Raw genomic sequence first — 112,948 nt, 5'->3', positions numbered from 1 at the left:
TTGCATGTCATAGCTCACCTCTGTACCTCTAATGTGAAGCCAACTCAGCAGGAAGAGGGATGCAAAATCTGTCCCCCATGCATCTGATTGCTTCTCTATGCAGTAACCAAGCCCTGACATCTTTTTAGGAGACAAGGCCTTGAGAGAATCCACCGCTAACCATCTCTGCAGCGCTCCTGTGGGTACTCAAATCTCTTCAGGTGTATTTGCCCAGCCCAAAGAAATTCCTTTTCTTCCCTCAACTATGTCCTTCCTCTGAAATTTATCCTTTGCTCTCCCACTTTCCAGCTTTCACAGGCTCCCTCCTTCTGGCCTTGGATCTCCCCAGTCCACTCAAAGGAAGTGCCCTTTTTCACTTTCTCCACATAACCTCCCATCCCATGGGATTCTGCAGGCTGGGAAGCTGGAGACTGGGTCCTAGCAAGGAGCCTGGGAGGGGGCATAAAGAATGAATCCAGAATTCAGTGAGGACACTGGACAAGGACCTTTAACTGCATTAGAAACTACAGGGACCCTTTAAAATTAAGGAGATGTGGTTTGGGCGTTTTCAGCTCAGGACTGAGGGTGCCACCTGAGCAGCCCCAGCCCCACAATGCAGCAGGAAGGCAGGACTGGTCCTGCAGACCCTGGGTTTGTAACTGGCATGTGTACAGCCCTGAGCATGCCTGTCCCTCAGGGTGCCACCTTGCTGTGACAGACAGGCAATAGGGAAGTCAGGAGCACTCCCCGTGGAACACTTGGCTACCGAGTGACATTAATGCTTAGTAAAGCCTCTCAAGCATGAACACAGACCTTGTTTAATAAACCATTCGTGGTTTAAAACAAGCAACAGCCCAAACTTTAAAACCTCTGAGCTACAGTCTCTGCTGGAGGGCAAGGCAGAGCTGAAAAAAGAGGACAAGGATCTCCCCTGTGCTGTCTCAGACCTCTGTGATCCAATCACGTTCATGGGTGGGGTTTTGGTGATTTTGAGACCAGGGGAGTACATCCATCCCATCTCTCTCTCATCCTAGAGATTGCATGTATCAAAGCAGATAATTTCCCCCTGCCACCCATTTCTTAATGCCTCCACAGTTCTGTCTTCTAGGTATAACAAGTGGGGGATATTTGATGAATGGATGTTTGCACTAGCTGACAGACCATAAACTTGTGATTCTTGGAACCCACTGTCAAGGCTGGCCAGGCTGTCACACCATGATAGGAGCACATTTACTTCAGGCTGGCCTGTCCTTTCAGACAGATTTAGTATGTATTGCTTTGTACCAGATGGATGGCTAGACAATCTTATAGTAGCAACTTGAATCAACATTACATATTAAATTCAGTCCTTGGATAGGTGCTCAGTCTTTAAATGGCAGCATTACAAAGACAATGCTCTGAGAGGGAGAAAAGAGGAAACATGAGAGCTTTTCATTCTGTTCTTGCCCCTCTTTTCTCCAATTCTACCTGCTGGGACTGCTCAGACTCTCAGAACTGTGAATTCTCCAGCAACAGCTGGAACCAACATCTGACAGAAACACCCACCCCAGTTATCTCCTTGGTCAGCACACCTCAAACCATTTCTTCCTCTTGCTGGTGTGTGAAGGAGCCAGAAGTCAGTTCTGATCTACAGCCTTGTGCTGATCAGCTGCTGAGCCTGAGATAGGAAGACAGAGAAATGTCTTTCAACAAGCCTCTAAAACAAAAATACTTAATCCTATAAAAGGAAAACCTATATTTAAAAATACATAGAATGCCAAAACTAATAAAGTATTGAGCTGAGACAAGGTCATGCCTCGGAGTTCTTCTCTCTGAACAGCACAGTGGGACAGCTGAGCAGGCTAACAGAAATTTGAGGGAGAAATTGAGGGAGAGACTTAAAAATAATAGCTGATCTAAAGGACATGGGTCAAGCAAGTTGTTTCCTCTTTCACAATAGGTGGGCAAGACAATACTCAAGCAAATTCAATGCTGATAAAATTTCAGACTGTTAGAAGGAAATAGGTAAGAAGATGACAGACTGCACAGTCCCCCTACAAACACTTTTCCATGAAACATCACTGAGGCCAAGGAATTAGGAAGACCCAAACCCCAAAGAACAAAAGCACTGTGTGCTCACAGGAATGAGACCATGTTTGACTGGACTGCAAATGGCCAAAGTACAAAGAAGGCAGAAATGAGGAATTGAAAAACTCAGCATAGCATAGCAGAGAGCCTGACACACAGCAATGGCAGGTGCTCCAGAGCAGCTTCCCTGCTGGCATCGCTGCTCCTGGGGGGCCTGGGACTAACACAGGCACAGGGGAGCTGCTGTTCCCAGGGGAGCTCCCTTGGGAGGCTCACAGCAACCATGCAGCATGGCCAGAAGGCTCTAAGTGCCCCTGAGGGAATCCAGCAGCTCCTCCCAGCAGGGCTGACAGGAGGGGATCCTGTACAGGCTGATGGCAGGTTCTGCACACATTTGTGAATAAAGAACATTTCAGTGATTCGGGTTAGTGGCAGCACCAGAGGTATGGATAGACTGAGAATTAAGATGGAGAGCGGCAGCTCTATAAGATACACTTTATAGGGGGAAAAACCTGTGACTTTGAAGTGCAAAATTAATAGCTTTGCTTTTGCCTGAAGTGTTTGTTGCTCATATGGTCTAGATGATTAAAGATCTTTCTGGGGAGCTCGGGAATTGTAATACCGTACATATATAACTTTGTCATGAAAATCTGGTGACAGAAAAAGAAAGAGGATCAAATGAGCTTGTAAGACTCACTGTAGCCAAATAATGCAGAAATGCTTCATTTTTCCTCCAGTGAACATTGGTTCACATTTTTAAAAATGAATTTGCTGAGGCCACATTCACATACCACCACTGGTTTCCCACAGACATTTGAGCAATTGAGTTTGACGGGCAACAGAGTTCTCAGAAAGTAAATGTCAGTCAAGGAAACCAAATTCTAAATTCATATGGGCCAATATCCACCCCAGAGGCAGCTCTGTGCTCCTCCAGCCCTCAGGAAGCACAAAGGGTATTGTGTAACCAATCCAGTGCTGTGTGGCCAATCACAAACCAAACAACACACCTCCACTGGCGCCTTATGCAATAAACACTCACCAGAAGATATTTTAAGGACCATTAAATGCATTTAGATTCGTAATAGAAAGCACCTAAGATAACTGTGATGTACTGCCTGGTGGAAATGGTGGTTACAACACCAAGCCTGACAGAGCTCAAGAAGCTTTTAGACGATGTTCTCAGGCACATGGTGTGATTCTTGGAGTGTCCTGTGTGGGGTCAGGAGCTAGATTTGATGAGCCTGATAGGTCCCTTACAACCCAACATATTCAATGATTCTGTGGTTCTGTGATTCTGTGAACACACTGCAGCACCAACATCAAACCTGCTCCCCTGTTCTCTAACATGCCAGGCTTCGTAGCCAACCCATTAACACAAACCCACTGGTCTCTGGGTGAATAAAAGCAATCATTCCATGTACGTTGGAAAAAAGTATTTCCCCAGAACGAGTCAGAAAGCAAAATACAGAAAAGCTGCAATATTTACATATTCCTTTAAAATTATTCCCCGACTGAGGCCTGTAGGTCTGCTACATTAAGCCATTCTCCTCTCTCGAGGTAGCTACATTTTATTAGAAGATTAGGCAGATTTTTCTCTTTTCATTTCTGTATTACAAACTCTGTTTGGCTGGCACATGACAGGAAAGAAAAACAACCCCACTGCAGCATTTGCAGGAGCAAGACCAAGCCTGCTGCAGACCCTCTGCTATTTTTTGAGAGGACATCTCCACCTCTTGGATCATAGCAGGGAGCTGCTCAGGGATTACTCAGAATCAGAGTTTGTGCCTCACTCTTCATATGCAAGAGCTCCTCTTTACAATAAAGTTGTTTTAGACAGGAAGGGGTAAAGCAGATGGGGCCAAGCTAGGGTTTAAAATGAACTGGGACCCATGAGAGAATTAAATTTCATGTTCTTATTGGACATGAACATAAGAAAGCATGTCAGTGATGGTCAGCCATATGACAATATAAAGAGTGCAGAAGACACATCAGAAGATTTTCCTAGAAACTGGATGTGAGTGTGTGGCCGTGACATTTGTATCAACAGCCCCAGCAAAACCCAACACTCACATATTCAGCTGCAAGCAGGGTTTCACTAGAAATCATGCTAACCACCAGCTCCTACCCTTAAAAGGAATTAGATTAGCAGCAAGAGGCAAGCCTGAGGTCAGAAACTTGCTGCTATTTGTTTGGGTTTTGGAGTAAATGCTGTGCCAGCTCTTCAGCCTGGGAACAAAGTTTGAGGTTGAAAAGTGCTTCTGACAGAACCAGTTTGATGTATGCCAGGCTACAGGCAAGACTTTTCAGAAACAAGTGTCCAAAATTAGCCATTGCAAAATTGTGCGGCCCACTGAAACCATGTTTTCTTTCCCACCTTGCTTTTCTTCCACTTCAGCCCAGACTCAAGAAAGCACTTAGGTACACATACAGAGCAGAAATTACCTACATCTTTGCTGCACATTCTCAGAAAAATGCACTTTGTTCCAATTCATATTAATTTTTCACATTCAGTTCAATTTGTTTTTTTCAGCCCTTGCAGATCATGAGAACACTTTTCTCACCTGTTTTTTTCCTCTGAAATTAAGTTTTGGATTATTTTTTTCCCTCTGTGGCCTTGTATTTTCTTAGGATATAGTTACACTTTGCTCTCCCTATTTCTAGCTTCACGAGATTAATCTCTGACATTTCCAGAGAAATGCCAAATTTGAGGACTTTCTGAAAAGTTCATTAAAGTACTCAGTCCTAAATCAACAATAGAGACATTCATTAAATGAAAGAGAACTTGGAATAATCCTCACTGATTCCTGATGGATATCTCTGACCACTCAAGCACATCACAGTGAGGTACCTGAGAGCTCCAGATCATCAAAGGAAAAAACATGAGATACATTATCCCCTTTCCTGCCCTGGCACACTCCAAAGCACTCCTTCCACCCCCCAAATTGGGGCTGCCATTACATCAGGTGCATTTCTAAGCAAGCAATGAGGCTGCAGAGCACATCCACCTCACAGCAGCACACATCCACAGCATCTCAGATACACAGACACAGACACACAGACACAGACACAGACACACAGACACAGACACACAGACACAGACACAGAAACAGGCAGGCCTGGCTGCTCTGTACTTCCATGCAGTGTCGCCTCCCATGTCACCCCCAACATCTCTGCAGCACAGACTGGCCTGCAGTGGGAGTCTGCATCTTGCTCTGTTTCACTTCCCAAGGCAAAGGTGAGAAGGATTTTAATCCTGATACGTGAGTTCTTGCAAAAAGAAACAACATTTCTGACAGCTGACTGCTCCTCTAAGAGAAGCACTCTTACAATGAGAAGTATTATTTTAATTAACAATTGAAAAGCACAATCTAGGGATGAGGTATTTTCTAATTATTGTGATGGGATTTTAAAAGGTGTGCACTGATACCAATAGAAGTTACTGAACCCATTGGAAATTATTGGGTAAGGTCCTCTCCCCTACAGTAAGCAAATAGCCAGACCACTCACCCAGCATTAAAACCTACAAATCTGTGAAAAATTCACTGTGGTTGATACACAGATCATAATGACTATTTTTTGTCCACAGGGCTGCTGTTTGTTTCAAACCATTTAGCAATATTCATTAGGCTCTCACTTCAAATTAAGGTAATTGAGAGTAAGAGAACACACAGTCAAGTTTTTTACTAAGGGAGACGTGCTCCATTCCCTTCTCTGACTCAGGTGTTGACTCAGTTGACTTGCAGTCAGGCTTTACCAGGAATCTTTCTTCAAAAATGTCAAATGCATCATGAAAAATGTTGTGCTGCCTATTTCTTAAAATCTCACCATCATTAGAAATTTAAAAATATATGTTTCTCCTCCCATTTATTCTATTTACTTACAAGAGAAGGCTATTATACTCCAATACCAAGACTGTTGTGCCTCTGAGCCTATTTTATGGCTGAAACCACAGATCCCGAAGGCCAAGGAAAACTCATGTGTCAACAACCCTTAAAATTAATACTAAAACACAGTTTTATGACAAAAACTATGTCAGCCATACCATTGTCTGGGATACTTCAAATTCTTCCTCTCCAGGAATCTCAGTCACCCGCATTAAATGACTCCCAATTGAGACATGAGAACTGGCAGCAGCATAAATACCCACGGAGCACTGGCTGGTACAGCTGACAGCCAGATGGGATCACAACAGCAGCAAAAGATAACACTGAGCCTGGACAAGCAGCTCAGGCACCAGCCTAGAAATTTGGAGAGTGCCCTCTGGTTCCTGCTCCAAGAAGCTTTATGCCTGACAACAGGCCAGTCATCTTTGGCTTTGCCTGCCTGAAATTCCCATCTGAAAAAATATAGTGGCCCCTGCCTCCCACTAAGGAGGTGGTGAGAGCCTATAGAAATGCCATGAGCTGAGATAGGCAATAGATGTACAGGGGAATCAGAATAAAAACCCTTTGTGTCTTCAGGAAAATCAGCTGCAGGGGAAGACAACTCAGGATAAAAGAGTTAAAACTCTGTCTTCAGCAACACTGTGTGTGTACCCATGCGACATGCACAAAAGCCACCCAACTATTTCCATTTTGTAATAGTGTCTTCATAACCATAAGGGTCTGGAGCTGTCAGATCAGACCTGAAGGAAAGGTCATATCTGCCATTCAAACAGCTCTAATATAGTGTGAAAAAACAGCTGAGCTCTTGCATATACAAAGGCTTCTGCATGTACTTCTGCTACGTCACAGCCTTCTTGAAGAGACAGGGAATAAGTGTTATTCCCATCTGCCAACAGATAATCTGAGTTTGAATGGCCTGCTGAATGCTGCATGAGAAATTACCCTAACTCTGATTCAGCTCAAGTTCCCAGGGCTCCCTCCACGCTCCTTGCTGTGCGTCAGGACCCAGTTTCAAGCTCATTACCTTCGTGTTTTGAATTAGTGCCTACTGCCTGCATACAAATGTACTGTTTGCAGCCAACATTCCAACAGCTTTCCAAACCTGGGAAAACTCTCAGAAGAGATCCAACTCACTCCTTTTAGTGCTGTTGCCTGAGTCAGGTTCCTGTGTGCTGCTGCCTGTTTTGCCATGGATTCTCAGCAGCACCAGGGCACCCCATTAAATCTCCTCTCAACACCATCTCTCCTGGGTGGGCACCAGGAGTCATCAGGATGTGTGTAGGACTTCACCAGGGAATTGTGCAGTCCTGCTTTGCACTGCATGGATGATAAACACTTCTAAAATATGGACCACAAAATTAGTAAGGGATAACTATGTATTTCTTAAAATTATTAACTGCTGCTTTGTACTGGATTTCTCTTGCTGACTGCACATAATAGCAAAATGCATATCCTTTACTTATGAATTAAAAAACCATGGTATGTCTCATCTCTCTGCTAGCTCTTGATGCGAGGAGCATTCACCCTGTGATTCTGCAACTGGTATCACCCCAGATGTGGGGACTGCCCAACTCTGCCATAATTCAGCTGGTTTTATGCTTCCCCAGAGCAGGTGGTGGGGAGCTCACTGCTGTTAGCTCCCTGACGTTTTACAACATCCAGTGCCTGTATCAGCCTGATATGCAAAACAGCTTCTCCCTTTGACCATATGAAACACATTAAAGAGACCTGTCACACATTTGCAATTAGGTGCTGAAAAATAAAATGACAAGACTCAATGCCTGCTTTGAAAAAGCTCTTGTTTAGGCCAAGTCTGATTTCCACAAACCTATAGGGAAAAATGTAGTTTTTAAAAAGTTCCTTGTTTTTTGTTTTGTTTTTTAATTTAATTTTATTTTATTTTTTCCGGGGTATGAGAGCTGCAGGACCAAGAATAGAAGGATGAGTTATAAACCTTCCAAAGCAGAGATTTAGCATGGAAATTCTGACGACCATCAATGTGAGCAATGCCGCCAGGCACCACTCACAATCCACAGCATCTTTCAAACCTGTCGTGGGTTTTTAGAAAGGGCTAAAAATAAATGGAGAAATGCAGCAATACACACACACATACACATATTATTGTTCAAAAAAGGAACAGGTGGTCTTGCCAGCAGTGTAAACACAGATGACTCTAGAAAACAGCTAACAAACACCCAGCTGAGCAGCCTTTCCTTGCCATGCAAGCAGCACTTTGAGAACCCTCCTTGAGTTCTCCCAGCCAGAACCATCTGGGATCCAGACTCTCTGTCATGACAAGGCCTGGGTACTCCCAAGCGTCTTGATTTCCTTTACCCAATATATTCACACAATTCCACCCTCTTGACCTCCTGTGGATTACTGCCCTTCTGAAAATAACACACATGGAACAGCTGGTGGGGCCAGAAATGTCTTAAATGTAAATAGCACAAGTCCCTGTTTTCTAGCTCCCCACCACTTGATCTGACCCCTATCCTCATGTAATGAAGAGGAGAATTTACTGAAGGGGAAAAAGGATCAGGGCACTATGGACAGCCCAGAAGGACTCAAACAGCAAACGTGAGTGGCTGCATGTTGAAAGCCATCAAGTCCACTACCTGCAGGAAAAGCAGAGAGGAAAACATGAAGAAGTTCTCGAGTCTCAAAATTTATCCTAAACCTGCAGAAAAAAAACAGAAAGTAAAGAAAAAGGAGGGGAAAAAATTAGATAACATTTCAACTCAGATTTCAGTTATATCTCCTCTGCCCACCACAGGAAGAAGACTGATGTCACAGGCTGAATCACACACATAAATCCTCCTGCATGGTCACTTATCTCTGAGTATGAAAGCATAACAAAACAACTTTGCTAGGAGTCCACTGTAAGGCTCAACATCATCTCTTTGCAGCCCTCCTCTCCTGACTCTTCTGAAAAAAAGAAAATGGAATTTATACTTGCACCATCACCTTTTTAATTTCATACCATCCCAAAACACTTGGTTTAATAGAAATACCCTTGATTTAATATATATCCACGAAAAGTAAATGAGGTGATAAAGCTTCAAAGTACCAAATGGTTGAGTGCTGCCACAGGGGAGTACATCTGCTTGGCATCAGAGCACCAAGTCCCAGGATGCAGCATCCCGGGCACGGTGACAGACTGGCAGCTCTCCCACCACACCTGGACTGCACAGGCACAGAGTCCACCTGACATGGCTGGGAACAGCTTATCCAGCAGGCTCCTACTTCCCTCAGCCTTCCTGTGCAAGGGAAAAACACTCTTTCAAAGCTGAAGAGAAAACCAGCCTGCTGTTCTCCCAGAGCGGCGCATAATTGAGTCGGCATGATGCCGCAGACTACCAAATGCAGCAGATGGCTGCAGGCATCATCCAGTTTAGGATGACAAAGTTGGAACAAAAGAAAAACAGAAGGCAGGGAATGCATCTTCTGTGCTGGGTTACTGGGCAGGGGCTGAACCTTGGCACAGTGGGTCCATTGCCAGCACACGGCTTGCTTCCAGCTCTCCCACTGCCACACGGACTATGACCAAATACCCAACCCTGGAAATGACAAAGAAAAGTGAGGGAAAGCCACATCTTCCCAGGTAAAAGAGGCAGGAAACTACCAACTGTCTGATGACCTGTTTCTAAAATACATAGAAGAAAATCTCCAAAAATCTGCTCGCAATGCCTGCTCTAAATATGACAACTCTGACTTCCAGGACTCTCCCACATAACCTGCAGGAATTCAGAAATTAAATAATGACCTCTTAGTATTGACACACATCATTTCACTGCTGGAAGGTAAAGCACTGATGTGAAAGCATGCAGAAAATGAGACAAGATGCGTCAGATCTGTACAGTGTACCATGAACGGTGTCTTGCAGGGAGGGCTCAGTCTGTGGTGGCATTTAGGGGTTTATTTTTGCCAATTCCACCCCAAAGGATCACTGACTTTAGGAGTGGAAACATTCCTTCCATTTCCCCAGGCGCCTTGCTCACAAAGCAGCTGGCTACAAGGTTCACCACAACAGACAGGCTGGAGGAGACAAGAGTGATACGGCTCCACAGGAAGCAGCACAGCACACTCAAACAATTTATAAATAAAGTTCAGCCCTTTGTGAAGGCAATACAGCTTCCATGCCCAGACTGACTGGTTTATAATAGCCACTGTGGTCGGCAGTGACACCAGACACAGGACACAGAGACACCACCATTAGCTCCAGAGTTGGGAATGGAGAAAGCTCTTTTGGCTGCAGGATGCAGAGCCTGTGATTCTGAACATGAACCCTGCACAAACTCCTGCCCATGTGGCATTTGAGATTTCAGTACCTGTGATCACTTCAAGGGACCAGAGCGAAAGCACCTTTATTACACTCAGAAAGCCAGTCATAGGAACATTTTGGGGTGGAAGCATTTTTTAGAAGGGCAGGAAAACACTTTGTGCTACAGCTGAGCAGCCCATACTCCACCCAGAGGTGGAACTGTCCCAAAACAAGGCTGGCACACAGAGATATCACACTTGGCAGGAGCTGCTTGTGGCCCACTTTGGGCAGTCACACCAGGCTGGTTAAGCCACCCTTCTCCAGCAGCCAGGCTCCCAGCCCAGCTGCAGAATGTGTGGTGAGGAGCTGTGGGAGAACATTTCCAGTTCACTCTCCTCATTGAGCAAAACTTGGGAAAGGAACCAAAGAAGTCAAGGCAACATCTATTTTCTGACCCCTACCAATCAGAGGGAAATAATCCCACCTCCCTGGGGGGCATCCAAATGCTATTTGTGCCTCTACCACACAAACATTTTATGGTCAATCTCTGATTTACACCACAAAGAGATAAAGACCTCTCATAGAATGATAGAATGACAGAATGGTTTGGATTGGAAGGGGACCTTGAAGATTATCCAGTTCCAAACCCCTCCATGGGCAGGGACATCTTCAACTGGACCAGGTTGCTCAGACGTCCATTCAAACTGGCCATCCTTTACCTTTGTTCAGGGACAAGGTGTTCACTTAGTCCAAAAAACAATAAAACACACAAACTCATTAATTTAAATTGTATCTTTTGTGGGTATTTTTATAGCATTATTTAATTTCAATCCACGTTGTGGAACAAAAAAATCTCATCATGCTAGTTGGCCTTGAACCTTATGAACAAATCAGCCACACAAGGGCTGCGTGACTTGGTCAAACTACAAAACTCACTATGACTCAGTTTCCTCTTCAGAAAAAGGAGGATGTAAATGCAAACTTATCAAACTAGAGTGTTCTGAGGTGTGATACATTTTTGTAGCACTGTAAAGAGCAAATGATAGCAATTATAATATTTCACAAAGATAGCAATCATTGCAATTTGGTTAAATTCCAACTAGGAGGAAATCTGCCCTCTGTTTTCAGAGTGGAAAGTTTCCTGGAACTTGCTTGTTCATTACAGCTCATTACTTTCCTTCAGTGAAAAAAAATTCACCCCGGTGACCATTGGATTAGCCTTCTGCCCCTCGTCTGGTCACAAAAAGTAACAGAAGGGTAAAAATAACAGGCCCTTTGAAAATGTTTCTGTAAAGATGGTGCATCTTAGAATAAATCTCTACAATGTTGGACAAAGGAAAAAAAAAACAGGGCAACACCATTTGCTAAAAAATTGACAGCCGCCTGCTATTTCAGAGATCCCTCCTCTAATTGCACGCACCTGCTGTGGCATGGTGTACTCTAAAATATATCTCACCAGCAATGCTGCTTGGCAGCAGCCAGGGCCACCCAGGAGGGACCCTGCAGTCCCACTCTTCACAACTTCACAGGAACTGGGGTTTTCATCCAGGGTAACATTTGAATGGAATACAAATAAATTCACTGTGAGCCTCTCTCCCTGGTCACTTCTATCACATCACCTCTATCTCTTTTAACTTCCCTCCCTCCCCATCTTAACTTTTCCTGTTCTCTCTCCCCTCAGCATTCTTGACCCCTCACTCTTGCAACACAAGATTTAGACTTGAGTCCTTCATTTGTTATTTTCTTGGTTTCTGAAATATTTTCCCCCCACCTTCTCTCTCTGCTCTTGTTGTGCCTCTGTGTTTCACATGTGCTCAAGCTCAGAAAACTGAGGTGACCCTTTCAGAGCTGCAGGGCTTTGAGTGACACGAGGAGATGACCAAAACCCTCCTCTGCAGGTCCTGGTGTCTGTGCCAACCTCGCAGCACCTGCAGCAGCTCCTCCCTCTGCCCTTCGTGCAGGTCACCATCCCCTCCCTCCTTTCTCCTTCACCCTTGCCCTGCTCCTTCAACACCTCCCCGGGCAGTTCGTTCCGGTACCTAATCACCCTTTCTGTGGAGAAATCCCCCTGAATGTGCAACCCGGACTCCCTGGCACAGCCTGAGGCCATTTCCTCTCATCCTGTCCCCGGGAGCAGAGCCCAGCCCCGCCTGGCTACACCCTCCCTTCAGGTGCTGTAGAGAGCAGCAAGGGCCCCCCGAGCCTCCTTCTCTCCGGGCCGAACACCCCCAGCTCCCTCAGCGGCTTCTCAGGACACTCCTGCCCAGCCCCTTCCCTTCTCTGGACTCGCTCAGTGCCTTTTCCAAGCGAGGGGCCCAAAACTGGGCACAGCATTGCAGCTATGGCCTCAGCAGTGCCGAGTACAGAGGGACAATCCCTGCCCTGCTCCTGCTGGTCGCACTACTGCTGCTCCGGGCCAGGATGCCATTGGCCTCCGGGCACACCTGGCTCAGTTCAGTCGCTGTGACCAGAACCCCAGGAGGGCTTTTCCTCTTCCAGCCACTCTCCCCCTGGCCTGGAACGCTACACAGGGCTGCCGCGCACACGGACACCCGGGGCAGATAACTAAGCACAGAGCACGAACGAGGCGCCCGCGGGGCGGGGAGCGGCCGGTCCCGCCCAGCCCCACACGGTTCCCCTGCGCGGCGCCCGCCGGGAGCCGCAGTCCGCGCCCGCCGCTCGTCCCGGCCCGGCTCCAGGCGGGGCTCCGGCCGCGGACTGCGCTTCCCACTGCTCCCCGCGGCGGCGGCGCGGCCGGGCCGGCGGGGCCGCCATGGGCTGGGGGGTCCGGCTGTGGCTGCTGGGCGGCCTGGCCGCCTGGACGCAGCGGCGGCGAGCGGCGGCGGCCGCCGGGCCGGAGGGCGACAAGGGCAGGCGGCAGCGGGATCTGGAGCTGAGGCTGGTGCAGGTGGTGTTCCGGCACGGGGCGCGCACCCCGCTGCGGCCGATCCCGGGGGCAGCGCCGGTGAGCTCGGCGTGGGGCGGGACGGGCCGGGGCCGGGGCCGGGGCCGGGGCCGGGGTGGGGCGGGGGTGCCCCGAGCCCGCTGCGGAGCTCCTGCCTTGTCCCGGCAGCCTGGGGCTTTGGCGTGTATTCCCCTTCCCGAGGCCATACAGAATAGTTTCTGAGGGGAAAGTGCGGGAATCTGGGAGCTTGCACCCCGTGCCGCGCTGCAGGCTTGGGAGAAAGTGGCTGGAAAGCTGCTCAGTGGAAAAAGGCCTGGGGCTGCTGCTTGACAGCGACCGAACCATGCCAGAGTGTGCCCGGCTGGCCAAGGAGGCCAATGGCATCCTGGCCTGCAGCAGCAAGAGCGGCCAGCGGGAGCAGCGCAGGGATCATCCCTGTCCAGTTCTGGGTCCCTCAGTTCAGGAGGGACATTGAGATGATGGGGTGAGTGCAGAGAAAGGCCACGTATCTGGGGAAGGGTCTGGAGCACAAGTGTTAGGAGAAGCCACCGAGGGAGCTGTTTGGTCTGGAAAAGAGGAAGCTCAGGAGTGACCTTATCACACTCTACAACGTCTTGAAAGGAGGTTGTAACCAGGTATGAGTCAGGCTTTTCTGCCAGGGAAGAACTAGCAGGATGAGAGCAGACAGTCTTTAATGTGTGCCACAGGAAGTTCAGGTTGGATATTAGGAGGAATTTCTTTACAAGAGGGGGATTAGACCCGTTGGAATGAGGCTGCTCAGAAGGAGTCACCATCACTGGAGGTGTTTAAGGAAAGACTGGAGGTGGCACTGTGGCCTGGTTGACATAGTGGTGTTCAGTCACAGTTTGGACTTGATTATCTCAGGAGTCTTTTCCAACCTAATTAATTCTGTGATTCTTGAAGTGGAACAGCGATAGCATTTTAGTGGGACAGATGACAGCATAGGAAACAATTGCTGCAACTTCACGGAGCCATCAGGGCAGGATGCAGGGATGGGCACCCCAGGGCTCTACACCAAAGCCAAGTTCTGCACCTCAAAATGGGTGCTCAGCAAAGGTACCACAAGTGATCTGGCTCCCCCAGCTTCTACCGAGGTGGCCTGGGGAGCCAGCAAGGATTAGCTCAGATCGTTTCCTACATCAGCTTTTTGATGTGTAACAAGCAGTATAAATTGTGATTTCCTACAGATTCCTCTCCTGTAACAGGAGGAAATCAAATATCCTGCACATCAGATAACAAATCCAGAGAGCAGCACTGCTCTCATTTCTCTGTGAGCTGTGTAAAGAGATCCCTTTGTCTCCGTGTTGTGTTGTTGGCAAGGGAGGACACAGTAATACTCCAGCTTTAGTTTAATGCTTTTAAAAGTCCTTGGTTTAATGCCTTTGAAAGTTTTCCACTGAAACACTGTTTGTTTGTTTGTCTTGAAACAGGTAGAATGGCATCCCTCTCTTTTAGCTGTGCCTGTTAAGACTAAGTTTGATTATGTGGTGACAGACCTAAATGGAGGACCTCAACCCCGCTCACCCTTCGATGAGGAATACAGAAAGATTGTATTTAAGGTTATGTTGTATTTCTTGGTGGGTTCCTCTTTCCTCTGTAGACTTTATTTCCATGGTTCACTGGAGACCTCTCCTTTTCTTTGCTCTTAGGGTGGTGTAATAGCAGGACAGCTGACACACGTGGGGATGCAGGAGACATTCGCCCTGGGGGAAAGGCTGAGGAGAAACTATATGGAAGAAGTCAAGTTTCTTTCACCAACATTTAAGCCTGCTGAGGTCTTGTGAGTCTCTCAGTTCCCTTCTGGACCTTCCCTTTCTTCCTATCTCTTAACAAGCACCCTTGTGCTAGGGTAACTTTGGCTAGCATATCCTTCTCCATCCCACACCAAACTACCTGGCCTCTGGGCCTTCATCTTTGCTCAGCCTGCAGAGCCTGGCACTAGAACTCACTCATGACACAAAGCATCCGATTGCCCAGCAGTCCTGAGAGTGATGCCAGGGACAGGTTCATCTCACCTGGGCTGAGCCAGTGGCAGTGCTCTTTTATGCAGTTTTGTGGTGAACAAAGACAAACAGGCGTTTCTGGAGCACATTTTAACTCTAAGAAGCTGAAGTTCTGAGATGAAGCAATCCCTGCTGCTCACATCAGTAATGCTGAGAGCATCTGGCTTAGGACTATACCAGAGAAGTACCAGTTTGTTATCTCCACTATCTCTGACATGCAATTAAAGGACAGTTCAGATTACAGGTGTCTACCTAAGATATTGATAGTGACAAACTATGAGTCCCACCACAGATTTCCAAAGCCACAGTGGAAACAGAGCCCTCAGTTCCAGCAAGACCTCCCCAGCTGCAGCCATGTTAACATGAAGGAGAAAGTGCTGCCTGACAAACTGCTTTCTCTCTTTCAGCGCCCGTTCCACTAATATTTTCCGGAATCTGGAGTCCACACGGTGCCTGCTAGCTGGGCTGTACCAACAGCGTAAAGAAGGTTGGGGAGACTTCTGAACAGCGCCTTTCCTTGCTTAGTCTTCCCTAGATGCACACACCTTCTGCATCCTAACTTCTCTCTGGCTCCTAGCTATTACTTCTTCCTTGGTTCTTTGCACTTGGCTCCCTTCCCCAATTCTCCTGGTCCTGTAGATTCTTTACCAGCTTGTCACTTGTTCCCTCTCTTTGCATATCTTTCTGCTGCTCTTTCAGACCTGCTAATGAGGTTGATGTTAATCCTCTTCAAAATCAAGAAGGCAAAAAGTTCACACATCTGAAAAAGGTTTCTCAGGGAAACCCAAGGATTTTGGATACAAGTTCAATATCTGGAGTAACTTTCACCTGTATCCTGCAGTTGGTGTCTGCTTGTATGTTCTAAAAATATGTTCTGCATTTTAAAGATCTCACATCTGCTTCTTCCATATTCAGTTCCACTAACAAGTAGAAGTGACTTGCCAGGGCTCCTTACACTTCACGACACAGAGACTAATTTTTGGTACTAAGAAAAATGAACACACAACTGGGAAGCTTTATAAGGTGCACAGCAAGCATCCCTGTGGAAATAAATGCACAGAAACAAGTACAGTGCCTTGTGTTGCAGGTGATAGCTCGAGGGGAATTGCTAGTTGATAACACTGGACTTGAGCACAAAGACTGTGGGAGTGATTATAAAGCAATCTAAAGAAACTAAAGAAACACAGATGCACTCCTGATCACAGAAACTTCATTCTTCTTCCACAGGACCTGTTGTCATTGTCACTGATGAAGCAAGCTCTGAAATGCTCTACCCCAATTACCACAACTGCCAGCGCCTGAAATACTTGACCAGGTAATTGCCAGCAATACCTTCCCGTATGATTTCACTGTGTTTCATTTCAGCAGTAGTAATTTACAACAGCACAATTTCTTTCCATTTCCCAATTTCTTTCCCTACCACTTACTGTCCTTTGTGAATGGTTGTATAAAATACTTGGTAAGTGGAATTATACACCAGGCAGTGGCAGCAGAAGAAAATAAAATACAGACTTTTCCTTGAAAGACCAGTTTAATTTAGTCTGTGTCTAGCAAACACTCATTACTAGCTAATGTACAGCTAATCTGTGGCATTGCTGCAGGGCAGAATTAATGTCATCTACATCCCTTAACAAGCCTTTCAAGTGTGAACATATTGGGCCTCCTTTTTATATTCATCTTCTGATTTGGGGGTTATTTCAGCATTCCCGTCACATTCATACCTTGAAGAAACCGAAATATACTCAGCCTTGACACATTTAATGAAGACTAATGAAGTGAAATAAGGAAGATCCTACACAGAACTTTTGTTCTCATGTTTGCAGAGTCAAGTACTCTGAAATGCCTGTGCCAGGTTTGGGCACAGGGTGGAAAATGAAAAGGAGAGGCAGATACATTAAGTTGAGCTAGATTGTATATTGGCATACTTTTGTCCAAAATTCAAGAGCTGTCAGAATTCACTTGCAACAGCTGTGAAATGCTTGACCACTGTGCAATGCAGACAAAGGATTGGTATAGACAGTGGTGAGGTGACAGCCCCTAGAAGCAGCATATTCAGCCTCCTTGAGTAACATTGCCTGTCCAAAAAAGGACTAAACTGCAGGATCTGCTGCTCCCTGCCCTCTGCCCACCACTGCACCTTCTGTGACCATATCAAGGTGGACTTTTTGAGCTGCACTAAGCACTGCCTCAGCTTGCAGGCTACCTAGGGAGTATGTGGCCAGCACGGATATTCTCAGCTAAATTATTTTAAAATAAAATTTAAATCAGCATAAAGATGCAAATGGCTTCTAACAAAGCAAAAGGTGGATTTAAGCTACAAGCGAATATCTAGGTGTTCCCATTTCCCACAACATAGAGCAGTCAGTTCAAAGCTTCTGCCCTTCTTTCATGAGGCAGTTAAAGGCTAGACCCTGAAGACATAGACCTTTACTGTTCCAGTATGACCAGATCTGTTAGCTGATACACAGCCCTTGCTTCTGGGAAGCACTTCTGGGGTGTTCACATCTCATGTAATTTTTCCTCACGCCTTTGTGAGAGCAGAGAGCAACTCTGATCCTTGAAATCTGGATACAGCATCTGTCCTTTTTGCAGCTCAGACTCCCCAAATCAGGAATCCCTAAGTATGCTGCAGTGTTTCTCTTCTACCCCTCACTGATGTGGGACAACTCCACTGGCTGGGTGATGAGAAAAACAAAAGATAGAAAGCCTGGTGTGTGAAAAATTTTTTGTATTCTAAATTCCTTTGCAGGATTAGGTCGGAGAATGCTAAGCAGCAGCCAGGTATCTCAGAGGACTTGAAAAAAATTAAGACGAGGATGGGTATTGATGATGATGTGCCTGTGGACTTCTTTGTCCTCCTCGATAACATTTTTGCTGAGCGGGTGAGCTGAGCTGTTCTCTTGCACTGTCACAGAAAAAACATCCCCTTACCATGCACATGGAGGAAATCACAGTGCCAACACCCACAGATACTAATGTGCACTCCAGTACCTTTCTATGCAACCCAGAATGCTTATAGAAATAGCATGGCCTTTAAAAAAGCAAGATGTAGGGTCAGCCTTGCAGTAGGATGGATAAAGACTTGTCTCCAGTATTTTTGTTCTTGAAATCCAGTATTTCTTTCAAGTGTAATGTAGAAATAAGAGAGGCATTGGGCCTTGCTTACTCATTACAAAGTGCTTTCCCTTTTTTGGCACTCAGCACCCAACAGTCATTTTAATCCCAGTTCCACCACACTACCTGTGAGCCAGACTGCTTCTGCTATTGGAAGGAAGTTGGACACATTTCTACCCCTCCTTTTTTTGCTGGTACTAGTGGTAACTAGTCTGTCAGCTGAATGGCTCAATGTGTTACACTCTCCATAGAACTGGATCCTAAAGAACAAGCATCCATCCTTTTGGTACACAGAGCAAGTCTGTGTGTTTAAAACCATCCTAAAAATCCTCACCTGAGTATCATAGTACAATATCATGGTACAAATGGCGAGACATGAGCAGCTGTTTTCTTTGGGCAGCTATCCTTATGTCTTCAGGGTGTGTTCAGAAAGGGTCAAACCTTACCACTGCTGCATCTCCTCATTCCAGGTACACAATATTCCAAGCTGCCCTGCGCTGAAGAGCTTCCAGCAGACAGTGGAGCGCCGATCTGTTGACTCCATGGTTTTCCTTCTGGAAGACAGGTGATTGCCTGTGTCCATGCCTCTGGCCTCAGGGGCAGTCTTACCTGTAAGCTTTCTTACCTGTAAACTAGCTTACTTCAGCAGACAGAAATGCTTTCCCATCTGCTGCATTCCCCCACCAGAGCCCACTCATGAGGTTTGTGCCTCAGCCATCTCAGTGTAAAGTTCAGTGTCTTGAGTCAGTACTGTGGACTAGGAAAATGGAGTGCACACTGAGGCCAGGATGTGGGCTTGCACCCTGTTTTGTGATCCTCATGGACAGAGGGTGGTCTCCCAGGAGCAGCAGTAAGCCACTGAGGTAGGCAGTGAAGGCCCAGTTGCCACAGGGGTTTAAGTGAACCAGAGGCAAAAGCTAAAGAAGAAGAGATGCTCCCAGCCCATGCCCTAAGGCTGCCCATGCAGTTGCACAAGTACAGTACAAATTCCAGCCTGGGAAGCTTATCCCAGGGATGGCACCTGCACAGCTCGGCTGAGAAGTGCTGGCGCTAGCGGAAAAAGTGATGCCAGTCCTGCACACATGTAACTACTTGCAAAGAGAAGCTGCTGCTACGTGCAGCTAATTACCTCCTCCACAGTTGTTTGTAAAGGCTGGCTGAGTTGCTAGCCTAGCAGTCATTTTCCTTTTAGATTCGTTTGCAGCTGCCACATTCACCAGCTCTTCTCAGGTGGTGGTATAGGACTGTCCTTTCTTCACCACGTATTAGAGATCTCAGGTAGTGAAAGACTGACTGATTTACCCCATTCCCACAACACCCAGGAGAGTTAGTCACACTCATCTTCCATTTCCACTGATGTATTCATTAGGTAGAAGTTTCTTCCCACCAGATATTGTATAAAGATCATCTATTTGTTTAATAAGAGGACAAAAACTACTTTTAAAATATACCAATCACTTTTTCTTGAATCCTGCCCCTCCTCACCAAAGACCCCAGCCACTTCAGCTGCTGTTTTGCAGCAGTCATCTTCTCTAGCTGAAACCCATGCACTCAAAAACTGTATCAGGGAAACAAAATAGCCTAGAGAACAATCAGAGAATTACTAGATTGCTATTTACATGGCCACAGTTCACGAGACTGCTTGTTAACACCTCTCCCCTCCCATTCTGCAGTGACATTAGAGTGGTGACTACACACCAGCTGAACTAAAAACTGGCTATATTAATTGCATTTAATAGTTTGTAGCTACATCAATGCAGATTATCAAATCATAAGAGAAAAGCAGGTTTTCAAGTTTTCATGTATAATTTTGTGAAAGTTTTAAAACTAGTAAATTTATTTCTGCTTCTTTTCTAGAGAAATTCTTCAGATGAGTGTTGGCCTCCTGCTCAATACATTACAAGAGAACATTAAAGCAGCAGTAAATCCCTCAAATCCAGCTGAAAAGGCCAGGTACAGCACACACTCCTCTAATCATTATAAATTCTAACTTGATGTCAGTGTGAAAATCTAGTTCAGAAAGACCTTGAATGTGTGGGATAAATAGGAATGCTCACCTGCTGGAAAAAGCATGGTTGCTACTGCCTATCCATGGAGGAACACAGCTGACATTCCAAGTCTGTTCTTTTTTTTCCAGAAAGCTGTACCTCTATGCTTCTCATGACTCCACTATAATTCCTCTCCTGCTGGCACTGGGCACCTTTGATCACAAGTGGCCACCTTATTCTGCTGATGTGACCCTGGAACTGTATCAGCACCGGCGCTCCAAGGAATGGTTTGTGCGCGTGTCTTACCGTGGAGAGGTGAGATCCCATGGGAAGCCCCTCCTGCAAATCTTGGGCTTGTGGTTTCACTATGCAGCAGAAAAAGGGTTTTGACAGAGAACAGTACCTATGATTCTGTCTCTTTGCCTTGCAGGAGCAAGTGGTGAAAGGCTGTAAAACAGGTCTCTGCCCACTTAAAGAATTTCTGGAAGTTGTTTCACAGTACTCAGTCACTCCAAAGGAGTACTGTAAGCTGTGTATGGACAGGAAAACATGCACTTGTTGAAGCTGTCTTAAATTAAAATTAGTTTATTGTCACAATCTTTGACTATTTTTCTTTATGTCTTTGCCAGCCTTCTTTATTCCAAAGGAATTTTAGATGAGGGAACATTTTCCTGCCAGACACAGTGTGGCTGGCACAGTGTCACTCTACACTGTTAGCATCAAGCTGAAAGAAGCCAATGGCTCAAATTTACTTCTGAGGTGACCACACAAAAGCAGGGAGAGGCTGAAAACAGCAAGGGTGAGAATAGACCATTTTAAATTGCCCACCTGCATGAGGAATAAAAGACAAAACTTCTTCCTCATATGCTGGGACTGTGGGATGAAGCCCAGCTTGCTCTGTGCTACCAGACTTGAAAGCTTCGACATAACATTGATTTTATGTTTGGTAAACTGCAGAAGCCATTGTGCCTTTCCTTTTTTTTTTTTTTGGCATGTTGGAGGGCTGCTCTCTGCAGACAAATAAGCCTCCATAATTGTATAGCATTTAGCTACCCCTTCTTCTTGAGGGCATTTTCATGCAGAGAAAATATCTCCAAAGGGACAGAAAGCCTTCAGACCTCTTCCCTGCACTCCTCTAATTATGGAAATTCTGCCATGAACATGCAGAACAACCACAGTGGGCCAAGTACAAGAACACACAATCTTGGTGACCTCTGCTTAATGTTTAATGCTTTAAACAAGAAAGTCTGGGGAGCTGCTATCAACTTCAGCTTCGGGCAGCAGTGATCTATTTTGGACAACAGCAGTACTTCTGGCTGAGATGACAGTATTTCCTGTAAGTAAGACAGTGCTAGGAATCACAATGTTGCCAAAGTCATAGAATCATAGAATGGTTTGGGTTGGCAGGGACCTTAAAGATCATATAGTTCCAACTCCCCGCTCTCAGTGAGTTCTCCCAGACTGGTCTCATGTCTGGGATTCCCCTAACCCTGCAGCACCATGTACTGGGACTTGCTGAACCTCACTAGGTTCTCACAGACTCACTTCTCAAGTTTGTCCAGGTCCTTCTCTTGTGTCAACAGCACCACTTGACTTCATGTCCTCTGCAAACTTGCTGAGGGTGCACTCAATCTGACTATTTCATTGAAAAGATCTCCACTTTTCAATAAGTAAATAAAACGTGATCCCTATTTTCTTTGGGATAGGCAGAGGTTAAAATAGGGAGACCGTTTATTAAAATAGGTTCTGTGTTACCTCTTCTCACATTGCGAAAAAATAACTTAATGTAAGTCTTTGACAGATACGTGATGGAGGCACTACATCACCTTTTCCCTGGGAAGAATGAGCTGGATTTGCCTCTTCCATTAGCCTGCCCCCACCACAATTGCATGTTGTCACCACACACAGTGAACAGAATAGTTTGAATACTAAACACATTGCTGGAGGTCTCACTGAGCTGCTATTAGAAGCTGTCAAAAAAACAAACAAAACATTGTTATTTCCCATCAAGTTTTTATACAGCCTAAAGCCATAATGCCACTATATAAAAATCAATGCCTATCCCTGCTTAAGAACAGTGTGTTCTGCTCTAATCAAGCTCTCTCTTATATACAGTTTCAAGTATTTGGGGAACTTTGGTGAAAATATTAGGTCTATGATTACAAGTTATTTGTGAGGCATGGACTGCTTGGAAAAAGACATCAGGAGCTTTGGGCATACAAAGGGGGAATTCACATACCTACTCATAAATAATAAGTAGGAGCATCCCCAACAAAAGTGACCAGCAGCCAGGTTAAAAATTGCAACATAGCCACAAGCCAGAGCACTGAGCAGCACAAGTTGTTCTAGAGCAGGTAAGATTGTTACAGGGCACTACTTTTGCACAGTTAAGATCCTACTATCACTCAAGGAAGGGTAACACAAATTTCAGTAACAGCAGAAGACCCCAAAAGCAGGCCAGCTTCTTGGCAGTGGCTTGGAGGAATACATCCCACTGGGAACTGGCTCTTGCAGGGTTTCTGCAGAGCCCCTTTGCCCTGTTCCAGCCTTATCCTTCCCCCCAGCGTGGAAATGATTGGGCCACGTAATGGTCCATCCCACTGAACACTTCCACTGTACTTGTGGCCCACAGGATGAAGGAGGAGTTATTTCTGACCACAACTAGTGTAAATGATCATTTCAGAAGAGGATTGGTTGGACAGTAGAAGGGTTTTAATACTAAAGGACACAGGTAAGTGGCAGCTGCTGTATTGCAAACACAGCACAGAAGAGCTGAGGCATTTCTGAGAATGTGGAATAAAAATTCCCAGAAATGAACAATTTCCTAGTATCCCAAACAAAACAGCATCACTTTTTTTCCTGTGTCATTAACTATTTTGAGATTAAGAATTACTACAAATTGACAAAGTGAAGTACATATTAGTAAATACATGCCTATATCAAACATGGATCATTTTTCCTGGAGAAGTGTCATATTAGAGAACAGGTTTCAGTCAGCAGCATGGAAAGGCTGCACAAGGAAAGCATTCACTCATAAATGAGTGCAGAAGGACAATAAAATGTAGCCTGTCCTGCCACCTGAGTGAAAACTAGCATAGCAGAGAGCACACAAAGCATCACAAAATTAAGCCCTACATACACGATATTTGGAATAGTCCCAACACTCTGGGGGAACAAAAAATGCTGTGTTTTCAACTTGCCCTCAGGAAGATTTGGGCACCCAGAAGCACGACCAGCATTCAAATCCCAGCCAAGACCGATGCAAATCGGATCTCCACACACTGATCTGTCTTCCAAAATGTGATCCATTGGACACCCCAAGAATGTCAGGACTAAACTCCTAAGGCTGGCTCCTTGCTGTCATCTTCTTTGGCAGATTAGCTAGCTCACGATACAGGTAGAAATCTTGAGTTTATTTGGACGGTGCTTAAAACTGCCAGTGCACTTCACAGATGACCTGAGTGCAAGTCTACTAATTTAAAACAAACAGATTTCAAATATTTTAAACTTTTGATTTAGCAGGCACATTACTTCGCGTTTCAGAAGTTCACCATCTGCTGGGTTTACCTTTTAAGTCTCTCCACACTCCGGCTGCGCAGCCATCTGGGATGAGATAATTTGAACAGCAGACTGTTTCCTCCCATGTTACTAGAGAGGAAGAGCAACCAAGCATGTATGAATAAAGTCTATTTCATTCTTTCAAACAAAGGTGGAGGAGGATGATTTGAAAATTTAAAAAAAAAAAAAGGGGGTGGGGAGAGGAAGAAAACTAAAAATGGCAACCCACTTTCCATCTTCAACTGTACCATGACTACCAAAGCTGAGTCACAGTTACTATTGATAAGCAGGAGGGAACAGAGCCCGACTTACAGATCCTCAGGTGAATCTGCAAGGCTGACAGCTAGAAAGCTTTTCCATTTGCAAAGCAAAAAGGGAAGAAGTAGAATCAGAGCAAAACAAAGAAGTTAATCTAAGCACATCTATGGAGTTATTCTCACAACTAGAGCCAGCTAAGATCTTAGCAACTCTTGCCCATCTGCTACTGCAAACAGAGTTCACCTACGCAAACACGTAAGTGCACCTATGTGGACTCAGGAGAATCCACATCTTCTGCACTTTCCATAGGAAAAATCTCATTACGATACCAAATGCCAGCATCAGAAGTTAGACAGACAGAGAAGGAACTTTAATTACACAGCATGCTTAAAATGTACCCTCTTGCTCTTCAGTGGCTTTGAAACTGAATTCTCCGTGCTAATTTTCCTAGAAAAAGTCACAGCCACCTCAAATCCTTTGCTATGCAAAATCTCAACAGGCATAGGAGGACTAAGAGGCACTAAGACAGTTTAAAAAAATCCCAAAACCTCCGGCTCATGTCTATGTCGATCAAGAACTCTGCATTGTTCAACAAGGTAAAAACAGTCAGGAGTGACGGCAGAGGTGGCAACACTTAATAAGGTTGCATTGTGACAATTCCCATGCAAGGTCCTCAAAAGGGAGCTGTGCAACCACTTAAAGAAGAGGTAATTCCACTCTACAGAAATAACACTTACTGTGTCATTGTCAGCCCTTTTAAAATCTTGACAAGCCCGCGCTTCACGCTGCCTGTCTTGTCAGAGGGAAGCACCACAACAGACATCCTACACTTTGTCAAAAGAGTAATTCTCACCCAAAATCATCGTAAATTTGCATGACAGCACAAAGGTGAATTTGGAAGCAGACAACAGAAGGCTCCAGGCTTGCGTGCCTCCAACAGTGCATGGCTTCACTCATTTCATAACACCAGCAACAAAAGTTTAGTAGATCAGCCACCAACAGGAATTCTTCTTCCACCTGTTAAGGATCAGTTAACTCTAAAAATTCTCACACACAGGCACGTTAAAAATACTCATTCTCCACATGAATTTTCACACTAATGGCCAGCCCTCTGGGGAAACTACTCATTGAAATCATTTTAAGTAGCAGTAAGTAGAAGGAAGAACAGATAACACACTCCATATCCAGTGCTGGGGGACCAGAGAACAGCCAGCCACAGAGCCCTGGCCTACAGATCCATATCTGGCTTATGCTGGTATTCTCCAGGAGCAGGGCTAAACTCCCAATCCATGTTTTGTCATCCAGCCTTTCACTCCTCATAGGCAAGACCATAAAACCTCCTTGCTGAAATCCTCTCAAAAAGGCAAGTTTGAAAAGACAGGGGATTAGGAAGCAATTGATGAGAACTGTGGCAAAGCAACAATTTTCTCAGCAGGTCTCTCTTGATAAAAATCTGCTCATTGACAATTTCTCTCTCACCTTTGTTATTACAGTTCCTCCATTCCCCACCATCTCAGGCTCTCAGTGCTGGCAGTCAGAGACCTGACCCAATCCAGAGTCCCCAGAGAGGGACACAATCCCAGTGCCTCGGCAGACTGACACTTCTGCTCAGGGGAAGCTCAAACCCATGCACCTTGCAATGCTGCAAAGACCCTCCAGGAGGAAGTGATAGAGACATCTGTTTCATCTGTTCCTTGACCCTCAACACATTGAGGAAGTCTCTAAGTATCACTCCTGGTGTGTTCTGAAATAAGACCTCACTCCAAGGGAACACAAGCTCAGTTCAGGATTAACAGAATTGCCTCAAAAGGAACACACAGCTGTCTATTGACCAGACTTTTAGGAGCTGTCAAAGTTTACCCCACCTGGCCTCTAGCCCAGTGGTGATCACAAGGAAGAGCAAACAGTCATCTGTCCAGCTGTTTGAAGCACACAGAAACAACTGGACTGGATAAAGGAGACAGTTCATTTTTGTAAGAAACAATATATTTTATTTTTCTGACACCACAGCCCTGGCGAGTGGTTTTGTACCAAATTTAATGGAGGTTACACAGAACGTTTTACGCTGGGGAGGAAAAAAAAATAACCACAAAAAAAAATTCTGGATAACTTTTAGTGTCTGTTCCACTCCCACATTAATAAAATCACTTGGGGTTTCTAAGAAAAGGAGAATAGGAAACAGTGAGAGAGACTACTGTAGGATGTAACAGTGTCCAAGTCCAGCCCCTTCCTAAAAGTGGGAAGAGTCCCCACGTGAGGAGAGGCTCTCCTAGATTTACTCCTCAAAATAACACAATGTATTGCAGCTGCCATAGGAGGAGACAGAAGGGGATGGAGAGAGAGAGAAGCCTATTTAATAAAGAGTGGGAGGGAGAGACAGAAGGTGCTGGACAGCACGCCATAATTTGAAAAATATGTCCTTAACTTATTATTTATTTCTTTTAAAAGATTCCCCTCACTGAACTTAAGTTCCTTTTTGTGCTTTTCATTAATACTCTGCTCTGAGGTCGTAGTTTGGTTTTTCTATACATTGGAGTTGAAGGAAAATAGTCCGAAGTTCTGAAGATGGATTCTCCACCTAAAGTAAACAGCCTAGAATCCCATTCTCCTCTCACCCCAAAGACTAAAGTCTCTGCTAAAATCCCTTTTACAATATAGTACAGTACACAAAAAACCCCAAAAATAACCGAGAGTCCTGGGAGAAGCCAGTCCAAAGGACGTAAACATACAGAGAATGGTGCAACTTGTGACAAATGGCAATTCTCAAAATACAGCTACAGATTCTCAAAGCAGGTGCCGTCACGGGATACCCAAGTCCACAAAAATAATTTTTAAAAAATAAATCTTAAAAAAAAAACAACCTGTTAAAATGAATTTTTTTTTTTTTTTTTTAGGTAATTCCATACATTCGAGATTTCCCAAAGCGTCCTCTGGTCTCTTTTCACCTATTGCATGGCCAAACTGTACTCCTGAAGCTCCCAAAAAAGCCCTCAGGACTTGGAATCTCATCTTGACAAGGATCAGAACATCCAGTCTTATGGTAGCAGCTTAAAACATCATGTTCCCTGGGTTTCCAGGGCCTTGGCTAAATCCTCCCATGCCAACATCAGCAGCCATACCTCGGGGCCTCATCTGGGGGGGAATCATGATGTTTTGTTGGGGTCCCATCATGCCCTGCATGGACATCATCATGCCGGGTGACCCCACGGGGCCCGGGTGGCTGTAGAGCCCGGCGGGGGCGCGGTCCTTGCCCGGGATCATGCCCACGGGGTTGCTCATGAGCGCGGGCTGGCCGGGCATGGCGGGCTGTGCTGGTGACATCATGCGGTGGTGCGGGCCCATCATGCCCTGCTGCAGGAAGGCCGGCGGCCTCATGGGGTTGTGGCCGGGCATGGCCGGAGCCGTGCCCAGCGGGATGTCCGGAGTTCCCACCGGCCCGGGGCCCCCCATGCCGGGCAGCGTTAGTCCCATCCGCGGGGGCTGCTCGCCGATCATCCCCTGCATGTGGGAGAAGCCAGGCCCGGGGCCCTGCGGCTGCTTGCGGCCCGGCACCTCCCCACGAGGGAAATACTGTAGTGTCTGGCTGGGCTTCTCCGACGGGATAATCCTGGACAGGTCGAACTCGGGTATTCCCGTGGCTCCGGGACGGATCACCTCCTGCAGCTCCGGATCGGTGAAAACCGAAGGCATGTTGTTTCCGAGAACAGTGAAGGAGTCTGGACCGCCAGGGCCTCCAGTCTTGCAAAGTGCTGGATCTGTCGAACTTTGGGGCAGGTTGGTAGGACGCCCCAGAGGTCCCTCTCCGTGGAAGCCCATTCCCGCTGGGAAGTTGCCTTGTCCACCGCTGGGCCCGTTGTGTGGAAATGGCACCTGCTGTGGAGGGGACTGTACGGGAGGGAACCCCTGCGGGAAGCCCAGGCGTCCTTGAGGTACCATTGGAGACTCCTGGGAACCATGCCCCATCATTGGGTTGTGTGACATCAGGCCGGGTCCCACGGGGACCCCGTGAGGAGGTATATTGGGTCCCATAGCATTTGGAGAGGGCATCTGGTTGTTATGGGAAAGAGGCTGGGTCATTCCCATTGGGCTAAGGGTTGGCATTGGACCCACTGGGTTTGGACCTGAAATTCGAGGATTCTGAGAATTAATGCCCATTCCTAGGGAAGAAACAAGGAATCACATTTAGACAGCAACCAGTAATAGTCAATAAAGCTATCAGAGAGGTTTCTGCAAGGCTACCAAGTCCACACACACAAGAAAACAAGGCCAGCAAAAAAGACATCACCAGTGGCTCTGAAAAGTGTTATTTTAGCAGAAACTTGATGTCAATCAAACAGCCACCTCCCTAAGCTTGTCACTGCCCTATCAAGCAGTGACTAAAGCCTGCTCCATAAGAAGGATTTCAATCCAAACCATACTTTTACTACCTCCCTGGCAGTCTGATGACACGAGCAGTAACAAATATGTCTGTGACAGATTATCAGCATATGGACACTCGTCCACTGGGAAGTGACCGGAACTTCTTTCAAAACTCAGCAGTAATAAATCAGGTAACCCTCATAAGACTAAAAGGCAGTGATCAATGAGGCTAATGAGTTGCCATCATGAACTTATTTAATTAGCCAGCCTAACCCAGATGTATTCAGCCACTCTGATCATTACTGTGTGAAACAACACTGCACAGCTACAGGTAAACTCATCAAGAATTGATTACTAACATCCACTCATCCCCTTTTTCAACTATTAATTCAATAGGGTGGAGGTGCTACAACCTACTTTTGTATTTTTGATGATTCAGTGTCCAAACAAAACCAAACAAACCCCTCAAAAACAGTGAAGCTTCTATGGCACTGCTTTAAGACAGGAGAGGTAAAGTTTCCTATGGATAACACATTGTAGGCCTGACCCTTAATCCCATGAGCAGCCTTCATTCACACACATAATTCCAGTCTGCTTGAGGGGATTTCTATCCCGTACACAAGTGTTTTCCATGTTAGACACCTTCTGAAGAACACACTTTCTGGACAGAAAAAAACAGTTGCAAGGAGAATTTCCATCTCTACATTTCAGAGAATTGCAACTGCTTCCTGAAAAACAACCCATGGCTACATATTCCCCAAGTTTTTTCCCTATCTCACTGTCTTCATTTGACAAGGTGATTTCCATGAAATCACCCTCATACTTGTGCTTTTGTTCCTTTGATTTTCTTACCTGGTACGCTGTTCATAGGTGGCAGGTTTGGGGAGCGTGCTGGAGGGGAGTCATCATCCGAGCTGGCCACAGTTTTGATGGCATCATGATAGAGAGGTGTAGAGCTGGGCATGGCAAATTTGGACATCCTGGACATCATAATGGAGAGGGGATTCTGGGAGAGGGTTGGCTCTGGAGGCATTGTGTAAGGACTGCTAGAGGGAAGATTTCCAGGGAGAGTCACAGGAGCAGACTGGCTGACTGTGGAAGGAGGTGGACCACCTTAGGAAAAAAAGAAAAGAAGAAGAGAGAAATAATTTTATTTTTTCTCCTTTTACTGTTTTCCTTAAATCAAATTCTTTTCCCCCAGAAATCTCAAAAACTAGAAATGTCTTTTATTGCAAGACTTAACATGACTAATGCAGTCAATGACTATGAAAGGTGACCAGAAAAATAAGCCTATTGGTCAAGTTGATTAACATCTGTTATCCTACTGCATAATACTTCTAACTAGAACTATCTTGAGCCTCCACAAATCCATATGAAGAATTACCAGTTTAGTCTGGAAATCTTAGTATTCAATTTCTATACACTGAAGACAGACTTAGGTACCAGAGCTAGCCATAAAAATCAAAATCTGTAATAAAAAAAGAAAAGCTATAGCAGATGATGTGCTGAGACATGTGAGCACATTTTTGACAAGCTACATCAGGAGCTACAAGTAAAACTTCCTGTTTACATCGCATTTCTTGTTTCATATAGAGATATTAGCTGCTTATTCCAATGAAAGAAGCATTCTCTGCATCTATTAACTTCATGTCATTCTTTGCTCTCACAAAATTAGAAGTAACTTAAACTGCACTTCCCATCTCCTTTGTTCTTCACTGATGAATTTTATGCCACCCAGACCAATGTGAAGGAAAAAGGCTACACTGAAGCTGTACTCTCACTAAAAATTCACTGCACGCTCCTCAACCCCTCCCAACCAAAAGAGGAAAGGAGAATAGGGAATATAAAAAAACTGCAATGCCGACAGATCCATGCTTTGGAAGAGCTGCATGTCAAAGCATTCATTAAGCACTCCTACGGCACAGACTGAGGTGCCTTCCCGACCCCACAGGCACATCCCGGTCCCCGCTGTTACCCGCGGCAGCACTAGAGGGCAACGTGGGCAAAGGGCTCCTCTCTTCCCAGCCAGGAGAATTTCTGGGACAGGAAGGCTGCCCAGGGATGTGGAAGCCTGGACTGAAGGGCGGGTGAGCTTTGAGAAGGTGAGGGCAGAGGTGCCACAGCACCCAGACACCGAGGTCCCAAGCCAGATGTTATGTACAGGGGTGGTTAGATTGCTCCAAAATGCTTGAGGCCTGAACAACTGAATCACAACTTCCTATCTGCAATGAAAACCTAGAAAGGATCAACCATTCCTGACCCATGCCTAGATACACAGCTGGTTAACTGCCCAGCATGTCTTTGCACCTTTTATACCAAAGTGCTTTAATAACATCAACAGGATCTTCTTCGTTGAGCTACAATGACTACAAATATGGAAGAACAGCAGAAGGCCCCTCCAAGGAGAGAGTTCTCCCATCAATTCTGCACATCTTTTTACACCACTCGACCTCATCCTTTTGCTTTTGCTCAGTGACCAGCCCTCAGCTCGACACAGAGGAGGCAGGGTGCAAACCCACAAGTACAACAGGAGGAGAAGCCCTCGCTCTCCACTTGCACAGTCACTCACCAGACCCTCGGCACAGCCCCCCTCAAATAGGCAAAGGGCCATCCAGCTTGTCCTGCTCCAGGAGCCCTCCTCCCTCCCTTTGCTGCATATCTTGGATGACCCAACACAAACCAAAGCACCAAACCTGGCTAGCAGAAGCAGCACTCACCCGACTCCACGTTCCCCAGCATGGCTGGAGAAGACATGGTTAGAGACGCCTTATGGTTCGGGGGGATCCCAGGGCTCTGCAAAGGAGGCTTTGGAGATGAAGTCCATCCAGGAGAAGGTGCAGGGAGAGATGGAGACTTGAGGTGGACAGGAGAAGCAGCAGCAGACCCCAAGACAGGGGGAGATTTGATGGAGGCAGCAGCAGCTGCGGCAGTGGGGCCCGCGAGCATTCCTGCCAGCTGGGAGGGCGTCTGAGGGGACTTGAGGTTCCCCGAGGGAGACCCCATCATGGGAGACTGGACCTGGCGCATGGTGGGCGACTTCAGGGGGTTGATCCCTGGCGAATGCACCTGCCCAGCTGCAGAGATATCCAGGGGCTTGCGGCCGAGGCTGCGCTGCGCGGGGGGAGCAGTGTTGAGGCTATTCGGGTTACTGGTGGGATTGAGAGGTAGTGGCGGCATGTGGCTGAGCCGGTTGTTAGTCCTTTGGTCAGGCCCGATCTGTTCTCTGAGATTCCGGAGACCGACTCCTGGGCCCTGAGACATGGGGAGGAAAGGCCTGGGACCCATGCCATACTCCTGCTGCGGGTGCTCCCCGAACGGCAGCGGCACCATTTTCTGCTGAGAGGAGAGCATCTCCGAGACACCAGGGCGCAGCTTCATCATCTCTTCTGGCCCGACTCCTGCCTCCCTCAGCTTCTGAGGGACCAGGGGTGGGTTGGAGCCCATGCTGACATTCATGCCCATGTCTCCCTTCATGCTGCCAGGGCCCATCCCAAACTCCATCTCCCTGCTAGAAGCCATTTGTGGGGGTATTCCTTTTGGAAAGTCCCCCCTAGAGGGACTCATCGGTCCTTCTACTGGCATGCGAGGGAAGATGGGGTTGTTCCCAGGCTCCATGTGTCTCTGGGAGGGCATCATTCTGTTGATCTCCATGCCGGGCCTGATGCCTTCCATGTTCAGACCAGGAGGGAGGCCCATCTGTTTCTCAGCCAGCTGTTGCTGATAGAGCTCTTCAGGCAGGCCCTGCGGATTGGGGAACCGCTCCCCTCGGCCAGGGCCGCTGAAGACACCCTGACCAGGAGGGAAGTTTCGGCCATCTGGGATTTTTGGCACATCATCTGGCCAACTAACTCCTGAAAGCCCAGGCCGTGAGGCGGGATTTGGGATATTGGGGCCTTCCATGTCAGGGTTCATCATTCCTGCAAAACCAGGCAGGCGCATCTGGCCCCCGGGCACATTGGGATGAGGGGCCATGCCCCTGGGGGGCAGAGAGTGGGACATGTTCATGCCTTCAGGGAAGGGCTCTGGACCCCCAGGTCCCCAGCCCTCACCAGGGGTCATCTGGTAGGGAGGGGGAGGACCTCGGACCACCCCACGAGGCCCATGCTGGTGGACCATCATGTCCTGCAGGGAACACTGCTGCACCACCACCTGCTCTTGCTTCCTTCTCTTCTCCTCGTAAAACTCCTGCTGCAGCTTGAGCCAGGCCACCTGCTCAGGAGTCATATGGTCCAGGTGGTCTGGGCCTATGGCTCCTGACTGGGAGTTCATTGGTGGTGGCCCCATTTCATCTGGGGAAAAAGGCATGTCCCTGTGGCCTTGAGGGCCAAACGGAGCCCCTCCATCTGTCCGAGACCCCGACCCTTTGCCTAAACTTTGGGATTGAGCCATCATAGCCTGTATCGGCCCTTCGGGTTTCTTTTGGGGACCATCCATCACCCCAGCATTTGGGGGCGGGCCCCCACTTTGCCCTCCCGCAAACTCCTTTTCATCAGGGAAGAGCATGCGCTGGATGTCTCGCAGGGTCTGCAACGAGCGCTCTCGGTGCTCCAGCTGCTCCTGTGACAGTCCATCGGGATTCTCACCCAAACTGGACGGGTCCCCACCAGACCCCTGCTGGGGGGGACCTTTGGGGTCCGCAGCAGAGCTATTGCTACCTTGGGAAACTGGGCTAACTGCTCGATTATTAGGGGTTGAACTCTGCCCAAATCCTTCTGTCTGCAATGGGGTAGAGTTAGCAGGGCTGCCCACAGACATCACTTTGCTTTCCACACTGGGACTGTCCTGATCTATGGGACATGGGGGGCCAGTGGGTTTGGACACTGGCACTGACACGGGTGGAGTCGGCTGCATTTTGGCGTTCTGAGGAGGGTTCTGGTCCTGGGCAGCAGGGGGCTGGGGCTGCGGCAGGGGCTTGGGTTCAGTCCGAAGTGCAGTGATCTGGGGGTTCTGCAAGAGAAAGCCACACTCAGTCACTTGCTCTTCTTACAGCCATGTCACTCAAGCAGCAGTGCAAACAAAATGTCCAATCTCAATCCCACCAGCCCAAAATTTGCAGGGAAGGGTAGCCTTCATGCACCAATTACACAGCAGCCTCTTGGCAATACAGAAACTACTTTGCTCAAGGCATTACTGCAGGGACGCCTTTCGTCTGTGCTAGCTCTGCATGACCAATGGGTTGGAAACATATTACCCAAATATTGCAAGACTCTTAACTCTTCTTTGGATTACCCAAGACACTTATTTGCAGACAGCCTGAATGACAACTGTCTGTCTTCCTAAAACTTATTTCAGAGTGTAAAGAATCATCCTTCTCTCCAAATCACACAGAGGCACATTTACAATTTCCCCTTCTCACCCCCATGCAGGTATTCCCTACCAAGGGTACAGTGTTTCGTTCCGCCTTGCTGTTTGAGATGTTCTGGATATGAAAGGACACAATGGTTTCCACCTGTCCCTTCAGCACAGCTTCTGCAGCCCTGCAAAGACAGACAGACAGATGCACATATCCAGTTGAAACTAAGAATCAATTTTTCTTAACTGGCCTCCTTTCTATCTTTCGGTTGGCAAAAAGGAGAAAGACTTAACCACACATATTTCACTCTAGATGACTAGCAAAAGAAAAATGCTTACATCTACAAACTCAGCAGCATTCAGGATTCATGTCTCAGTTTAAGCCATCCTGGCTGCTATTCACTGGACAGATTGCAAAACAATATCTACCAGCATTTGCAAAGAAAAAAAAAAAAAAAATCCCCATACCCCAGAGAAGTAAACGATTACTTCTCCAAGCAAAAAATGCTAGGGACATTGTCCACTCCTTCAGCATCCCCAAAACAAGTAATGACTTTTTGCTACTTGATGCAGAAAGTGCCCTCGATAACCACTTAAAAGATGAGCACAAATATAATTCCTGTTCCCAGATGACATTCAAGCATCTACCTACTTACTTGTTGGCCATCTCAGTAGAAAAGACGTAAACCACTTTGGATGGAGTTTTCTGCCCACTTGCTGGCTCCAAAGTGGCAGTCAAACCATGGGAAGGTGTGGAAGACCTTGGGGCTGAAGCATTTGAAGGAGTCATGGAGTGTGGTGTGTGCTGAGACTCCTGGGACTTCACATGATCAGCAGAATTGCAGTCTGGAAAGGAACAAAGGGGCAAAGAAGGGAATCACTGTCTTGGGATCTCTTTGGAAATAAGTTCTGGAAACTGATCAGAGCTTTTTCTCCTCTGAAATTTCCCGCTTCTTCCTCAAACACCACTAAAGGCAATTCTTCTGTTACACCACACATCTTTCCTCTAAAGCTTTGGTGTCCTTCAAGCAACACCAGGAGAAAGCTCCTCTTATGTCCCTTTCCAAGGAAAGTGGCAGTTCCCACAACTGATCTCTTTGAATTCTCTAATGACCACATAAAAAAGCAGAATAAATACACTTTTATGTAGGAACAAATAAATATGTCTGCCTCAAGAAAATACTCCCACAAAACTTCACTTTATTTTTTTTTCTTTTGTTCAGCCACCTTAGCTAGGTGACCTAGCAAATGGACAACAAAGAAGGACAACTGAACACGTGGTCTGGTTTTGCATTGCCTCACAGAGGCAATGTGGGACTAAGGAACAGAACACAGAAATCCAACTCTCTGGCTTGCGTTACCAGTCAGGGTGCTACAGCTTATGCATCTGTGTTGACAAAACAGACCTGCATATTGTTTAAAACCCCAGCTACAACAGAACAGTTCCTGAAAGGCCAAAGGCCAGAAGGAGACCAACAGGTTGCATTTGTACTTTTAAATCCTCTTGGGGAGTTTAAGAGTTACAAAGGAACTTTCCCACCAGAGTCAGGTCTGGGCTCTAACCAAGCGTGAACAGGACATTTACCAATGCCAGCTATGACAACCTCTCCTCTTCGCCTGCTTTCAAGACCTTTAGACTTCATTGGCTGGAACTTACAGAACACCAGACAAACAAATGTTTCACTAATAGCTGGATAGCAATTCTCCATCTCACAGAGGATTCACAGTGATTGTCTACACTTGCACATGAACCCTAGCAAACATACCTTTGATTTCTGGGTCATCATTAGGAGTCCCAGCTTCCCTCTGTTCAAAGGAGTCTGCCGAAATGCTCCTCTCTCTCTTCCCCTTCCCCTTGGCACCATTTCCAGCCCCATTCTTCAGCCCCATACTCCCACCTGGACCCGGGAGCACTTTGGGGGTGTGACCTCCACTTTTGGGGTCACAGGGAGAGGGCTGGGATTGGCTGGTGGAGCCCCCTTGTTTGCCTTGGCTGGAAAATTTGGAATCCAGCTGAGGGTTGCCAGACGGGGACATCACTGTAGGGGGACGGACCATCACCTCCTGCTTTGATTTGGGGCTACTGGGGAGTGACAAAAAAAAGAAGGAAGAAAAGAAAAAAGTGACAAATCATACCTTTGATTCATTCAGCCCTGTAGGAACATATTACAGTGAAGCAGAAACAACCACTGTCACCTTTACAAGCTAAGACAATTGCTGACAAATAAAAAATGCCTGCAAGCTTAGAGTCATGCAGGTGCTTTTTTGAACATGCCCTGAAAGGGTTATTATCCAAGATGGGATCTCATTGCTCAAGAAGGCACCAGGGCAAACCACAGACCTGCCAGATCCCAGAAACTGCTGTCACATGAGGACCCACCTATGGCGCTTCTGTCAATAAAGACAGCGGTTTCTATGTGCACAGAGAAGCACCTCACACCAAGACCAGCTCAGAGTTAACAAGGCACAGCAAAGTTCCCCCCACTATTCTGCTGAACCCCAGCTACACTGCAGCTCTGATCAGAGCAGACCCCCCACACCCCCTCCCTTGCACCTCCCTATCCAGTTCTACAGGGAGCACAAGGAAAACCCAGCATTACTGCAGCATTCGTCATGCATTGGGGCGAGCTGCCAGAGAAACACAAACCTCTGACCGTGAAAACAATTAAACCAGCTACAACCTGCCCCTGAATAAGGAAAGAGAAGGATACCACCTCCAAGCACACCCCTGCAAAATGGGGCAGATGAATCCTCTTCAATTTGCCAAGGGAGTCTAGCAAATTGCATCCTAAAAATATTTTGTTCCTCTAGGTTCTACAGATATTAGGTACCCCTTTACTGCTCGCCCTTCACTTACTCCATTGCTATTGGATCTTCTGCATTGTGTTTTCCCATCATCACTATCACTTCCAACAGGCAGTGCTTGCTAGCATCCTCACTGTGGGACTCACACAAGCTGTTCCTTCCTTTGGACAGACATCTGACTCAGAAGCATTCCCTCTGAAATACTGTTAAGCTCCAGATGACCTCTAGGAGTAAATAATCAAACTCAAGAATACTGTCAATCAGAACCATCCCAAGTCCCTGGACACTGCTTTGCTTTCATATTTTTCCCTTTCCAAATTAGTGGAGAAGAAATGCTGACTTGCTGCACTGGCAGGTGACTGATGCAGAGGATCTCAATACTCAGCTGATCAGTTCTCCAGGCTGTTCAAGCCAATAATATGGAGAAAGCATTTTGTGTGAAAGTAGAAACAGAAAGACCTTCTGCTGCCCAACTACCCCTTGGGAAATAGATAATTAGAAGAGGAGGAAGGGAAAAAAACCTGAGATAGAAACAGCAGGTTTACCCTCCTATTGCCTATCCAGGCACTTGGTGGGAGGAGAGCATAAGGAATGAAGAATCCACACCTCAAGGGTTTACAGATTTCAGTTCTTCCTTAGCCTTGCAAACATGGAGATCACCAGCATTGTGCAGACACTACTCAGGTACTCAGCAGGTCCAATGGGAGCACAGAGGGACCAGGAAGCCACATTGGGCTAATCCAGCAGTGTGCACCAACTCACAGCAGCTGACTGCAGGCTCCTCTCCTTACCTCTGTGTGTTGCCTGACGGGGAGTTCCTCACTTTGGGGTTACTGGAATGCATTGACAGAAATCCTGAGCTCACAGTCTCACACACACGCAGATGGGCTCTCGTCAAGTTCCTCTGGGGCGCGTGCCGCCAGAGGCAGCGTCGAAGCACTTGCTGCCACCCGCTTCTCTCAGTGCTGGCTGCCTGCTTGCCTTTTTTCTCTTTGCTCCTCGCTGCTTTTGCACTGGGCACTTCCCTCCTGCAGCTCCAGCATTCTCTAGATGCGTGCCTCCTGCTGCCCAGGGGAAGTCTCGCATCTCCAGGGCACACTGCAAACCACCCCCCAAGGAGAGAACAGAAAACCAATGAGGAACTTCCCAAGTAGATGTGTCTGGTGTGAAGCAATGCATGGCAATTCTTCCCCCATTCCCAAGAAGACACAGAAGAAGAGCTTTCAGACAGTTGTGTATTTCAGACCAGAGGCAACCCTGGCAGGCCATTCAGTTTACTGGCAGTGAAGTCATCTTCCCTTTGTCCAAATCATTCTAGAGTCAACAAAAGAGGGAAGCATCTTGTATCTGAACACTTTGATTCTGCATCTGTATTCAACTTAAAGACACCTCACAGCAAGTCAGTAGGAAGCCAAAAGTACAAACCCTCAACATGACTTAGCTATCAAAAATTCCCCTGTGAATGTCTGTAATCTGATATTAAGAACATAAACTCTGCTTAAATCTTTGTCTCTTTGGTCCAATACACCTAGACATATGTTCAATGTGTGCTAAGGGTTACACAAAGGGAGAAAAATAAAATGCCTTCCTGACCACCTGTAAACTACTGCTCTGTATGATTACTCTGAAAACACAAGGGGTTAGTCATTTATATCTATTAGAAAGGCCAAAAAAGGACTGGAGTAGTACCCACCTAAATTTGCTCAGCAACACTGTCAGATTATTGAGGCTTAGGGAAAAAAAAGGGCACAAAAAAAGCAGCTGCTTTTTCAGCTTCTTTCTAAGAAATGAAGAAACAATATGCATGATGCAGGCAATAAGGCACATAAAGCTGTTTCTGAAGGTGGAAACTATTGAACATTACTGTTTATGTGCTTTGGGCTAAATTATTTTGGAACAAATTTCTGTCTTGTTTATGTTTCAACAAAATCTCTCCTGTTCATCTCACCTACTCAGATGCAAATCCACTTAATTTAGAATCTAACCAAGATTTATTGTTAATGTATTAAGCATTGCTAGTTAAATATTATTTAAATGTAAATATTCCCGATATTCCTTCTTAGCACCAAAGAAATAGTTTCTTCCTATATATACCAAATGAAACAAAATAAATCTTACTAGGATGTGTCTTGAATTTTAGGAAGAAATTAATGTTCAAACTGCATTTCAAAACAAAAAATTGGCTTATGTGCTGCTGACACCAAAGGATTAAAAGACATGGGCACTCTATGGCCACCTCTGGCCAAGCAGAATTATCAGCAATTTGTGATAGTGAGCACCATGGTTTTCCAATTTCCCAAATTTGTACAGTTGTGAGGTTGTGCTGTTTTAGTGACTTTGTGCTACTCTGCTTTAATATGATAGTGATCCACACTGCAATAGCTGTGTGAAGTTCTGCATCACTTCCAAAAATTCTCCTCTCTACCACACATCTCCATGAGCCAGAGAAGTCATCCTACTCCCTCTATTCTCACCTCCACTGTGCTGCACAAACCTATTAATGTGGGGAATGCTTCTGCAGCAAATGTCTCATTTTAAAGGCTTCTTATCAGCCATAATCAGATGAATTCTAGTCTGAGCCACTCACTCCAGAGGACCCATATGCGTCTCTGGGGCTATTAGCTGGTTATCCCACTGATTTTGGGAACAATGTTGGAGTTAGCCTACCACTATTGTTCCTACTATCATGTTGCAATTACAGCTGGTTCTCTACAGATACATTAAAGAGGAGAGAGAACCTCTTTACACATATCTAAATTGTATAAATTGCATGTAAATTTAGCTCCTATGTCTGTTTTGTTAAACAAAGCTGTAACATTATCAACATAGCAGAGCATCCAACTCTGCTTTCCAAGAGTTGATACATCTGTAAAAGTCAGTGGAACTCTGTGAAACTTCAGCATCCTCACTTAAGGTAAAGGTGTGACTGAGAATACAGTGAATTCCAGGTTAAAAAAAATGAGAAAAGGAGTAATAGCATACAAGTGAGCAGAGTTTGATGCTTGCAGCAGGATGTAGATGCCTGCAGGACGAATTTAAGTATTGTGGTTGCTTTATCCTCTGCTTTTCCATTTGGATATTTATACATCATGTTACCTTCTATTACAAGATGAGAATTGTCTCAAGAGTCCCAGTCTTGCACAGTGCAATGAGAAAACATGAAGAATCACAATCACACTGACTACATGGTATTCCTGACATCACCAAACTAACAAGTACTTCACCCAGGGGTGGGAGGAGTACTCTCCAATTTTTTAACCTTACTTTTTTATTATTCTATATACACACATCTTCCATATATTAGAACTGATGCACTGTGCAAGGGAACCATGTTTTCCAATCTCAGTTTAAATTTATTCTTACCAGAGAGAGCTATAAAGGATACATCAATATATTCATAGGAGGAACAACAGCAACTCAACTTCCTCAGCTTCTTAGTTCTGCACACGGGGAATGTACCATCTTTTATAATGTGAAATGGAATGTCTTGTGATTTTTCTCAATGCACTTCTAACATACATATGCCTGGAATCTAGGGTTCAATAATGGAAAAGCTCTAGAGAAATGTATTTTTGCAGCTGTAGTCTGCCTGCCATAGCAAAGCCTATATCATTGCTTTCAAATTAGTGACATTGAATGGTCAAATCACTTTTCAAGACATTTTGGAAAGCTACATCCAAGGTTGTATTTTCAGGGTATATTTAAGGTATGGCAGGTAAAGGTTTCAAAGAAAAGGGTTGGTTCAGCTGGCTACTCATTCTCACCACCTCTCCTGACAACATCAGGAAAAGATCTGCATGGGAACTAATCCAAAGGAAACAACAGAAATTTCTATTCAGCTGGATTTGCCCCTTGACCTGGTTGATCATGTAACCACATCACTACCATTACAAGTTCAGAAGAGGAGGTGAGAACAGGTGAAAATGTAGCCTCACCCCACTTGCTTGCAGCCTACAATTTAGAAATTAATTCAAACTTCAACTGCAGAGACAAAAGAGATGCATCTGCATTCATGGAGATATTATGGATCCTTTTTTTTCCAAGAAGTAGCTTACCAAGACCCCTGGTGTCACGACACTGCAGTACTCATCATGGAGGCCATGAGTTGCAAACCACTTGTCTCACAAAAAACAGTCACCTGGAAAAAGGAGAGAAAAAGTTTCACCAACAAGAACTCACAGCCAAGCTGTGAATCCCTTCCATGTATTCAACCACAGAAGCAGAGAAATCAAAAGTTGCTCTAAACCACCAACAAGGGGGAGTCTCTGCTCATCCTGGAAAGATTTATCAGCACCCAAGAATCCACCATCAGACTGGAAGACAGAAGATCCATGCTGCCCATGGAGGGGAAATAGGGCAGACTTGCTTTAGCACTCCCATGTTTAGCCAGCTGGATTCCCATGAGCTCATCTGCGCTTAGAGAAGCTGACACAGAGCTTGGAAATGTCACCTTCCCTTCTCTGCACCCATCTCTCTTCAAAGGTTCACCTTCCCCTCACAATGTGCCCAGCAACTCCTGCCAAACCCTTGTGCTTCATACAGACAACCTCCTCCACAGCTAGACAATGTATAAACAGAAACATCAAGTATCAGGTAGAGCCAGGCAAATGCATCTAGGGGAAAACCAGGCAGGTTTTAGAAGGAGGAAGCACTATCTACTGCTCTGGGCAGCTCCTACTTCACATCATTGCATGCCCTACAGAATGAAGTGAATCCAAAGCAAGTTTAAGTGCCTGGAAGTTCAGCAATACAAAGAAATGCAGGCTCTGAAGAGCGGCTTACTGGAAAATTTGAGGTTAGTGAAAAAAGAGAGCAGTGACCTGCCAGCTTCTCCCTCACCCACTGTGAAAACTGTAGAGGCTGCAAGAACAGCATGAATCCAGACAACACTCACACTGTCAGGGCCAGCGTGGTATCTCAGAGCTCTCTCAGCTATTTACACAGCATGAACAGCCTTGCAGTTAAAGTACAACTGCAAACTGAAATCACTACCAAAATTTTTCTGCGTAATCCCAATGCATTCTGCTGACCACATCTCCCAACAGAAACACAGGAGCTGGAGGCTCAATTAGTTATGCATTGTGAAAGGCTGTGCAGATTCTCTTCCCTCCAACATTCTCCAACTATTATCTACTGCAGCTTCACCTTAATAATGTAGCAATGTGCTGCCATGTCATCCACTTTGCAAAACCAAACTACAAAGCTAGTCCCAAACAATGCAGCTACACTCTCCACCCAGTCCAGCCAAATCAAACAATGAAATCATCAGTGATAGACCATCCTTATCTAGCTAAGTCACACCTGCAGACAGAAGCTGAAACAAACACCTATTGCAACAAGCTGCTTCATCCAGTAAAACTCACCACAGCAGCACAATCATCCCTGAATCCAATTACCCAGTTATATCTCCTCTCCCCTTTCCCCCACCCCACCCAACAAAACAATACATGCTAAGCCGTGCCAGTGCCAATACTGACACACCTCTATCAAAGCAGGGACAGAAATCACCTTTTCCCTTGAAGAGGAAAACGTGTGAACACCAGCACACATCAGGATGGAGAGAATCTATCACAAACATTGCTCAGAGCTCTATTCCTTGAAACATTCAATCCCAGTTTGGCAGGGAAAGGACAGCCTCGCAGACCATAGCTCAGCACTGCAAGAGGGGCACCATCCATCTTTTAGGCTACCCAGCTACTGCACTGTAATTCCATTCCCCAGAGTCCCATCTCTGCTGCTCACCTGCACGGGCTTAGCCCTGTCAACATAAGGCAGTTTGCTTCACAGTGAATTTAAGAGCAAAAGGCTGAGAGCACACATACAAAGCAGCTACCACAGAGTAACTAACAAGATGCAAATGCACATCTTAGTTTACCTTTCAGTTAAATATTTTGACCACCCCTATACTTCAACAAACCAGCCACCATATTACTGTACTGCAAATAGAAGGTTTAAAAAAATTTCAGGCTAGCTAATTCCTACTTTATGCTTTAAGATGAAGAAGCTTGATAGTGACAAGTGGTCAACTACTTGGAGGTGTACAGCATTATGGCTATTCCAGCAGGAACAGCTGCAGTCATCACAGATTCACTTCAGTCTTTTCTCCCTCTTTGAGAAGGAGAATGTGCAGAGATGAAATAAAGGCATACCAGGTAGATAAAAGTATCAGCCTTGTGGCCTGACTGTGACATGAAGCATTAAAGGCAAGAAACCTTTCTCTGCATACAAGAAAGAGCACACTGCTATTTTCCTCATGGCCTTTCTGAGACTGTCAGTCTGTGCTGGACTGAGTGTGATGAGCGCTCAAAATCAGCCTGGAAAGAGAAAAAAGGCTGGAGACCTGCTGCTGCAGGAAATAAAGGATAACTTTGAATGCAAGCTGAGCCTGCACCCTGAATTGTAACTGAGACAGGGGAGTGGGTAAGGAAGGAGAGAGTGGAATAAGAGAATGCTCGGGGAAGAACAGAAGCTTTAGAAGGAACCAAGAATAGCAGCAGCAGGAGGTATTTGAGCAACTGCTGATCCTGACAGCCACCAGGAAGCAAACTTCTGCGAATGCATCCACCAGTGGATTCCCTGTGTGACCTGAGAGGTGGGGCAAGGCAATGAATCAGCACACGTGCTCCTTCAGCACATTTTTACTGGGAAGGGCACCTCCAATTTCTCCGACCCTCATTCAACCACATGAGAGGGAGAACAGCTGCACTGGCAAAAGGTGACTCCACTACACCCAAGAGCTAGCACTGGTTTTCATCACATGCTGCACTTACCAGTTTTGTTGAGCATTTGCTTATTTTACACACTTGCAGCTGAGCTGCACGTTACTTTTTAATAAGCTGCTGTTTAATAAAGTACTTGATTACACACCTCATTGATAAGCAGAGTGACTGGGAAACAAGCAGGACACAGGAAGTGTTATTCAAAGCTTTTATTGAGCTGTCAGACTTCCTTAAGATCATGTAAAAGCAAACAGATAAAATGACATGAATATTCTACACCCCATACATCCCTCTATGACACTTGAGGATATAGGGACGTAAGACACTTCAATCCCCTGAAGCAGTCCAAATTTCTAGATAGGGCTCCCTATCAAGGGCTACTAAATACATCTTTAAATCTGCCTCTGCCTCCTAGCAAAAGCTGTCCTCCTCATCCTTTCCCAGAAAGGGATAAAGCACATGCCTGTCACACTACCAGGATCAAACCCATCAGCATTCAAACAGGTCTGTCAAAAATGCAACCTTACCTTCTGCACACCAGCTCTGTACTGGACCCAGGAAAGCAGCTTAAGCCCTATCCAACTCTAGCGTGATACAGCTGAAAATGAACTACAGGTAATTACCACCAATATTCAGGAGACAACTTTCCTGTTTCATCCCACCAGGTGTCCATGTGCTCACTGGCACAAAGGAGGCAGCACTGACTGATGGCAAAGGTATGGATAGACTTATGCTCACGGAAATAGATGTGTGCCCATCTTCTGCCAGGTCCCTCTGCCCTTTTTCTTAAACAAGGGCAGAAAATACTTCAGGTACCTTCAGATAGGTAACCTGAATACCTAAGGATAGATAAAGATAAGTTGTTCACCTAAGGTGATTAGATAGAAACTCACAGCCAGTCATCAGTTTCTAGATGGTCCTAACTTATCCTGAAACAGTATGGACTTTCCTATGTTTATGTCATAACAATAAAAAAAGATACACAAAGTTCTCTATGTCCCAGAGAATTCTGTCTTACCACATCAGAGAAATCACTGCTATTCCAAAGTCTGCACATCATTATCTCTCTGCTCAGTTTTACACCAGAAATTACTCGCAATAAACGGAATAATCAAGAGCTTGTAGTAAACTAAGTTTAGGTGACATGAATGTGGGGGCTACACAATCTCCACCAGGCAGCATTGCAACCTCCTCAGGGAAAATATCTTCTTCTGCACATGTGGTGTACAAGCACCTCTCAAACTCTAAATGAGTAGGTTATTGCCCACAACTACCACCATCCCTTAAGCACAGAAAAAGGGGCTGAGCAAAGACAGATTCACCTAAAATTAGCACCCTGAATACCAACAGACACAGACAGGGAAAAGGCATGCAAGATTCTTTACATGGAGAGAAGCTCCTCGATTTCCTTCATTTAATGTAAGAATTTAGGACCACAGGATAAGCCTTCCAGAAACTGTAAGAATATTTAATCAGCCCCATGCAAATGCTGTACAGTGTGGTCACACAAGGCAGCCCTGCTGAGCCTATCTGTGCCTGCCCATCCACATCTCTCAAATAAGACAGTACAGACACCCTTCCTCTATATTTCTCCCCAGCCCCTATCACCACACATGGGGACCTTTCACAAAGAACAAATCTCTCCTGAAGTCCATTCAAAACAAAGGCCACAAAAGTCCAACCTTTGCTCTACATCCTTAAAATGCACAGAAGACAATCACTGTCAAAGCACAATACAAACCCAAAGGCTCAGAGAATTAAGTGTTTTATGAGTTTCTCATGTCACTATCCCCTTTTCTGAGAAAATGGTATCTCCAGCAACTATTCTCTTCCTTCTGACAAGTACATGGATAACCAACAGTAGCCATGATATAAAGGCTGTATAAGTAATCAGTCTTTTTAGGTACTTTAAAAATACTTCTAAAATAGTCTTTTGCAACAGACATGTTGCCCGCTACTCTCACAAGCATAACTTTCAAGAGTTGTGAATAACACTAACACTTCTTGTCAAACAGACAACTATATATCCATTAAACTTTATTTTCAGTATATTTAACAACACTTCAATGCATTACTACTCCAGTGGGGATGCAAGGCTGTTCTAGACAACTTCTGACTCTGTACAACTCCCTCCCCGAAGCAGTGGAGACAGACACTTATGGACACTGGTGATCAAATTCAAGGTGTACACAGGCAAACACTGAGAGTCTTTCAGTTTCCCATCTGCTATTATGTAAAAAACGCTTGAACTACTTGGTTCACTTGGGACTGGAACAAGCTCTTGGCAGATTCTGACACAGTTCCAGAAATCAGTCTGGGGAAAAAGCCAAAAGAAAAATTCTTCTGAAAACCCCTCAAAGCCTAAGCTACAACTATCTGCTTCTGTACAGGAGCATTCTGAACACTTCCCCTCGGCGTTGCTGCCATTTCAGCTTCCCCAGCAGCAGTGGCACTGGCAGGTGCGGGTCAGCCGGGGTGTCGGGGACGCCGTCGCGCACCCTGTCACGACATCGCGCTGACCTCAGCTCAGCCTGGCGCACTCCAGCGCAGCTGCCAACATCACTTCAGCTCCACCTCTGTTAGCAGTGCTGGGAGCAGTCTATGTACTTTGCAAGTGGAGTTTGCAGCTCCCTACGTGGAGCGTCGCTTACCTGAGCAGCAGCCGGGCTGCCATGGAGTTCCAGCTATTGTTAACACCGATAAAGATCAAAAGCTTGAGCAATAAGGGATTTTTCAAGAAACATTTTAACAGTATTTCCCTAATATATGGCAGGTTTCTGGAGCTTTCCATATCATGTTAGCAGTTAGTAGTCTTAGCATCAGTCAGCATTGCATGCAGGAGTCCAGTGGGTAATGAGAGTTCTCCATGGCCTGCTTTCATAGCCTTGGCTTCTGTCAAAACTTCATTTACTTTTCAGGAGTTGGGAGAAGCCACAGGTAATCTTTTTCCTTACTTCTCTGGGTTTATTTTTTCAAAAACTTAAATAGGGGTATCAGCATGAACAACCACAGGTAAAAGACACCTGTGTCGAGCTTGCCAGCAGCCCATTCTCTAGGAATTAATCTGTTGAAAGGGGCTGGGGGAAAATATGCTGAAGTACTGGATGGGGAGACAGACCAATGAGATAACAGTTTGTTCTTCTACAAGTATTAACACCACAGTGCTTAAACAAAAGGCTTGGGAGAAACAAGTCACCAATAAGTTCAGCATGGAAAAAAACCCAAGTGCTTTTCCCTTCCCTTTTGGCATCCCTTCAACAGGCTTCCAGAATGAAAGATAAGAAGCAATCCTCAGGCATAATTCCTTGGGCTGCAATCTTGTCAGTTTTCATAAGCTAAGTGGGGCTGGGATGGGTCAGTACAGGACAGAGCTCCTCTGAGAAAAACCCAGTGCTACAGCAAGCAGTAATTCCCCACTCTGCTGCAAGGGGACACGACACACGACACCAGTCGGAATTGCTGGGGGCGAGCCATACACCTTCCTTCATGTTAACCTTCACCTTTACAGCTCTCTGGTCTCCCTCCTCCCAAATAAGCACTTTTCCAAGGCTCCCCTGAGCATCACTACTTTCCAGCAGTGCCTGCCAGACCAGTTTTTGTTCGGGACTGTCACCACCAGCCATCCCTCTGCTCTGCTCCTTTGCACGAGCCCTCCTGCTGTTCTCAGGCACCTGGGGATCTCAACACCACAAACCCAGCATTCCCATGGGAGCAGAGCTGAAATTACTACATCCCCTACAGCTTGCTGCTGGGTAAAATCTGTGCCAGGGTGTGCTTGTCCCTGGTGCACTGAACCTCTCATTTCTTTGCTTTTAAACCCACATTAGGCATGTGAGAGGCAGCATGACCCTCAGTGACATAGTGCAGTGATTCCATACTGGCTTCCCCACCGTTAAATGCAGGCTCTTCCACACAGCAATGACTCTTCCAAGGAGCAAGGCACTTCAAAGAATTCCAGCAAGCAAAAACTGCATGTACACAGTACTCCACGATGCTACATGATTATATCAAAGCTGCTGGGATGAAAAACTGACATTTGATAAATAACATGAGGTCACCTCAAAGATCTCAGAACACTGCACGTAAAAATGTTATTTTGACAAGAAATTAAGCAATTGTATAATCAGGTCTATTATCAAACCTACTGCTTTGACACGATCTTATAAAAGTATGAGGAGCATGCAATTCCAATTGCTGCAGGATCCTCCCTCACTCAACACAAGATGTAGGCATTTAATATTCCTCTAGTTAGCCACGCATGTACAGCACAGCCTAACGCACTTCAAAGTATTTACTGTGCTGTATAAACACAGCGCTATTTTCAAAGCCTCATAACTGTCAAATCAAAGCTGGCTTTCACTAAAGCATTCAGAAGCATTTCTGCTGGATGGTGGCTATTTGCCTGACAGTTTCAACCTTTTATACCCCAACCACAAGAAGGTTAATTTTTTTTTGTATATATGCATATATATAAAAAATTATTATTTCCAAGAGGCAGAAGAAAGCGTTTTCTTGCTAACGAGCTGTCAAATCATTTTGACCTGAAGTTTCTTATTTTTTTCCTCATACATACATATAAAATGTGGTGGAAAACTTCCATTCCACCAGCAGAAGTCCTGAAAAGAGTTTTTCCATAGACAGGACTGCCTCAACTGTGCATTGTACCAGCTGTCCCTGTTGAGGCTGTGGCTGCTCACCTCAACAGGCTACAGCTTGGTTTTATATTACACTGCAAATACGTTTCTAATCAATCCTCAAACAAATCCAGATTGGTACATAGATAAAGCATTGCCGTTTCACAGGCAGTGGAACAGTGATATCAAGACACCTGAAGAAGTCAGTTTAGCAAAATGCAGAAAGCAGAGCTCTGAGCAATCTGAAAAATCACCTGCATAGCTCGATCTTACCCAGTGTTTTTATCAGTGAACCACTAAACCAGAATTTTTGTTCAGGTCTTCACAACTCTGCACACGCTGCAAAGGTGGCAAAGATAGCTTGACACAACATACACAGGCAGACTCAGAGACTCAAAGCAATTTGTAGAGCGTAAGTAACATGGTCAAATAGATAAATCACAGGCACATTAAGCTCTGTTCTCAAGTTCGCCACCAAATCCAAGCAACCCTGGTTTTAAAAGAGTCCATGGGCCCCAGCCACCCTGCTGATAAGGTAAAACAGATATCTGCACCCTTTGTTCAGCAGGCAGAGAGGACAACCACAGGCACACGGAGACCATCCAGTGACAAGGTGGGTCAATGATTTAAAGCTCTCTTGCTCTGCTACTATGCAGGCAGAGCCCCATCAGAAAGCCAAGGAGGAAAAACACAGCAGCGCTGCTTTCTTAAGAGGCCAAAGAGCCATGAAAACAAGACACCCAGCTCAGAGTAATTGCCAGTGCTAGGAGTTGAACAGGCAGCTGTGTGGCTATCTCTGTCTGAACAACTGCTCTGAACTCAATACAGAAAACAGCAAGCTCTCCCTCGATTCCATATGCAGCTAAATTATTGTGTATACCATCCACTCTTTATGCCATCGACTGTACCACTAAGGAGCACTCAAAACCAGCACTGTTTTCAAGACTACAGCGCCCAATTTTCAGTGAAATCTCAGAGAACATTTCTCCATCTTTCTTTGTTGAAAGAAATCATGTCAGTATTAAAAGGCTCTTTCTTTTTTCCATCCTGCAAAAGGATTTCATTGATTCTGCCAAGGTTTTAAAAACAAACAGGCCAACCACCTTACAGTTCCACTGCTCATCTCCCTTCCCTATTCCACAAGCATCTTCTTGGAGGCCAAACAAGGAAAATCCCACTTCTGCTTTAAAGCTTTTAAGTCTGTCTGAAAAAAAGGGATCTCTCTAAAGAGATAACATTAATTCTTCAGATATAGTTAACTGCAATTTCATAACAGTATTTAAAATAAATTCAATTAGTGTTGTCAAAGTATATCAAAACCAGAGTGCTCAGGTTCAACTCTGAAAAGAATAGGTAAGAACAACCCAAAGAAGTTGGAATAAAGAAAACGTAAAAATTTGTGAAGCAGCAGTTCACTTCACGACAGCCACAGTTTAGTAACTCAGATCAGATTTCAGGATGGTTCCAACCAGAAGCCTATGGCACATCTCATACATTAGTTCTACATCAAGTTTCCAGAGAAGAGTGTGAGAACCCTGCAGCAAACCCAGGCACAACAGGCTATTCCATTCCTCCCTTTCCCAATATAGAAGCACAACTTCTAGAGCAGAATAAAAAAGAAGGTTTAGACAGGCTTAATACCTCTTCCAAAAATTCTACTGTCACTGATTACGATAATTGAATATTCTTCATATTCTTAAAGACATCTGATGCTTTTTAACTCTTGTTGAATTCTTGCTCCTCAGCAAGATTCTCACAGCATGAGTTTCACTGCTTAATTGCAACCATACTAAATAGTCTATCGTCAATTTACAGTACATGTTCTGTATCATCAGAAAGTCTTGAGACAGCAGAAACTTTTCCATAGTGAAGCCACCACACTCTTCTGTTGGCCCTGCTTAAAGCTTCTTAAAGAGGGCTTCTCTTTTGATACCTTGCATATATGTTAAGAGATGTTTTTTGGCAAAAAGAACAAGGTAAGCTGGAGGAAACTGTTCACAGGCAAGGGAAGCTGTAACAAACAGGTGTAAAAAACATTTAGCAAGCTTAGCAGACTCTTAAGGGTATAGTTAGAAGAGCATTCCTTTTGGCAGCAATGCTGCTACCAATATTTACTCCCACCCCTGCACCACACTGTCTGATGTGCCTGTGGCCAAACAGCAAACCAGTTTGGCAAACTGATGCAGGCTAAGTATCACCATTTCTTTGCCAGGCTACTTCTAATCCAGATCAGCTCCCTGATCCGTTCCAGCATCCAGCTGCTCCAACAGCAGCACCAGCACACACAGTGGGGTGCTGCAGAGTCAAAACAGATGGAGCATCAAGGACTCTTCAAAACCCATCTCTAGCACTGAAGGAAGCACTCACAGGAATAGGAACAGAGGGCAGCTCAGCCCACAGGTAAGGGTGCAATCACAAAGCACACCCCTGCTTCTTCAAAAATACAAATCAAAAGTTAACACTGGAACAGCTCACTTGGATTCAGCACATTAAATGTCACCTATTGTTGCTAACCAGTGTTTATGAGCCTGCATGGTCTTAAAGGCAACCCTTCAGGAATTTACCAACAGATCGATTTTTTCTGTTGTTGTTCAAGTTCTTCTAGATTATCTGGACTTCCTAATTATGAATAAAGTTCCTGTTCTTCTGGACCTGTATAGTCCCTACTACAAAGGACGTCAAGCTCCAAAACAATTAAACTTTTAAAGTAGTAAAAAAAAAAAAACCTAACAGACAAGTAAGGGTACAGAGGGGAAAGCTATTTTAAATTAAATAGGTAGAGCAGTGCTTGAACAAAATTCAGCAGTGAAATTGCCTTTCATTCACAAATTGCTCTGAAAAACTGAGTTAACACCTTTACTTTGCCAGTAGGAAGACTAGAGGGACTCCAGCAGAGCTTGTAAGCAGGAAATCCAAGCTCACAGCAAAACTTGATGGGTTAAAGGACTTCATATCTATGTAAACAGACCACAGGCCTTAGGGAGGCACAGAGATTTCTGTGAAGTCCAAGGCCACACAAACGAGTTAGAAGGATTTTATGAAGGCTGCATTGCTATGAAGAAATCCTGACAAACTTCTACAAAGCAGAAGAGAAAAAAAAGCCCTGCAAGATAGCACAGCTTACATTTAAGGTAGGAATTAGTTTGAATACTCACTTGAGTGTAATTGCTTCACAGGATAAAGTTGTTGTTGCTGTTTGGGGGTGGGGTTTTTTCCTATTGAATTTATAAAAGACCAGCAAAATTCCAAAGCCATAGGCACAGCTTATGAGGCAAGAGAATTGACACAGCATGTCAAGAACTCAGAGGAAAAAAACAACATCTAGGAAGAAACATGTAGAAATAGGCATGGGTAGTCAATGTGCTGCAGAGTAGCAAGCCTTTGAATAGCTGGGAAATATGGATCAAAGGTACTCCATTCTTATCCACATCAAACATATAAACTGCTCAGAAAAGCTGTAGTATATGAATATTTTAGCCTTGTGGCTTACAGTCACCTCAGCTTCTATATTTGGATATTTGGTGACAAATGTAGTTTGGCTGTAGACTAACCCTAACTGAAAACAATCCAAGCACATGAACTGTAAAGATGAAATGCAAGATGGGGGGAAGGAGGGGGAAAGCACAGGGAAGAAAGAGTCCACACCCTTTGTATTCATAATATCCAGAAGAGATCTACAAAGTTTCTGGTTGTATAACCAGAAACCTATTTATTTTCTTTCAAATTAAAACTCAGGTCCTGCCTAGCTTAGAAGATTGTGTTGACCAATAAACAAATTAACTGATCACAAGAGAGAAAAGCAAAATACCCCCCCAAAAGAAACAAGGAAAAAAATTCTAGCGTGCAAAAAGATGGTCACAACAGTATCATCATAGTCCAGCTACTCCCCCACACCAGAGCAAATCACAACTTCTCCCAGAACATCTTCAGATATCCAGGAGCTAAATAATCTGCATTGGGAAAACTACACTGGAAAGCCATAAACAGAACTTTTACCAAACACTGCAAAAACGAAGTGCCACAGGAATAAAAATACATCCCCAAAAGAATTTATCACGTTAACCTGACCAAAGATGAGCAGCTGAATGGGAGGGTGACTTACACAAAAACTTGTTTAGGGTGGGTTTTTTTTTTGCTTGGTTTTGTTCACACTTATTTAACGTCAATGATTGATTAACATTTTGGATAAAGGAGGTCTTTGTTAGTGATTCAGCATCTCCACCCCTTCAATTAAGGTGTTAAGAGTTCACACTAGTGCAGTGAGACCCAAGATCCCCAGACCCCTCTCCACAATAAAATCCCGAAAAAATTAAAACAAAAAAACAAAAAACCAAAAAAAAAAAAAAAAACCAAAAAAAAAAAAAAAAAAAAAAAAACCACACTCGCCCCACTGAGAAAATTCCAAAATCCCAAAACTAACATCGTTGCTAACTCCAAGTCAAAAAAAGAAAGATGCCTTTCTTTTGTTGTTTGAGGAGAGGCCAGCAAGGGAGACAGGGAAAGAATATGAGCCCTTGAGCCATTTTTATGCACTGAGTAAGAAAAAAAGGACACATTCATTAAAAATAATCTCTTTGGAGATCACTGTTAAAAGAAAAAAAAAATCCACCCTGCATAACAGAGCCATCATGCCGACTTGTCCAAAATGGCTATAAAACATCAGGAAAACAACCCCTGCAGTTCAGGCAAGAAAACAGATTCCTGTGCCATGGGATGCAGGCGTGTGCACTCCTGCAGGCACAGCTCCTCTGCCGTGGCATGGACACAGAACGACTCTGTGTGTGTGCCCATGACCAAGTTCCCCACTTCCACACCTGTAACACCCCACTTCAGCCAGAAAGTGGCCATTACAGACCTCATAGGAAGCAGAAGGGATAAACAAAAAGCAGTGGGAATAAAACTGTTTAAGTATGTTAATTCTTTCATTTGATTTCGCATAATGCCTTGCCTAGCTTTCCAACGGTTGTTATTGTAATATCTCAAGCAATCACTGATCAAATAACCCAACAAAACAGAGGGGGGAAAAAAATCTGCATTACTTTTTTGCCTCATGCTTTTAAAGCTTGATACACTTAAGGATGCTTCAGAGCATCCTATGTCTGTGTGGGCTTTTCACAGAGAAATCAAGGACAAAATACTTTCAAGGAAAATAAAAATGTAACTGGAACCCTAAAAACAGAGAGAGCTGTCTCCCCCGCTTCCTCCAACTGTGTTTTGACAGAAAAGCAACCAGCCACTAACAAGGAGGCTTCAGGAGACAAACTTGACTTGGCACAACCCTATCTTCTCTGCCCAGACCAAGGAGAAGGTATTACTTGATCAGGTAAGGGCTACCAGGTAAGACTTGATGTTCCTCTCCCAAAAGTGAGGTTCATGGTTGTTCCCTGACCAGCTTCAGAGTCCATGTTAGGTTTGGCATGTGAAGAATAAAAGCATCTTGCCTTTCACCTTGGTGGGCTTTGAATCACTCCACAATCAGCTCCCATCTGACACTTACTTCATTCTTTCTTTACTGCATAACTATTTTCTGATTTTTCATGTAGTTTACTATTAAACCACTAATCATGTAATCATTCCACCTTAATATTTTATACCCAAATAGCAACCCACAATTGACAGTCACATCAGATTCTTCCCATCTGTCTCCTCATGCTTTGTCTACCTTCCCTGAGTAACATCCACCTTCCACATCCCAAATGCTCCATCTTCAGAGCCTTTTTAGACCCATCACCTGCACAGAGAACTTGGGGACATGGAGCTGGACAACAGAAATACAGGGCTGTCTCTCATCCTGGAAGTGGAACCTTGCTGCCCTGCATGCATCAACCTGTTCCACAATTTCCCTAAGCATTTGGGGTCTCCACTGTTCCTTTTTTTTTTTTTTTTCTCATCATCCAATCCTTAACCTCATGAAACTTCAGATTTAGCCTCTCACCCCCCTTTGCAGCCAGCCAGAACAGAGACTCCCTCTCATGCATACACACACAGAGCCTCTCCTCCACCTAGTAGGAATCCTTCCAAACAAACACATTTCCCCTGCCTTGACAGATACTGCTCTTCCCCACAATCTCCATACACAAGATCCCCTCCCACACTTAGTATCCCTCCTACAGTGTGATACTAACAGCTTCCCTGGATTCCTTCTCCCCTCATCTATCTACACTACTTCCCAGCTCTGGAGCCCTACAATTTCCCTCATGACCATGTGCACCACCCTCCCTCATGCTGAAAGCACTTCCCACCCAATATTCTGGCTCCCAGTGCTTATCCAATCCTACTCCCATATCTCTTTCTAACAATGACTCAAGTCCCAACTCCTCACATGCTCCCCTTCATGTACCACTCTCCCCAGCAAACCTCATACTCATTTCTTCAGCCACCTCTCCACATTTTTTCCTGCAGATGCCCATAGTTCAGTACTTCCTGCACCACAGCCTCCCATCCCTTCCTCACAGCACATCCCAGGTGATCTAATATCCCACACAGCATCTCCCACCCTCTCACTGCATGTTTCACCTTGTATCCTACTCCCTACATCCCTACTGTGGATCTCTGTGCCCCAGCCCCTCACTTCAGCTCAACCACAGAGTTCACAGCTCCCACCCCACTAGGACAGTCTTCACTCCCAATTCAACAGCCCCTCCCATCCTATGTTCCAGCTCCTCACTGAGATTGGAATCTCTAGTCCACCCAACGCTGTCCTCTTCTACAGCATGGCCCGAAGGCACTTCCACACGGCTCAGGGCAGCACAGATCACCGCAGGGCTGCACCCCACAGCTCTGCACACAGCACAGCCCCAGTGCCCCCAGCACAACCCAGAGCACCTCGCACAGAGCCCCAGCGAGCATCCCACACATCCCTCCACCGAGCACAGCTCCTGGAGCACCCCATGCACCACACTGCGACCCGGGACAGCCCACACATCCCTCCTCCCAGCACATCCCCTATGGCATCCCATACATTCCTCCATACACCACCGCCCCCAGGGCATCCCCTGCACCACAACTCGAGGCACAGCATTCCATGTGCCGCTCCATACAACCTCCCAGCGCACCCCAAAGCACCCCACACATCCCAAGGAGCACAGCTCCTGGAGCATCCCCTGCTCCCAACACATCCCTCCATGGAGCAGCTCCTGCTCCCCACATATCCCTCCATGGAGGGCATCTTCCAGGTATCCCCTGCTCCCCACACATCCCTCCATGGAGCACATCCTCCAGGTATCCCCAGGTCCCAACACATCCCTCCATGGAGCACATCCTCCAGGCACCCCTGCTTCCAACACATTCCTCCATGGAGCACATCCTCCTGGAGCATTCCCTGCTCCAAACACAGCCCTCCATGGAGCACATCCTCCAGGTATCCCCTGCTCCCCACACAACCCACGGATCACAGCTTCCAGAACATCCCCCATGCCCCACACCTCCTTCCACGGAGCACAGCTCCCGGAGCATCCCCTGCTCCCAACACATCCCTCCATGGAGCACACTCACGGAGCATCCCCTGCTCCCCACACACCCCACGGAGCGCAGCTCACGGAGCACCCGCTGCTCCCCACACATCCTTCCATGGATCACAGCCCCTCAGGCACCCCCTGCAACCCCTGCGCTCCCCTCGCCGCCTCCTCTGGGGCACCCCGGGAGCCCCCCAACTCCCGGACTCGGTGCGGGCGCTGCGGGTGGCGGTGCCCGGTGCCCGCCCCGCACTCACCGCGCTCAGCCCGGGGCCGGCGGGGGCGGCGCGGCGGCTCCGTCCCCCTCCCGCACACACACACAGGCTCCATTGTCCGCCGGCGCCTCCCCCCCAGCTCCCCGCGCACATGGTACCGCCCAGCGCAGCCCCTCGCGCCCGCTCCCCCCGCCCGCTGCCCCCCCCCCCCGCCTTTTCCCCACACCGGTTCTTTCCCCCCCCGCGCCCCCCCTTCCGCCGCGTCCCGCAACCCGCCGAGAGAGGAATGGTACCGCCCGTGGCGCGCGCCCCGCCCCGGCAGTGGTACCGTCCGCTACTCACTCGGCCGGCGGCGGGACCGCCTCTCGCTCCCCGCGCCGCGCAGTGGTCTCGCCCGGCCCCCCCGCCCCGCCTCTCCCCAGCCAGAGGGAGGGGACCGCGGCCCTTCCCCCTTCGCCGCACGGTGGTACCAGCCGGGCTCTTAAAGAGACAGGCTCCCCTCGGCCTCGCGGCCCCGCCCCTTTATTAACATAGCCCGGCCCCCGCCCCGCGGCGGCCACGCCCCCTCCTCCCCTTTTAAAGAGACCACGCGCCCGGGGCTCTTCTTAAAGGGGCCGCCTCCCCCGCCGTCCTCCCTCCGCCCCAAACTCCTCTCTGCGGAGTCGGGGTGCCGAGAGCCGCCCTCACTGCCGCGGTTCCCCGAGCGGCGGGAAGGGCGCTCCCGGTGCCCGCCAGGTACCGCAGGGGAGGCGCCCCCGGTGGGGCCGGGGAGGGGCCCTGGCGCTGCCCCTGAGGCGGCGCGCGCGGGGGGCCCGCCCCCAACGGCGGCACCCCCTAACGGAAACGGCGCGCGGGGCCCCTGAGGGGCGGCGGATCAGGGGTGCGGGGTGGCGCCGCCCGGCCCCACGCTGCCGCCCTGCCCGCTCTCCTCGGCACCGGCCTGCCCAGGCCCGCCGCTGCCTCAGCCCCCTGTCCCCCCGCGATGGGGATTCCACGGGAATCGCCCCCAGCCCGATGGCACGAGCCGCTGGACCAGCGTGGAGCGGCCCGGGCCGCTGGCACATGTCCCTTGCACACGTTTCTGAGAGCGGGGGAATTTGCGCAGCAGAAGCGCGGACTCCTCCCCGGGGGCTGAGCACCCCGACTGCCCACCCGCCGAGTGACCCGAGGGCTTTCTTCTGATGAGAGAAAGCGCCGGCATAAGCAGCAGCTTGGAACTGAACAGGGAGGGACCAGCCAGTAATGGCAAACAGACACAACCTATCAACTCCTAAAAATGCTCAAGGGCCCCATCCTGGACAAATGCTCCGTGTTTGGGGATTAGGCATCAATGTAGTTTGGTTTCAAACTGGCAGTGAAGAGTTTTGAAGATTTGTAGCAATACCCCGCCCTTTTCAGGCTGAGACTTACTCTGTGAAAAGACGGCTTTCAACATCCACTAATCCTTCTCCTTCACCTCCACAAAATGTTCTTAAAATGGGCGATCTCGTGGCTGTAAAGGAAGAGGTTTCCGAGCCACCGGTGGCACATCGATGCAGCCGAACAGAGAAAGTCAGCGGATCAGTTTTGCTTATCCCCGCTGCCTGAATAACCTGTTTAGCCAATACAACATCAGTGAAGAGAAATGCAGTGTCCTCCCTCCCCCTTTATCCTCAAACGACCCATTCTTTGTCCAACTCCCACTTTTAGTAACTCCAGTCTTTGGAAGAAGACCCTTTTAGCGCAACATTCACGCTGGGCGTTGCTCTTGGCAGATAAAACCACCTCTTCTCTTTGCTCAGCCCGCAATCCCTTTTTCTCTTTTTGTTCCTCTCTTCTCCTCCCCTAGTCCTTGCCCCCTTGCAAACACTGTTAAAGAACTCTTTACAGCTTCCTGAGCACTGCAACAGTAGCTAATTATCACATCTTACCCCAAATAGATACTCTTCCTTCAGGAAGATACTTCTTAGCAGTGGGGTTTCGGTCCTTTGTCATTTGCAGACCAGAGACACGAAGCATTTCTTGCTGGAGAAACAGACTTTCAGCCCACTGACACCTTTTCTAGACAAGTCCCTGGGGCTACAAGTTCCCGGGATCCAGGACCCGAAGGTGGAAATCTTTGGTCTCTGACAAGTCTTTCCACCCACTGACGCCAGCCCCACCTGCATCTTTCCAGTGATCGCGGCCAGCACCTTCTACAGCTGAAGTGTGGGAACCGACACTCGAACCACCACCTTTGCTGCCGTCGGTTCCACACACTCCTCCACCTGGTGTTCAAACCTTGCCCATTTTTACATCTTTCAATGCAACACCTGCAAGTCCTCCTGTCCTTCACGCATCCCACCATGCTGGCCAGGCAGCCCAGGTGTAAGAAAGAGAATGGACTTCACACTGCTTCTGACAGAAGATCCAGTCCCACTCTCACTGACACCAGGAACCCATCGCGGTTTGCTTAAAAGGAAGTTGTTTGCCCTGGGCAGTAGAGGCTGGGATTTTTCTAAGGAGCCTAAGGAAGTCAGGCACCCAACTTCCGTTTTCCAAAGGTACCTTTGAAAATTCTACCCTTGTGCCTCAATCCCGACAGCAGCGATAAAATACAAGGAGTTAGCGAACTGCTTTTTTTGTTCTCCTCCCTCCTCGGACCCAGTACTTCGCTGTCTTGTCCCTTTAGGAGTTAGACCGGGGGAAACGAGCACAAAACGCTACCAGTTTGCAGATGCTGTGGTTCCTCTGACTCCCCTCCCATCCCCCCGACCCCATCCCCCCACATTTCAAGCAGTTATAAATGACTGTGCAACTCTGCAGGCAGCGGTCTCAAATAACCACACCAAGCCTCTCCCCTCCAACGGCTTTAAGTCTCTTCCTTCCTCTCTTTGGGGCTCCCGAGAGCCGTGATCAAGGTGCTTTACTTCACTCTCAAGAGTTAAGTTGCTACTTCACCCACCACCTTTGGGAATCCGCCACAGCAGTGAATTCCCAAGGCTGTCCTTGAAGGGTTTTACCATGGGAACTGACAACAACAGGCTCCGAAACGCTACTAACTGCAAAGACAGGTTGTAACTCAGGATTTCAGGTAGCAGAGCCCCAGATGGTGGGATCGTCCCCACCAACCTCGAGAACAGCCCCCTGTATTGGGGCCTTGCCCTCTCTTGGCCAGGCTCATAAAAGCTGCCCCAGAGAAACCAGCTGTCCCGACTCTTTAGAGCACTCCGGCAAATCCAAGAACATCTTGGAAGCATTACAGCTCTCACCACACTGTGTACGCTTTCCTCACAACTCCCTGTCTGCAGCGAGGGCAGGAGATCAGCCCGTCTATTCAAAAGCAGGGCCCTCTTCCATTAGAGCAAACCAAGCCTAAGGAAAGTTGCCACAAGAGCTCGGGTTCTGCGGAGCAGACAGATCAGACGAGATAGCCCAGCCAGCAAAATACATTTGCATGACACTTTCTGTACACGGTGCAGAGCATGGCACACCCCGATCGCGGCTTTTATTCTCTTCAAGGGCCTGGCCCTGCAAACACTTAATTTTACATGTGTAAGTAGAGTCCCACTGAAGCACAATGGAGCTACTCATGCAAATAACATTGAGAGCGTGTAGGGCTGTGGCTCTGTTTCACTGTTCCATCTGCATCAGACCCAGTTTTAGAGGATCTTGCCATGCTCTCTCAGTTATTGCCGCTCACTTGTGCCAGTTAAACTATTTATGTAGCTACACGCATAGGTGAGCTCTTTAAACGATCCAACTTTCTTTTTTCTTTTTTTTTTTTTTTTTTTTAAAGCCCTACTAAAAAGAACAAATCCTTAACACCAGGGCAAGCTCTGATGTAGATTCCATCCCCATAAGCAGCTGAACTGGCACACAACTGGAGGAGGTGGAAACATCTGAGAAACAAGAACTTTTGAAGATGGGACTGAAGGAAGGTGAAATGGAGACATGGATCCTTAGTGTATGAAGGTTGGAGACATTACCCTTTTCTGAAGTCACACCCTGCTCCTGACCACAGACTGTCCGACTGAAGTGAAGCGTTCTCCAACCACACACACAATCATTCCACATGAAACACTTTCACCTCAAATACAACAGTAGATTGGGCCTCTTCAATCAATAATGTTTAAAAAAACCTTACCTCAAGGAAAGCTGTCAGCAGTCAGAAGAATCTGCCAACAGTCCCTATACCCAGGATCAGGGATAGGCACTCCTCCTTGGATGCCAACCATATAGCCAGTACATTTTTGCTTCTGTACTCACGGGATCCCTTGCTATTATCTTTGACATGGCACATTCGGGCCATGCAAAGTGTTCCCTATAATTTTTTGTTTTGGGTTGTTTTGTTTTGTTTTTTTAGCTCATAGCCTATTCTATCTCTAGCAACTCTGTGCTGAAATTGCATCACATATTTCCTGTCTGCCGAGGCAAGATTCCCCTCTTTCAGTGCGATTATAACCTTCCAGCAGGGAAGCTCTACTAACTCCTTAAGAGCTTTGCTCTCTTCACTGCTTCCCGACCTGCATTTGTGTACACCTGCACAAAGTGGGTGTAAAACACCATCACTGTTGGAAATGAAGAGCACACACCATTAGGAGGATATTTTGCTTTGTTTGTTTGCTTTAGGTTTGGCGATTTTTTGCCCTCTTTTGTGCTCCCATGTAAATGATCAGAGAAGCTGTGGGACAAGAGAGATCAGTCTCTATGAAACCATTTTCTTACAGGCTTTGAGGTTTACACTGCTGCATGCTCTAATGAGCCTTCTCGAAAGGAAACAACCCATTCCTGTAAGGAATCCAGGTGATTATGGTTTGCATACCGCTGCTGAGCTCTCTGCATGGGCACAGGGGAGTTGCCTTCATGAATCTTGCTGCAGGATGAAGTCTAAAGATGGACAGTATGAAAGAAATAGGAAGGGACCACAGGGAGGGGTAGTTTAACATCCATTGTTAACTTGGAAAAAAAAACGTTCTTTCAGAAAGTCTTTTATTTATTGTAAATCATTTCTAAAAGATTAGGAAATCAGGCCTGGGGGAGGGGGCGAGATTGTTGTGGCTTTCTTTCTTGTTCAGTTTCTTTTAGTATTAGACATTAACCGAGTATCCTCAGTTTTGCTGAGCCTCTGTCCTACAAACCACCAGAGAATATTTTTAACATCCTTCGGGTGAACAGTCCCTCTGCATCCCATCGTGGGTGGGACTTCACAGCCTCCCAGAGGAGGGAAATGCCTCTCTATCCATACCAATGTCAATATCCTCATGCAGTCACACACATCCTCCCAAAACACACATACATATGCAAACCCCACCTCTGTCCCCACTGCTGGTGAAAAAACGACCTGTAAGTCACCTACAGCAATGACTACTGCCTGGCTGGCTGCACAGGGCACAGAACAGGGCATGGAGTGTAGGGAATGACACTGGCTGATGGATCCGACCAGCACTGGCTGCACATCACCCCAAGGCAACAGTGTGCAGATGATGGCAAATTCACCGGGCCAAGAAAGGCCCTGCTCTCACTTTCATGTCTGCACTGGAAAGAGAGAAACAGTTGACGTTGTGTTTTCCTGTTCACACAAACACCCAAACAATCTGAGCCAATCTGATCAGGTCTGGGCTGGAACATGGGACTGTGCCTGTGGTTAAAATATTCTTCTGGACATCCAGAGAGACTTATAGTTGATCTGCTGCACTTGAAGACATTATCTCACATCAAAAACTCTGGTGTGATGAACAAATCCCGTGTATTAAAACACTTCAGTTGCAGGATGTTCTTTCTCTATTTAGAAAGTCTTTTCTCAAGTCAATAAATAAGCAGGTATGAGGCAAATATTGTGCAGCCATTGAGAGCTGAGCATTTATATCCTATGATTAAAAAAAAAAAAACAGGGAGAAGAAAAAGGAGGAGAGAACAGATACTGATTCAGAAGGCAAATCAGGTAAACAGAATCTGGGGAAGCATATGCTCATGCAACACATGAAAAATATGGATTCATACCAAACAAAGGTGGGAAATTTTGGCACAGAGAAGACTTCAGAACCAATGATTTCCCAGGCATACTGCTTCCACCACACTGTCCCCATGCTTCACAGGGAACTGTCTAACACTCACTGAGTGCTGTGGTGCTGCCAGGAGAATTTGTCTGTGGAACTGCCTGACCCTTGAGCCTTTCAAGATTCTCAGCCATGACTTTACACTCCCTTTGTATGTGTATGGCCATCTTTGACATCAATGAAAACAGACATGGCAGCAGCTCACAAAATTGCCAAACTCAACTCCTGCTTCCCTTCAGCCACCTGCTGAGCCTGGTACAAGCCACCAAGCCCCCTTACACAGCCACGTTCTCTGTGCTGCCTGCCCACAGCGCCAGGGAATGCATGTGCACCTCCATGGTGTAAAACTGAGCAAACAAAATTTCATTCCCAAAGAAACATTTCTGAGAAAACCATGAGCAGATGAAGAAAGCACCTCTCATTGGAAGCATCCTTCTCAGAGGATAAATAGGAGGCTAAGACTGCCCTCAGACAGACAGAAGAAGTCATCTGTCGCCAACACATACAACAGCTCTCCTGGCATAACAGGCTTTTTGTGCCTTCCAGCACTGCTCCTCCAGCATCCAGCTGCTCAGGGTACCCGCCTGCTGCACAACAGACCAGCAACATGGACAGATTCTACTCATGCTGCCCTTACAGTCAGCACAGAGTTGTTTGAGGGTAACATTTTGCTCATGTCTCTCTTTCAAGGCTACGAAAAAATGAAAACAACTCAGCATGAATTCCCCTCTAGACTGTGCACAAAGAAACCAAGCCCCCACTGTACCACAGACTGGCCCATTAATGCGAATGGTTACATTCTTGCTATGAAAAAGTAGGCGTTGTTGTCTGTTTTGCAAGGCAGAAATCAATATTCCCGCCTCCTCTCCTTCTGCTATTTCACCTTGAGATACTCATGCTCAGTTAGATGAGATCTGAGTCTTACTCACTGTTACTGCAACTTTTCTCTCTCTAGCATTTCGCAGGGTCACGGGTGTTCTTGGAGTCCTAACCTGCCTGTAATTTACCACTTAGCTCCCTAAACTGATCACCACTGGTGACTGAAGTAGTCACTGAATTTCCTTCCAAATCACACCACTGCAGCCACTTCTAACTATTTATCTACACCCTCTATCCCAGTCATTTTCTTCCCTGCGTCCTCCAATAACAATCCTCTTTCTGCCACAGCCTGTCTCTTCTCCAGACCCCTATAATTCCCTCCCTGGTGCTAGCCTCTCCTGTACTGTGGCCATCTTATAAAAACGATGTTTTACTATGAAATGCCCCTTCTGATCTCACTCTCCCTTGAATCTAACTGTGGCAGGTATCATGGTCAAGTCTATAAATTTGGGGAGTGGGTGGCTGGACAGCGGGGAAAGGACCTGGGTGAGTGATGCTCAGCTCAGCAAGCCTGCAGCAATGTTGGCTGGGGAGAGAGGCAGGGGAAGATAAGCCAGTACCATACCTCAGCAGCTGCTCCTTCAACCAGGTTTCCCTGCGGCAGTTCAGATCCAGGGCCTGGACCGATTCCCACAGATCAGGTAGCAAAAATGCCAGGCTGACTGGGCTGTTTTGATGAGTCCTCTTGGATGCAGCTCTGCCTACAATCATGCCTGCCTCTGTCACCTAAGGATTAGACAACTGCAATATGGTCTGTTTGGCACCATGCTTTAAATCCATTCATAAACTGAAGGCAGTGCAGAATTCAGCGCTCAGTTAGATAAGCCATGTCTCTCACCCACAATCATTCTCACATTTGTGCTCCATTTTAATGCCATCTGACCACTGGCTCCCAGACAGATTTTAACATGTTCCTGTTGACCTCTAATGCCTTGCAACACAGAACCCTTCCCAGCAGGCATATCACCTCTTATATTTCCTAGAAGCTGAAAAGACACCAGGTACTCTAGCACAAATACCTAGGAGAGTAGAGTTGAGGGCTGTTCAGTCTTTAGTTTGCCATTGTTTGCTGGTGACAGTCTGATGAAATTGCTTGAGTTATAATAAAGACAGTTTTCATTATCTGTCATTTAAAAATGTCAAGGGAGCTTAGACTGAATGGATAGGTGCAACCTGTTGTTTCAAATCGCTTTTGATGAAAGAAATACATTTCAAAAGTACCAGCCACTGATTTACAGGTGCTGTACCAAAATTACACAAAACAGAGAGATGCCTCCAAAGAAAACATGCAGATTTCCCCCCCTTGCTCTTTAGATTAGACACTGGCTTATCATTAGTATGATGCTGACTTTCCTCTGCAGCAATTATCAACTTTCAGATCTGCAAGGTCTTAGATAGATGAGAATACTAACAAAACCAGGATTCTTCACTATTAGAGGGCACTCGAGAGTTTTAGCTTAGCTATATAAACGCTTCAGTCTTGTTCTTTTCCATTTTTACTTATGCACTTTTATGGTGCAAACTGTGGACCATTTTAACAACAGATGTCATGACTGGACATACTTCTGCCCAAACATTTTGCTAGTCCCTCTCCACTAATGGTGCTGGCCTCTCACAGCTGAACTGCAATAACAGACTGCATGAATGTTCCTAGTCCATCTGAGCACAAAATCTGCCAGCTTATTTTAAATCATACCGGGCTATTCCCCAGCAAGAATACATCTGCTAACAATACCTGCCTTGCAGGTCCTGAGAAATACCTAGGACAGCATGCTTCTTTCCATCTATATCCTTTTATTTCAGAGCATCCACTTAACATGTGAACTGGTGCTGCACAAGTGACCGGCCTTGGTAATGGAACTCTGATGGGACACTCCCTGTGCCTTGACTTGCTTACAACATGTGTTGTTCCTACACACAACCTGCACCTTTTGCCTGCCCTCTCTGTCAAACCAACTATACTATCAACAGTCCAACAGTCCATCTGGCACACAGAAATTCAGGTAATACTGTGTGCAGTGTTCTTAGAAATCACTTGTATTTTTGGTAATTGCTTTTATATGAGCATCTAGCATCAAAGAGTGTAGCAAGAATCTCCTGTAAATATTTAAATGCTGAAGCACAGATACCTTCCACTTTAGAATCCAACAGCAGATTGCTGCTGCTCTGTCCAGTGACAGAACTTCAGCTTGCCTGGATCCCATGCAAGTCAACTGGCTTCCTCTTCCAAGTCCTTTTTGCCCCATGTGCAGAGACTAAAGTGTCCCCTGGATGTTCCTGCTCTTGGTGGTGAATATGATGTTCAAAACTAAGATGAAAATGAGGAATGAGAGAAAGACTGAGCCTTAGGAAGGTGGCTTCTCAAAAGCTGCAGATGTGAGGAAGAAATAAGAGTCGTTCTGAGACCTGATCACTCCAACGTCTTGTTTCCATTAGGACAATGTTTCCCAGGCATTTACTTGAGTCATCCTTACAAAGCATCTCCCAAAGAAAAGGGTTTATGTTTCTGGCAACATGTTCCAAAAAAACGTGTCCCCAGCTCCCTGCTGCCATAAGCAAGCACAACTCCAATGATTTCAATAAAGCTGCGCTTTCTGTGGCCCTAAGGCTATAACACTACAGTAAACAAAGCCAAATTCCATAAGCCAGATGCTTTAAGGTCTGAATCCAAGTCTTCAATATCTTACAGATACAATCCACCAAAAGATGGTTGAACCCACACCACCAGCTGGCTGTCACTGAGATGTTTCAGCCACCAGCAGCAGATGGACTCCAGGGCCTCATCCTGGGGCACAGAAGTGGCTGGTGGGCACCAGCCTGCTCCCTGAAAGGGCAGTGGTAGCCCACTCCTCTAGGATCTGTGCTGTGCCAGTACTCTCAGACTCCCTGCTGGGTCCTCTGCCCTCCCCTAAACAAAATCCCTGTTCCCCACTCTAGTGGCCACAAGGATGAGTTTGAGAAACAAAATGCTGGCACCTCACAATATCAAATGACCTTACAATATCAGCTGCTTGCCACTCTGGTTTCTTCATCTCCCCATCATACTTGTTTGCCCTTTACATCTAAACCATCCAAACAAACACTGCTCAGTCCAAGGAAAGGCCAGCTCAAGGCTCTTGCCAGATTAGGCATGGAATCCACTCACACATGGTGGAAGCAGACCCATGGCTCAGTTAGATGACAATGCACATCCTGGAGTAATAAGGATGCAATGCTGCATAGTTGCTCAGGACTGAGTGAACACAGCAAATGAATGGTCTTTCCAGCTTCAAAAATGGTCCCTGAAGAGCAGCAGTAAGGGACTCTGGCTTGATAGTATAGTCTGGGGAATGTACTGCCAACAGCTCCAGTGAGTAATGCTGAAAATCCATAGGCAAAGGAAACGTTTTAAAACGGAGGAGGAAAATCTACTTGAAATCAATACCGTGAAGGTCTCTAAAAGGAAACACTCGGCAAAAAAGGACACATTTGCCACATATAAATCTTTAATGATATCTTGTAGTTTTAACAAAGCATTTAAAAACCCAAACAAACAGAAAAACCAAAAAACCTCCACCCAAAAAAAAAAAAAAAAAAGAAAAAAGAAAAAAGAAGAGAAACCCCAGTTGCTGGAATCCACCTGAGAGAGCAATCATCCTCAAATGGCAAAATATGATTTTCACACCTGGTAAATGAAATAACTCTGCTGCATCCCAAGGCCAGGGTTAGGGTCTAAGGTGAGCTGTTAATGGAAGGTTAGAGACCACAAAACGGCTCTTCAGGGAGCACCATTCAGATGCTCTTTTCATGTACAGCAGTGCACAGTAATCAGAAGGCAGTGGCAGCACATACTGAAGTCACTGTCACTGACGGTGGCTCTAACTGTGCAGTCACTAGTTGATAGCTTGGATTAAGATAGCCAGCTCACGTGCCCGTGCTCCTCTGACTCAGGAGGAGTCTTGTAAGAGCAATCCTGTATTCTTTTATCTCCCTCCTGGCATGCCTTCTGCAGCACACCAGGGTTAACCACTCACTCTCTTCTCTCACATGAAAGAGTGAAGCTGCAGAGCTGAGACAACAAACTTTGCAACCGCATACAGCTAAAGCTTCTTCACTGTTAAAAGAAAAGCAAGCACAGAAAATCAAGGAAAATCCTGATCACAGGCCATGCTAGTAGGAACCCAACAACATTCAGAATCTGTCCTGTATCAGCATGCTAGACTGCTGGATCCAGGCAGGATGGCTACACAATTTGCCAGTCATTCAGGAACATGAGAGAAGTGAGGCCTGTGGGGAGCCAACAAGCCCCAAACGTACATACAGATATTTACAACAGAAAATCCAAGCAGAGTCAGCAAGAGGAAGAAGCACAGAGAAAAACACTACATGATCTAGCACCAAACAAGACACATGGCTTAACAAGACGCTTTAGAATATCTGGCTCCATAAATTAGACTGTGATTCCCAGATCTTTAGCTCCCAGCTCCCGCTGATTTCTGAGTATAAAGGGGATGTTTGTCACTCCCAAGATCAGACGCCAGCTCAAATGCCTTTCAAGAAGTACACAGATGAGCATGTTCCTAGGGAAGAACGAGCTAGAGCTAAACCTTCAAACGAACACAAGGAGAACCTCCAGCCCACAGACAGGAAAGTGGTAACCTCCTTCACTTCCTTTGTGGCTTTAACCTAAACCACAACTCCTCCCTTTGGGTTAGAAGTCTCTTCCACTCATTCAGATGTTTGTCAGCTTGTCTCTCTAATACCCAGCATTCATCACTGCCACATAGGAAAAAACCCCATCTCTCTTCTATGTTCCTCTCTCCCACATCCCTTTTGCAGTTTCTTCCCTAAACAAGAATGGCTTCAATGCATGGGAAAGCAAGTCTAAACTACAGCTCTTCAGGCACAGGCACAGAAATTAGCAATTGCAACATGAGGGGGCAGGGAGAAAGGAGACGTTGGCATACAGGCTACACCAACATTTGGGAATGCTGGCAGTGAGGAAACATTGCTGCCAGCAGGAAGAGTGATGCCAAAATAACTCACAGGGCTTTTCCATGAGTGCAAGCACTTCTTCCTGGCCCAGGCTGCAACATCCCTCCTGCTCCCCGGAGAGATTCAGAGCACGGCTGAGGTGCTGAAAGCGAAGGGGATGAGCACAGGGAAAAGCTGTGGTGCCACTCGGGAAGCTCTCCCTTTGTCCGTTCATAGGGAGGTGAGAAGAACTGGCCCCATCATCCCACTGTGGGGCAGGGAGAGGCGGCAGCTCCCCCTCCGAGATCCCATCATCTGCTGAATCGAGGTTTAACGATGTGACAAACAGCGGTTCCCACCCAAAACACCCCCGGTGCAAAGGCTTAACCTTATGATATCCAGGTGATACCCCGGGTTTTAGAGACTGTTGAGCCTCGTGAAAGACTGGAGCAGTTTTTTGAGCAGGCATTTTTTGCTACGTGCCTTTACCAGGTAGTCAGAGAGGTATTCAGTGGGAAACCTCTCCCACAGCTCCTATTGCAACACACAGCTGGGCAGCCACACAGGGTGCTGGGTGATGCAGTCACTCCCTCATCACCTGCCACTCCCAGGACAGTTCAGGACTATGTAGTGTGAAAGAACAAGCTTTTTATTCCTTCAACATCTTCAGAAAATTCAAATAACTGTTCTACATCTGATCAGGTTAAAAAAAAAAAACAGACCGAAAAAGTAGTTTTCAAAATTTCTACCTAGAAACTACAACTAAAGTAATTAAATGCAAGGTTTCATTTTACCTTCTTGAAATGTTTAATTTTGACAGCTTTAAAAGTTTTCTCCATTTTTTTTTTTTCCAAGATGAAACACAAAACTGGAGTCAACTTTTCCTGAAAATAGCAACAATTCTGGCATATCAGCAATTTTCTAAGAAAAATTATCTCTGGAGAAAAATCCTAGCAAAACCTAGTTCTGCTATTTCCTCCCAACACCACACAAGAATATGTCTCCATGGTGTAATTCACCCTTAAGTTTCATAGCAACTCTGATTCAGACATACTGCACACACAGATATTAGAATATGCCTTTGACATCACCAGCACAATGCAAAACAGTGTATATACAATATGGCCAAGCAATGCTGCTATGGAAACCCTTGCTTTGAATTCCCATGTACGGGGTGTTTAAATTCTTATCCCTAATATTGCTTTAACAGAATTCTGTGTACTTTAGTTCCTTGCTCAATTCATCTCCTTCTTTCTGGTAGGACTCTCCCTCCTGGAAAAGAAAGATGTTTTTGTGGGTGAGGCAGAAGGTGATGAGACCTGCACTGCACTCCTGGTGCTGCCATATATACCAGCTCCATGAGCTGCAGCAGGAGAAGTAACTGATCTGTGCCTCAGTTTCTGCAGCTGTAAAATGGAAATAAGATGACGTGTTACTTCGGATATGACTCGAGTGTGCTTAGAAATCCTTTGTGACAGCCAGAGGATACATGCATTCCTATTTGTTACTTCTGTAGGCGAGGAGTTACTGTCCTCTACAGACCTATGCTGATGATCTCTCTATGTTGGAGAACCAAATCAGGAAGTACAGTCGCCCACTCATGTAGCGAGCAGATAAGTAATAAAGCAGCACACTTGCCAACTCCTAAGGAGGTGGTTTCTTAAAAAGACATAGGAAGCTTTCGTGTTTTGATGCTGACTAATTTCAGAAAGTTCCCATTTCACTCTCTTCATTTTAAACTTAAAAAAAAAAACATGTTTACCTGATATTCTGAAGGGTCTCCTGCTAGGGAGGATCAGACCAGCCAGACTGAAGGTAACACTGCTGGAAGAGGACTCTTTATCTGTCCATCTCCTCCAGTTGCCAGGTGCTCCTGGTGGCCCTAGAGGTACCTTCCAGATCTCACCTCGACAAGGAGAGGACACTGCAGCCAGCAGTGGCCATATGAAACTATGTCAGCTGCATCCTTGGATGTATGGCACTGCCTCCTGCAAAATCTGAGCAGAACGTGCAACCTAATAACCATCACCCAGTAGTCAAACTCACCCCTGCAATCCTGCGATCGCAAATGCAGATTAACTCACTTGCATTTGTCTGATGGTGTAATTGCCAGACTGCACATTCAAATGAGTATTTGTTTAACTGTGTGATACACAGATAGAGCTGATACACTTGAGGCCAAATTTACCCCTGTTGTAATTTCCCTAACTCCAGTAGCAATTACTCAAAGGACTAATTTGGCCCACAGTGTTTCCTAGTACATGTGATTCATCATTTCTTTCCTATAACAAAGAATAATACACTGTTTCAATCAGTGGTGATGTCCTGGCCTCCTTGAGGCTGCCGGACTCCCTGCTTAATCAGACATAAAACAAATCACTTGCAGAGGCAGAGGCGTACAAGCATGCTTTAATTACAATATTGTAACACCAATTAGAGATCTATCTAATCGAGGACTCAGTACTTCCTACTCGAGTATTACTCCCATGTTGGGATAATTACTGCTAATTAAGCTTGGAACTAATTAGGCCAAATGATCTCATTTATACCAACATAGATGACTTCTAGGAGTTCACACACACACAAAAAAAGTCCAAGGGTGATTTTATCAGTCTTGGACTCATCAGCACTTCACTTTCAAAATGGACTGTCTTTTCCCAACGGATAATCCCTGCTAGAACTCAAGTCCCAGATCTCAGATGATCACACATTCTCCCAAGGTGGAGAAACATCCTCTAAAGGCATTTCAGTTGGTTGGCCCAAGTCATCTTCTAGTCTAATCGACACAGTGGATTAAGAGAATCAGAGAATCGTGTCTCATCACGGCCTGGTTAATTCCAAACTTCCAGGCCACTCTCAAATGGTTATTGTTAAAGTTCTCAGTGCACTCAGCACTACCCACACCCCCAGGTAGTTCCACACAATAAGGAGGCTTACTGTAGGGTGCAGTGCAGTGTTAAGATTAACTGGGGAAAAAAAAAAAAGCAGAAGCAACTCTTAAACACCCAAAAGTCACAGATACTTGTTGAATGATTTGCATCAGTCCTGCTTAAAACTAGAAATAGCATCCCAACACCACTCAGTAATGGTAGCTGAGCTGTGGTTTATGTGATGGCTGAGGGACTCTGGCTAATGGAGCTACTCTCTGTGCTACAGGACTTCCCATATTCAGTGTATCTGACAAAGTAGACTTCATACTGCAGTCAGAAAAATAAAGGCCAGCCCATGAAGCTGTGTTTATGTTGCAATTTCTCCTCCTCCCCCCCAGCCCCAAAATTCTGCACCAGCTCAGCACTGAGATTCTCAGGTTGAAGTGTCACCAAGGCAACTTCCATTTAGACCCGCTCTTGGCTCATGCAAACAAGTCACAAGCAGTAAGAAGGGTGTTCCCTGCCCAATGCCTGAACGTGGTGGGGTAAAACAAACCTTAAAAATAAAACCTTTACATTTTGTCCGGATATTTTGGGGACTATGAGTTAGCTTCTCACCCAAAGACAGTTTGCACCCATGGCATGATTTTCTCCTTCAGTATTGGCTGATTTCAGATTCATGGCTGAGTGAAAGAATAATGCCACCTACCAGAACACCAGTCCCACCTCTCCAAGTGACTGGAATCTTGCAAATGAAAGGAAGGACCAGTTTCCAAGAACTGGCTGGGAGCACCTATCCTGGCACTCATGTCTGCCCTACAACCTTCACAAATCTACATAGTCTCCTGTCGCCGGGTACCTCACCACCTCTGCTTTGCCTGTCGCGTCTGTAGAGGCTGCAAATCAGCAGGTCTGTGCTAACAGACACTACAGGTAACTCGGCAAGGCTTCAGTCACAGTCTACCTCTCTCTGCACAGCCATTCTTCCAACTCCTGCCTCAAAATCAAGCCTTACAGGACCCACTTCAAGGTGCAGCATTGCTTCCTCCTTACTTCTGGCTTTCTCTCACTAGCTGCCTTTATTACTCCTAAAGCTTCCCCCTAAACACTTCATTTTCTCATGCTTTCTTGTACTTCAGGCTGGAATCCTGAAGCTGATGAACCCAGGAATTCACCATTGTCTCCAGGTCTTCTTCCAGCCTGCCCCTTTATCCTCACAGCGATCATTGTTCCCTGGTGAGTCACAGACACCCCCCCCTTCTCCCCTCCAAATGCCTCCTGAACAATCTTCTCTTTTCCAAAGCCTGTCAAAACTGAGCCCAGCAGGATTCCCTACACCAACCTGACCTGGTTACAATACCTCCTGGAACTGATCCTCCAGCTGTCTGTGAAATTTCTGTAGAAGTGCCACTTCTTTATGCAGTACCATTAGCAGAAGACTAATAAATAATGCACGGGAATAACACAATCCCCAATAAACAATGTACTGCTTCTTCTCCTATTTTCTTAAGTGAGCAACATGGATCCTAAATCTGATCTCCCCCTCCAGTTGTTACCCAATCCTCACTTCAGCTACCAAACTCTCTCCTCCCTCCCCTAGCAAGCTTGTCATTCCTTTCTTCCCAGCTGCCAGAGGCTTCCCTGCTACCTCCTCCAGCCCAAATACACTGGCAGACATGAATGCAAGCGTCCACACAACACAAATGCAAACACCCAGGCACGTCTCAGGTTGCATGTTGAAAATGTACATTCCCATGCACTGCAATAGCATATGGAAACACGTGCACAGCCCACTGAATATCATATTTATTTGGGTACCTGCTGGAACCCCTGCAGGGAGAGGTGAGTTGGAGGAGATTTTCTAATGAAAACAAAATCACTGAACCCGAAGTCTGGGCAAGACAGTGGTAGATATATGATCAGGGCATTCTTCAGCAGAAGCACACATTGGGCCCAAGGGGCCTCTGAATGGCTTCTTTAGCGTTAAAAGGGAGGAATTCAGGAGCTTTAGATCAGAAGTACATCCCAAACGGGCATTAGACTCTAATAAATAAGGTGCTTTACCCTGACAGAGTGCCAGAAACCTCCCAACATCCTCCCCATGGTCTGCATCCAGACATCTCTGCAGTTGCTGGTGGTTTGGATGGCAGAAACCAAGCAAACAATCTCCCCATGTCACAGAGGAGGGAAGGAAAGCAACATCCTGCCCAAGGAATATTAAGCCACAGTCACTACAGAAAGCATCATGAATGCTCTAAATTTGGGATTGCAGTAAATGCTTCAGGACAGAGACTGTGTCTTTCCCAGGTCTGGACAGCACACTGCACAATGGGACTCCAGCCCCATATCAGCACTTCAGCATGCAGTGTACAAATATTTACTGTCACCAGCAGCCTGCAGAGAGAGGCTGCCTCAGATGGACCTTCCCAGGGGCATCTGTGAAGATGATGGAAGTCTGAATCAGTGACTTACGACCCAGACCTGGGGAGCTTACTGCCAGCCACAGTTCAGCATGTCCTCCTTCTAGACAGGTTCCCCTTTTTTCCAAACACTCACTGATTTGGAGGTTTTAGCACTTTTCTTCCCATAATCTTATCCAAGATCTGAATACATGCAGAGTTGGTGGCCAGCCCTGCATGGCCCTAAATAGTCGACCCTATATTTGAAAACAAGAGGCAAAAAGTGCAAAGAAACACACACAAGGCAAGAAATAAACAAATTCTTCTTCTCCCAACACACTAGCCATGGGAAAACATGCAGGGGCCCAGCAGCAAGATGGGCAGGAGTGTGGGGATGTTGGCCCTGTCCCCTCACATCCTGAAACCTGGACTGGTTCCAGCTCCTTTTACAAAAGGAAAGCAAAGGGGCTGCTGCTTGCTGAAGGCAGCTACCAGGTTCATAACCTCAGCCCTCCCAGGAGCTCAGGCTCTTGTTGAATAAGGCAGGGACATATCCCTAAGTCTGAGGTTTAGAAACAATATGTATTTATTTGTTATTATTTTCAGTTATCTGAGTGCAGTAAAGGTCAGAACACTTATCTTCTGGGGTTGGTTCCTGCTCCCACTCATGTGGTTCAAAACCAATTGAATGATTTTCTGCATACTTCTCAAGCAGAAAAAAAAAAAAAAAAATCCAGGGGGAATGAAACCTGATACAGGGCATTTTCTAAAGAGGATCTGTGGGAAACAAGGATCCACCGCAATGGGAGGAAGGGCTTGTGGGCATTCCTGGGTACCTCCTCCCCAGTCCCTGCTACACACAATGGAACATGAATAAAGATGACTGAGGAGGCCACAGCTTTTTACCTACATTTCAGCCTCAGCTGATATCAAGGACTGGAGTGGACGGTATCACCTACGTGATACTCCCAGAGCTGCATTTTGGGTGACAATATTCAAGGACATAGCTGCATATCCTGTGCCCTGTGCACCGGCTGCTCCATAATCTCCAAGATTAATTTATGCAAAACATGGGAAGATGTGCTTTTTCCTTTTGCACTGAATGACTTCATTAACCTTTCAGGAGCTTGCCAATAGTGAAGTAGAAGCAATGGGAAAATCACACTTCTGGGAAAAAGGGACTTCTGCCATGTAGCAAAGAGCACATACCTGGGAGAGGCCAAAGACCACCAAATGATGGACCCTGGTTTAGGAATCTGCCTTCCTGCTCTGCCTCACACCCTCCAGTCTCTGCCCTGCTCTTGCAGTGGTCCTCCTCCTCTGGTTTCGACAGCTCAGGGCATGACCAGGGAGACAAGGAAGCCAGATGGGAAGGCAAATGAGGCAGAGGGTTTTAGACAGAGTCTGGAGAGAGACCTAGCCCAGAGGCAGAGCAGGAGGGAAAAAGCAGGTAAAACAGGTGAAGCAGGTATGGAGAGGGAGAAAAACGGCTGTGGGAAAACCAGGAAAAGGTGCACAGCACCTCACATGAAGCACAAGGGAGATGATCCAGCACACTAAGGAAGGGTCAGAGTGTTGCAGAGGCAGAAGGGAGAAATCGGGAGCTGTCTGGTCAGGGAAACTGGGGCTCACAAGAGCCTGGGACTGAGTGACACCTGGCAGGGAGAAATGTGCTACCCAAGAATGGAGCTAAACTCCACTGGAGGCCAAAAAGTCACCATGCCCTGTCCTGAAGGACACTGGATGAACTTTAGCACGTGGCCATCTGCTTGACCTCTTTGTGCCTTGCTGTCAAAACCTCATGAATCCTGATTTGGCTGTCTCTCCCATCAACCTAGATACAGTCACCTCTCACTGCCCTGAGAAAGGGACTTCTCCATACCACATATCCCATGTGTGGGAAGAAAGCAGAGTCCATGAGGGAATATAAAAAACCCACCACTTTTCAATTGCTGCCACTGGACATGATCCTTGCAGCCAAAATCCTATCTCTGAAGTGAGGTGGTTAAATACACCCCAACCACCCTAGCTGAATTGGAGGAAACTCTATCCCACATCAGATAGTGGGACAGCCTCCTCGTGGGATCAGGTGGCTCTCAGGCAGATGGGAGAGGGGTTCTCCCTGAAGCAGTGACCCTGTTGTTCCTGTCCTGTTGCAACAGCAGGACACTAAGCACAGCTCTCCCAGCAAGCACAGTTGTCTTGACCTGCTGGGTATTTGTGGGCTCAAAGCAACCCTTCATCAAGATGCACAGGGCTTCCCAGATCTTTGGTGCTCATCTTCTCCCTCCTCCATCATGGCTTTCCCTGGTAGAGCATAGGGCTGAACTCGGCTGGAAGTGACACATGGGACAGTCATCCTCTCAACAACCAGAGATGTCATCAGGCAGCCAGGCACAACACAAGCCATGTTTTCAGGACAGAGTGTCTAGAGCCACGAGGAAGTCAGGGGAAGGGGAATAGGACAATGGGTCAAGACCAGAGTAAGTCACAAGTTCATGTCCAAGGAGGGAAGGTGATGTCAGGGGACAACATTTGAGACTACAGACTTCATCAAGCTCCCAGGCAGAAACAAAGTACTCAGACATTAAAGTGACAACTGTGCTGCAGCTCAGAACAAGACTCCAGGCAGCTCCATCCAGAGCCAGCAGCACACACATGGAGGAAGCCTCACCTTGCTCCCTCAGAGGGCAACCCCCATCCTGCCTGGCCAGCCAGGGCTTCAGCAGGGGCTGTCTGGCTGATCCCATGCCTTGTCCTTCTCCCTCAGGCCTGGCCAGGCAGCCAGGCAGGGACACACAGCCGGCAACAACAAAAAAGGGTCTGCTGTGGAGACACATAAGGGAGGAATTTGGAGGATAAACTAGAGGGAAGCGATACGAGTGTGCAGCGCATGAATGGTGGGGGAGGGTAGGAGATACAGGGTGAGAGAAGAAAATGACATGAACAGAAGGAAGAGAGCTGCAAATAGAAGGGGATATGGAAACAGCAGAGTGAGACAGATTGCAAGAGCGGTGGAAGTAGAGGAGACCTAAAGGGACAGAATATAATAATAACAACTCTTAAAATGAGAGGAAAAGGAGAGAGAGGAAAAAAGGTAGAAAGGAGAAGGGAGAGGGGTGAGGGGAGAGGGGAGGGATTTATGATTTCCTGGAGAGGGAAGACAAATGCCCTGCATGTTTTTCTCCTTAGTTTTCAAAGGTTTTGTGGAAGCAGAGTGAAGACTTGTCATCCCCACCTGAAGAAGGGAGGAACTACGGCACAGAGACAGAGGCAGGGAATGAGTGAGGTGGTAGAAAGAAGCTTGGCTCCCCACTTTGAGTCTCCCATCAAAGATACAGGTGAAGAACAGTCTAGACTTTCTTCTCCTGAGCACACCACAGCGAATCCACTACTCAAAGATAGTAGGAAGAGGGCTTGCCAGAAAAGTGAGAGATAACTAAAATTAATGTAAGCAAAAGTGGGGTACCTGCTTGTTTTTTTTTGCCAGCACCACCAACATCTCTGGAGATCTGCGTTTAGACATACTCAGAGTAAATTAACCTAGAACACACCAAAATGAGCACTGAGTGCTTACATGGGGAACTGCCCACAGGGAGATGTTACAGTGTGGGTTCAGGTAGTTACCAACCCTCTCAGCCCACAGCCAGCTGTAAGGAAAATGGAAAGACAGTGCACAGGAGGATGCATGACTGGGGCTCCTGCAACACTGACTGATGTCTTTTGTCTGCAGCTTTTTTTTTTTTAGATGTCTAAATTTTATCCAGTTTAATTTGTACCACCTTTGTGTTTCAGCTGCCACCATGGAAAACAGTCTTTTTGTGCCTACAAACAACCACCAAGCCCCCAAGCACACGTACACCCAAGCCAAACATAGTTTGCAAGAGCCTTGAATAAACCAAATACCTGGTGCCTGCTTGAACTCCCACATGCACTTGGGCAAACAGAACTTCCCAATTATTCCCTGCACACAGGAACCCAAAGGACCCAGCATTTTCCTCATCTCAGACAACACTACTTTATGGCTTGCTAGCACAAGAATTGTCTAGGATTCCCTCATCAATGAGTGACGAAGGTCTCTCTGCTATAAATTGATGTTAATGGCAGGTTGTGTACCTTGTTTGTTTATTGCCAAGGAGGAATGTTTGCCGTGGCTGTCAAGTTTATAAAAATATTTCCATGGCTTCAGACAGCTTGGCATTTTTACGTGCAGCTGAGAGAGTGGGTGAATGTACAGATGAAAAATTGAAACAACATTATTGTAGTTGGAAAAATAGTATCTCCTAGCACCACCAAGGTGGCTTAGAAAGGCCAGGAAGGTCAGCGATATTTCTGAATAAAATGCATTTTTTTCCCACCAGGGGCTTCTGAAGAGCTGGCAATAATTAAGCATTACAACACCTTTCTGAAGCAGATAACCCAGCTGAGGGCATATAAGGTTAAAGGACTTGCCCATGATCATACAAAGCAAATCAGTGGCAGAGACGAGAAGAGAATTAAACCCAACAGGCTTAGCTTCCATGACCCAAGTCCTACACACCTGGCCAACATCCAGATGGAAGGACAGGAGCTGTACCAGCTGTGGACCTGACTGCCAAGCACAGGTCTTCCCAGGCAGTCTAGCAATTGGGCAAAGAGCTGAGCGACAGGCACCCACCCCAACTTCAGACAGTAATTGTGAAAACAAGTGACAGAAGGCTGGGAAGCAGTGCCTAGTTACCAACCACAGTGCCAAGTGGATTAAATATACATCGATAGATTCAATTACAAAGAGCAGCATGCAAAATGGAAGTGCTTGCAGTCAAGGACCCAGGATGGCAAGAAATAACCTTAAAATAAAATCACAGGTTTCAGTAAGAAGAAATCCATGCTTCCAGAACTCGTGGAAAAAGTTCAGCTGTCAGTCCCCAGGGTATTGTCCCAGGCCACCCCAGACTGGGAGGGTGCAGTGACACCCAAGCCCCGAGGGCTAGTGAGAAGCCTGCAGGACTCAAGTTTAGTGGGGTGAGAGAGATCCGTATCACCTAATGCTGAGCAGCCCTTTGTTATCCCTGTCACCAGAGAAGCTGGAGAGTGAAGTGCAGAGAAAGTGAGCTGTTCTCCAGTGTCCCCCTCCACAGCTGCCTGCATCTCGCTAGGGCAGGGCTGAGACACATCACTGAGTGAGGAGGAGGAGGAGACCTGCTTCACACTTTGGGGGTCCTGGACTGGAATATTCATGGATTCCCAGCATGGATATTCAGCCTTGCATCCACCTGTGCCCTAATGCACATTCTGTTTTGGGGGGCCCTGCAAGTACTGGATTTGGCAGGTAAGGTCAGATCCTGACAGCACTGACAAATTCAGCAGCTGAATACTCCTCATTTGTAGGAAAAGCAGAGCTCACTCCGTTCTCCTTCTTCACTCATGCATTTTCCCAGGATTTCAAAACGTTATGGAATTTTCATTTAACCCCCCCCAGCCACCTCCATCCTGGACTTATCATGACACATGCACTGCGCCATGATCAGTAGCAAAGATTTAATTTCCTTCTTCTTGGAGCAAAAATAGAAAGGATAATCATTCAGCACTCCATACACACAGCTGTCACCTGAAAAATGCAGGTGAACACAGTTAAATGGAAAGGCAAATAAAATCTCAGACCATTTTTTGGTACCTGGAGAACTAGACCAGCAGTATTTTGCATGCAAGATTACAGGTCTGTGTGCAGTTGCATTTTCACATTCCATTACTGCAATTGCACACAGCCAGTTACGTGCCTTAGCAGCAGCTTACAAAAGCAATTGCTGCTAAACATACAAAATCCAGCCCCCAGATGCACACGCGCAAGACTAAAAAACTGGTCCTTATTTTTCTGCCACAGAAAAGATGTGTGTTTGCTGGCTGTGCCTGCTCCCTGTGCAAACACCACACCAGCATATTTCCTTGCATTTGTATGTTGAGCCACATATTCATTCAAGCTTTGCAATAACCTAAAATGTATACAGCATTTTGCAATTAGAAGCATCCCAAAAATGCAAAAAAGGCCCCAGATTTTGCATAAAAAATTCTTCTCCCAGCAAGCAACTGTAACCACCTCTCCAGCCAGAATGTTTAACTGTCTGTTTAAGGCTCCAGAGAACACAGTGCTTACCCTTTAAGACAGTAAGAGATGAATACTTTTTTTCATTTAAACTATAGGGAGTTTTACCTAGATAGACTGCAATTTCCTGAGCTTGAATCTGGCAAAGTGCCCAGGGCTAAGACCACTCCCCCTTCTTCTTTTGGCAAAAATTACCATGGCGTCCTTAATAGTCAGAAGTAGTTTTCAGGGTTTTGTTTTCACAAAAGATGCTGAGGAAAAACCCAGTTGCAAGCAAGCAAGCAAGCCCGGGTACTGCAGAACTTCTAAGAACTAGACTGCTGTTCAACATCTGAAGAGTACTATCCCCAAATACTCTACCGAGGGATGGTTCAGTTCTGAGTCACAGGGAAGTGGACTGAATCACAAATAGCCATTCCTGCTAACTGCTCTCACCCCCCCACCCATCCCAAGTTTACAATCCAAGCAGTGACCAGGTTGAGGTTAGCTTGGGAAAGCTGATGAGATCACAGTCTGGGGAGATACAGCCTCAGACAGCCTAAAGATTTTGTTAACCGGCTCCTTGCTTTGCATGGAGACACGGACAGCAGTTGTTACACCAGGTTTACCATATGTTTATAATATTGTTGTTATGGGAATGCATGTCCAGTCCATGTCACTGGCAAGTCGTGCTGTTTTCTGCTGGAAGGACAAAACAGAATTCACTGTCCAACAGAGAGCCGAGTGTGCGCATACTTCGAGCAGAATTTATCGTCGCATGAGTCACGCTCGGTGCAAAACCACAGCCTTTGTCTGTGGGCTGGTGTGCCGTGGTGTCTGCACAGGCACACACAACCCTTTGGGGTGCTGGGCCAGCATCACCCCATCTCACACACTGCAGCAGGAAGATCCACGGGAGCTTTAAAGCAATTTTCCTAAGGCTACCCATCAGATCAGCGCCAGGATCTCAAGTTCTGTGAGACCTCCACCTCCAATTCTCAGACGTCTACCTCCATTTCTCACACTGGACAAGTGAAAGATAAAGCAGGGCCAACATTAACTCAGTTAGGGTCACAACTCTGCATAACATAGAAAAAAGTACTAGCTTCCCCACGTGTCCCAAAGTGGTGTTTAGGGCAACGAGTTGGCTTATGGGACACAGGAGTTACATGTTTGACAGACTGTTGTCAAAACTACCTGGGCTGCCTGCACCCTTAGGCATAGGGCAGGGAGCAACCAGGGGTGCTCCCAACCCCAGTGGGCAGGAGCAATGCCAGTGGCTCAAGTGGCTCTGCCATGCAGAAGCAGCACTGAATAACTAACTGCTGAGGAGAAATCTCTTGTCTGAGAGCCCCCAACAAAATGCAGGCTGAAGGAGTGAAATACATTTTGTTTACTGCCAGGCCCACCAACTCCTGCCGTTGAAGACCCCTGAAGCAAGAACAGCTGACTGGAACACACCACCAGTTCAAAGCAAAACCTATTTACCCATTTAGCCTCCTTCTAGACATCAGCAAACAGCATAAGAAACGGCCAACTCCCCTCCCCTCCCCGCCCCCCCAGCCCTGAAACGTTGCCATTTTCTGTCCCCGTCTCCATGCAGCTCGTCACATCCCATGCCGGGGTTGAGGAACGCCGTGCAGGGTTTAATTGTGCACACGTTCTCCGAGGAAGGGCGGCATGGGATGTCCACAAAGGAGCAGAGGCAGGAGGCCAAGGCTGGTTATTGGCCTCGAGTCATACTTGCTGATTGGCGCGTCAAGGATTCTAAAGTGCATAGCTGATCAGATCAGCAGCTTGTCCTAGAAGGAGAAAAGTGACATAAAATATGCACAAGCCTTCCTTCTGTCCTGACAGCAGGTTGAGTTTTCAGATGATGTGGAAACAGCAGTCTGCTCTCCTCCCCCCAACATGGTCTCCTCTCCCGCCTTTGCTGCAGTGCTGCCGTCTTGTTCCTGACTCCAGAGACTCTGCTCCCTCCCCAGCCTTCATGCCGAGGCTCAGACTCTGGCCAAGGGGCTCCATGCCGCTGTTTTTATGCCCAGTCAGCCCTTGGCCTTTCTTCTCAGCATGCCAAGCAGGGGCTCATTAGTGTTCCCTGTTGTCAAGCTTTTGTGGCTCAAGCTCGTCCAGTGCCAAGCTGGAACAGAAAGGCCATCAAATCCTCATCCAGGAGGGTGCAAAACTTCCCTGTGCTGCCAGCCCAGCTGGGATTCAAACAGGTGATCCTGGAGGGGAAAGGTGGAGCGTGCACACATGTGATCTGCATGTGTGGGAGCAGCCTGTGAGCTCTGCCTGCAACGAGCTGATGCTGCTCCAGCTTCTCAAAGAGAGTGACCTGGGGTACATTTGACCAGAGATCTGTCCTCTGCACGTGTGTAACATTTTATCTGTGCAGGAGAGACACCTGTGGTATGTCCCTGCTCCATCATGGGAGTGCTGCCATGAATGGAAAAGCTAAAACACGTCACATACTGGTTTTTAAGTCTCAGCCACCTCACACGCAGTTGGTGCTATCACAAAGTCGGCTGTCATATACAACTGCTACCAGGCTGAGGGAATAAGCTATCCTGTAAACTGAGGAAAACACCAGAGCTGGGCCATGTCTGTGCAGGAACCACGCTCACAAGATGTGCACATTGCCCCTCAAGAGGAAGGATGTGCGACACAAGCAGGTGTGATTGCACAAACTTGACGTTTCCATGCGTGTGAAGGTGCTGGGTGTGTGGAAACATCAATAAAGCAATAAAGGTTTATTTCATCCCCACATTTCTTTTCACAAGAGACAGACGACTCTGTCCTTGCTACTGTCAGATTCCAGGAAAATTAACAGAAATTTACAAAGACATTTTAACAGAAGGCCCCTCTACCAGAGACGCCACCTATGGAAAAGGCAAGCCGCATGATCTCTCCTCATTCTCCCAAATGCAATTCTTGCCCAAGTCACAATCACTCCAGCTACAAAAATCTCTTCCCCTCACCAAATGCCCCAAACTCTGCCAAGTCAGAAAACTCAACATCTGTGCTCTTCCATGCTGGAAAGTCCTGCTACATCACACTTAGCTTAGCTGTGCTTCAGCCTTGCTTGTGCCCTGATTCAGTTCAAAATTTCCCCTCTTTTTAAATCCCTCCAAAGGAGACAGTCCAAGGTCTTCCTTAGACATCCTTCCTTCCTGCTCCCCCATCTGTCTACATCCCCTCTCCAAAGATTTTTCCACCCAGCTTCAGAACCATAGGTGCTGGAGCCGCCTCCTTCTCCCCAGGTCCAGCTGCCTAGAACAGGCATTTTCCCTCCCTACCTCATTGCCTGACAAGTCTCCTTTCAAACATGATCTGATACTTCTCCCTCTCCTGTGACGATAAACCTCAGAGTCTCTCTCCCTGCCTCTCACATACCTCCATCACTGGACTGACTGTAAGGCATGTGGGATAAAGGTATCATGGAAAACGTTACAGCAAATCACAGGGTTTTGCTTTGATTCTTTTACTGCTTATTTATTTATTTTGTGAAGGGAGGTAACAAGTCAGAGGGAAGCTGGCTGAGATTTCTGCCGTGCATTTTTTTTTGCAGCAGCAAGATCCTCCATCTTCCTTGCTGGATTGAATAGGGTCTCAGGACAATTTAGACTCCCTCCCCCATCTCCCATTCCTGCTCATATTCTTCAACACATGATGCTCTCCTCCCAGCCTTGACTGGGAAAGCACATATCCTCACTCTCTCCCTCTCTTCCAGCTCCTGCCTCACATAGGTTGTGCCAGGACATTAGGATGACGAACATTTGTGCAGCTCAGAATCTTGTAGATTATTTTTTAACAAAACAACTAGAATCAATGAAACCTGAATGATGGCACACGACAAACTTAAAAGACCTCGTGAGGATGCACCTAGCATTTCAGGAGGCTTTCTGTGTCTCATACCACAAGGAAAAAAATGTCCCTCCAAATTTAACCAAAGCCAGTACCGATACTGTGATAAGCCTGGGCGTGAGGAGCAGGGATTCTCTCCCCTTTGCCATTTTTTTTTTTTTCTTTTCGGCTCTTGCACATTATCACCTCACCAACAGTAGGATAACAGCTACAAAACCTCCGGCAAGAGAGCAAGCAAGCAGGCTTCACATTGCTGCTCTCACGCCGAGCTCGATATTTACTTGCTGATAAACGGCAACTGTAAATACATCTCATCTAATCTCCCGACATCCAGGAGGAAAAAAAAAACAAACCACCATCTCCCATCCCCGCGGCGATCTGCCGGCTCCGGAGGGAGCAGCGGGATGGAGGGCTGACAAAAGAGCCCGGCTTTGCACCCTCCCCCGCGGGGCTTCTCCCGGAGCGGGGGCAGAGCCCGCGGCTCCCGCGGCCCGCCACCCCCAGGAAAGCCGCCGGGACAGAAGCCAACAGGTGGAAGGCGCTTTTGTGTCCCTTCTGGGGAGCGGGGAGGGACCAAACCCGAGCAAACCGAGAAACTGAGGCACGGCAGCGCGGCCGCCGCAAAACTTTGCAGCGGCGAGCCGGGGGCGGCGGGTCTGACTGCGGCACACGCGGCCGCCCCTCAGAGCGGGCGGGGAGCGGCCCGGGGGCGGCGAGGCTCGGAGCCCCCGCCCGCCCCGCGCTTCCCTTACCTGTCTCAGGCGGCGAGGGCGCGGGGCGGCATGGCGGGGAGCGGGGCGGGCGGGAGCTACGGCAGCACCGGGGCAACTCACGGGGAAGCCGTGCCGGGCCTTTTGTCTGCGCGGGGCGGCGGGGCGGCGGGGCCGCCTCCCCCCGCGGGCGCCGCGGCGCTTGGTACGGCCCAGGCATTCATGCCAAGCGGCTTTCACACATGGAGGCTTGTCTCCAGCGGCTGCTGACAAGCCACAAACAAGGCGGCCCCCTCCCTCCTCCTCCTCCTCCTCCTCCCGCCTCCCTCCTCCTCCTCCTCCGCCGGCCTCCTCCATGCGAACTCCAACTCCGGTGACAGCGCGGGGCAGCGAGAAGGGCGCCCGCCGCCTCCCCGCGAACGTGGCTCTGCTTTCCCCTTAGCCGGGAGGGATCGGGGCATCGCCGGCTCCCTCGGCAGCTAAACCCTCCGAGAAAAGAGCACGGCTCCGCCGCGTCCCACCCTCGCCATGGCTCCCGGTGTTCCGGCTCCTCCAGGATCTGCCGGCCAGGAATTCGCCCCGGTTCCCCCCTTGTCCAAGGTCGTGCAAATAATGCACGGCAAGCGGCGGGACCGCACGCCGAGGGCCTCGGGTCAGTTTCATCCCGCAGCAGCGCGGGGTGGGAGGGAGAAATCACAAAAAACCAACCTCTCGTGGACTCCCAAAATTTTTGCAGCCACTCATTACTGTAAACAGAGGGAGAGCCCAGCTGTCCAGTGAGAAAGTCTGGGTGTCACAAGGCACAGCCAGCTCTCGGAACCCAAGACACCCAAAAAGGCCCTGACCGTGTTGGGTTCAGGCTTGCAGAGGTTTGAGCTGAGTTTGTTCAGTGACTTCAGCCCAGAGGGTTCCCTGGCCATGCCGGTTTGCACGGCCTCCATCCAGCAGCAGCCCAACCAAAACATAGCCCCTGTGAATCATTAAACTCTGCTGCCTTGCCTAGGGTTCAGCAGGGTTCAGTCGGCCCAGAAAGCAAACCACATGACCGACTGTCATAAGTTTCGTAACAAAACCACAAAACTCAATCTCAAAAAACACATCCCTGTCCAGGGATAACAAAAGAATTTTTTTTTTTTCTCTGAGTCTCAACAGTAAAGGTCTGTGGAGCCCAGAAGAGTGTTGCACAAGAATCAGCTGGCTTCATTTAATAAAAGTAATTATAATAATCATAATAATCACCAGTTGAATAGCTTTTGTTGTCCAATGATCTCAAAGACATTTTACTAACCCAGACTAGTATTTTAATCTAAATTTAACAAGTGATAAAACATTCGGGCAGATGAAGTGACCTACTCAAGGTCGTCTTCTGAACCTGTAACAGAAGGGAGAATGCACATTTTTGAACTCAAGTGCTCAACAGAAAATCCACTTCCCAGAAACAGAGCTCCTATAATTCCCCCAAAACTCAAAAGAAGTTTTATTCAAGTCGCAGTTTTGCTGAAAGAAATTTTAACCAGGTCTAATTTGTAGCTTGGATACTAGGACAGATGCAAATGAGGTTCTTCCCAGGAAAGAGAAATAGAGGTCAAGTGGTGAGGAAAGACTACAACCAAGGTTGACTAAGGAGAAAGGAGAAGGGGAAGACCAAAGCCAGGAGAGAAGGCTGGAAAATCAGAGACACACCTACAAATTTCCCAGCTGGAAGAGCAGGATAGCTCCAAGAGATCTGGGTGAAAGGTTTGCAGGCTATGTGAAGGATATACAAAGGTGGAAGAATGCAGAGTCTGGAATCTGACCTGCAGGAAAACCAAATCAACCACTTGCAGTCAGGCACTTGAGAGTTGGTAGGGCACTGTCACACCAAAGCTTTGGCCACGGTGTCAGTGAACCCCCCAAACAGGCTGCTCAAGCTCTCTCACGTTGGCAGGTGCTGGGAGCTGGCTCTGCAGGTCCTCCAGAAAGGATGACTGCCACACTCAGCCTGTTGGAAGCAAAGCCAGGTTATGGACAGAGTAGTCATCATGTCCAGCTTCATCTCCCAGTCTCTGCAATAGGACACAGGGCAGCAGCTGTGCCAGCTGGTGCACAGGATTCTGCAGAGCCTGACATTCATCTCCAGGTTTTGGAGCCTTTAAAGGGAAAAAAGCCTCCCTGTATTGTCACAGGTTGAAGCCTGATCTTTTCAGGGATCCACATTCTGCTAATGGTGTGAAACAACTTAAGCTAAGCTCATCTTCTCTGGGAATGGCTGTGCCCAGCCCATAGCCTTTCTCCACTTCTCCAAATCTCACTCTTTTGAGTTGCTTTTCAACTTTGATGAAGATGACTTGGTCTTCTTTTCCAGTCCCTGGACTTCCTAAAGCCTAATCAGCACTGGGTGAGGCCATATCTTCTTGTAGCTGCTGAGAGCTGCTGCTCTTGGCAGGGTGGATTTTCCCTCTTCCTTCATTTCCATAACGTTTCCCTTCTGTTTACTTTCCCATTGCTCTCATGGCCGCAATTCAGGCCGGCATGTAAGCACATGTTTAATCTCATTGATCTCATGGCACTCCATGTATGAAGGAAAACGTGGGTCCCTTTGCCCAGCTCCTACTTATGAATTTCTGGTTAAAGAGACATGAGGAAAAAAGTTAGAAATGGTCACCCAGGGGTGGACTAGAGCATGGGCTTCCCCCTGCTCTCTGCCCAAAGCTCAAACAGCCAGGATGCTGATTCCTGCCTCATTGTCAAATCTGGTGGGTGTGAGGGGTCTGGGCATCCCAAACACATGACATGAGTTAAACAAGGATTTGCAGGATCACATTTTGCACTCAGGTGTCTAAACTCCACCTGGGTCCTGCTTTAGGAGACTAGGAGCTTCTCTTTATTTGGCTCATCTCTCAAGTAAGAATTGTGATGTCCCTTTCTTGCACTTCTGTAAGTTTAGATCATGATGGAAGGTTTGGGGGGCAGCAGGAAAAATTACCCCTTTTCACTATGTGCATGTACAATGTCTTAAATAACCCCAACCCCAGCTCTGTAAAACAAACAGCACGGGATAGGAGAGTCTGACCCCCATATACAGGGAATATACCTGAGTTTCCCTGCCTGCACTGAAGCTGTTCCCTCCTCTACAAATACACCAAGAATGTATAAAATAAACCCCATGTTTATCCCATTTTCCAAGTAGGAATACATACACCTGCACCATATAGATGTTCTGTGAGTACAGGGTAGAGCAGACACCTTCAGAGCACGCTGGGCAGGCTGTACATATGCAGATCATCTTCACAGCATCTGCACAGCAGGTCTGACAATTTTTGGATTCATTAGACATAGTGTATGAATACTATAGAGTTCACCTCCCCAGTGTGCAGTCAACCTATCCTGAATTTCTGGATGTTCAGCAGTCCAACTATCTGAAGGGCCTGATGGGCATGTGGAAATTCTGGATAAGCATATGCACTATTGAGATTTCATCCCAAGCAAATTCCCAGCTGGAGAAAGACGAGATGTCCAAGGAAACAGGCACATGGAAGTTCACAATGCTGAAAAAGAAGGGGTGGTTCACCTGTACCTGTGCAGAAACCATCCATATCTCTTCTGATCTATGCTTCTCTGCCTTGCCCAGCACTTTTCTTCTCAATGCCCAGGCTGTTCCAAAAGCTGCACTTTTGTGTCTGCTCTGCTACCCTGAACTTGCATGGCTTTCTGTGGTTGTCTATGCACACATATCCTGTCTCATGATGTGTAGACTGCTCTTATTTGCTGCCTGTCACTCTGTCTTTTGGAGTAAATGTCCTGAAGTGGTTCATTTTGCAGTGCTCTGGAGAGTCTTTTGCTCAACCCCATCAGTATTTCCCCTTGTCAATACAGACCATCTAATATCCCTGCTAGAGAGGTTTCATTCCTGGTCAGACCTCAGACAAAATATTCTCAAGAAAATCTCAGGAATCCCATTATTGCCAATTTTCAAGCCATCTGTTATTTTCCTTGAAGTCCCTGGTCTTCAATTATGCAAGAAGATCAGCCTTCACTAAAAGAGGAAAAGTAACTTTTGTAGCTCATGAAAGGCCCTGACACCAGAATAGCAGAAAAGAGCCCTGAAGTCATCATGTGTGTGTTTTTAAGCCGTATTTCAGAGCGGATGCTGTGATTTTCAGGTGCTGTTGCTCTCTGGGGTGACAGTGCCCGGTCGGGCCGGGTTCAGCCCGTCCTGCTGGAGGCAGAGGATGCTCCGAGGAGTGCGGTGAGAGGAGGGAGGCTGCAGCAGAGGTATCCCGGAGCGCCCTGAGCCGGAGGGGGCTGTTCCCTGGCCCTGCATTGTTTCCCGGTGGTGTCATGCCGTGAGGTGGTGCCGGCTGTGGTTGTAACCAGCAGGCGGAGCTGGGCTGGATAAACAAGCGAGAGCTATTCATAGCCATGAGGAGGGCAGAGCGCTCCTCTCCTAGCAACACAGCCAGGAGAAGAGCAGGAGAGCTCTGCCCAGCTGGTGGAGAAATGTGTGTGCGAAATGTTGGTGTTCTTCCCTTGCCGAGCAGCGGCCAGTGCACGGCTGGAGCCCTCTCACCTGGAGCTGCCCTCCTTCGCTCCAAAGCCTTGGTTTGATCTCAGTGATTCTCTCCTGCAGCTGGTGGCCAGCTCTGTTCCCTGGGGTTTGATCAGTCAAAATGTCCTTGCCTGCTATAAAACCACCAAGAGATAAGGGTTAAAAGGTGGGGTGCAAAGCTGTGCATCCAGGAATTCCAGGAACACCTCTGCACTGCTGCCTGTCCCAGGGTGAGTGCTGGACCCCCCTTGATCCAGCACTCCCATAAATACCCACTAACAGCTGGAGGGCTGCTGCACTTTCACTGTTCACTTCTTACCAGAAGCCCAGTTACATCAAAACCTGCAGGTAGGGTCTGATTTATTTTCTTGGATGTGTGGAGTGAGGCTGGTGAGGCACTGAAACAAATTGTCCAAAGCAGCTGGGGATATCTTGTCCGTGGAATTGTTCAAGGCCAGGTTGGATGAGGCTTTGAACAATCTGTTCTGGTGGAAATTGTCCCTGTTCTCTTCCCTGCAGGAGGGTTTATGGATGAATGATCTTTAAGGTCCCTTCCAACCCAAACAATGCTTTGATTCTGTGAAATCTTATGGCATAGCTCTGGTTGCAGGTATGATAAACCCATGGCAGAGGAATTATACCAGGTAAGTGTGCAGACAGCTTGCAAAGGAAGCTAGCACACCCAGCCGTTTGAAAAATTAGGCATGTAGTAGCAAGGTACTGACAAGTGTTCCACACACCTGTAACACTGCCAGTAAATCAAGCAAAGGCATTTGTCAGCTTGTCATTAGGAGAGTAATGAGGTAAGTACAATAGAATTTAGGGCAAGCAATGAGGCCAGCATCTCTCTGCAGTAGATTTGGCCAGAGACAAAGAAGAGTCAAAGTTTAAAAGCAAACAAGACTCTAAGCAGAGGGAGCTCAGTCCCTAATGAAGAGCATTCCTTGCTCTCACCTCTGCGTGGTGCAGACTGAATTTGGTCTCTGGGAAGGACCAAGGCTGCCTTCATCCTGCTCCTGCCAGGTAACAAGAGAGGCAGACACCTCAGGGCCCCACACTTCTGATTCCACCAGTCCATACTCATAACAAATGCCCTCAAACCAGCGTACAGGTGTTTTGATCTCTGGCAGACCACGACGAGCAGATTGCTGACATACAGTTTTCCAGCAAGGTTTCAGAGTGTGAATTTAATAAATTGTTGTGAATTGGGAACAAAAAAGGAGGGGAAAAAATCAGAAGCTCAATTACAATGTCTATCTGAAAGCTGCATACTAGGCCTCCAGAGCTCTCACAAAACATGCCACCACTTGAACTCCAGGAGTAATTAAATTTTATGGAGTTTGGCGAGAAGAGAGGGCCTCAACTCAAAGTTTACCATTTGGTTACAAACTACTTGCTAAATAGCAGGAGAATTATCAAATCCAGGAATACTGGGTTCTGCTCCTAGCTATGGGAGCTAGAGGTTAAAACAGTGAAGGGGTCGGTCCAGTCGTGTAATTTGGCCCATCCAGATGAAAGACACGGTAGCTGAAGGAGTAAGAGAAATGTATTCAAGTCTCAATTGTTGCCATGCTGTGCAGCTTTTCTTTTTTATTATTTTTGCATTGCAGGATGGTTAGGGCGTGCAGGGGGTCACAGACTGAGCCAGCAAGTAAAGTTAGGAAATGTCCTGTAATGTAAGTGAAATAGCAGTAGGGAAAAGCCAGGGATGTAAGGTGTGCTTCCTCAGGGCAGCCTCCCTGAGTCTGCAGGAAATTCAGCCCAAGACTCTCACTTAATGATCTCACTGATTCAGCTGAAAAAGCAAAAGCCCAGTACAGCTAAGAGTACGTGATAGAAACAATGATAAGGCAAGAGAGAGGGAAGAAAAAAAGAACAATTGATTTAATGCCTTCTTCATTTGTATTTAAATAAATAAAGATGCCAATAGAAGGCTCTAGGCACCTTACCACACAATTAACACAACCAAAGAGAAACCAGACTATGCACCCCTCCCAAGCAGCATGAAATGATTATCCAGAATGTGCTTGGCCACCTCCCAGAGGAAAAAAAAGACTTGCCCCAGCCCTCACAGCCTCTCTCTCCGGAGGGTGACATTTGAAAAGCACTTGCCTTGCAGGCATCTGCACACCCCTGAGAGCCACTGGAGCCCTGCCAGGGTCACCCCTGCCCCTCTGCCTGCCCATGGCCATGAACTGCTCCTAGTCACTAGTGCCTTGGAATGGGATACAACATCCTGCTCTTCTTCCTTAGCAGAAAAAATGTTGGCTTACCCAAGCCCCTGTTGACACTGAAGAATATTGCTGGCCCTGGTATAATGAGCTGGAAAACTTCTGTGTCCTAATGAAAAAAGAAAAGGAAAAAAACTGTAATTTCACCGGCAGTTGTTTCACTAGCAGGACTGTTACAAGCTCCAAGCCATAATGTTGTTAGTGTTTCTCCCACCACCAGGCAGTTTGAATTGTTTCTGTTTCCCATTAGCATCTCTTGCCCAATGCTGCAGCTGCACACACACACACACACACCCCTCTCGCTGCCGGTGGAGCCAGGGCTGGAGCTGGCAGTGCTGCAGCTCCCAGCCCTCAGCTCCAGGGACACAGCCTTCCCCAGCAGGGACTACTTCTGCAGCAGTCATGCTCAAATGCTAAGCCAGTCAGCCTCAGAGTGCCCCAAAGTCACTCTCTGTCCTCATGTCCTCTCTGGCTGCTCACAGTGATCCCCAGCCCCACTTTCACAAAGCCCCCAAGAAGCTACAGTGCTGCAGGCAAGCTCAAGGGCACACATCAAACCAGCAAAATCAGGGGCTGGGATGCGGTGGGGGCATGGGATGGACCTGTGTGTGTTGGTCCAAAGAAGCCTAGCAAAGATGGGGCATTCAGATAGGGCCCAGAGTCAGAGGGCATAGAGGCTGGGTGCCATGAGTGGGGACAGTGTGGGAATTGAGTCTTCATGGAATCATAGAACTAAAGAATCCTAGAAAATGCTGGGCTGGAAGGGACCCATCAGGCTCATCAAACCCAACTCCTGGCCCTGGGCAGGACACCCCAGGAGTCACACCATGTGCCTGAGGGCATTGTCCAAACACTTCTTGCACTCTGTCAGGTCTGGTGCTGTGACCATTTCCCTGAAGAGCCAGTTCCAGTGCCCAACCACCCTCTGAGTGAAATACATTTTCCTGATATCCAACCTAAACCTCCCCTGACTCATCTTGATGCCATTCCCTCGGGTCCTGTCACTGGTCACAATGAAGAGAGCAGTGCCTGCCCCTCTGCTTCCCCTCATGAGGGTGCTGAAGGCCACAATGAGCTCTCCCCTCAGTCTCCTCCAGGCTGAACAGACCAAGTGACCTCAGCCATTTGTCAGAAGGCTTCCCCTCCAGTCCCTTCACCATCCCTGAGGCCTCCTTTGGACACTCTCCAATGGCTTCATGTCTGTTTTATATTGTGGCACCCAAAACTGCCCCCAGGACTGGAGGTGAGGCTGCCCCAGGACAATCCCCTCCCTTGCCCAGCTGGCAGTGCTGGCCTGGTGTCCCCAGGACAGGGATGTCCCTCTGGCTGCCAGGGCACTGCTGACTCAGATCCAATTTACCATCCACCAGGACCCCCAGGGCCCTTTCCATTCACTGCTCTCCAGCTTCTCATTCCCCACACAAGGGTTGTCCTGTCCCAGGTGCACAGTCTGGCACTTGCCATTGTAAATCTCCATACAGTTGGTGATCACCCATCTCTAATTTATCAAGGTCTCTCACAGGCTGTGTCTGCCCTCGAAGGAGTCAACAGCTCCTCCCAATTAGGTTTTGTTAGTGAATTTACTCAGCAATCCTGCCAGTCCTGTGCCCAAGTGTTAATGACAGTATTGGGGATCACTGGTCCTAGAATGGAGCCAGCCTGCTGTCCCCCCTCTCACTGTAACTCTTTGTGCTGACCTGTGAGCCAGTTGCTCACCCACTGTGTAACACAGTTATCCATCTGTGTGCCAGACACTTTGTCCAGAAGGAGACTGTGGGAAACACTATCAAAAGCTATGCTGAAGTCCAAAAGGGTTATATCTACTGGTTTTCCTGCTAAATGGTGTTTGATTGTTGACTTTTTCCTGGCCAGGTATTAGACAAATTAACAACTGCAGTTGCTGGGAAAAGACCTCTGCTGCAGTAAAGGCTCTCTGCTGTTGTGCTTCTGAGCTACCTGCTCCAGACTGAGCATGAGCTGTATCCAGACCTTCTGGTGACTGCAGAGGTGCTGTGGGGCAAGCTCAGACTGGCATAATGCACAGTTGTGAGCACTGGACAAAAGAAAGAGCCTGCCTGAGTGGGCATGGGGAGGAGCAGTGCGTGGCTGGTTCTCCAGACCTCCAGCAGATCTGGGTGCAGAGCAGTGCAGCCTCCAATCATGTGCCAGCCAAGCACGGGGACAAACATCACCTCCAGCCTTGGGACCCTGGCAGGACTTGAAAGCACAAGTCTTCAACCACAGATAATGGTTTTGCCAGGTTAATCCTTACATCTTCTCATCTCTGGCTCTGCCCTCACAGTTGACATTTGACCATCTGCTCTGACAGAACCCTAAATTCTTGCAGGATGAAGTTACAAAGAGGAGACTTTTTACACTCCAATAACTTTCATTTGTCTTTGGGTTCTCTACAGGTTCACAATCACCAGCTATAGCACTAACCAGAGTGATCCTTATGAAGCAAGACAGGGTTACCAAAGCAGGGGCAGATCTGCAGGTACTTGGGAATCACAGTTGGATACACCTCTACAGTGATGGGGATGACACCTGGCCACAAGAACTGCCCTTATGAAAGCACCTCGTGTATTTGGTGGGTCAGCCACTGCCCTGCAGAGCCAGTCTGCATGGTCCCACAGTGTTTGCCACCTTGGCAACCCTGACACCTATGCAGTACAGAGCACAGAGTTCTGCTGCTGCTAAATCTGTACCAGAGCATGCAGGCATAACAGAGCTCATGGGACATGAGCTGGCTTGGGTCCAGTACTAGTCCTGCTGCCTCAGTTCAGCAGTGTGCCTTCTGCAAAAAGCCTTGCCCTTATTGCTTTGTGCATGGCTCCAGAAAGATGCCATGACTTCATGGGATCAAGGCCAGAGCTTTGAAGTCTGCAGGGCTCCCTGGTGCTGCACACACACAGTGACTTGGGTCTTCACTGATAGGACATCCTGCACCACGTTTCACTGTGTGAAGATGTTTGCAGTACCCAGGGGGAGTGAAAAGAGGAATGAGTGACATCAGGAGATCTGCCTGGGACTGGGGAATCCAGAGAGTTCATCCCAAGGTGCTCTCAGGTGTGCTTTGTCACCTGCCCCATGCCAGGTATGCCTCAGTACACACCCCCTAAGCCCAGCCCAGCAGCCATCATCACCCTCCTCTCAGTGGGCACTGCCTGGCTCAGAGCCTTCTCCTCGAGTTTCCATCAGCTGCCAGAAAAGCTCCCACTCTCTTGTCCCTGGTGGCCAGAGCTCACATTTGGCAAGCAGAGCCCAGCAATCCTGCGGGAAGGCATGCTTAAACAGAGGAGCTGAATATATCTCCTTCCTCGTCCAGCAATTATTCTGCTTCCTTTCCTCATTCCAGGTCCCCAGCCGGAGTGCCTCTGCCTGGCTGCATGCTGGATGCACTCCCAGCAGTGCTCAGCCCTGAGTGTCAGCTGGGAGTGCATGCAGCCACAACATCAGGCATGATCCCTGATCCCAAACAGCACCAGCTGTCACCACCTCAGCCCACTGGGACTCGGCAGAATGGGGTTTTTCTGGTGTGCACGTTCTGCCAGCCCCAAGCCTCAGAAACCCACCCGAGCTGTGCATTACTCAGCCTAGTAAAACCACCATCCCAACAAGGAGAAGCCTGGTTGCTGTGCTGCCTGCGTGGGGACAGGGGGTGGCAGGAGGAGGGGTGGCCCTCCTGTGGGTCAGGGAAGCTCCTGGCAGTCTCTCAGCAGGTCCTGGGCAGAGGACTCATCCCATCCACAGAGATGGCCAGCAGAGCTCCCCAGGGAGATCCAGTGACATGCATGGAGGGAAGAGGGAGCCAGTGCAGGCAGTGTGGGCTCTGTGGGATGATGCACAGAGGGAAACCTCTCCTATCAAACATCTAGCCTTGAAATAGTCTGAGTGACCTCATCTGGCTTCCAGTGTACTCCAAACATGTGGGCTGATGTTAAACTGTGCTGCATAAGGTGGAAAAACCTGGTCCATTTCCAGTGTGTTTCTGCCAGGAATATTGCTACTGGCTCCAGGTGGAACTGGGTTTGGGCCTGAGAAAAGAAGAGATGGAAGAGGAATCAACCTGCACTTCTCAAAGCCGTGCTGCTGTCCTCCTGGAGGCAGAGGTAGTAAAGGGAGGACATCCACACGGAAACAGACTGACATCTGGAGCTATCTGCCTCCATAACTCTTTGTCTCTCCAGTACTTATTGTTTCCACAACAGGAGTGATTAGTGCCCCTACCAAGGTCAAGGCCTCCCTGTGCAAGGCACAATGAGAAACAGCTCCTGCCCTGATCAGCTGAGCTGGAGAAGAGATCAAGGGCACAGGAAAGGGGGACAGAGGTGGGAAATGACTTGCTAACCATGGCACGGGCTAGGAGAAGGGCTGGGATCACAGACAGAGGTCTCTCCACCTCTCTTCCACCCCTCTCCCCCAGCCCAGTGTCCTCGGCACAGGAACCACACAGAGGCTCCTCCACAGCACAGCTGCAGAGTTAATGAGTTGGGTCTGTGGATTACTTAATTTCCAGGGGTGGTTCTTTCATGACAAACACCACACAGCAGGCATTTTACATCTACAGCTACATGAGCAGCCTCTAAGCCCACAACCCTTTGTCAAGAGTAAAAATAGAAAACAGTCACAGTAGATGGAAAGAGACAGGAGTAAGGCAAGGGCAGGGAAAGATGGAAACACTACAAGTTCTGCAGAAGAATGGAGGTTTCCAAAATGTCCAGTTATCTCCAGAACCTGCATGCTGCACACTTGTTTCAGCAAGATGGTAAAGAGGGTGGCTCAGGGCTACACAAAACCATCTCTAACAGTTACTGGGATTCAAACACCTTAGACTCATTACTCAATAATTAGGGAGCCCATCCTAGCCCAGAAGTCACATCTTGCCACATTGGCTGAAGCTGAATGAGGCCCTTATGTTCCCATCCGCCTGGGATCAGGGGGACCATCAGCATGGCCTTAGCAGTGCTCAGGGCTCCAGAGGTGAGGAGCAGACAAGGCAGAGGAAGGCAGCTTCAAGCAGGGGCAGTGCAGAGGGACAGCACCTGCAGCCCCCAGAGCCCCTGTGGAGGAGCAGTAAGGAACACCAGGGTAAATACATCCTTGGGGAAGGATTCCTTTCAGGGAAAAAGAGGCTGCAGGGGGGCACTCAGAAAAGAGGGCAGCTCCATCCAAAAGCACAACTGTGCTGGGCCAGCTCAAACCTCTGGAAAGCTCTCTAACCTGTCTCCAAGGCCACGGGAGGAGAGCAGCCTTCACAGGGACAATCCTCCTGTCCTGAGCTGAGCTTGCCAGCACAGGGATGGCAGTGGGTGCACAGCCTGTCCACAAGTGAACACTAGCAGGGCTGTGAAAGGCAGCACTGCTGCACAGTTGTGGTGTCCAACAGGCACAGGGGAGCTGTGGCTTTGGTGAGCAGTGTTTCCATGCTGGAGAGCTGAAGAGGGGTGGCAAAGGCATGGGCAAGTGCCAGGCAGTGGAAAAGAAGGAGACAAAGAAGATACTTTAGAAAATAATGGAGGGATTGATGAGGAATGGAGCAAAAGGGAATGGATAGAAGATAGCTCAGTAGGGAAGGAAGAGACTTTGGTGACAGGTGGTGGTGGAAGAACAAAGCAGAATAAAAGAGAGGCGGTGTGAGGAAATGAGCGTGAGCACAGTCAGGCTGAAATGAGAGACTGAAATAATGGTGGGGAGAGCACCCCTCAGACATCCTTTAGAAAGCAAGTGACAAAGTGAAAAAGAAAAAACAAAGCCCATAAAATGCAAAGTGAGGAAGTGGATATTTTATCACTGTGTGATGTGATGCTGGTGTGCAGGAGCCCAGTGATTGAAAAGCAGAGGCAGATTGGTAGATTCCTCTACGTGTGCTTGCCCACCACAGGTACAAATAACCTGGAGTTGCAAGGACTGCCTGTTAAATTGGAGTGATGCCCAGAAGAATGGTCCACCACCTTTCCTACTAGTGTTTTCTAGGCTGGACCTAGAGCTCAGGCACCAATCCATCCCAGGCAAGAAATCCTGTGTCAGTGCCCCTCTGCTTCCACAGCCTGCTGGGGAGAAACCTACTGATCTGTGTCTGGGGATGCCAGCCTTGGAAGTGCAGGAATCCTGTCTGTGGGGAGTCAGAGTTCTGAAAACATCAGGCTGTTTTGAACAATAAGAAGGTTCATCTCCTCACCTTGGCTGCTCTGCCTTTTGCCTACACTGAAGGCTTAAAACAGCCACAGGGAGACAACACCAACACTCTCAGGGTTTGCCTGGGCTCCCCAGGAAAAACGTGAGGCTGGTCTCAGCACACAAAGAGGAATCCAAACACCATATCTGTGGTCTTGGTCCCTGCTTCAATGCTCTTACAAGGAGCATTTTATGTATTAAAATAAGATTTTCCTGTAACTTCCTTTTTAACGCTGCTGGCTGTTCAGCCTGGAAAACGTGACTCAGAAAGAGGCTGTGGGCATCTCCCTGAACAGAGGGGAGAGCAGCGAACATCAGAGAACAGAAATCACATCCCTTGTCATACAGACACCACCCAGGAAGGCCAGCCTGCTGCTGCTCTGGAGGAGGGCTTGGGCAGAGCAGGGTTTGTATGCTCTGCCACATGCAGCCATTCCCCTCCTTGAGAGGATCAAACGCATCATTTACAGCTGTGATTATCAAAGCCAATCTTTTGGTCTCATTGGTCAAACTGGAGAAATCTCCCAAGTGCTTGTACTGCTAAAATAAGATCTTGTTCAGTGGAGATTATGCAGAACCATCTCTTTCCAGGCACATTTTGTTAGCAAGGGATTAACTAGGAATGTTGACATTTAAGTTGTTGTCACTGCATATTTGAGGCTGAGTGTACATTAATTACAGGGCAGCACAGCTCCCAGCCTCAAAGCTCCTTTTTTTTAACAGAAGAAGGGACCAAGGCTGTGTCTCCCTGTGTGTGAACTATGAGGTACCCCAGGAGGGATTTCAAGGGGGAAGATCAGGGCACAAGGGGAGACAGTCTGGTGCTCCAGAAGCAGCTTCAGCTAACATCGTATTCAGGGGAATGGGGCAGTGTGCACTGATGGCAGACTGATTTCAGGCATCATCTTTTCATATTTAAGGAATTGGGCAATTATTAGAGGTTCTCTGATTGGTTCTTTGATAAATATGGCAGAACATATTTATCTCCACAAAAGGGAAAGGGGGAAAATGAGAGAAAGGATAATGTCACTTCAGTGACTTGGTTTGTCCTTTTGGTGCTTGGATGGCGGGTAATGTTCAGGGCCATGATCTCTTTTATCCAGCCTGAGCATCTCAGATGACTCTGAACTAAACCAGCTCAAAATATCGGTACAGCCATCCATCACATCTCATTCACGCTGGATTTCAAATCTCATTATGATCCAAAAAGGCACAGGCAGAAATCCACAGTTTTGTTATTGTCCTAGTATTTCCAGCACGAATACATCCAAAATACCATGAGAGCAATGGTGCCTCGGCACACGGACATATGGCAGGAACAGAAAAAGCTGCTCTGGTGCAATTGTTCAGCTCCATTTCATGGAGAGAGCTGCACAGGGGGAGGGCTGAGTGCCGGGGAGAGGAACAGAGAAACACGCCAGGATACACAGAGCTGACAGGGGGAGCAGGACGAGAGGGAGAGCAGGGCAGCGAGAGACGCGTGCACCTCGAGGGGAGAGACGGCAACAACGGCACGCACCCCCGAAGGAAAGGAAGAAAAACGAAGCGGGGGTAACTGTAATTAAAATAAAGGGGGAAAGGCGGAGAAAGGTAGGAGCAGGGAAGGAGGGAGGGAGGGAAGGCGAGGGATGCGCGGGGCGGGCGGCCCCGGCCCGGGATCGCCCCCTGCGGGCCGGGCGCGGAGCTGCGGCGGGGCTCCCCCTGCAGGCGGCGCCGCCGGGCCCCGATCCCGGGGGTCGATCGAACCCCCAGTCCCGGGAGTCCCTCCGAACTCCTCATCTTTGGGGTCCCTCCGAGCCCCTCCCAATCCTGGACGTCCCTCCGAGCCTCCCAATCCCGGGGACCGCTCCGAACCCCCGCATCCCGGGGATCGCTCCCAACTCCTTATCTTTGGGGTCCCTCCGAGCCTCCCAATCCCGGGGATCGCTCCGAGCCCCCCCATCCCGGGGATCGCTCCGAACCCCCCGATCCCGGGTACCCCTCCGAACCCCCTAGTCCCGGTGGTCCCTCCAAGCCCTCCCATCTTGGGAGTCCCTCCGAGCTCTCCCACCCTGGGGATTCCTCCGAACCCTCCCAATCTCGGGGACCCCTCCGAGCCCTCCCATCTCGGGAGTCTCTCCGAGCCCTCCAATCCCGGGGATCCCTCCGAACTCCCCAATCCCGGGATGCCTCCGAGCTCCCCCAATACTGGAAGTCTCTCCGAGCCCCCCCATCCCCGAGAATCCCTCCGAACTCCTCAATTCCGCTGGTCCCTCCGAACGCCCCCAGTTCCCGGGGTCCCTCCTATCCCCCCCATCTTTGGGGTCCCTCCGAGCCCCTCCCAGTCCCGGGGATCCCTCCGAACCCCCCCATCCCTGGGGTCCCTCCGAGCCCCCCGCCCCGTCCTGCCCTGCCGGGGCCCCTGCTCTGTGCCTTCTTTGAGTCTGGCCCCGCTCCTGCAGCCCTTCCTTCCTCCCTCCCTCCCGCCGCTTGTCAGAACGCTGTGGCTGCCAAGCTGCTGCCCCAATCTGCGAGGGAGCCCTGTCTCCTCCATAAGAGCAGCTTTCTGAATAGAGGAGACCCCTCCTCAAGTGGCAGTGAGATGGAGAAGCAGCTTTTGAGGAGACTCGTAGAGAGCTGCTACATCCCCTGCACCACCGCCAGCCAGTGAGGAAGATGCTGCCGGAGGAAGACGGGCACAAGCTCGCAGCCCACAGCAGTGGCAGACCTCAGCCTGCCCCTTTTTTGCTCCTAGCACATGTAACCAAGGACGACTCATGGGATTTTCCCGTGGGATAAGGGTCACAAAACCCTGGCAAAGGAACTGGGGCACTGCGATGAGAAAGGCGCCCAGAACTGAGCATCTCAACCACAGTGAAGAGGGACATCCTCACTTAAAAGGATAGCAAGGGGTGACCATGGAGGTGTCTTGAATCTTTAACCAAGCAGTACAAGCTTTGGGCGTTTTTTCCTTCCCTCCTTGTGCAAGGGACTCACTCCCACATTCCTGCTCGTCCTCCGTCAGCCTGGCCGGGTGCTGGAGCCCTTGGCCGAGCGCCGGGCGCGGCAGCGGCAGCGGGGAGTGTTTAAGTGCCCCCCGAGGCTCTCCCGCCTGGGCGCAAAGTGGAGAAGCAGCTGCCTGTTTACAGTGGGAGGGTGCAAATTGGCCTTCGGGGAGAGCAGCACCGCTCATTTCCCTGCAGCTCGGCTGGGGCGGGAGCGGGGGGAGACCTCCAGCTGAGGAAAACAACCAGGAAGGCGAGTATCTGCCATTTCCTAGGGGGAAACGATTCAGAGGAGAGCTGTCTGAGTCTATTAACTGATGCTGGTTCCTGTGGAGAGATGGTGGCACACTGGCTTACTTCAAATAGTCTGTTTCCATCTTTAATACCACCTCCGAGCATTCAGACCCAGACACAGAGCTCCCTTCTTGCTACCTTCTACGGCAGTGTCTCTCGCAGAGGATTTTATTTTCCTAACGGGAGACACGAAGCAGGGTTTGCAGTAAATGAAAAGAACCGTGTCCATTTGCGTGGTTGCATAATCACGTTATACAGCGATCTTTCAGACTCTGGAGAGCAGAGAGAGAGAGAGAGAGAGAGAGAGAGAGAGAAAGAGAAAAGTGGGACGTCATGAGCGGGAGCTAAAAGCCAGATCTCTCGATGAGATCAAGGAATAGATGTGAAGTCAGTCAGATGGAGAAATGTCTGGATAGCTCTTCCAAACAGTGAGAGTCCCAGGCTCAGCTCTGAACATAAACAAAGCGAGATGTTTCTGGGGGTTGGGCTAGGTTTTGTATAAACTCAGTTTCCTCTTCCATCATTGAAACCGGATGAGAAGAGCAGCCTGTAGCCAGGATCCTTTGCCTCTCTGCTGAGGGCTTGCACAGGGCTCAATTCCCAGGGTGCTCAGGCCAGGACCTTTCACCAACATCATATTCACTGCAGAGTGAAAGAAAAATCGCTTACTTCATGCTGCTGAATGAGAAGCTCTATTTCCAGAATGCACGTTTGCCTCTTAGTAAATGGTAATTTCCCAGCACTGGCAATATTCCCTTTTGGATCCCCTTGTGACCGTTGATTAGTCCAAACCTCAGCCCAGGGTCACCTGAACCGCAGCCCTCTGAGAGAGAAAGCTTCACTTGAAATATAAATGCTGTTAAATCAAAAGGACAAATTTTCACAGAAATTAAATATTCTCTGAAACAAGGGAAACTAAAAATGGACAAGTGTAGCCTTTCCTTTAAAAGGATAAGAAATTAATTTTGAAATAGCATCACTCATTGACTATCCTGTTACCCTAAAATTCCCACCTCCCATTCCTTTATTTGCTCTGATGTCAGTAGCAGGAGGGTAAGAACATCTCCATAAACATTTCATGGTCCACTTTGTAACTCAAGTACTTCTGTGAAATTTTAAAAATCTAGGACATTTAGCCATCCAAACCATTTGAAATGTTTAACCATCTGAAGGATTTCTCAGCTGCTTCCTCAAGTGCGAAGTCAAACATTGCCTATCCTGTGGAAAAGGGAGAGTGGGAGGACATGTTTTTTACATGTTGTACCTCTTTGCCTCCTTTGCACAGTCTGATTTCTTGCTCACGGAGTAGTTAACAGATACAGTATTTAAAGGAGATGTATCCTCAGCCAGAGAGGACAAGGAAGCAACAGGTGCCCAATCTAAATTAACTGTCTCACCCTTAGGAGCAAAGCTGTCATCACCAGACCCGAACTTGTTACAAGGAATAAAAGGCTAACCTGAGAGGCACAGAGAGCCTTCCCTCCCCGAGCAACCTGCAGCATATGGCAGCAGGAACCTGCAGGATTTCCAGTGGCACGGGGCACAACTGCCAGGGGCTGCCTTCTCTTTGATGCCTGGACCTTTTTGCATCATTTGGGAAGTGTGAGGAGGCAACAGGCAAAATGCAAACCTAGCCCACTGTGCTCACATTAAATTTCTCAACATGTGCGAGTGGGATAACTGTCAGACATTGCCTCCAGAGGACACGTTCCTCAGTGGGCTTGGACTGCTCAGAAAATCCTGGATTCCTCCCCCAAGCCAGGCAGCTCCTGGTTACCTGTCTCTGCACTGCTGTGCCACGTTCTGCCTGCTGCCACTGTACTGTGAAAATTGGGGCATTTATCTATACCTCTGCGCTCCACATAGACACAGTTTAGCTTTCACGTCCTTTCATGTCCTCGTTGCAACTGGGAGTCCCAAGAGAAGCACCTAAACCTCCCAGGGACCATGAACAGTCCCAAGAGTGGGACTGAAAAGGAAGCTGAGAGGAATACAGTGCCACAGAAGGGACACCTGAGATACCTGCAAATGAGCTTGTGGAGGCTCTGGAAGCTGACTAAAATGTGCCTACAGATGCTGGTTGTAGCTGCAAACAACTTGACATAAACCACTAGCCACTGGCAGTAGAAAGTATGGGTCTTACAGATTTTGCAGAAAATAATATATTGCTAACTTGTTGCTTGAGATGTGAGGGGCCCAGTTATCTGCAACATGAAAGATGAACAGGATATTTGCAACAAATTTCTTGCTGGTTTTGTCTGGAATGTCAAGAGGAGGAATGAGACAGTATTTTTAGTTATGAGAATGTTCTTTTTTGGCCTGGACTGTGCCACTTACACCTTACACACCAAAACAGGGGTCAGGTACTAAGTAGAGGAAAGCTGCAAGCAGGAGCAAGGGGTTAGCCTGAAGCTGGGAAGGGGCAGAACCGGGGAGAGAAGGTGACTTACTTTGTCTCTGCTTGCTCAGACTCCAGGGTGGGTCCCAGTGAATCAGAGCTGGTGATGTGGCCAGTGGAGGAAATGGTTCTTTTGTCCTGAAAATGTTCACCAGTGCAGCTGGAACAGAGGTAGATAAACAGCAAATGTCTATGGAACAAACTGCCAAGGCAATAACACTTGGGTACACTGGGGCAGCTCTAAAACTGAACATTTTACTCATCAGTGTCACTGCAAAGATGCCCAAAAGTGCCAGGAAGAGTAACACCTGAAGGGAGATGTGGTATGGAAACCCTCAGAAAATGAATATTATTGTCAAGCTTTGATTCCCATTCATGCAAAGGGTTTGTTTTTTTTTTGGTTTTTTTTTTTTAAATCTACTCTAGTGCGGAGACAGTGGGAGTACCCTGTGGAAAAAAAAACCCCACAGAATTTTCTGGAGAAGTTTACAAATAATGGTTCAGATCTCCTTCAAATTGACATTGAATCAGAAGAAATAAATTGGACTACTCAGCTTTGGTAAAGAAGTGATCCTATTGTTTTAATGTTATTTTATTTAATGATGTTGGAAAATGATAACAAATTGGCTCCCTCTGGTTTGGATTTTTCCAGACTGGCACGGGACAGGTGAACAAATGAAGAATGCCAGTAGGACTATAAATGGAATAGAACTGTAGTTCCTACACTCAGCTATGCCTGTATCTCCCATACCAGAACCAAAAAGAAAAACAAACAAACAAACAAACAAAAAAAAAAGGCAAAGGGAGGGAGTTATGCTGACATGGAGTTAGGCCTTGTGTTAGTAAATTTAGGGTAAGATACATCTCAGAGCACTGCAAACTGTCAGGGCTTAGCATTAACTTGAAAATAATTACCATATCTCTGAAATGCTGTACTAAGGGCACCCAAAAGAAAGTGATTTTTGTCATGCAGTGCCACTGCTGACCAAAAGCATGATTATAGTTAGATCATTTTGATATTGGAAACCAAGGACACTGCCCTCTCCTGCCAGCCACCATGGCAATTCACAATGGCAGTGGGAATCCATTTCTGCATTTTCAGGTATCTGCATCTTTGGTTTAACCTTGAGCCTGACTTGCAAAATTGCTATTCACAGCACATCAAACAGTTACTTCCATCCATCCACAAGAGTTTTCTATGAAGTTTACATTTCCATCTCCATCAGTGTATTTTCCAAAGATGTGTATTTCATACGAGGGCAGTTCTGCCTTGTCAAAGATCTCATGCTCACTGATTCCTGCCTGTCTCAATATACACTCACATGTGTATTTATTTTACTTAACCTTAAAGCAAAGCAGCTCAGCTTTGTTGTGTAGACGATCCTTATATTTTCTTGGTTTTGAGAATTTGTATACAGATAAACAACATTCAGGATCTGACATTTCACTTTGATTGCAAGTTGCTGTAATTAAGAACCAAAGCTTTATGAATTTTAATCATCAGCTGTAAGTGGTACATTATCTCTAGTTCACAATGAAAGCAATCAAGTGGACAAGATATTTTTAGAGACATTACTGTGGTAATATTACATTAAGTAGTGGTTAGTACACTATTTTCACACCCAGTGATTTCACACATTAATGCAGCTATAGATCAGCGTTAATGACAAGAGAAAGTTATTTTTCAAGTAGCATGAGAAGGGTGGTTAAAAGAGCTGCTGGGGATTTACACTCCAGCAGCAGGAGGGGCACCTCAGCAGGGCTGCAGCTGAAGATGTTCCAGCAGCAGGATCTGCTTCCACTTCTGCTGGAGGCCGAGGAGGAGCCCCTGAATGGATGCAGGTTAATGACAGGGGCAGCATCTCCTCCCTGCTCCTCGGGAGGGAAGGAAGGACAGGAGGGGAGAGCAAGGTGAAGTACTGATGCTGGCACAGAACCTCAGTGCTGGTGAGAGGAGTAGCACACTATATCTTGCCCAAGGCAACATTCCCCCCTTTCAAAGAGGGCACAGTAAAGACCAAATCAGAAACACCCAGTGGCTTAAAGGTAAAAAAAGCCTCACCAACCAGGGAGTCTGGCATATTTTAAAGTTCCAGTGTACACTACTCCACGTGGATACAATATTGTCTAGATAAACCTGTAAATACAGACATCTCTTCTTTCAAGGCAGGAGACACTAATGCACAACAATGCACAGGGCCCCAAAAGGAGCACATTTAAGTATTATCATCGTGCTGAAGGATGCCAGTTCATCCAAAAATTATTTGCCTGAAACTAAAACTAATTAGAAACACTGTTCTGGGAAGGAGAAATTCTTCCTTCTTCCTGGAGTCTCAGATCTGGGATAATAGAAGCTCCAGCAGCCTCACCCTAGACCTGCAGGCCATTTTATTTCACTGCAGAGGTCCTATGGGGATGTCAGGGCTGGTATTTGGAGAGCTCAGCAGCCAGCTGAGCCAGGGAGAGAGTACATGACAGAGAGTTGTCTGTGTCACAGTGGCAAACAGCTGTTGCTCACTGCATCTTGGAATCTGTTGGAAATGCCCTCAGAGAAAGCCAGTTTGGCTCCACAGAAGGTGGCACTCAGGGGCTGATGCCCCTGCAGCCAGAACATGCTGCTGCCAACATCATTCACAGCTCCAGTCCAAACCACCTGGTTACAGAGGGCACCTGTTGACAACAGGAACTTTCTATGGCATCCAGATGCAGTGATACAATGGCCTCTTCTGCTGCTCTTCCTTACACAGCACCAGTTACATTCCTGTAAACAGGACAGCCCTCAAATGCACTTCAGAATTTTTGTGTGTCAGTCTAGAAAGGCTGTACCACTGCTGCTCTGTGATATAGAGAAGCAGTATGGAAATACCAATCAGACTTCAGGTACCTTTAAAATCATCCTTTTGCAATGTCTGCCTTCTTTTGTTATAGGGTAACCCAAGCAGCTCTTCATTAAAAACAACCTGAAGTAGGAGCACTAGGTTCTGCATCCCACAGTAGGAGAGGAATCTTATATTTGAGTAATAGATAACCCTCTCTGACCTACTTGTGCACTGAAGAATGATTTCATTCTCAGGATCCTATAGATACTTTCAGAAAGCAGCATTAACTGCATATCAGGGCCTATTGGACAGACTATATCCACAGAAGTGTCACTGCAGTGCACACCAAAACTGTACAACTTGGGGAAAAAAAAGTTGAAATAAGATACAGACAGAACAGGAAATGTTCTACCTGAGAAGCTGAGAAAAATGCACACTGTTAATGCACCTTACATAAAATCCTGTATGCTGTTTGCTCACTGCCCAGCTTTCCAGGCTCTGCTGGGATGTTTCTATGTGGAAAAGACATAAGTTGCAGCAGCAAAGCTTTTCCTGATACACAGCCTCTGTCTTCTGTTGCAGTCCCATTTTCCTAAATGCACAGTGAATGTGGTTTCCCTGTACAGAAATTGGGGTCTGCCTCTGGAGCAAGCTCTTGTTCCTCACTAGGCAATGCTCCCAGCTCTTCCCATGGACCTTCCAGGTGGCAGATCCACAGCTCCCTATCACATATTTTTCAAACAGGTCTTTTGACCCAATGGTACCCTGTGTCAGGGCTGTGGCTTCAGCAGTGTCCTCTCCCTCTATGGGAAAGAAAATTAAATTGCTTCTTCATTAGTTCAGATGGGGGATGATTTACATATCCATCTATGCCTGTAATTAAAAACATAATGATAGGAAAACACTAACTATGATAATAGAGGATGAAGTGTCTAAGGGAGTGAGAGGTTTCTTGATCATGGATCCAGACCTGTACACATGGAAAGGTGTGCACTTACATCTCACAGGGCTTTCTTTTTGCCTTTCCAGAATCAGTTATGTGTAAAATGCAAATTTGGCATCAGTTGCCACATACAGAGGTGTCTCTACTAAGTGTGAGAGACACAAAGAACAGACACCTTTCTCTCATTCCCTTACATCAAAATGTGAATTCCCTTCTTTAGACTCCTGTGCAAACTGGGGCTCAAGTCAGTGCCCTGTTTCTGATGATGCCACACATGGATGCTCAAGAAGAATACGTAAGTGTGTCCCCAAGACACACAAAATCTGGGAAGAGACCTCTGAAAATTGCCTGGTTTAACGCTGATCAAAGATACTTCAATTGAAGCAGCTTACTTAGGCCTGTATCCAGTCAGATCTTTAACATCTTCAGGTGCAGAGACTTGGTAACCTCTCTGAAAAACCTGTTCCAGTATTCAACCCATCATCACAGTGGAAACAAAAAAAAAAGAAAGAAAAAAGTGTTTTTCAGATAAAACTTATTGTGTTTCACCTTGTTCCTGTTGCCTCTTTCACTATATACCATGGAGAAGAGGTTGTCTCTGTCTTCTTTCCATCAGGCATTAATGCACATGGATAAGATCACACCCATCTCTAGTCTGGACAGTCCCAGCCCTTTCAGCCTTTCCCCACATATGAATTGCTCCAAGCCTGCAACTATTTTCCTGGTGCTCTGCTGGAACTGTTCCAGTAGCCCATTGTGTTTTGTACTGAGGAGCTCAGGACTGGGCATCACTCCAGATGTGCCTCATCAGTGCTGAGCAGAGGCAAGGGCCACCTCCCTCAACCTGCTGGTGATGTTTTTTCAGGATGTTGGTTTTCTTTGCCACAAGGGCACACTGCTGGCTTGTGTTAAACTTGGTGCCCACCAGGACCCACAGGTCTTTTTCTGCCAAGCTGCTTTCCAGCCTGGTAATCCCTGGCCTGTTCTGGTGGATTGCAGTTATTCCTGCCCAGAGACAGAGCTTGGCATTTCTCTTTGTAGAACTTCATGAGACTTCCACTGGCCCATTTCTCCATGCTGGTTAGGTCCCTTTGAACTGCAGCAGAACCATTTGGATCATCTGCCTTCTACAGAGTGTCTTCCTGATACCAAACAGTTGGAGGTTGGCTTAAATCTGGAAGGTATAAGGCATCACTATCATGAAAAAGTCAAGCCCTCCTGTTGGCCATTTAAATGTCTAAGCCACCTTAGAAGTATGTCTGAGAAGGACTTAACTACATACAGATCATTGTGCCAACAGTACAAGATCACTGTGCAACCCAAAAGTCAAAAGCACCAAACCATGAGAGCTTTTTTCAAAGTAATAAAACCTTTAATGAATTTCTAAGTGTTCTGTAGAGGTCATGCCCATTCCAAAAGGCTTAAATCCACAGTTTTGTGGGTTCTTGTTGTTTGTTTGTTTGTTTGTTTTCCCTTCTCTTCAAAAGTTTGCTGAGACTATTTCTGTAACATTCCAGCTTTAAGGGCAGGAGGTGTCTTGTCCTGCTAAGTGTCTAGCAGGGTACATAAATACTTAAAGAATTTCCTTGAGCAGATCATCTCCCTTTAAATGTTTACAGACTTTATGGCTGGAGCACAGATCCTCTACAATCTATGAATAAATTCTGCTGTTAAGCATTCTATTCTTGCCCAGCCTTTGGAGACTTTTCTTAGTAAAAGTTTTGAAACTTGGAATGTCTCACAATATGCAAAAATTATTGTTCTTGACTCTCAGTTGGAGGAGAGGGAAATCTCATATCCAGGGAAGTTACTGCTCCTTCTCCATCAAACAGGAAAGATGCATCAAGCAAGATTTTTGTAGAGAACTCTCCCGGAACTTGTATTATTCAATATTTTCATTAATGACAAGAATGAAGGAACAGAGGCTGAGCTTATTAAACTTTTAGATGGCACCTTGTTGGGAGAGGCTGCAAATATGCTGGAAAACAGACTTAGTATTCAAAACATCTTTGATTTATCTGAGAAAGTCTGGGAAGAAAAAAAAAGGATGGGATTCAAAAAAGACATGAAAAATTCTACAGTTGCTTAGGAAAAATCAGCCATTCAAATGTAGTAGACAGGGGTAGGACTGGCTACACGGGAGTTACAGTGTCAGCATTGGAAGGCAGGACTTGAACTCACAAGGAAAGCAAGCCCAGAATGAGCCCCAAACTGCTACAAGCCTGAGCAGGCTCCATCACTGCATGTCTTTAAGAAAAGAGCAAATGTTGGGCAGCAATGGCAGAGGTATCCATGCTATCAGATAGAAGAATGGACTGGACAACATCCCAATGCATCCTTCAGTCCTATTTTCTGGCTTTTCAGTGATACCATATTTGATAAGAAGAAAAGTTCCTCTGCTAGTTTCAGACTGATCTGTCTCTGAACCTGTACCCCTTTTAAAGCAGACCTAGTTGTCTGATGATAGGAGGTGACAAGAAACCCAACTTCTACTTTTGGAAGTCTCTTCCAGAAGCTCTGCTCTCTGATCAGCAAAAGCCTTTCTCCAATTTTCTACCTCAAGGGAGTCAAAAGCAGCTTTTCTCTTGACCTTACAGCAATGCCATTTAAAGAGTGTAGGGGGATGCAGAGTGCAGTGGAAGACTAAGGGTGAAAGAGAAGCTCAGCCTGCTAACTGTTCAAGTCAATGAGACTGACATAGGAATTAAGTTAGCCTGCACACTTTCTTCATGGCAAATTGTTCTCTTTCCTCAACTCATATAGACAGGAGTGCTGAAGAATCCAACAGGTTTATAGTCCAAAAACTGTGTCAGACCTGAAAGAAACTTATTATAAGCAAGACTTTTTGAATTTTTAAAACCAAGTTGTTTTAAATCCCAGAGTCTTGGTTTGAATTTGCTTCTCCCTAACTTTAATACAAGCTGAACCACATAGAACATTCAAAATGTCCAGCTAAGGGGGCTATCACTGTGAAGGTACAGTCTAATTCTGGGAAGACCTGATCTAGTAATGCTTTGGAGACCCCCCTATGCTATTAAATATAGAATAAGAAATTGTCCATATTACTGCCACTTGAGACCCAGCTCTTATAAAGTTTGAGGAAACTAAACTAATCACCATTAGAAAACAAGGGTCAGTAAGTGATAATTAAGTAGCTTGGGGATCTATTAAAAAACTTTAGAAATCAATGTTTACACAGTGTAGTTACAAATTAGCTGCAATGGGCATTGTTAAGGAACCATTTTTATATGACAAACACTGAATGTGTGCACATTAGAAGAGTTCTCCCATGATTAGAAATCACAGCACAACTCATTTTATCCCATCCCTAAATTAGAAACTTAATGCCTCAGTTTATTAGCAGAAGGAAATTCTATTACATTCAAGCAATGCTAGGACAGAGAAAAGCACGAATTTTGTGCAGCTCTGCAAAAAAGTTGTAACAAAGATACTCACAATTACAGTTCTGTGTTTCAATGATTTAACAACTTCAACGACTTAATGTCTGTGGAGTCACAAACATCTAGAAATTCTCCAGTGATGATGGTCTTCAGGAAGCAAAGTAGCTGCAGCAATGACAGTGGCAGTGACAAGCACTGGGATTTTAGGAGGAAACAAAGCCCTCTCAAAGGGCATGTTATACCTGAATACACCTTTTGTTGCTGGCTGAAATTGCATGGAAGAACTCCCATGTTACATGTTGTCCAGGAATGCCTCCTAACCAGGAACCCCAAAGAACTCTGCATGCATTGTCTGAGCCCTTATCAGTGCTGTTCACACAATTCTACACAAGGGCACCTCCTCCAAGAGCTTCTGGAAGGTGCAGATCCCCAAAGCTTCCCTAGGGACACAGGTTCAACTACACCCAGCTAACAGAGCTAACCCAGCTACCACAAATACACACAAGGTGTCTGTTCCTAAGAAATGTCCTATTGCCACGGATGTCCCATGTTCTAACCCATGTCCTCTGGAGAACTCATCCCATGGTTAACAAAAAGCCCACTGAAAAGGGGACTACAGCCACTCTAAGCTGACACCACCATCATGGTAGGCAGCAATTTATACTCTCCCACTGGCCTGTGGAATTTGGGAAATGCAAAACTATTCCTCACAGCATGCACTGCCTACAACAACACCCTTCATGTGATCTTGAGGTCTCCACAGAGCACACCCCATCTTCAGTTGTTGAGTCTCTCTGTTACTGTGCATCTCCATCACTTGTGAAACACTGCCAATCCCAGGCTACAAAATCACACCATGTTTTTGTTCCACTTTTCCCATTTGCTTATCTCAACAAACCCACCCTCACTGCGATATCAGTTTCTGCTAGCACAGATGTGACAATCCACTGCAACTGAGCATTGCCAGGAGTGCAACAGATTGACACTGCCCCCTTCCTGGCAGAGTTTCAGCATTGCTTTCCCCTGTTGGGGTAAATGCAGGCACCAGGGATTAGCTGGGGTACACACAAGGTTGCACTGACTAGCAGTCCACTGACAGACGTGTTATGAATATAAAATCCACTGTTAAGAGATACCAGTGACCTGCTGCCTTACAAAGCTTTCCCTCAGACACTACCCTGCAATATGAAAATGGCTGCTCAGGATTCCCACATCAAGCTGATGCCAGCCTGCTTCCCTAAGTTCCTTCCAGAGGGTGAGTGTTTTCCACCAGCAGGCACTCCTCCATTTCACATCACTTGTATTTCTGACTATTGAGGGAGGCAGAGATGTCTCACACTGCCTTCAGGCTCTAAATGGCTTTCTGTGTCTTTATTTTCCTGCAACACTTCAAGGATCAGTTTTCTTCATGCCTCAGAGAAGTGGTATCTAAATAGTTTTAAACTGAAACAGGGATAGAATAAGCTGTGCAAATCATTTTCTAGCAGAACCTTAATTACATCCTGCAGTGTCTCGTCCTCAGCAAACTACCAGCAATAAAATTCTGCATTTCATTTTAAAACCGACAAGGCTGGGTTTTTCTATTTTGTTTTCCCCAATTGACATATCCATAATCTAGCCTGGGACTTTGTTCCACAGAATTTTTGTCAAAGGCTCTAGAAAGTGTGCCTGCAACTACTAAATCTTTCTCAGGTTCACATTCAATTTGCAAGTTATACAACTGTAGCTAAAGAAAGAGACATTCTGTTTGCAGGAAGGTGTTTGCCAGATCCCCACTGGCAATGGCAAAAAGTGATTTATGATCAGTTTTAGTTAACATGGCCTCTCAAACAGATTTTTAAAAGTCTTTACAGCCATGGCCTAATGCCAAGGCTTTTTCTATAGGAATGTGCTCAAATTCAGCTTGTGGTGATGTCCCGTGACTCAAATGCAAAAGGAAATGGGTACAAATATTGAATACATCCTCTTGATGAGACAAAGGGCTTTTTACTTTCCAAACATCCCCTCTTGCTCCATCACTACAAATTTGCCTTTTCCAATTTTGGTTTGTGCAGGGTTGTTGGTGACTTTAGTCCCTCAATTCACAAGATGCTCACAATTACAGTTCCATGCTTTGATAATTTAACAACTCCAATGACTTTATGACTATGGGGTCACAAACATCTAGGAATTCTCCAGTGATGGTGTCCCTCAGGAAAAATAGTATCTACAGCAATGACACAGGTAGTGAGAAGTGCTGTGTCTTCAGGAGGAACCAGGACTCAGTTCATACTTCTGTGCAGGAGCCTTGGGTTTTCTTAACTCCTCCAAGAAAGATGGATTTATCTGCATGGTTTTTAAGGGGTACAAATAAAAAGGCTCAGATTTATTCCTGGCCCAATGTTTATAAGTGTATTTACGTACTCAATTCATACTAAATAGGTGTCCTTCTTCCTCTTTGGGGTTGCTACACTCTGCTGCCAATATGAAAAATTTTTTATGGCAGTGTCATCACTGTCATGAGCACAGGAATCCTCTGCCACATACAAGTCCCTTAAGGGATGAAAGCACTGCAGTTCTTGCATCTTCTCCCAACACCAGATGTAGTTGGTTTGTGTTGCTCATACAGCATGCACAACTACTTAAACTTTGACCTTGGACTTGAGCTACAGATGCCTTTCCCACTGTTTCTTGGAAGCTCCATTGTTTCCTTTGCCTTCACAAATCCTCAGGCTGGGTTGAGGGATGGGTTACTGACTTCCTTCACTGGCACACTCTGATGGGGTTTCATCAAAACTGAACTCTTGGGTCTCCAGCATTGTTTTGGCCAGTCCAACCCTGAGGTTCTGCAGACCCTGCAGAGTCTTCTCTGCAGAAGTCTGAGCCTTCATTCATGACCCCAACCCTTACTGGGTGTCCTACTCTGGCACTACACTTCTCTGCAGTACTCCAGTTGCTGTAACACTTTGTAATTCCCCTCCTTTGCATAAAATAATTGAATATTCAATGCCAAACATCCCCAAGCCATGTAGTGCAGCTGTGGCCAGCCCTGAATCCTGACAGCCACAGTCCGACACCTCCACAGGGCTGCATGTTATGGGACACAGCTCAGAGCCAAGGGGAAAAGAAGCTCCACAAGGATCTCACCAACAGGAAACAATCCTGGCTGTCCAGTAGCTGTGTGGCTCCTTATGAGAAAGGCTGGGCTCATCCCCAGAAAGCTTGGTAATGTCAATCACAGGTTTTGAAGATCAGCAGCCTGTACAGCTCCCTTCTTCCCTCTGCTGAGATGGCCATTCTCCATAGGAAATATTCCCCATTATTTGAGGAATTCAGGAAGCTTAGAACTTCCATTTGTCACAAAAGGATGAATTAAAGGAGAACAGCCTCCATTGCCACCCCTGCTAAGCAGGTATTAGCAAAGAAAAGCCAGAACACTGCTCTGAGAGAAACTCAACATGTATGAAGTTATGTTTTCTTCAACTCAAGCTTACAAGCAGCTTGGAGAACCAAACTCTTCCCTGAGCACCCTTCTTCTAACCTATGTTGAATATGTAAAGCAAGGACACTAGATTTACAGCCAAGTGATTTTCCACTCCGGGCACATGGAACAGGATGAAAGTAAATTTGTGGGTGTTTATGCTTGATTTGGCAGAGAAAAAAAATGAGGGAGGGGCTGTGTTTGAGGGAGGGTATCAAAGATCAGAGCCAGATGCTCCTGCACGGAGCTCTGGCTTTACAGGAAATTAAGAAGGTAGAGAAGGTGAGGCAAAGGCTGTGTTTGAAGTGAGAGTCAAGGGGTTCTGAGGCTTACAACCATCCAAGGTGCTTGGGGGGAATTACAGCACATGCCAAAACCACACCACAGTGGCCTGGGGTGCTTTCATTATACAAAGCCTGGGAGAGCAGAGGCTGTAAATGT

General features: G+C 47.0%; 2 protein-coding genes and 1 long non-coding RNA gene across 10 annotated transcripts; 1 reads left to right on the top strand and 2 right to left on the bottom strand.

Moving 5' to 3' along the window:
* Window positions 1–12,846: 12,846 nt before the first annotated feature.
* ACP6 (acid phosphatase 6, lysophosphatidic) lies at window positions 12,847–20,819 on the top strand. The gene is made up of 10 exons (XM_056499472.1): window positions 12,847–13,156; window positions 14,548–14,676; window positions 14,767–14,897; window positions 15,528–15,607; window positions 16,348–16,435; window positions 17,870–18,002; window positions 18,705–18,799; window positions 20,092–20,187; window positions 20,372–20,537; window positions 20,653–20,819. The coding sequence occupies exons 1-10, from the start codon at window positions 12,965–12,967 to the stop codon at window positions 20,782–20,784; spliced, it is 1,242 nt and encodes a 413-aa protein (XP_056355447.1). The 5' UTR covers window positions 12,847–12,964; the 3' UTR covers window positions 20,785–20,819.
* A 5,193-nt stretch (window positions 20,820–26,012) lies between these two features.
* On the bottom strand, window positions 26,013–83,530 carry BCL9 (BCL9 transcription coactivator). Of its 7 annotated transcripts, none has more exons than XM_056493079.1 (10): window positions 83,315–83,529; window positions 56,927–57,108; window positions 40,550–40,632; window positions 37,286–37,592; window positions 35,456–35,772; window positions 34,346–34,535; window positions 33,775–33,874; window positions 31,115–33,344; window positions 29,250–29,510; window positions 26,013–28,195 (listed from the first exon to the last, which is right to left on the bottom strand). In XM_056493079.1, exons 4-10 carry the CDS (start codon window positions 37,336–37,338, stop codon window positions 27,087–27,089), a joined length of 4,260 nt encoding a protein of 1,419 aa, XP_056349054.1. In that variant the 5' UTR covers window positions 37,339–37,592; window positions 40,550–40,632; window positions 56,927–57,108; window positions 83,315–83,529; the 3' UTR covers window positions 26,013–27,086. The 7 variants fall into 7 exon arrangements, with proteins under 7 accessions (XP_056349054.1, XP_056349062.1, XP_056349100.1 ...); XM_056493087.1 differs by lacking the exon at window positions 83,315–83,529 and adding an exon at window positions 57,427–57,639; XM_056493125.1 differs by lacking the exon at window positions 56,927–57,108 and having other exon boundaries at window positions 26,013–28,159; window positions 83,315–83,530.
* A 960-nt stretch (window positions 83,531–84,490) lies between these two features.
* LOC130256583 (uncharacterized) lies at window positions 84,491–95,183 on the bottom strand. 2 transcript variants are annotated; one of them, XR_008841154.1, is made up of 5 exons: window positions 93,931–95,183; window positions 90,074–90,140; window positions 87,822–87,934; window positions 85,192–87,642; window positions 84,491–84,644 (listed from the first exon to the last, which is right to left on the bottom strand). It is a non-coding gene; the product is annotated as an uncharacterized LOC130256583 (long non-coding RNA). The 2 variants fall into 2 exon arrangements; XR_008841153.1 differs by having other exon boundaries at window positions 84,491–87,642.
* Window positions 95,184–112,948: the final 17,765 nt, after the last annotated feature.

The sequence above is a fragment of the Oenanthe melanoleuca genome, chromosome 1, assembly GCF_029582105.1.
Source record: "Oenanthe melanoleuca isolate GR-GAL-2019-014 chromosome 1, OMel1.0, whole genome shotgun sequence".
In the NCBI taxonomy this organism is placed as follows: Eukaryota; Metazoa; Chordata; class Aves; order Passeriformes; family Muscicapidae; genus Oenanthe; species Oenanthe melanoleuca.
The sequence above is the reverse complement of the archived record's forward strand: the minus strand, read 5'-3'. Positions and strand labels throughout refer to the sequence as shown.

What these genes read in the sequence shown, in the direction of transcription:
- BCL9 (XM_056493079.1), bottom strand. Translation starts at nt 37,338, where the DNA reads ATGCATTCCAGTAACCCCAAAGTGAGGAACTCCCCGTCAGGCAACACA. An exon ending in AACGAAACACTGTACCCTTG is followed by an intron (nt 33,345 to 33,774) that starts GTAGGGAATACC and finishes TTTCTCTTGCAG; the next exon opens with AACCCCCAGATCACTGCACT. An exon ending in GCTGGGGAACGTGGAGTCGG is followed by an intron (nt 29,511 to 31,114) that starts GTGAGTGCTGCT and finishes TTTTTTCCTAAG; the next exon opens with GTGGTCCACCTCCTTCCACA.
- ACP6 (XM_056499472.1), top strand. Translation starts at nt 12,965, where the DNA reads ATGGGCTGGGGGGTCCGGCTGTGGCTGCTGGGCGGCCTGGCCGCCTGG. An exon ending in CGATCCCGGGGGCAGCGCCG is followed by an intron (nt 13,157 to 14,547) that starts GTGAGCTCGGCG and finishes GTCTTGAAACAG; the next exon opens with GTAGAATGGCATCCCTCTCT. An exon ending in GTACCAACAGCGTAAAGAAG is followed by an intron (nt 15,608 to 16,347) that starts GTTGGGGAGACT and finishes CTTCTTCCACAG; the next exon opens with GACCTGTTGTCATTGTCACT.